Source organism: Mobula birostris, chromosome 29 (assembly GCF_030028105.1).
Source record: "Mobula birostris isolate sMobBir1 chromosome 29, sMobBir1.hap1, whole genome shotgun sequence".
In the NCBI taxonomy this organism is placed as follows: domain Eukaryota; kingdom Metazoa; phylum Chordata; class Chondrichthyes; order Myliobatiformes; family Myliobatidae; genus Mobula; species Mobula birostris.
Window position 1 is genome coordinate 25697991 of NC_092398.1, and position 140805 is coordinate 25838795.

General features: G+C 51.0%; 8 protein-coding genes and 1 non-coding gene across 18 annotated transcripts; 3 read left to right on the forward strand and 6 right to left on the reverse strand.

The window, feature by feature from the left end:
• The first annotated feature begins 7481 nt into the window (after positions 1–7481).
• Positions 7482–8585, forward strand: LOC140190167 (C3a anaphylatoxin chemotactic receptor-like). Its single transcript, XM_072246677.1, has one exon. It carries the CDS (start codon positions 7482–7484, stop codon positions 8421–8423), a length of 942 nt encoding a protein of 313 aa, XP_072102778.1. The 3' UTR covers positions 8424–8585.
• Positions 8586–16533: 7948 nt separating this feature from the next.
• On the forward strand, positions 16534–17490 carry LOC140190168 (C3a anaphylatoxin chemotactic receptor-like). The gene has a single exon (XM_072246678.1). The coding sequence runs from the start codon at positions 16534–16536 to the stop codon at positions 17488–17490; it is 957 nt and encodes a 318-aa protein (XP_072102779.1).
• An 8513-nt stretch (positions 17491–26003) lies between these two features.
• Positions 26004–29099, forward strand: LOC140190314 (L antigen family member 3-like). Its single transcript, XM_072246940.1, has 3 exons — positions 26004–26113; positions 27370–27498; positions 28797–29099. Exons 1-3 carry the CDS (start codon positions 26064–26066, stop codon positions 28909–28911), a joined length of 294 nt encoding a protein of 97 aa, XP_072103041.1. The 5' UTR covers positions 26004–26063; the 3' UTR covers positions 28912–29099.
• Positions 29100–29164: 65 nt separating this feature from the next.
• Positions 29165–40257, reverse strand: LOC140190313 (ras-related protein Rab-7a-like). Of its 2 annotated transcripts, none has more exons than XM_072246938.1 (5): positions 40135–40257; positions 38673–38736; positions 37522–37648; positions 36828–37175; positions 29165–31312 (listed from the first exon to the last, which is right to left on the reverse strand). In XM_072246938.1, the coding sequence occupies exons 2-5, from the start codon at positions 38723–38725 to the stop codon at positions 31217–31219; spliced, it is 624 nt and encodes a 207-aa protein (XP_072103039.1). In that variant the 5' UTR covers positions 38726–38736; positions 40135–40257; the 3' UTR covers positions 29165–31216. The 2 variants fall into 2 exon arrangements, with proteins under 2 accessions (XP_072103039.1, XP_072103040.1); XM_072246939.1 differs by lacking the exon at positions 40135–40257 and adding an exon at positions 39175–39300.
• Positions 40258–47068: 6811 nt separating this feature from the next.
• Positions 47069–69341, reverse strand: renbp (renin binding protein). 7 transcript variants are annotated; one of them, XM_072246278.1, is made up of 11 exons: positions 69271–69341; positions 68287–68389; positions 67688–67763; positions 62212–62287; positions 60991–61163; positions 57668–57892; positions 56484–56565; positions 55781–55956; positions 55046–55177; positions 53608–53695; positions 47069–52495 (listed from the first exon to the last, which is right to left on the reverse strand). In XM_072246278.1, exons 2-11 carry the CDS (start codon positions 68385–68387, stop codon positions 52194–52196), a joined length of 1431 nt encoding a protein of 476 aa, XP_072102379.1. In that variant the 5' UTR covers positions 68388–68389; positions 69271–69341; the 3' UTR covers positions 47069–52193. The 7 variants fall into 7 exon arrangements, with proteins under 7 accessions (XP_072102379.1, XP_072102384.1, XP_072102381.1 ...); XM_072246279.1 differs by having other exon boundaries at positions 52345–52517; XM_072246283.1 differs by lacking the exon at positions 68287–68389 and having other exon boundaries at positions 67648–67763; positions 69271–69327.
• Positions 69342–78035: 8694 nt separating this feature from the next.
• LOC140190169 (protein FAM107B) lies at positions 78036–82795 on the reverse strand. The gene is made up of 4 exons (XM_072246680.1): positions 82714–82795; positions 78849–78957; positions 78448–78577; positions 78036–78179 (listed from the first exon to the last, which is right to left on the reverse strand). Exons 2-4 carry the CDS (start codon positions 78926–78928, stop codon positions 78036–78038), a joined length of 354 nt encoding a protein of 117 aa, XP_072102781.1. The 5' UTR covers positions 78929–78957; positions 82714–82795.
• Positions 82796–83102: 307 nt separating this feature from the next.
• On the reverse strand, positions 83103–95562 carry fam3a (FAM3 metabolism regulating signaling molecule A). Of its 3 annotated transcripts, none has more exons than XM_072246202.1 (10): positions 95505–95562; positions 93402–93458; positions 92723–92833; positions 92383–92406; positions 92112–92235; positions 90627–90685; positions 89889–89939; positions 88588–88678; positions 88352–88478; positions 83103–83915 (listed from the first exon to the last, which is right to left on the reverse strand). In XM_072246202.1, the coding sequence occupies exons 2-10, from the start codon at positions 93412–93414 to the stop codon at positions 83826–83828; spliced, it is 690 nt and encodes a 229-aa protein (XP_072102303.1). In that variant the 5' UTR covers positions 93415–93458; positions 95505–95562; the 3' UTR covers positions 83103–83825. The 3 variants fall into 3 exon arrangements, with proteins under 3 accessions (XP_072102303.1, XP_072102304.1, XP_072102306.1); XM_072246203.1 differs by having other exon boundaries at positions 93402–93516; positions 95505–95538; XM_072246205.1 differs by lacking the exon at positions 92383–92406.
• Positions 95563–107936: 12374 nt separating this feature from the next.
• On the reverse strand, positions 107937–110803 carry rpl10 (ribosomal protein L10). The gene is made up of 7 exons (XM_072246414.1): positions 110774–110803; positions 110530–110563; positions 110128–110186; positions 109616–109723; positions 108714–108852; positions 108239–108401; positions 107937–108144 (listed from the first exon to the last, which is right to left on the reverse strand). Exons 2-7 carry the CDS (start codon positions 110550–110552, stop codon positions 107992–107994), a joined length of 645 nt encoding a protein of 214 aa, XP_072102515.1. The 5' UTR covers positions 110553–110563; positions 110774–110803; the 3' UTR covers positions 107937–107991.
• Positions 108538–108674, reverse strand: LOC140190331 (small nucleolar RNA SNORA70). Its single transcript, XR_011883593.1, has one exon. It is a non-coding gene; the product is annotated as a small nucleolar RNA SNORA70 (small nucleolar RNA).
• Positions 110804–140805: the final 30002 nt, after the last annotated feature.

The following is a 140805-nucleotide window of genomic DNA, read 5'->3' on the forward strand; positions in this document are numbered from 1 at the left end:
GGAGGATAAAGAAATGATGGACGAACTGAATAACTGTTTTGCATCAGTCTTCCCTGTGGAAGACACTAGCAGTACAGTGGAAGTTCAGGATGTCAGAGGTCAGGAAGTGTGTAAGGTCTCCATTACCTGAGAAGATTCTTCGGAATCTGAAAGCCTGAAGCTGGATTAGTCATCTGGACCCGATGGTGTACACCCCAGCCTTCTGAAAGAGATGGCTGAAGAGCTTTTGAAGGCATTATCTGACGAAATAGCAAGAAGGATAGCCAAAAGAGAATCGGTTGATGTTGTGTACTTGGGTTTTCAGAAGGCTTTTGTGAAGGTACCACACCTGACGTTACTTAATAAACTACGACCCCATGGATTTACCGGAAATATTCCAGCGTGGATAAAGTAGTGGCTGCTTAGCAGGAGGCAGAGAGCGGGAGCCTTTTCTGGCTGGTTGCCGGTGACAAGTTGTTTACCTCAGGGGTCTCTGATTGGTCCGATTCTTTTTACATGATATGACAATTTCAGTGACAGAATTCATGGCCATGTTGCTAATTCTGCAGACGGTACAGATGGATTAGAAGTTAGCTTTGATGGAGTAGTGAGGCTACAAAAGATCAGACAGATAAGGAGAATGGGCAAAGAAGTACAGGATGCAATATAGTGTCGAAAAATATCTGGTCATGCACTTTGGTAGAAGAACTGGAAGTGTTGACTATTTTCAGAATGGATAGAATTTTTTTATGAGGTGTAAAAGGATTAGGGATTCCTCGTACAGTACACTCTGAAGGTTAATTTGCAGGTTGATATTCTGGTGAGCAAAGCAGACGCGATGTTAACATTCATTTCAAGAGGATACAGAATCTAAAAACAAAGATGTGATGTTCAGAATTAATGAAGCAATACAAGGGTCTCATTTGCACTATAGTGAGCAGAATTGGGCCCGTTATCTCAGATCGAATGTGCTGTAACTGGTAAGTGTTCATAGGAGATGTACGGAAATCTTTCCAGGGTTGAAAGACTTGTCATGTGAAAAGTGTTTGATGGCTCTGGACCTGTAATCACCACAATGAGCGTAGGCTAATTGAATCCTATCGGACAGTGAAAGGCCTTTATAGGGTCGATATGGACAGAAGGTTTCCTTTGGTGGAATAGTCTAATACCACGAAACACAGTCTAGGGGTAGAGGAGAGGCCTTATTAGAACGGAGATAAGGAAGAATGTCCTTAGCCAGAAAGCAATGAATCTGTGGAATTCGTTGACGCGGGCTGCTGTGGAGGCCAAGTCTCTTCATGGCAACTTTATTTCATATGTGAGATACATAATCAAATAGCTGCTGAGTGTAAGTCAAAAATACTGATGGTCCACTCGATTAGATTATGAGGACACTCAGTCCTCGTTTATTGTCATTTAGAAATGCATGCATAAAATGTGCTACAATGTTCCCCCAGAATGATATCACAAGAAACACAGGACAAACCAAGACTAAAACAGACAAAACCACATAATTATAACATATAGTTACAACAGTGCAAAGCAATACCGTAATTTGATAAAGAGCAGACCATGGGTACGGTAAAAAAAATAGAAAGAAAATAACAATAAAGAAATAAAAATAAATATTGACAACTTGAGGAAAGAGTTCTTGAAAGTGAGTTGGTAAGTTGTGAAATCTGTTCAGTGTTGGGATGAGAGAAGTTATCTGTTCTGGTTCAGCACCCTGGGATGGTCGACGGGTAATAGCTGTTCCTGAACCTGGCGGTGTGCTACCGAAGACTCTGATGCCTCCTGCCCGATGGCTGCAGAGAGAAGGGAGCAGGCCTGGATGGCAAGCATGCTTGCTGATGGATGCTGCTGTCTTGCGACGGCTCTCCTCGCAGATGTGCTCGGATGGTGGCGAGGTCTTTACCTGTAATGGAGTGCTAAAGCTCTCCCGAGACGCCGTGAATCCCGTACATACTGTACAGTGAATGCGATACAGCAGAAATTGCTGTAGTGCAGTATTTTGGAATTTCACCCTGTAATGAATTTTTGAAATAACTCGGTTTCCTCGGCTGCTTAAATCCAGGGAATTCAATCTCCGGCTCCGCCAAACCCGCATATTGAGGCGCAATCCCACCCAAAATCCCTTGTTTCTGTGGATGTTGTATAATTCACTACCCTATTAAACATTGGTGTGACGACATAACAGACAGTACACCGCACACGATCAAAAGATTTAACTTTACACTTCCTAATTTGACGAAAGGGTTAATAAAGAAAATAACAAAATAAGGAAAGGGCCCATTTTAATGTAACAGTCTAATATGCACCAGTTGGAGCAGTTCGGAGGAGCGACATCTCGGCAAGAGCAATTTATTAAAAAGAGCCAGTAACAATAATTGAAGTACAAACTGAGCGGCCATTCTTTTGAGTGAGCCAGTCTTTAGAGTGGCTTTGGATAATTAGGTTTCGGCGATATCAGGCTTCGGAGAAGTATGTCTTATATGTTATTCTCTCTCTCTATCTCTCTCTCTCTCTCTCTCTCTCTCTCTCTCTCTCTCTCTCTCTCTCTCTCTCTCAGTGTGTGTGTTCTTATTTCTTCATTTCTTATAGTTTAGTGAGAACAGCTTCAAGAGCAGTGTTTTGTACTCTGTGTGGCATGTGGGATGTCTGTGAGACCTCCGGAGGCCCAGATAAACACATCCGAGCCAGGTGCACCGAGCTGCAGTCCTGACATTAACGTATTAAGGAACTGGAGCTGCTGCTCCACGACCTTCGACACATACGGTAAAATAGGGAGGTGTTTACAGCAGCTACCGGTAGGTAGTCAACTCTAGAATTCATGAGACAGGTAACTGGGTGACTGTCAGGACCAGGATGGAAAATACACGGCCAGTGCAGAGCACACCTGCAGCTATTCCCCTCAATAATTAGTAAACAACGTTAAGAACTGTTGAGGGGGACAAATTACCAGGCGAGGGAAAGCACAGTAACCGAGTCTCTGGCACTGTGTCTGGTGCTGTGCCTCAGCAGAGCAGAGAGGTAAAGACGTCTGCAGTGTTGACAGTCAAAGAAACGAGATGATGTTCTGTGGGCGCGGTAATGACACCAGAATGGTACGTGGCCTCCCTGATGCCAGGATCAGTGATGTCTCTGAACGGGTCCATGGCATTCCTCAAGGCGGGATGAACAGCCAGAAGTCTTAGTATGCATTGGCACCAATGAACTAGAGACACAAAGTGAGGAAGACCTGAAGAGATTTTAGGGAGCTCGGTAGAAAGCTGAGAATCAAGACGACCGGGGTACTAATCGATGGACTGCTGCCTGTGCCATTTGACAGTGATCGTAAGGATAGGAAGAATTGCCAGGTAAATGAGTGGCTGATGAGCTGGTGTAGGGGGCACACACGGGTTCAGATTTAGAGATCACCGGGTTCTCCTCTGGGGAAGCTATGTCCTGCCCAAAAGGGACGGCTTACATCTGACCGCGAGGATGTCTAATATCCTTGTGGGCAGGTTCGCTGAAGTTCTTCGGGAATGTTTTTGGCAGGGTAGTGGGAACAAGATTGATAGTGCTGAATAGGAGGCAGCTGGTTTACAAACAGAGACAATGCGTAGTGAGACTCCTAGCAAGGAAAGGCTAATGACAGGAAAAATTGCAGTCAACAGGATGAGTCGCAAAGTAAAAGGCGGACAAAATCGAAAAGGCCGACCAGAGGACTGAGGGTGTTGCATTTTAATTCACACAGCATACGGCAGCAGAGAGATCAACTTGTATTGTAGCAAAGTTACAGATTTTCATGGATGATGGAGAGGGCATTCCTGAATCGTGGCTGAATGAAGATTGTAGCTGGGAGCTTAATGTCAAGGGATGCACAATGTATCGAAAGGTCAGGCAGGAAAGTAGAGGGGAGGCGTGACTCTGTTGGTAAAATACAAATGAAATTAAATAATTGAGAATAGAACTAAAGAACTGCAACTGCAAGAAGCCCTGGATGAAGTTATTGTTACTGTGGAATTGAGTAGAAAGCTTTAGGTAAAAAAAAAACCCCAAAGGAGAAGTGATCATAACATAAACGAATTTACTTTGAGAAGGAGAAGCTAAAAGCAGGTATACTAGTTTTACAGCAGTTAAAGTGAATTAGAGTCATGAGAGAGGAGCAGGCCAGAATTGATTGGAAAAGAACACTGGAAGGGATGATGGCAGAGCAGCAATGGCTGGAATTTCTGGAAACAATTCAGAAGGCAACACATGTACAGATCTCAAACAGGAAGAAGTATTCTACAGGCAAATTGAAACGATCATGACCAAGAAGAGGAGTTAAAACCAACATAAACCCAGATATGGGTTATATATTAGCTAGAATGGCTAGATATTTAGGGGATTAACAAGCTTTTAAATACCAACTGGAAAAACTAAAAAGATAATATAAAGCTCCAGATGGAATAGGAAGGTAAGCTCGCCAAAAATATTAAAGAGATACAAAATGTTTCTTTAGAGACGTAAATTGTGAAAGAGAAGCGAGAGAGGTGATACTGGACCGCTGTAATAAGGTGCTGGAGAGATACTACTGGGGGACACGGAAACGGCGGACCACCGGAACAACTATTTTACATCAGTGTTCATTGTGGGAGACACCAGCATGAAGTCTGTGAATTCACTATTCCTAGGGACAAAGTTTTGGGGAACCTCAAAGGTCTGAACGTAGATAGGTCACATGGACTAGAGGGGGTTAATTTCAGAAATTAACCACGTGGCCTCTTTATCTGCTTTACTTCTCGAAAATAAAAGGAAATGTTTTGTTCTTGAGAGCTTGCTGAGTAAAGTATTATCTCCTGATGTCAACACCTCAGTTTCCTCATATTGAGCTTCTTGGAACTTCAAACCCAAAGAATCTCTACCGAGGTGGACTAACTCATCTCGTCGGTGCATTCCGAATTAAGACCCTACTTTTGCTAAATCAGCATCCAAGTTCCGCATAAGACACAACTCCTCAATATATCTCGAGCACCCGAAGAAACCCACCGTCCAACTTAACGTCTGAGTGCAAGTATACAAAACTGCTGAGGACCGGGACACAGCCGGAGACTCTAGGGACAGGTGAGATGCATTTCCACCGGGTTTATATTAATTTGGAAATGTGGCGACTGATCAGGGAACATCGGCGTGGCTGTGTTCCGCAAGAAACCTTGTCTTCCTGCTTTCGGGAGGTTTTTCAGGAGATAACTCAGTTAGCCAATGAAGGCAGGGCAGTGGGTTTGGCAACATGCAGTTCAGTGAGGAGAACTTTAGAGATTACAGGGACTGGGCTTGTTTTCCATGCGGTCGAAGAACGCTGACGGATGACCTGACAAAATAAATTAAGATAACAGATACAGAGACAGTGTAGAAAGAATCGCTTCCCGTGGTAGAAGCAAAATTGAGAGGAAGGCTTATATTTATCCTGAGGAAAGGAGATTTAAGTCGAATATAAGGGATTTTTTTTAAGTTTGTTTTAATTCTCAAATTGATTTCGAGATACAGCGCGGTAACAAGCCCTTCCGGCCCTACGAGACCGCCCCGCCCAATTTCACCCATGTGATCAATTAACCTATTAGAATTTCCAGCCTTCTGGGCTTGAAAGGCTTATCATGTGAGGAAGGTGTTTTGGTCCTGGGCTTCTACTCACTGGAATTCAGAAGAATGAAACGGGACTTCGTTGAAACCTGTGGAATGTTGAAAGGCCTCGACACAGTCGATGTGGAGTAGATGTTTCCTATGTTGTGGGAGGCTAAGAGCAGCCGACACAGTCTCAGAAGGGAAGGCCGTCCTTTTAGAAGGGAGATTCTGATTAATTTCTGAAGCCAGAGAGTGGTGAATCTGTGAAATTCATTGCCACAGGGAACTCCATCTTTCGGTATTTTTAAGACAGAGGTGATTGATTCTTGATTGGTCAGGACATGCTCGGAAACATGGGGGAAGGCAAGAGGTTGGTGCTGAAAAGTAATATTGCGGAACGGACTCGATGAGCCAAATACTGCTAGTGGTAGAAGTCGTTTATAAGCTGATGAGAGGCAGAGATGGAGTAGTCAGACAGTATCTTTATTTTTCAAGTGTTGAAATGGCCAGTACCAGACGGCGTGCCTTTAAGGTGAGAGGGGGTAAGATCAAACGAGATGTGAAGGGTAAGTTACGTTTTCACAGAGAGCGGTGGGGGCCTGGAATACGCTGAAAGAGTGGTGGTGGAGGCAGATACATTGAGACTGTTCAGAGTCGCTTGAATGGGAACATGAATGTTAGGGAAATGGACATTTTGTCAGCAGTCGCGATTAGTTACGTTGGCCGTCTGAATACTAATTTAATTGGTTCGGTACAATATTGTGGACTATTCCTGTGCTGGGTGATTCTTTGTTCATGCAGGGCTCTGCAAAGCGTCCTGGGCACATTTCTGTAGTGAGGGTGACTTCGACTTTTGCACAGTATTGTATTTGTCAACGGAGACCGGAGAGCGTCGGGCGGAAGCAAAGGATGATGGGAATGGCGAAGGTGAAGCGGCTCGGGAGGGATGAGGGACAGGTACCAGAGAAGGAGTGCCAGGGACGGTGCTGGAGGCGGTTGCTGGCTCGGATGCAGACACGCGCGGACCTGGGACACCAGGGAAGGTCATTTGATTCTAAACTATTCGTTTAGTGATTATTACAGAATGACCCTCTGGTGCTTCCCGCTTCCTCCCATCTCCCTTCCACCTTTTCCCAAACGCGCTTCAATTCTCCCATTCTCCCATTCTCCCAGCCCCCTTACCACTCTCAGTCCACAGCAAAGACCCATGTCAGAATCTGCTCACTCACATACATCATGAAATTTGGTGACATTGCAATGCATCAAATTAATAAAGTAATTTTTAGTGATAGTAACCGGCCCAACGAGCCGCACTGCCCATCAACCTACCTGGTTAGCCACAGGGAAGTTCACAAAGGTCAATTAACCTAAGTACTAGAACGTTTTTGGAATGTGGGAGGAAAGCAGAGTACCCAGGGGAATCCCCCACGGTCACGGGAGTTAGTGTTAGTGGTGGTAGTCGCTTGATCGCTCGAGTCCAGTATGATGTTCTTCTAAGGGATTGTCATCCGTGGGTCCTCGACTGGCTGTAGAGGCCGATCCAGGATCCACATAACGGCAGTGTTCGGGGGCATTCCCTTAGTGGAGATCGGCTGTGCGGAACTTTGTCTAACTTGGGGAAGCTAATATACGGGCAGACATCACATGGTCGTTGACAGATCGGGGACATGCCGGGGTGACGGTGCGGTCAGGGTCCAGTGGCTTGGAATGCAAGACGACTGTGGTCTCTGCGCTGACGCAGACATCGGCCGCCTTGACGGCCGTTGTGGTGTGTCAGGCTTCTGTTCCATGTTACACCCCACCTCTACTCGCCTTCCTCTCCTTCCCTCTTCCCTCTCGCCTCTCCTCCTGAATTCGCAGTCTCTCCATTCTACACCCCTCTCACTTCCACAATATCTCCCCCACCAGATCCGACAATGTCGTCCAGTTCGACGCTCGCTGGGAGTCTCTCCTCCCACAATTCCACGGCCGATGGAAACAGAATGGAGTGGGGAGCACCTTCCGTCATATCAATGGTCATCTTCGCCCTTACCTTCCTACTGGGCGTTCTGGGCAACGGCGCAGTCATCTGGGTGACCGGCTTCAAGATGAAGAGTAACATCCACACGGTGTGTTTCCTGAACCTGGCTCTGGCTGACCTGATTTATTGCCTGAACCTTCCCTTCCGCATGTCCAACACCTCCCTGAGCTACTCTGGGCACAAAGCCTACTTTACCTGGAAGTTTTCTGGAACCTTGATGTTCCTCAACGCCGCCGCCAGCATATATCTGTTATGTCTGATCAGCATCTGCCGCTGCCTGGCTATTACTCGGCCCATTTGGTTCCAGCAACATCTGAGCCTCATATGGGTTCGTGCGGCCTGCTTCGGAATGTGGATCCTAGCCTTCGTCATGTGCCTGCCCGTCCTCCTGCTTCAGGATCTGGAGAAGGAATTGACCGTGTTAGAGCCAATTTGGTTTGTTTTCATCATCGGCCTTCCCTTTGTAATTATGATCACCTGCTACTGCCTGGTTGGCTGGAGGCTGCAAGGGGACAGGTTCTTCGAATATCCGAAACCTGTCCGCCTCATCATCACCGTTGTCGTCGCCTTTATGATCTGTTGGATCCCCAACACTGTCTGCGACCTCGTATCAACCTTCTCCACACCGATTCCCCGGGACTGGTCGTTATTCACTGTTGCCCTGGCCTCATTCAACAGCGCCCTCAACCCCCTTCTCTATGTCTTCGCTGGCCGCGAATTCCGCCAGGTCCTCAGGCGCTCCCTTCTCGCCTCGCTCCGTCTAGCTTTCGCCGAGCAGAGTCTAGAACTGGAGAGCCAGGCAGAAAACCGCAACCTCATCTCAAATACAAATGTCTGAGGGAGTTCCTCGTGGACAGACATCCAACCGATATCCCCTGACTACAAACACAGTGGACAGTCGGATGCAATTGTGGTCGGCAGTGGAGGCTTTGCTACACTCCTATTTTCATCTCTCAGAACGTAAAACATAGACCATTCGGCCTACAATGTACCGTATCAATTCAATCAGTCGATAAATGGCAATTAACCTCATCTCCTCTGCCTACACAATGGCGATATCCTTTCTTTTTACTTATTCTACCTATCTAAACATCGCTTAAAGATCTCTAACCTATCTGCTCTCACCACCATTCCAGGCAGCGTATTCCAGGCACACACCACTGTTTGTGTAATTAACTTGCCCCTCGCATTTCCTTTGGAATGACGCCCTCTCACTTTAAATGCACGTCCTCTGGTGTTACACATGTCAACCCTGAGAAGCATACTGAATATCCATGCCTTTCATGATCTTCTAAACCTCATCCCGCCACCCCAGTGAAAATAACCCAAGTGTGTTCAACCTCCCGTGTCGACGATGCTCTCTAATCCAGGCAGCATCCTGGTAAACCTCTGCACCCTCTGCAAAGCCTCGACATCTTTCCTGAAATGGGCGACCAGAACTGTATAAACCTCTTTCACCTAGTAGTCTCCATGTTCCTATGACCTCTCTGCTTACAAGTCATTTTCACCCTCAGAACAGGATGTATTTTTTCGCACCCTTCTCTGTAAACACTACAGACTGTCATACGTGTAAATCCCATTTAATCAGCAGTTTCTGAAATACTCTAAACAATCTGTCTGGCGTGAACTATCATCCGCGGTCAAAGTCACTTAGATCACATTTCTTCCCCATTCTGATGTTTGGTCTGAACAACAACTGAATCTCTTGACCATGTCTATATGTTATTATACATTGCGTTTCTGCCATATGATTGGCTGATTAGTTGTTTGCTTTGACGAGCAGGTATACAGGAGTCCATTATAAAGTGGCCTAATGAATTGTAAAGGTTCTCAATATCAAAATAATACCATAAAGAGCAGTAAATAGTAAAATCAAAATCAGATCCATATTTGGTGTTACCACCCTCTGCCTTTAAAGCTCCATCACTTCTCTTACTTCCACTGTCGTGTAGTTTTATAAGAGAATCAGCTGGTAGGTTGTCCCAAGCATCCTGGAGAACTTGCCACGGTCCTTCAGCACACCTTGGCTCTCTCGCTTGCTCCTGTTTTTCCAGGTGATCCCAGGCAGCCTCGATGATGTTGCAGTCAGGTCCCTCTGGACACCATGCCACTTAAATGCACACATAAAAAATCTAGCGGGCCCAGGACATTGGCACAGTATTAGCTGGATCCTTCGATTGACATCTTCACGGTGCACAGCTCAACCAAACCTTTGTGTCGATAACCCATCTATTTGCATATCCATCCATGTTATTAATATCTATCACAAACAACTGAAATTCCTGGCACTGCTCTGTGCGGAAAACCGCTGGACCTGTCTTACAGTCAGAATAACACCCACCGCCACCGCCACCCCCACCCCCCACCCCCACCTTCTATGGACATGCCAAAGTTGAATCCAGGGAAGAAAGACGCCGTGGATTCCGTCCATAATGCACATTCAGTACTATCACCTCAGTGTTTCGGCCCGGTTGTGTTTGAAAGATTGGCGCCCTCTAGAGGCGCAGTCCACTGTATACCACTTCCTGCAAGCAGGGTGATTTTTCCTTTCTCTCTGATATGAAGCACACAAGAGACAAGATCTCAGTTCATTCTTTATTTGACTTTGAACAGCAGTACCCGTGAGCCTTAAGCTTTTAGCAGTTTTAATAAAATTTTCGTGGACATATTTTGAAGAAAGTTCGTGTTTATGCTCCTTTAGACAGTATAGATATAGAGAACATGTAAAAATTACTTGATCCCTTCTGCAGTAAAACAAGAAGGGCTAGCATTGTAGGGGGCCGATTGGCTAAGATAACTATTTTGGAGATCAATCAATTTGCATGCCACATTCCCATCAAGTGAATGCAAATTAAGGAAATTACAGCAGTGTTCAGGGATGGCATTGGGAAACGTAAACATGTCAAGGGTAAAATCCTGTTAAGTAAAAATGCCGCACCCACGTTTTACAAATCCGGTCTAGTTCCTTATCTTATACTATCCATGACAAAGTAGCCAGTGAGCTAGACCATATAGAGACTGAAGACATTCGACCAAGGTTGAGTGGAGCCTGTGAGCAACACCAGCGGTCCCAAGAGTCAAGGGATTTGAGCCTGCCAAGATCTGTGGTGATTTCACCACTTTCACGCTGAAAAAAAAATTCTCCGCATCTCTGTTTTAAAAGGATGCCTTTCTACCCTGAGATTGTGCCCTCTTGTCCTAGACTCCAGCACCATGCGAAACATCCTATCAACGCACACAAAATGCTGGAGGAACTCAGCAGGCCAGGCAGCACTTATGGAAAAAAGAACAGTCGAACATTCGGGCCTCCCCTTTCCAATTATGATCACCTGCTACTCCCTGGCTGGCTGGAGGTTCGCCAAATTTAACAAACCTGTCCGCCTCATCATGACCGTAGTCATCACCTTTATGATCTGTTGGAAACCCAACGCTGTCTGCGACCTCCTATCAATCTTCTCCATACCGATTCTCACGGACTGGTCATTATTCAATGTGGCTCTGGCCTCCTTCTCTATGTCTTCGCTGGCCGCGAATTCCACTAGGTCTTCAGGCGCTCCCTCCTCACCTCGCTCCGTCTGGCCTTCGCCGAGCGAAGAATTGGCGAGCCAGACCCAGACCCGCAACCTCACCCCAAATACAAATGTCTGAGGGAGTTCCTCGTGGACAGACTTCCGACCGATATCCCCTGACTACAGACACAGTGGACAGTCGGATGCAATTGTGGTCAGCAGATGAGGGGCTTTTCTACTCTCTTATTTTAATCTCTCAGAACATAGAACATAGACAATTCGGCCGACAGTGTACCGTATCAAATCAATCAGTCGCTAAATTGCCAATTAACCTAATTCCCTCTGCCTAAACAATGTCGATACCCTCCCATTATGCTCATTCTACCTATCTAAACATCTCTTAAAGGTCTCTAACCTATCTACACTCAGCACCATTCCAGGAAGCGCATACCAGGTACACAGCACTGTCAGTGTAAATAGCCTGGACGAATTACCGGGGGATGGAGGGGCACAGTAACCGGGTCTCTGGCACTGAGTCTGGAGCTGTACTCAGCAGAGCAGAGAGGTGAAGACGACTGCAGTGTTGACAGTCAAAGAAACGGAGATGATGTTCTGTGGGCGCGGTAATGACACCAGAATGGTACGTGGCCTCCCTGATGCCAGGATCAGTGATGTCTCTGAACGGATCCATGGCATTCCTCAAGGCGAGGGTGAACAGTCAGAAGTCTTAGTATGCATTGGCACCAATGAACTAGAGACACAAAGTGAGGAAGACCTGAAGAGATTTTAGGGAGCTCGGTAGAAAGCTGAGAATCAAGACGACCGGGGTACTAATCGATGGACTACTGCCTGTGCCATTTGACAGTGATCGTAAGCATTGGAAGAATTGCCAGGTAAATGAGTGGCTGATGAGCTGTTGTAGAGGGCAGGCAGGGGGTCAGATTTAGAGAATACCAGGGTCTCCTCTGGGAAAGCTATGGCCTGCACAAATTGGACGGATTACACCTGCACGCGAGGAGGTCCAATATCCTTGTGGGCGGGTTCGCTGAAGTTGTTCGGGAATGTTTTTTTCGTACGGAGGTGAGAACAAAAGAGATCGTGCTGAATAGGAAGCAGTTGGTCTACAAACAGAGACAATGCGTAGTGAGACTCCTAGCAAGGAAAGGCTAATGACAGGAAAAATTGCAGTCAACAGGATGAGTCGCAAAGTAAAAGGCGGACAAAATCGAAAAGGCCGACCAGAGGACTGAGGGTGTTGCACTTTAATTCACACAGCATACGGCAGCAGAGAGATCAACTTGTATTGTAGCAAAGTTACAGATTTTCATGGATGATGGAGAGGGCATTCCTGAATCGTGGCTGAATGAAGATTGTAGCTGGGAGCTTAATGTCAAGGGATGCACAATGTATGAAAGGTCAGGCAGGAAAGCAGAGGGGAGGCGTTACTCCGTTGTTTAAAAAAAAACACAAATGAAATGAAATCATTTCGGTTAGAACTAAGGAAATGCAAGTGCAAGAAGTCCTGGTTGAAGTTATTGTGGAATTGAATAAAAAGCTTAAGGGAAAAGACCCCAAATGGGAAGAGATCATAATATAAACGAATTTACTCTGACAAGGAGAAGCTAAACGCTCATATATTAGTTTTACAGCAGAGTAAAGGGAATTAGAGTCACGACAGATGAGTTGGCCAGAATTGCTTGGAAAAGAACACTGGCAGGGATGATGGCAGAACAGCAATGGCTGGAATTTCTGGAGCGATTTGGAAGGCAACACATATATAGATCCCAAACAGGATGAAGTATTCTAAAGGCAAAGTGAAACAATCATGGCCAAGATGAGGAGTTAAAACCAACATAAACCCAAACATTACAGCAAGAATCGCTAGATATCTAGGGGATTAACAAGCTTTTAAAAGCTCCAGATGGAATAGGAAGGTAAGCTAGCTAATAATATTAAAGAGGATAATAAATGTTTCTTTAGAAACGTAAAGTGATAAAGAGAAGCGAGAGAGGCAATATGGACGGCTGTAAAAAGGTGCTGCAGAGATACTAATGGGGGACACGGAAACGGTGGACCACCTGATTAACTACTTTACATCAGTGTTCATTGTGGGAGACACCAGCATGAAGTCTGTGAATTCACTATTCCTAGGGAGAAAGTTTTGGGGAACCTCAAAGGTCTGAACGTAGATAGATCACATGGACCAGAGGGGGTTAATTTCAGAAATTAACCACGTGGCCTCTTTATCTTCTTTACTTCTCAAAAAAAAAAGGAAATGTTTTGTTCTTCACTGCTGTCCAAGTAAAGTATTATCTCCTGATTTCAGCATCTCAGCTTCCTCATATTGAGCTTCTTGGAACTTCAAACCCAGAGAGTCTCTACTGAGGTGGTAACTCATCTCTTCCGCTCAGTCGGGATTAAGACCCTACCTTTGCTAAATCAGCATCCAAATTCCGCACAAGACTCAACTCCTCAATATATCTCGAGCACCCGAAGAAACCCACCGTCGAATTTAACGTCTGAGTGCAAGTATACAAAACTAGCTGAGGACCGGGACACAGCCGGAGACTCCAGGGAAAGGTGAGATGCATTTCCACCGGGTTTATATTAATTTGGTAATGCGGCGTCTGATCAGAGATCATCAGCGTGGCTGTGCTGCGGAAGAAACCTTGTCCTCCTGCTTTCGGGAGGTTTTTCAGGGGATAATTCAGTTAGCCAGTGAAGGCAGGACAGTGGGTTTCTCAACATGCAGTTCAATGAGGAGAACGTTAGAGATTACAGAGGTTGGGCTTGTTGTCCATGGGGTCGAAGAACGCTGACGGATGACCTGACAAAATAAATTCAGATAACAGATACAGACACAGTGTCGACAGAATCGCTTTCCCGTGGTTGGAGCTAAATTGAGAGAAAGGCTTATATTTATCTTGAGGAAAGGAGATTTAAGTCGAATATAAGGGATAGTTTTTTTTTAAAGTTTGTTTGAATTCTCAATTCGATTTCGAGATACAGCAGGTTAACAAGCCCTTCCGGCCCTACGAGACCGCCCCGCCCAATTTCACCCATGTGATCAATTAACCTATTAGTGTCTCCAGCCTTCTGGGCTTGAAAGGCTTATCATGTGAGGAAGGTGTTTTGGTCCTGGGCTTCTACTCACTGGAATTCAGAAGAATGAAAGGGGACTTCGTTGAAACCTGTGGAATGTTGAAAGGCCTCGACACAGTCGATGTGGAGTAGATGTTTCCTATGTTGTGGGAGGCTAAGAGCAGCCGACACAGTCTCAGAAGGGAGGCCCGTCCTTTTAGAAAGAAGATTCTGATTAATTTATGAAGCCAGAGAGTGGTGAATCTGTGAAATTCATTGCCACGGGGAGGTGCATGTTTCTGTATTTTTAAGACAGAGGTGATAGATTCTTGATTGGTCAGGACATGCTCGGAAACAGGGGGAAGGCAGGAGGTTGAGGCTGAAAAGGAGTATGGCGGAGCAGACTCGATGGGCCAAATGGTCTAATTCTGCTCCTATATCCGATGGACTTATCATCTTATATATGAGGAAACTGGAGCACCCAGAGAAACTCGCGATACCGGGGACAGATTCTAAACTGTCTCCAGAGAGCGGCGGGAGTTCAACCCGGTTCGTTGGCGCTGCAGCAGAGTTGTGCGAATCACAGCGCTACCATGCCGTCCAAGATGAATTGACACATTGAACGTGGCTGCCGGAGGAGGTGACAGACATCATATGCATTCAGTACGTTTAAGAGATACTTAGGCAGGCACGTCAACAGATGAGACATACGCGGTCACGGTTCCAAAGGGTTGCAAGATGGATTGGTGTAAATGGGGAAATGGTAGGCATGGCCTGCTAGACCAAGGACCTGTTTCTGTAGTGTACTTGTAGCAATAGTAATAGTAGTAATATTAGTAGTGCTAGTGATGGTCGTAATGGTGGTAGTGGTAGAAGTAGTTTACAAGGTGATGAGCGGCAGATACGGAGTAGGCAGACGGTATCTGTTTCGCCAGTGTTGAAATGGCCAGTACCAGAGGGTGTGCCTTTAGGGTGAGTGGGGGTAAGATGAAAGGAGATGTGAAGGGTAAGTTACGTTTTCACAGAGAGCGGTGGGGGCCTGGAATACGCTGAAAGAGTGGTGGTGGAGGCAGATACATTGAGACTGTTCAGAGCCGCTGGGATGGGAAAATGAATGTGAAGGAAATGGACATTTTATCAGCAGTCGCGATTAGTTACGTTGGCCGTCTGAATACTAATTTAGTTGGCTCGGTACAATATTGTGGACTATTCCTGTGCTGGGTGCTTCTGTGCTCTTTCAGGACTCTGCAAAGCGTCCTGGCCACATTTCTGTAGTGAGGGTGACTTCGACTTTTGCACAGTATTGTATTTGTCAACGGAGACCGGAGAGCGTCGGGCGGAAGCAAAGGATGATGGGAATGGCGAAGGTGAAGCGGCTCGGGAGGGATGAGGGACAGGTACCAGAGAAGGAGGGCCAGGGACGGTGCTGGAGGCGGTTGCTGGCTCGGATGCAGACACGCGCGGACCTGAGACACCAGGGAAGGTCATTTGATTCAAAACAATTAGTTTATTGATTATTACAGAATGACCCTCTGGTGCTTCCCGCTTCCTCCCATCTCGTTTCCCCTTTCCCCAATAATAATTCCCTTCTCCCAGCCCCCTTACCACTCTCAGTCCACAACAAAGACCCATGTCAGAATCAGGTTTAACGTCACTCACATATGTCATGAAATTTGTTTCTCTTTTGCTGACAGTGCAATGCATCAAATTAATAAAGAACTTTTTAGTAAGAGTAACCGGCCCAACGAGCCGCACTGCCCATCAACCTACCTGGTTAACCACAGGAAAGTTCACAAAGGTCAATTAACCTAAGTACCAGAACGTTTTTGGAATGTGGGAGAAAAGCAGAGTACCCACGGTAATCCCCCACGGTCACGGGAGTGAGTATTAGTGGTGGTAGTTGCTTGATCGCTCGAGTCCAGTATGATGTTCTTCTAAGGGATTGTCATCCGCGGGTCCTCGGCTGGTTGTAGAGGCCGATCCAGGATCCACATAACGGCAGTGTTCGGGGGCATTCCCTTAGTGGAGATCGGCTGTGCGTGACTTTGTCTAACGTGGGGAAGCAAATACACGCGACAGACATCACATGGTCGTTGACAGGTCGAGGACATGCCGGGGTGACGGTGCGGTTAGGGTCCAGTGGCTTGGAATGCAAGACGACTGTGGTCTCTGCGCTGAAGCAGACATCCGCCGCCTTGACAGCCGTTGTGGTGTGTCAGGTTTCTGCTCCGTATTACACCGCATGTCAACTCGCCTTCCTCTCTTTCCCTCTTCGCTCTCGCCTCTCCTCCTGAATTCGCCGCCTCTCCATTCTGCACCGCTCTCACTTCCACAATATCTCCCCCACCAGATCCGACAATGTCGTTCTCCGAAGGAGTATCCAGTTCGACACTCGCTGGGAATATCTCCTCCCACAATTCCACGGCCGATGGAAACAGAATGGAGTGGGGAACACCTTTCGTCATATCAATGGTCATCTTCACCCTCACCTTCCTACTGGGCGTCCCGGGCAACGGCGCAGTCATCTGGGTGACCGGCTTCAAGATGAAGAGTAAGATCCACACGGTGTGTTTCCTGAACCTGGCTCTGGCTGACCTAATCTATTGCCTGACCCTTCCCTTCCGCATGTCCAACACCTCCCTGAGCTACTCTGGGCACGAAGCCTACTTCTCCTGGAAGTTTCTTCGAACCTTGATATTCCTCAACGCCGCCGCCAGCATATATCTGTTATCTCTGATCAGCATCTGCCGCTGCCTGGCTATTACTCGGCCCACTTGGTTGCAGCAACATCTGATCCTCACATGGGTTCGTGCAGCCTGCTTCGGAGTCTGGATCCTAGCCTTCGTCATGTGCCTGCCCTTCCTCCTGCTTCGGGATTTGGAAAAGGAAATGGCCGTGTTGAATCGATTTTGGTTTGTTTTCATCTTCTGCCTCCCCTTTGTAATTATGATCACCTGCTACTCCCTGGTTGGCTGGAGGCTGAGAGGGAACAGGTTCGTCAAATCTAAGAAACCTGTACACCTCATCATCACCGTTGTCGTCACCTTTATGATCTGTTGGATCCCCAAAGTTGTCTGCGACCTCGTATCAACCTTCTCCACACCGATTCCCGGGGACTGGTCGTTATTCACTGCAGCCCTGGCCTCCTTCAACAGCGCCCTCAACCCCCTTCTCTATGTCTTCGCTGGTCGCGAATTCCGCCAGGTCCTCAGGCGCTGCCTTCTCGCCTCGCTCCGTCTGGCCTTAGCCGAGCAGAGGCTAGAATTGGAGATCCTTACCCAGACCCGCAAACTCACCCCAAATGCAAATTTCTGAGGGAGTTCCTCGTGGCTAGACATCCGACCGATATCCCCTGACTACAGACACAGTGGGCAGTCGGATGCAATTGTAGTCAGCAGTGAAGGCTTTCCTACACTGTTATTTTAAGCTCTCAGAACATAGAACATAGACCATTCAGCCTACAAGGTGCCGTATCAATTTAATTGGTCCATAAATAGCCAATTAACCTAATCCCCTCCGCCTGCACAATGGCGATATCCTTCCTTAATGCTCATTCTACCTATTTACACATCTCTTAAAGGTCTCTAACCTATCTACTCTCACCACCATTTCAGGCAGCGCATACCAGGTACACGGCACTGTCTGTGTAAACAACCTGGCCCTCGTATCTCCTTCGGAATGACGCCCTCTGACTTTAAGTGCACGTCTTCTAGTGTTGGACGTTTCAACCCTGGGAAACACACTGAATATCCGTGCCTTTCATGATCTTCTAAACCTCACCCCCCACCCCAGTGAAAATAACCCAAGTATTTTCAACCTCTCGTAGTAGAGGATGCTCTCCAATCCAGGCAGCTTCCTGGTAAATACATAGAGGTACATAGAGCAATACATAGAGGTATCAACTAGAGAAGGGGCAGTGTTGGATCTCCTGTTAGGGAATGAGATAGGGCAGGTGACGGAGGTATACATTGGGGAGCACTTCGGGTCCATTGATCACTATACCATTAGTTTCAATATAATTATGGAGAAGGATAGGATTGGACCCAGGGTTGAGATTTTTGATTGGAGAAAGGCTAACTTTGAGGAGATGCGAAAGGATTTAGAAGGAGTGGATTGGGACAATTTTTTTTTAATGGGAAGGATGTAATAGAGAAATATGTGTCATTTAAAGGTGAAATTTTGAGGGTACAGTATCTTTGTGTTCCTGTTAGGTTGAAAGGAAAGGTTAAAAGTTTGAGAAAGCCATGGTTTTCAAGGGATATTGGAAACTTGGTTCGGAAAAAGAGAGGGATCTACAATAAATATCGGCAGCTTGGAGTAAATGAGGTGCTCGAGGAATATAAAAATGTAAAAAGAATCTTAAGAAAGAAATTAGAAAAGCTAAAAGAAGATACGAGGCTGCTTTGGAAAGTAAGGTGAAAATAAATCCAAAGGTTTTCTACAGTTACATTAATAGCAGAAGGATAGTGAGGGATAAAATTGGTCCCTTAGAGAATCAGAGTGGATGGCTATGCGCGGAGCCAAAAGAGATGGGGGAGATTTTGAACAATTTCTCGTCGTCGGTATTCACTAAGGAGAAGGATTTTGAATTGTGTAAGGTAAAGGAAACAAGAAGGGTAGTTATGGAAAGTATGATGATTAAAGAAGAGGAGGTACTGGCACTTTTAAGGAATATAAAAGTGGATAAATCTTCGGGTCCGGACAAGATATTCCCTAGGACCTTGAGGGAAGTTAGTGTGGAAATAGCAGGGGCTCTGACAGAGATATTTCAAATGTCATTAGAAACGGGGATGGTGCCGGAGGATTGGCGTATTGCTCATGTGGTTCCATTGTTTAAAAAGGGTTCTAAGGGTAAACTAGCAATTATTGGCCTGTTGGTTTGACGTCAGTGGTGGGTAAATTGAAGGAAAATATCCTTAGAGATGGTATATATAATTATCTGGATAGACAGGGTCTGATTAGGAACAGTCAACATGGATTTATGCATGGAAGGTCATGTTTGACAAATCTTATTGAATTTTTTGATGAGGTTACTAGGAAAGTTGACGAAGGTAAAGCGGTGGATGTTGTCTATATGGACTTCAGTAAGGCCTTTGACAAGGTTCCACACGGAAGGTTAGTTAGGAAGGTTAAATCGTTAGGCATTAATATCGAAGCAGTAAAATGGATTCAGCAGTGGATGGATGGGAGACGCCAGAGAGTAGTGGTGTAATAACTGTTTGTCAGATTGGAGGCCGGTGACTAGTGGTGTGCCTCAGGGATCTGTACTGGGTCCAATGGTGTTTGTCATATATATTAATAATCTGGATGTTGGGGTGGTAAATTGGATTAGTAAGTATGCAGATGATACGAAGATAGGTGGCGTTGTGGATAATGAAGTAGGTTTTCAAAACTTCCAGAGAGATTTAGGCCAGTTAGAAGAGTGGGCTGAAAGAGTGGGCAGATGGAGTTTAATGCTGAAAAAATGTGAGGTGCTACATCTTGGTAGGACTAATCAAAATAGGACATACATGGTAAATGGTAGGGCGTTGAAGAATGCAGTAGAACAGAGGGATCTAGGAATAATGGTGCATAATTCCCTAAAGATGGAATCTCATGTGGATAGGGTGGTGAAGAAATCTTTTGGTATACTGGCTTTTATAAATCAGAGCATTGAGCATAGGAGTTGGGATGTAATGTTGAAATTGTATAAGGCATTGGTAAGGCCAGATTTGGAGTATTGTGTACAGTTCTGGTCACCGAATTATAGGAAAGGTATCAATAAAATTGAGAGAGTACAGAGGAGATTTACTAAAATGTTGTCCGGGTTTCATCTCCTAAGTTACAGAGAAAGGTCGAACAAGTTAGGTCTTTATTCTTTGGAGCGTAGAAGGTTGAGGGGGGACTTGATAGAGGTATTTAAAATTATGAGGGGGATAGATAGAGTTGACGTGGATAGGCTTTTTCCATTGAGAGTGGGGGAGATTCAAACAAGAGGACATGAGTGGAGAGTTAAAGAGCAAAAGTTTAGGGGTAACATGAGCGGAACTTCTTTACTCAGAGAGTGGTAGCTGTGTGGAACGAGCTTCCAGCAGAAGTCGTTGATGTTGTCATTTAAAGTTAACTTGGATAGCTATATGGACAAGAAAGGAATAGAGGGTTATGGGTTGAGTGCAGGTCGGTGGGACTAGGTGAAAGTAAGAGTTTGGCACAGACTAGAAGGGCCGAGATGGCCTGTTTCCGTGTTGTAATTGTTATATGGTTATATATGAACCTCCTCAGCACCCTCTGCAAAGCCTCGACATCTTTCCTGCAATGGGCGACCAGAACTGTATACACCTCTTTCACCAAGTAGTCTCCATGTTCCTGTGACCTCTCTCCTTACAAGTCATTTTCACCCACAGAACAGGACTTTTTTTTCACACCCTTCTCTGTAAACTCTACAGAAATCAGCAGTTTCTGAAATACTCAAAACAATCTGTCTGGCGTGAACTATCATCCACCATCAAAGTCACTTAGATCACATTCCTTCCCCATTCTGATGTTTGGTCTGAACAACGAGCAGGTATTCAGGTGTACCTTATGAAGTGCCTAATGAAATGTCAAGCTTCTAAATACCAAAATAATACTATAAAGAGCAGTAAATACTAAAAAAAAACAAAATCAGATCAACACTTGGTTTTACCACCCTCTGCCTTTAAAGCTCCATCACTTCTCTTACTTCCACTGTCGCGTAGTTTTATACGAGAATCGGCTGGTAGGTTGTCCCAAGCATCCTGGAGAACTTGCCACGGTCCTTCAGCACACCTTGGCTCTCTCGCTTGCTCCTGTTTCTCCAGGTGATCCTAGACAGCCTCGATGATGTTATGGTCAGGTCCCTCTGGAGACCATGCCTCTTAAAACCACACATAAAAATATCTAGCGTGCCGAGGATATTGGCACAGTATTAGCTGGATCCTTTGATAGACATCTTCACGGTGCACAGCTCAACCAAACCCATGTGTCGTTTACAAACCTGATAACCCACCTATTTGCATATCCATCCACGTTATTGATATACAGTGGGATGCAAAAGTTTGGGCACCCCTGGTCAAAATTTATGTTACTGTGAATAGCTAAGCGAGTAAAAGATTAACTGATTTCCAAAAGGCATAAAGTTAAAGACGACACATTTCTTTTAAATTTTCAGCAAGATTGCTTTTTTTCGTTTCCATCCTTTACAGTTTCAAAATAACAAAAAAGGAAAAGGGCCCGAAACAAAAGTTTGGGCACCCTGCATGGCAGTAACACTTGAGTTTTAGTCTATTATAAACCAAATCCGCCTGTACATACACAGGTATACCTCATTGTATATAGTTCATGATTATTTGCACTATTGTTTTGTTTGCTTTTTGATTCTGTACAGCGAGAGCTCAGGGAAACCGGCATCAAATTCCCTGTATGTGTCCACATACTTGGCGACAATAAAGGATTCTGATTCTGATTTGGCAAGTATCACAACTTGTAAACGCTTTCTATAGCCAGCTAAGAGTCTTTCGATTCTTGTTTGGGGGATTTTCGTCCATTCTTTCTTGCAAAAGGCTTCTAGTTCTGTGAGATTCTTGGGCCATCTTGCATGCACTGCTCTTTTGAGGTCTATCCACAGATTTTCGATGATGTTTAGGTTGGGGACTGTCAGTTCATTCTTTATTTGCCTTTGAAACAGCAATACCTGTGAATCTTAAGCTTTTAGCAGTTTTAATAAAAGGTCCGTGGACATATTTTGAAGAAAATTCGTGTTTATGCTCCTTTAGAATGTATCGATATAGAGTGCATGTACCATATACTGTAAAAAGTTCTTAGAAACATAGAAAACCTACAGCACAATACAGGCCCTTCGGCCCACAAAGTTGTGCTGAGCACATCCCTATCAGAAATTACTAGGGTGACCCATAGCCCTCATTTTTCTAAGCTCCATGTACCTATCCAAAAGTCTCTTAAAAGACCCTATCCTTTCCGCCTCCACCACCGTTGCCGGCAGCCCATTCCACACACTCGCCACTCTCTGCGTAAAAAAACTTACCTCTGACATCTCCTCTGTACCTACTCCCAAGCACCTTAAAACTGTGTCCTCTTGTAGCAGCCATTTCAGCCCTGGGGAAAAGCCTCTGACTATCCACACAATCAATGCCTCTCATCATCTTATACACCTCTATCAGGTCACCTCTCATCCTGCATCGCTCCAAGAAGAAAAGGCCGAGTTCACTCAACCTGTTTTCATCAGGCATGCTCCCCAATCCAGGCAACATCCTTGTAAATCTCCTCTGCGCCCTTTCTATGGTTTCTACATCCTTCCTGTAGTGAGGTGACCAGAACTGAGCACAGTACTCCAAGTGGGGTCTGACCAGGGTCCTATATAGCTGCAACATTACCTCTCGGCTGCTAAATTCAACCCCATGATTGATGAAGGCCAATGCATCATATGTTTTCTTATGTTTTCTTAAACACAGGGTCAACCTGCGCAGCTGCTTTGAGTGTCCTGTGGACTCGGACCCCAAGATCCCTCTGATCTTCCACACTGCCAAGAGCTTTGTCATTAACACTATATTCTGCCATCATATTTGACCTACCAAAATGAACCACTTCACGCTTATCTTCGTTGAACGCCATCTGCCACTTCTCAGCCCAGTTTTGCATCCTATCAATGTCCCGCTGTAACCTCTGACAGCTCTCCACACTATCCACAACACCCCACCCTTTGTGTCATCAGCAAACTTACTAACCCATCCCTCCACTTCCTCATCCAGGTCCATTTATAAAAATCACGAAGAGTAAGGGTCCCAGAACAGATCCCTGAGGCACACTACTGGTCGCCGACCTCCATGCAGAATATGACCTGTCTACAACCACACTTTGCCTACCGTGGGCAAGCCAGTTCTGGATCCACAAAGCAATGTCCCCTTGGATCCCATGCCTCCTGACTTTCTCAATAAGCCTTACTTCTGTCTGTAGTAAAACCAGAAGGGCCAGCATTGTAGGGGGCTGATTGACTAAGACAACCATTTTGGAGATCAATCAATTGGCGTGCCACATTCCCATCAACTAAAAGTGAATTACTGTACGATGCCACAGCAGCGTGCGGGGATGGCATAGAGAAACGCAAACATGTCAACGGTAAAATATTGTTACATGAAAATGCCATGCCCAAGTTTTACAAATCCCATCTGGTTCCTTAAACTATCCATGACAAAGTAGCCAGTGGGCTCGATCATTTCGAGGCTGAAGACATTCGACTAAGGTTGAGTGGAGCCTGTGAGCAACACCAGCGGTCCCGAGAGTCAAGAGATTTGAGCCTGCCAGGATCTGTGGTGATTTGAAGACCAGGTGACCATAAGGCATAGGAGCAGAATTAGCTCACTTGGCCCGTCAACTCTGCTCCACTATTCAATCATGCTGATCCCTTTTTCCCCTCCTCGGCCCCTCTCCCCAGCCTCCTCCCCATAACCTTTGATGCCGTGTCCAATCAAGAACCTAGCAAGTTCCACCTTAAATGCACCCAACGACCTGGCCTCCACAGCTGCCTGTGGTAATACAAGGGGTGATTGAGAGGTTCGTGGCCTAAGGCAGAAGGAGTCAATTTTAGAAAACCTAACACATTTATTTTTCAACATAGTCCCCTCCTACATTTACACACTTAGTCCAGCGGTCGTGGAGCATACGGATCTTGGACCTCCAGAAAGTGCCCACAGCAGGGGTGATTGATAAGTTCGTGCCCTAACGTAGGAGGAGGTGAGTTCTACATCTCTCGTTACATGCACATGCAGTTCAACTCTTTCAGTGATTATGCAGAAAGTTTGAAGTTAATAACTCATCTCCTTCTACCTTAGGCCACCAACCTTTCAATCAGCCCTTGTATTACCACAGGCAGCTGTGGAGGCCAAGTTGTTTAGGAGCCGAGAGGTAATGCTGCAGCTATATAGGACCCTGGTCAGACCCCACTTGGAGTACTGTGCTCAGTTCTGGTCGCCTCACTACAGGAAGGATATGGAAACTCTAGAAAGGGTGCAGAGGAGATTTACAAGGACCTTGTCTGGATTGGGGAGAATTCCTTATGAAAACAGATTGATTATGAAGAAAGTTTGAAGTTAATAACTCATCTCCTTCTACCTCAGGCCACGAACTTATCAATCACCCCTGCTGTGGGCACTTTCTGGAGGTCCAAGATCCGTATGCTCCACGACCGCTGGACTAAGTGTGTAAATGTAGGAGGGGACTATGTTGAAAAATAAATGAGCTAGGTCTGCTTTAAATCGATGCCCTTCTACCCTAAGGTTGTGCCCTGTTGTCCTAGACTCCCCCACCATGTGAAATATCCTAGCAACGCACACAAAGTGCTGGAGGAACTCAGCAGGCCAGACAGCACCTATGGAAAAAAGAGCAGTCGAAGTTTCGGGCCGACACCCTTCGGCGGGACTGGAGAAAGGAAAAAGATGAGGAGTAGATTTAAAAGGTGGGGGAGAGGAGAGAGAAACACAAGATGATAGGTGAAACTGGGAGAGGCAGGAATGATTGGTGAATGAGATACAGGGCTAAAGAAGAGGGGGAGGGAGTCGGATAGGAGAGGGCAGAAGGCAATGGAAGAAAGAAAGGAGTGGAGCACCAGAGGGAGGCGATTGGCTGGTGCGAGAGGGAAAGGGGGATGGGGAATGGTGAAAGGGGGTGCATTGCCATAAGGGGGCAGGGGGTGGTTGGGGGCATGACATCAGGTTGGAGGTTACCCGGGCGGAATGCAAGGTATTCCTCCAACCTGAGTCTGCCCTTATCGCGACAGTATAGGAGGCCATGGACTGACATATCAGAATGGAAATGGAAAGCGGAATTAAAGTGGGTGGCCACTGGGGAATACCACTTTGGCGGTCGGAGCGTAGGTGAGGCGCTGCTTCACCTGTGAATCTGTTGGGGTTATATACTGTACTATACCAGTGCTCCCAGTGTGGCCTCCTGTATATTGGTGAGACCTGGCAGTGCTGGGGGAATTTAGTGCCACTGTCCCTGTTCTTTTCTGCAAGTGAGGGTTCAAAATGTTATGTGTAGGGGGACTTTGGTTGTTACTGTGGCTGTTTTTTTACTGCGGACGAAGGGGAATTTTGGGGTCTGTGAGTTTTGTTTCTTTTTTTTCGTGGCGGTTGGGGTGGGGGGAGTTGATGTGTTTTCATTCATCAACACCCATGATCTTCCGGTATTTAATGGCTATCCGGAGTAGACAAATATTAAAGTCGTATCATACATGCACAGTTTGACAATAAAAATTAACCTTTGAACTCTCCCCGCCATCAAGGACGTCTTCGAGAGGGCGGGATTCATCATTAAAAACGGGAGGGGATTTACAGGAACCGGAAAATCCGCAGTCAATCATTCAGGAAGCGCATCCTTGCCCTCCGCCACCGCAGTTTTTAACGTTCCATAAACGCGACCTCACTATTTTTGTTACACAATATTTATTGACTTTGTAATTCATTGTAATTTTATGACAGTGGCAGAGTAGCGTTGCCAGAAAGCAACAAATGTCACGACAGCTATAATGCGGTGATAATAAGACAAATGACGAAGATAGGCTTATACTGGGTCAATACCCAGCATTGAAATTCTCTGTGTCGACAAGTCACGTCGCAATTTCACGCAGGGGCGGCCCCTGCGGTTCGCCCTGGGGTTGAGCACTGGGGAAGAGGGCGGGGCCACGAACAGCTGAAGCCCCACCCACCCCACACACCTTTGCAAAGTACTTGGCTTCTTCCTACAGTCCGCCCCTCCTCTCCATAGTGGCAGGTCCCAACAACACCCCTCCCCCTCCGCTCATTGGTATCTCCCGCCTTCCCACCCCCCCCCCACCGCTTCTACTCAGTGGTTGCGCCTGCGCTTCCAACACAAACATGGCGGCGGGAGAGGAGGCGGTTGCCAACGGCGACAACCGGCTGCACTTGTATCCTTTGATTGATGGACTTCGACCGGGTGCGCCGGGACGACGGTGGAGATGAAGGAGCTGAGGGGTACGGCGGGGTAAAGGCCGATTCACCCCGCCGGGAAAACAGACGGTAGACACCAGTATGGTGGGAGCCGCTCCGTCTTTCGTGAAGTACGCATGCGCTAAGCGTGGAGGCTCCTGGGGAATGTAGTCATATGGCTATACATCCCCCTGTGGCGCATGCGCCCACCCTTTTGAGGACCAGATTTCATTTCTGTGCGCACGTTGCCGCGGAGGCTCCTGGGGAATGCAGTCTAATAGTTTATTGCTAACAGGGCATGCGCTCCATTGCGAAGGCTCTTGGGTGAATGTGTAATTTAAGGAGCGCATGCGCTGCAGTTCATGAGCGCCTTGTGGGTGCTGCAGCCTGCTGGGAGTTGTAGTCTCTATAATGTTGCAAGGGTCTCGACGATTTCTGTACGTTAAACCAGAGATGCCCAGTAATCCTTCAAAATTGCCTTTCATTTCTTTGTCAGATCCAACAAGGCCAGTTTATGTTCCCCATCCCTAACTGCCCTCAAAAAAAATGGGGGGTGGTCATGCCACACCCTTGAATCGCCACAGTCCGTTGAAGGGGGCTGCAGGGTTTAGACCCAGTGACGGTGGTCGTGATCAAATAGCAGAGCAGACTCGATGGGCCGAATGGCCTAATTCTCTCATGCTTTACGGTCTCATAGATTTGGGACAGCAGGCTGATGGGAGCGTGGAGATTATGGGTAACGGTGGTCCCTGCTACCCCTCGCTGGGGAGGCACTGCAGTTGGAAGGAGATATAGTGAAAGTTGCCCGAGCGAGAAAACAATGTGAACTCTGCGGACACACGCTGCCCACCAGTGGTGGGGAGAGATGTCCAGGGGCATGGATGGGATGCCAAACAAGTGGGCTGGATGGTGTTGGCCTTCTCTACAGTTGTTGGACCTCAGCAGGTGGGGATTGTCCTATCACACTCCTGAGCCATAGAGCAGGGAGAAGGTAATGTGGCGGATGCAGAGTGCATGGACTAACTCCAGCCAGTGACCCGTGGGAAGGCCCGGGAGGTGAGTCACCTACATGAAGACACCTCCCCCTCTGCAGCCATCCTGCTTTTACAGTGGCATGGAGGTCCCAGTCAGCTTCAGAGAGGCACGGGGTACTTGTGCGTGGGGTGGGTGGCACAGGAACAGGGCCCCGTTTCCCTCGCCATTTCTGTTATCGCTCCTTAGCAAGGGGCCGCAGTAATCTGACTGTCCCTTTCCCATCGGCGAGGGAGGCACAGATCGCCTTGGGATCCCTCAGCCCGGACGCCGAGCCCAGGAAAGGAGGAATCAGCAAAACTTTAACCGTACAAGGCTGCACACTTCAGGGGTGAGTCCGTGGAGTGGTATCCTTCTATCTCCTCCCATACCCCATCCCACTACACCACCAATTTATTTATTTCTTTACAATCCGTGTTTGACACGCGTTCCTTGTCCGTCCCTATCTGCCCCTTAAGAAACGTGCAAGACTCCAGTTCGGAGCCAGGATGTGCAGTTTGGGGCTGCTGGAGGACCTTCTCTAGGGCCCTCAATGCCAGGGTCAATACAGGCCCTTCTTGCTTGCTTGTCCCCCTCCCTCACTTTGAAAGTTCAAAGTAACTTTATTATCAAAGCACATATATACGTCAGCATCTGCAACCCTGAGATTCATTATCTTGCGGGCGTACTCAACAAATCTACAGAATAGCAGCCATCACAGAATCGATGAAAGGCCGCCGAATTGGGTTTTCAACCAGTAAGCAGAAGACAAGCCTAGTTTTAGCCCCCCCCCACCACCACCCCTAACTTACTGACTGCCCGTTACGCCACTGGTCTTTAATGCGGCAGTGAGGGTCCTCTGTCTCTGGCAGTGTTGTTCATCGTGTCAGTAGCTTCAGCTGGGTTTTCGCTACTGTCTGTCATGCAAGTCCCGGGTGGAGGCTCAGGAATAGTTGCATTCAGATGTAGAAGGATTCTTCACTGCTTGATCCGTAACCGTTCTGTTTGACCAGTCAGGGTTGTTAGCCCTGAGCTGAACCCCCTAACCCAGAGGACCACACTTAGCCTGACCTCTACCCTTTGACCTGCTTGGCATGGGTGACCCTACCGGGAGCCAAAGCACAAAGCCCTGACTCCAGCCGACCTGGCTCTCCAGGTCATTGAGCCTCCAAACCCTATGACGAGGTTGGGGTCCTCTTGGAGGGAGCGAGGAGGAGGGCAAGAGTAAAGGTGGGGCAGTGGGCAAGCCCACCTCCATCGGGTTTCGGTGAATGTGCAGAGCCAGCTGAGGGGTTTAAAGGCACCAGAGAGACGAGAACTGCCGCCAGTGACTCGCAAAACTCGTGAAAAGGCAGGGATGGGCGGCTCGGGTGTCGTGATGCTTTGGAGCACCCATCTTTCCACACTCCCACCCTTTCTAGTGAGCTCAGCCACCAGATTTTTGCCCCCACACACTCAGTAGGGGGGGTGACAATAATGCCTCCCTTCTTGCTTCATGTCAACCCCCCCGCCCACTCTCCCCATCTCTCTCCGCCATCTCTTGCCGCCGTCTTCCCCCACTCTCTCTCCCCCCCCATTTCCCACCCACGCCAAACACCTCGCTGCCTGCCGTATCTCACCCACCCTCCCCTGTCTCTCCTCTCTCCACAGCCACTGGGAGGCAGAGGAGGCCCGAATCCTCCGGGTGTCCGTCAGCTCCTTCCTGGACCACCTCACCCTGGTGCTGGAGACCATGGACAGATTCGGACCGGCCGGCTCGAGCTAGGGGTGGGGGGGGGGGGGGTGCTGCAGGCCACCAGTCCAGCGGTGGCCAGCTCCCAGGGGTGCTGTCAGTGGGTGATTCGGGACATGTGTGCGCGCGGCTGCCTCCCAAGCTGGAAGTGCAGACTGATGTACGGAGACGGCGGGGAATGGGCGGACTGCGGGAATAAACGGCGGAGTGTCGACGGCCGTGGTTCCTGTTTCTTACCGTTGGGGTGGGGGGGTGGGCCGGGACAGGCACTGGCACTGGTACAGTTCACTTTTCTTTACTGATTTATTGAGATACATCACAGAGTCGCCCCCCCCCCCCCCACGGCCCTTCCAGTCGTGCCGCCCAATTTAACCGCACCCTTATCACCATGACCAACTAACCTGCCAACCGGTACGCCTTTGGACTGTGGGAGGAAACCAGAGCACCCGGAGGAAACCTGCGCAGTCCGTAGGGGAGGAGGTAGAAACTCCTCCCCAAGGGGACGCCGGAATTGAACTCCGAACCCCCGCGATGTGATCACGCCGCGCTAACCCTTTACGCTCCGCGGACCCTCCTGACAAACCTATCCCCCGCGCGCGCACACACTTCAGTCGCTGCTCCTGCACGGGAGGCGACTGTACCGTCTGCAGTCCAAATCCGGATGTCGGCAACGGGACCCGGGACCAAGTGTCCGGGGAAGTTTTCAACTCCCCACTGGAGGGATCTGCTCTGCCTCAGCCAGAGGGGCTCGGGTAAACCGGGGGGGGGGGGTCAATATGGGAGCAGTACACAGAGGGACACGTGGCGAGGGTGGGAACAGACACGCAGAAACACAAGCGAATACGGGCACTATCTTGGGTCGAGGAACCCATTTCCGTGCTGCGTGACTCCAGCACGACGAAACCTCTGAGGACCGAGGAGTGTTTGACGGGGACGGGGAGTTCGATTCCAGCCCCCCACACCCACCCCAGGGTGGAGGGGCGGGTGCCAACCGACACCAGACTCAAGAACAGAGAGTGGGGGAAGACCATTCCAGAAGGAACCTCAAATCAGTTTTTATTAACCTGCTGTCCGTTCCGGTCCACCTTCAGTGGCAGCAGGCGTGGTTAACCGGAAAGTGTGGCGTTCGGGGACTCTGGCCTGGGAGAAAGTTGTGGGGGGAGCGATACAGGAAGGGAAAAAGTCAGAAATCTGTAAACATCACCCCACCCTCCACACCAACCCCTCCCAAAGAACAGAAACACTAAAGGCGGCCAATAGGCGAAGCAGATGGGGAGGAGAGCCAGACAGGGCTGGTGGGGAGACCCCAGCCTTTACCTGGGAGAGAGGGGGGCAGGACGTCCCCACTTGTTACTTCCACCGACCTCACACAAACTACGGTGTGGCCTCCCTCTGCACCCGTCCCACAATCTGGGACAGGAGGGCGGGGATTTGGGGGAGATCACCGTCCAACCGTTCCTGATCATCCTCTCCTTCCCCCTCTCAAACTCCATCCCCAGAAAGGGGACAGGATGGGAGTATGACTACCTTCTCCGCTGCCCAGCGCCAGAGGGTTCTGGCCCCTCCCTCCACCCAAGTGACAACCCTTCCCCTCCTCTTCCTGCGCAGGGTCACTGATGCCCGTCCCTAACTCTCCCTTGCCTGCTGCCCAGCCCAGAGGTCATGAGGCCTTCCCTTGTCCCGGGACAGTTGCAAGGGTGACACAGGCTGGAGATGGCCCCTGAATCCTCTTCTGGGCCGGGGAGTGGTGTCACTGGCGTCCAGTTCTCTTTCTACCCTGTCTGCTACCCAGCCCGGTAGGGTCAGACCACTCCCTTGTCCTGGGACGGGGCGAGAGAGTCACAAAAGATGGAGACAGCCTCCCCCACCCTCTCCTGTGGGCCAGGGGGTGGGAGTGTCACTGGGTTCCAACCTCTCTCTGTCTGCCTTGTCTACTATCCAGCCCAGAGGAGATGGATTCCTGCCTCGTCCTGAGATGCTGACGCTGGTTGGAGACAGCCCCCTCCCTCTCCTGTCCTGGGCCAGGGAGGTTACTGAGGGCTCGACGGGACAAACCAGCTTGGGGTCAGGGGTCCCGCTGTTCAGTTTCCCTGTTTCACGTGGGGTACATGCTTGGTTTAACAAATAATCCAGGTGGAAAGAGTTTCTGGGGAGCAGGACTCAGCCCCACCCAGATGGCAGGGAGTTGGCCCCACACCAGAGGGAGGCAGTGGCCAGGAGGGTTACTAGAGTGAAGGTGGGCATTCCTCTTCTTGAACGAGGTGAGGGGGTGCACAGAGTGCGGTAAATAACCGGATCTCACCGCTTAGCCCCCACCAACCATCCCCCCCCCCGATGGTCAGCACTGGCAGCTGTCTGCATCCGCTGCCGCCCTGTCGGCCTGGTCCAGCCGAATCTGATCGGAGTATTCACTGTAGAGATCAATCTCAGACTCCTGTGGGGTGAGGGGAGAGAGAGAGACCATCACTCAATGCGTCCAGTCCAGCCCAGCCCAGCCAAGGGACAGGAGATCGCACCCAAACCCACCCCCCCCCCCACCCAGACAATCCTCCTACACGCAGCAAACCGCTGAACCCCACAGGGAGAAGCAGTGTCGGGGATTTGAGCCGCACTCCAACGCCTGCAGGAGGCCAGCGGGCCGGGCAGACTCTGCGGAGGGACGTGGAGAGGCAACGATTCCATCAGAGGCTTTTCTCCTGGACTGGAAAGGAAGAGGGAGGTGAGGGGAAGGAGTGGAGACTGATAGCGCCAAGTGAGGAGTCAGGGTAGCGAGCAGATAGGGGTGGGGGAGATGTGGGTATAATATCTGAGCTGAAGATGACAGAGGAAGGTGAAACGTGAAATGAAGTTGCGGGGGGGGGGGGGAGGGTTGTGGAATTCATTGAAACCCAAGTGAATATTGAAAGGCCTGAATAGAGTGGACACGGACAGGATGTTTCCTATAGTGGGGGAGTCGAGGACCAGAGGACACACCCTCAGAACAGGACGCAGCATTATTAATCAGGGACCCCCGCCCACCACACAGGATGTGCTCTCATCTCACTGTTGCCATCGGGAAGAAGGTACAGGAGCCTCAGGACTCACACCACCCGGTTCCAGAACAGTTATTACCCCTCAACCATCAGACTCCTAAACCAGAGAGGATAATTTCACTAGCCCCAACACTGAACTGTTTCCACAACCTATGGACTCACCTTCAAGGACTCGTCATCTGAGGTCCTCGATTTGTCTTGCTTATTTGTTTATTATTATTTCTTTTGTATTTCCACAGTTTATTGTCTTTTGTACACTAGTTGTCCAAAGTAAAATTTATAATAATACCTATATGTCACTTGAGATTCATTTTCCTGTGGGCATACTCTGCAAATCTATGGAGTAGTAACTATAACAGGATCAGTGAAAGATCAACCAGAGTGCAGAAGGCAACTAACTATGCAAATGCAAATATAAATAAATACGAATAGATAATTGTGGTTCTGAGGAATGCTCTGCCTCAGAAGGCAGTGGAGGCCAATTCTCTGGATTCTTTCAAAAAAGAGTTAGACAGAGCTCTTAAAGATAGCAGAGTGAAGGGATATGGGGAGAGGGCAGGAAAGAGTACTGATTGTGGTTGATCAGCTGTGATCACAGTGAATGGTGGTGCTGGCTCGAGGGGCTGAATGGCCTACTCCTGCACCTATTGTCTATAATGAGAACGTCTGATAACGAGCTAAAGCGTCCTTAAAGTGAGAACCATTGGTTGTGGGAACATCTCAATCGATGGACGAGTACACTTATCCCCTTTGTTCAAGAGCCTTTTGGTTGAGGGGTAGTAGCTGTTACTGAATCTAGTGTTGTGAGTCTGGAGGGCTCTTGCACCTTCTACCTGATGGCAGCAGCAAGAGCTTGGTCTGAATGGTGGGGCACTCTGATGATGGATGCTGCTTTCCTACAACAGCGTTTCATGTAGATGTGCTCAGTAGTTGAAGGGCTTTACCCGTGATGTGTGTGATGTCTGCCCTGTTCGATGTGGCCTTTGATTATGTTATGGTTATTGGAATTATTGAGTATGCTGCAAGAAAACAAATTTCAGGGTGACCTACATGTACTTCGGATGTTTTTAGCCAGAGGGTGGTGAGTCTGTGGAATTCATTGCCACAGGCAGATGTGGAGGACAAGCCATTGGGTATATTTAGAGCGGAGGTTGATAGGTTCTTGATCAGTTGGAGGTCAAATGTTACGGGGATAATAACGCTGCCATAAAGGAATGGCGGAGCAGACTTAATGGGCCGAAAGGCCTAATTCTGTTCAATGTCTTATGGTCTAAAGCAGTGGTCCCCAACCTCCGGGCCACAGACTGATACCAGGAGGCATGCAGGGGTGCAGCAGTAGCCCAGGCGCACCCAGCACATCTTTAAGAAAAAAGCCGAAATAAACAAGCTAATTAATTAGGTGCCGTCCAGAAGCCAGTCTTCATTAGAGGAACTGAGGTGGAGAGGGGCAATAACTTTAAATTCTTCGGCATTAAGGATTGACGTTTCTCTCTGTCAAGAGTGTCAGAGGATCTGTCTTGGGACCAGCACGTAACTGTCATTACAAAGAAAGCACGGCAATGCCTGTACTGTATTAGAAGTTTGTGTAGATTCAACATGTCACCTCGATCCTGACAGCCCTGACTTTTCAGCCCGTCTGGGCTGGAGTTTGAATTGACCAAACAATGGAACAGCTAAAGGCTCCATCACCCTGGAAAGAGGAGAGAACATCGCGTAGAGCAAGTGAAATCGGCAATCGCCTCTGATCTGGGCAGCACCTAATTAACTAGCTTGTTTATTTCAACTTTTTTCTTAAAGATGTGCTGGGTGCGCTCTGGCTACCGCTGCACCCCCGCATGCTTCGCGGCCCGGAGGTTGGGGACCACCGGTCTAAAGGAGGTGGGGAGGAGAGAGGAACCAGGGTGAGGAGAGTATGTGTGTGTGTGGGGGAGGGGTGTTGGGTGACGGACTGATCAAGAGGGTAAGGGAGCTGCTGGGGGCAGAGGTAGGTGGTGACCAGAAGTTAGGGAAGTCGATGTCTGTGCCATCGGGTTGGAGGTGGAACGTGAGGTGCTGCTTACCAAACTGGGTGTGGCCCCAACGTGGCGATAGGGGAGGCCATGGATTGTGTTGGAACGGGAAGTCAAATTGAAATGGGTGGCCACCTGGAGATCTGGCCTCTCGCAATGGAATCAAAATGGGCCGTCACCGGGGGAAAACCCAAACACGAGGAAATCTGCAGATGCTGGAATTTCAAGCAACACACATAAAATTTGCTGGTGAACGCAGCGGGCCAGGCAGCATCTCTTGATTCGGGCCGAGACCCTTCGTCAGGACTAACTGAAAGAAGAGCTAGTTTCCAAGAGGACGAATTTTCTAGAATACCTACGAGCACCTTTTTTTAGAGCAGCTCATGACTGAACCCCCTGGGGGATCAGCTATTCTCGACTGGGCGTTATACAATGAACCAGAAAGGAGTTGAAAGCTTAAGGTAAAACAACCTTAGGGGCAGGTGATCACACTATAATTGAATTTACCCTGAAATTTGAGAAGAGCTAAAGACAGGTGTATCAGTATTACAGTGGAGTAAAGGGAATGACAGAGGCATGAGAGAGGAGTTGGCCAGAATTGATTGGAAAAGAACGCTGGCAAGGCAGAAGGCGTAGCTGCAGTGGCTGGAATTTCCGGAAGCAATTGGGAAGGCACAGGATCTATACATCCCAAAGCGGAAGTATTCTAAAGGCAAGATGGCACAACGGTGGCCAACAGAAGTCGTCGAAGCCAACATAAAACCCAAAGACAGGGCATACGGTAAAGAAAAAAAAGTTAGAGGATTAGGAAGATCTTAAAAACCAACAAAGGCAGTTAAGAGTCATTAAGATAAAGATTCAATACAAAAGTAAGCTTGCCAACAATATTAAAGAGGGTACCAAAAGTTTCTTGAAATACAGTGTAAAAAGAGAGACAAGAGTGAATATCAGACTGCTGGAAAACAATGCTGGGGAGGCAGTAATGGGGGACAAGGAAATGGCAGTTGAGCTGAATAAGTATTTGCATCAGTCTTCATTGTCGATTACACTAGCAGTATGGTGGAAGGTCCAGGTGTCGGGGGGTCATGAAGTGTGTGAAGTTACCATTACTAGAGAGAAGGTTCTTGCGACACTGAAAGGTCTGAAGGTAGATAAGTCACCTGGATGGGATGGTGTACACCTCAGGGTTCTGAAAGAGGTAGCTTAAGAGATTGTGGCGGCATTAGTAATAATCTTTCAAGAATCACTAGATCCTGGAATGGTTCTGGAAGACTGGAAAATTGCAAATGTCACTCCACTCTTCAAGAAGAGAGTGAGGCAGAAGAAAACAAATTATAGGACATTTAGTCTGAACTCAGCAGTTGGGAAGATGTTGAAATCAATTAGGGATGTGGTTTCTGGGTATTTGGGTGCACATGATAAAATAGGTTACAGTCAGCATGGTTTCCTCAAGGGAAAATCTTGCCTGACAAATCTGTTGGAATTCTTTGAAGAAATAACAAGCAGGATAAATGAGGGAGAATCAGTTGATGCTGTGCACTTGGATTTTCAGAAAGCATTTGACAAGGTGCCACACTTGGATTTTCAGAAAGCATTTGACAAGGTGCTGCTTAACAGGCAACTGCAAAAGATTCTAACATGAATAAAGCAGTGGCTGATTGGCAGGAGGCAAAGAGAGGGAATAAAGTGAGCCTTTTCTGGTTGGCTGCTGGTGACTAGTGGTGTTCCACTGGGGTCAGTGTTGGGACTGATTCTTTTTACATTATATGTCAATGATTTGGATGATGGAATTGATGGCTTTGTTGCAAAGTTTGCAGGTGATATGAAGATAGGTGGAGGGGCGGGCTGTTTTGAGGAAGTAGCGAGGCTACATTAGAATTTAGACAGATTAGGAGAATGGGCAAAGATATGGCAGATGGAATACAGTGTTGGCAAATGTATGGTCCTGCACTTTGGAGTTGACTATTTTCTAAATGGAGAGAGAATACAAAAAAACTGAGGTGCAAAGGGATTTGGGAGTCATGTGCAGGATTCTCTAAAGGTTAATTTGCAGGTTGAGTCTGTGGTGAGGAAGACAAATGTGATGTTAGCATTCATTTCAAGAGAACCAGAATATAAAAACAAGGATGTAACATTGAGACTTTATGAAGCACTGTGAGACCTCACTTGGAGTACCGTGAGCAGGTTTGGATCCCTTATCTTAGAAAGGATGTGCTGAAACTGGAGAGGGTTTCAAAGGAGATTCATCAAAATTATTCCAGGAGTGAAGGCTTGTCATATGAAGGGCAGTTGATGGCTCTGGGCTGTATTCTCTGGAATTTAGAAGGATGAGGGGTGGCCCAATTGAAACCTATTGAATGGAGAAAGGCCTTGATAGAGTGGATATGTAAAGGATGTTTCCTATGGTGGGAGAGTCAAAGAGGACACCAGCTCAGAATAGAGGGGTGTCCTGTTAGAACAGAGATGAGGAGGTATCCCTTCAGCCAGAGAATGGTGAATCTATTGAATTTGTCATCACGAGGAGCTGCGGAGGCCGAGTCTTTATGTATATTTAAGGAAAAGGCTGACAGAGTTTTGATTGGTCAGGGCATGAAGGGATACAGGGTGAAGCCAAAAGAATGGGGCTGAGAGGAAAATTGGATCAGCCATGATGAGATGGTGGAGCAGACTTGATGGACTGAATCCTCAGATTCTGCTCCTATACCTTATGGTCTCAAGGTCCTACCAGGACTGGAAAGAAAAGGGAAGAAGGTGGGGAAGGAGGACAGGCTGGGAGGTGATAGGTGGAGCCAGGTATTTGGGGGAAAGGGCAAGGTGAGAAGCTGAGAGGTGATGGGTGGAAAAGTTAAAGGGATAAAGAAGGCTGAACTCCCTCTCCAAAACCCTCCTGTAGTGCATGCTCAGATACCTGCTTCAGAACATTGAGGACAATGGTCTGGAAGGCCTGATCCACGTTGATGGCTTCCTTGGCGCTAGTCTCAAAGTAGGGGATGTTGTTTTTACTCTGGCACCAGACCAGCGCCTGCTTGCTGGGCACCAGACGAGCCTCCAGGTCGATCTTGTTGGCCAGGACAACAAAGGGGAAGTTCTCGGGGTCCCGCAGGCTGACCTGGATCAAGAACTCGTCCCGCCAGCTGTCCAGCGCCTTGAAGGTGTTGGGTGCGGTGACATCGAACACCAGTACGCAGCAGTCGGCGCCGCGGTAGAAGGCCATGCCCAGGGATTGGAACCGTTCCTGGCCGGCCGTGTCCCAGATCTGCAGGATGGAGCATGATACAGTCACACCACACTCTTAGGGTCAGGCACACCATACCGTCCCATCACACACTCCTGGGGTCAGACACAGAGTGAAGCTCCCTCCACATCAAACACTCCCGGGGTCACGCGCAGTGTGAAGCTCCCTCCACACCGTCCCATCACCCACTCCCGGTGTCAGACACAGAGTAAAGCTCCCCCCCCGCCCCACACCATCCCACCACACACTCCTGGGGTCAGACACAGCGAGGAGAGGTGTTGGGTATTGAGAAAGAACGAGGGAGCAGAGAGAATGAAAAAGAGCACTGAGGACAGGCAGCACCAAGTGATGGAGGAGAGGCGTTCACCTGCATGGTGACCAGCCGGTCACCCAGCATCACTTCCTTGGTGAGGAAGTCGGTGCCGATAGTCGCTTTGTACTGGTTACTGAACCTCTTGTTCACATACTGATTCATCAGTGAGGTCTTCCCCACCCTGGGGAGTGGAGAGGGGGAAGAAATGTCAGCACCAAATTGGCACCCCACCCCATCCACCCACCCCCTCCCGAACACCAGACCCCTGCCTCCCTCGGAGACAGCCCAAGATCCCCACCACCCATCTTCCCTCATCTCCTATCGGGCAGGAGGTACAGGAGCCTTGAGTCCCGCACCTCCAGGCTCAGGAACAGTGACTTCCTTCAACTGCAAGTCCATCGCCGGCTCAGTCCGGCAGCTGCTCCGACCCCGGCCGCAGGAATCCGCAGACAGTTACGGATGCGGTCCGGTACCTCGCAGGAAGCAGCCTCCCCTCCGCGAACTCTAACCGCGCCATCTCACTGCCTCAGCAGAGCAGCCGGGTCATCAAAGACATCACACAGCCCGGCCCCAGCATGGACACAGATACGGAACAGTACAGGCCCTTCGGCCCACAAAGTCCTGCTGAACCAAGTGAATTACTGATCAAATGGCCAACTAAACTGATCTCATCTGCCTACACGACATCCATATTCTTGCACGTTTGTCACTGCCAGACATATCTGCCTCTACCACCGCGCCAGGCACCGACCATACTCCGTAAAAACTTTGCTCCTCACATCTCCCTCCGATTTACCGCTTCTCAACTTGAATGATGCATGCCCACACAACAGGAATTCTGCAGATGCTGGAAATTCAAGCAACACACATCAAAGTTGCTGGTGAACACAGCAGGCCAGGCAGCATCCCTAGGAAGAGGTGCAGTCGACGTTTCATGCCGAGACCCTTCGTCAGGACTATTCATCAGAATGCATGCCCCCTGGTTTCGGATATTCTGACCCTGTGAAAAAGATACTGCCTGTCTACACTATGCCTCTCATAATCTTATAAACAAATCCCTGCCAGAGCTCCCCTCCAGCACTCCAAAGAAAACTCATGCCCTCTAATCCAGAGAGGAAGGGGCTATTCCCCACCCAACCCTGGTCTTCAGGACCACACACTCCCCGACTGCCACCATGTTTCCGAAGTTCTGACGCGCTGCTCACCCGGAGTCTCCCAGGATGATCACTTTCAATAATACCTTCTTCCGCAAGGCCATCGTGCCGTCAGCTGCAGAAGGGACAGGTATAGGCAGAGGGGTGAGTTCTTGCCCCGGGGACAGGGAACGCGAGGTACCGGCTCGTCATTCACACACCCTCTCCATTGACCTCTTCCCCTTCTCCCACTAGCCCCAGCTCAACTGCTCCCATTCTCCTCCCACTTGGAGCTCTGGAACTGGGAGATGGGGGGTGTCCATGGGGGAGGAGATCCTGGGATCTGCATGGAAAGGGGGAGATCCTGGATCTCACCCCTTCCTTCTCCGCACTCTTCTCGAAAAACCAACTCACTTCACCACCCCTCTCCAACACCCAATTTCTCCTCCCATACTCTCACCTGTACTCTCTCCCTCCCAACCAACCCACATTGCCTCCCCTCACCCCCAGCCCCCCGAATTCCCTTGAGCAATGGCCTTCTCCCTCCCATCGGACATGGAACCCGGACACACACCTCAAGAACCTCAAATCACAGCCCCAATAGCTTCCTCACCAGACACTCCAGTCTCCCAAAAACCCCTCCTTTGCCTGCAAGCCCCAGGGCTCCCTCCTCTGCCAGGACATAACACCCTGCCCCTCACCACTTCACTACCATCAGGACACTCCCCACACCACCTACACCACATATTCCCACCCTCAACCAGGACGCTCCCCCCTCCCTCATCATCCACACTCCCCTCAGGAAGCCGCCTACTCCAGATTCCCCCCTGGGATGCTCCCCCACACCCCGACCTACCCCACACACCCCCGAGGCATTCACCCCCCACCTACCCCACACTCCCCCCGCAGGATTCTCGCCTCCCACCTATCCCACATTGCCCCAGGGATGCTTCCCCCTCCACCACACTGCCCCGGGATTCTCCCTACCCCACACTGCAGTAGGGACACTCCATCACCCACCTACCCCACACCATTTCCGGGTTCTCAACCCCTTCCCCCAGGACACTTCCTCCCCCTACCTATCCCAGACTCCCCCTGGGATGCTTCCCGGCCACCTATCACACATTCTCCTCGAGATACTCTCCCCGCACTCCTCCTTCCCCACAGCCCCCCCCCACCCGGATGTTCACTATCCGCACCTTCCCCCACTCACAACTACCACAAATCACCCCCTCCCCACGTAACCCGGGATGCTCCATCCCCAACCGACCACACAGGACGCCCTCCCACCTCCCCCACATTTCCCCCGGGACGCTCCCCTCTTCACATTGTCCCCGGGACGCTACCCCACCCCACTTCCACCACACAGCTCGGGATTCCCCCTACCCTACACTCCATTCCCTCACCAACCTACCCCACTCTCCCCCTGGACGCTCCCTCCCTCAGCTAACCGACCCTCTTCCCGGGACGTCGTCCCCCTCCCACTCACACCTAACCACATTCGCCCCGAGACTCTCCCACCCACCCCACCTACCCCACAATACCCCCGGGACGCTCCTTCGGAACCCGAGTGCCAGCACCGCTGCAGCGAACGAGTTTCAGGTTCCGGTCACGGGCCGTGACATCATCGAGTAAGAAGCCGTGATTTGAGGACCGGGCAACTTTATGATGAATAATTTAGCGCCTTGCTGAATATTAATGAAGATGGCCGTCCTCTCATTGGCCCGCGAGGTTTTGCGGCTCCTTGCTGGGAAAACGAACCAATTTTCCGGGAAATTTGTAGAACTGAAGTATTTCCCCACACTTCAAATGTTCAGAGAAAAACAAGGGAGCGTCTGACTGTGGGAGGGGCTGTGAGTGGAGTTATCTCCGCATTGTGGGATCTCTGGCTGGGGTGGGAGGCGGTGATGAAGGAGCTTTGCACTGAAGGAGAGGTGCTGAGGAATCTCCGCATTGTGTGAGGGGCGTTCTCCTCTGACCTCTGATCAACAGCACGCACAAACACCTTTTCCTACGCTACATCGACGGCTGCGTTGGCGCTGCTTCCAGCACCCGTGATGAGCTCGTCAACTTCATCCACTTTACCTCCAGCTTCCACTCTGCCCTCAAATTCACCAACACACATGAAATTCCAGCATCTGCAGATTTCCTCGTGTTTGCGTTCTCAAGTTCACCAGGTCCATTTCGACATCTCCCTTCCCTTTTTCGATCTTAGTGTCTGTCTCCGGAGACAGCTTATCCACTGACGTCTATAAAAACCCATGGACTCTCACAGCTATCTGGACTATACCCCGTCCCACCCTGCTACTTGTAAAATGCCATCCCCTTTTCTCAATCCCTCCGTCTCCGCCGCATCTGCTCTCAGAATGAGGCTTTTCATTCTAGAACGAAGGAGGTGTCCTCCTTTTTCAAAGAGGACATCTCCTTCAACGCTGCCCTCAAACGCATCTCTTCCATTTCGCTCACGTCTGCTCTCACCCCATCCTCCAGCCACCTTACCAGGGATAGGGTTCCTCTTGTCCTCACCTACCACCCCAACAGCTTTCAGCACATAATTCTTCGAAACCTTCTCCACCTCCAACTGGATTCCACCGCCAAGCACGTCTTCCCCACCCCCACTTTCCGCTTTCCGCCGGGTCCGCTCCCTACGCGGCTCCCTTGTCCATTCGTAACTCTCCACTGATCTCCCTTCTGGCACTTATCCTTGCAAGCGGAACATGTGCTAAGCCTCCCCCATACACCTCCCTCACTACCATCAGGGTCCGAAACAGTCCTTCCAGGTGAGGCGACACTTCACCTGTGGGTCTGTTGGGGTCATTCACTGTGTTCAGTGTGGCCTCCTATATGGTGGTGAGACCCGACGTAGATTGGGAGACGACTTCGCCGAGCAGCTACGCTCCATGCATCAGAACAAGCGGGATCTCCCAGTGGCCACCCATTTTAATTCCACTTCCCATTCCCATTCCCATTCGGGTATGTTCATCCATAGCCTCCTCCACTGTCGTGATGACTTAGGTTGGAGGAACAACGCCATACATTCCGTTTGGGTAGCATAAACACCGATTTTTCTAACTTCCGGTTATGCCCCCAACCACTCCCCACTCCCTTCACCATTTCCGATCTCCTTTTCCCATCCTCACCTTATCTCCTTGCCCGCCCATCGCCTCGCTCTGGTGCTCCTCCCTGCCTTTTTCCTTTCTTCCAAGTCCTTCTGTCTCTTTCACCAATCAACTTCCCAGCTCTTTACTTCATCCCACCCCCTCCACCTATCACCGGGTTGTTCTCCCTCCCCTTCCTCCGCCTTTTAAATCTACTCCTCAGCTTTTTTTTTCCCCTCCAGTCCCGCCAAAGGGTTTTGGCCCGAAACGTCGACTGTACTCTTTTCCATCGATGCTGCCTGGCCTGCTGAGTTCCTCCAGCACTTTGTGGGTGTTGTTGGATTTCCAGCGTCTGTAGATTTTCTCTCGCTTGTGATTTCACACACACACACAATGCTGGAGGAACTCAGCGGGTGAGGCAGCATCTGCGTTAAAGAGTAATGAGTCGAATTACTCGTCAGACCCGACACCCTTCATCAGGACCTGAAACGGCTTAGCTCAAAACGTCAGCTGCTTAATCTGTCCCTCAGATGCTGACTCGCCTGCTGGGTTCCTCCAACATTGTGCGAGTGTGTTACTTGAACTTCCAGCATCTGCAGAATTTCTCTTGTCTGGCTCTCATTGGCAAGCAGTTTTCGCCCAAAGACCTGTGGCTCACTAGATGCGTGTGTGTGAGAGAGAGAGATCGTTTGATTTTCACACTCAACTGTTGAAAATGGCAGATCAGCAGTCTCTGAGATACTCGAACCACCCCATCTGGCACGAACAATCACCCCGTGGTCAATGACACTTAGATCACATTTCTTCCCCATTCTGATGTTGGTCTGAACAACTGAACCTCTTGACCATGTCGGCATGCTTTAATGCATCGAGTTGTCGCCACCTGATTGGCTGATTAGATATTTGCACCAACGAGCAAGTGTACCCAATAACGTGGCCTCTGAGCGTAGATAGATGGGGACGGGGTTGCCAACTAGAATCATTCTAATTGTGTTTGCTTGTTTAAAAATGTGTGAAATTTGTGTTCACCTTGAATCTGCTGTTGTCACAAGTAAGTGTGTCAGTGCCCCTCTGCAGCCGTGTGCGTGTTCCGATGACAATAAACTCGACTTGGAAAGATTTATCATTCCCTTTATTAACACATTCATCGGTCAAAGGAAAGTCAGTATAAAATGCACATTCTCGGGGGAGGGGCAGGTTGCAGAACACGTTCAGTTACATTATCACTCTCCTCTCCTGTCTCTGCCAGCTCTCTTCCCTTTCTCGGGGGGGGGGGGGAAGAGGTAGCAGAATAAGATTCTCTCCTTCTCCCGATTCCGCTTCTCCCTTTCTCATGGGGGAGGGGGGTGCTGAAGACAGCAGGGTACATCTAGTTACAGAATCTCCCTCCTTTCCAGTCCTCCTCCGTCTCTCTCTCCCTTGCTGGGTTTGGGGGACAGGTTGCAGAATACGTTCAGTCACATTATCACCCTCCTCTTCCGGCTCCCCGTCCCTTTCTCAGGGGGTGGGGGTGGGGGGAGCGGTCAGGTAGCAGAAACCAATTCTCTCCTTGATTCCCGCTCTCCCGGAGCGACAGGCACTTTTCCGCTTCGGGCCACCGCACATTCCCACTTCTGCCTCCGCTGCAAAGCTCAAGGAGTTACCAGGCCCGAGGGAGAGGGGCAAGGATTGGGGCAGAGCGAAAAGAGGAAGGTTAGAGTGACAGATGAGTATGAGGAAGGAGTCTCCACCCTCCCACAGAGCAGGGGAACCTAAAACTAAAGGGCACAGGTTTCCAGTAAGATGGAACACACTTAAGGCCGAAAGATTTTCCCACGGGGAGTGGCTCATATAAAGTCCACGCTGACGCTTCATAAGGCGTTGGTCAGACCACACCGATTATTGCGCCGTTGGCGAGAATGATCACGGGAATGAAGGAGTTAACATACGAGGAGCAATTGATGGCTGCAGGCCTGAGCTCACTGGAGTTTAGAAGAATGGTGGTGGTGGTGGTGTTGGGAAGGTGGATCTCACTGAAACGTATCGAATATTGAACGGCTTGGATACAGTGGACGTGGAGAGGATATCGTGGGGGAGTCTAGGACCAGACGGCACAGCCTGAGAATAAGATCATAAAACATAGGAGCAGAATTAGACCATTTGGCCCAGCAAGTATGCTCAGCAAAGTTGTTGGCAAGGATGGGACAGGTCCGGGTTTGTTTTTAATTAGGCATACACAGATTAGAAGGATGTCCCTTTGGAATAGGGATGAGGAATTCATTTAGCCAGAGGGTGGTGAATCTGTGGAATTGATTGCCACAGACGGCCGTGGAGGCCAAGTCATTGGGTAGATTTAAAGCGGAGGTTGACAGGTTCTTGATCAGTGAGGGGGTCATAGTTTATGGGGGAAGGCAGGAGAAGCGGGTTGAGCGAGATAATAGAAAAGAGAAAATGTGCAGATGCTGGAAATCCAAGCAGCACACACACAACATACTGGAGGAACTCATCAGGCCGGGCAGCGTCTATGGAAAAGAGTACAGCTGATGATTCAGGGCAAGACCCTTCAGCGTGACGCCTTGGTTAGGATTTCTGCTGCTGTGCTCGGGGTGTTTCGTTTAAGCAGTTCTGTAAGAGCAGTCCGTTCTGATGTCAGCCTGTTTGGGTTTCAGCTGAGATAAGGGGTTTTGTTGTTCAACTTAGGAATGTGGTGTCAGCCAGTCAGGATGGTGGAATGGGGAGAAGGTGCTGGAGAGCACTGGTGTGGGTCAGGGTTTTTTTTGGCAGGAGCTGGGGGAAGACGGGAGGGGAAATAGCTGAGGATGCCGCCCCCTGTTACGCGCGTGCATTGTGCAGATAAATGGCTTCAAGGAGGAAGGACCGGTACTCCCGTGGGGCGCTCGTTTGTTCGCGCTGGATTTCGGGCGACATTCGGAAGGTGGTTTGTGCTTCCACGGTCCAGCCGGCGGGTTAAAGACCGCTTCAAGATGAGCTCCAACCTTTACCCGTTTAATTATGATGGGCCCCTTTTTGGTCTTTTAAACTTTCTTTTCTTTAATTCTTTGGTTAACATTCAAATACTTTCTTTATAATTGTATGCAGTCTACGGTCTGTTATTTTTCTTGCCAATGGGCGATTGCAGGGGGGCAGGATACTACACAGATCGAGGTTCGTGTGGGCAGGACACCCCATCTTCACAGGTTTGACGGGACCCAAGTCATACCGACTCTCGTCATATGGAGTCTGAAAAAGGTGGTTTTCTGACTGCCGAGTCCGGTGGCTGCTGCCGAGGGACTAACGAGCCAGCTCTCAATTAAAAAGGGGGTTTCGTGTGTGTTGAGCGAGGCAATAAGTCAGCTAAGGTGAAAATGGTGTAGCAAACGATGGGCTGAATGGCCTAATTCTTGTCTATATCTTATAGTCTTCATGAGGTGTGGAGGGGAACTGGAGTGAGAGTAAGCGTGTGCGTGCGACAGACTGATCGAGAGGGTGAAAGAGGTGAACTAGGAGGTGATTTGGGTGGGGGGGGGGATTTGGGGCAGAGGTGGATGGTCACCAGATGGAGAAATCGTTGTAAATATCATCTGGTTGAAGGATACCTATTGAGCTTTTTAAAGTGGAGGTTGATAGGTTCTTGGTAAGGGTGCCAACGGTTATGGGGACTAGGCAGGAAAATTGGGTTAAGAGAGATAGTAAATCAGCCATGATAGAATGGTGGAGCAAACGCAATGGGCCGAGTAGCCTAATTCTGTTCCTATGCCATCTGGTCTTATCGTATATGGAACGAGCTACTATGGACAGTGGTTGAGGCCCGAACATTAACAATGTTTGAAACACACTTGGACAGGTACGTGGATGGGCAAGTTTCAGAGGGACACAGGCCATGAATTTGAGTTCAAGAGCTGTGAGGTAATGTTGCAGCTCTATACAACCCCTGGTTAGACCACACTTGGAGTATTCTGGTTCAGTTCAGGTCACCTTATTATAGGAAGGATGTGGAAGCCTTAGAGGGTGTAGAGGAGATTCACCAGGATGCTGCCTGGATTAGAGAGGGTGCAGAGGAGATTCACTAGGATGCTGCCTGGATTAGAGAGGGTGTAGAGGAGATTCACTAGGATGCTGCCTGGATTAGAGAGGGTGCAGAGGAGATTCACTAGGATGCTGCCTGGATTAGAGAGGGTGTAGAGGAGATTCACTAGGATGCTGCCTGGATTAGAGAGGGTGCAGAGGAGATTCACTAGGATGCTGCCTGGATTAGAGAGGGTGTCTAATGAGGAAAGGTTGAGCGAGCCAGGGCTTTTCTCTTTGGAGCAGAGGATGAGGAGTGACTTGGCAGAAATGGCAAATACAAGAGGAAAATAATTTTATGATGAGTGGAGGAAAGCGTAAGGGAGATGTCAGAGAGTTTTATACACAGAGCATGGTGTTGTGTGCTGTCAGGGGTGATTGTAAAAGCAGAGGAGGAAGGCCTTGATAGAGTGGATATTTCCAAAGGTGAAAAGAGTCTAAGTCCTGAGGACACAGCCTCAGAATAGAGGGACGTCCTTTTAGAACGGAGATGAGGAGGAATTTCTTTAGCCAGAGAGTGATGAAGCTGTGGAATTCGTTGCCACAAGCGCCTGTGGAGGCCAAGTCTTTAGGTAAATTTAAGGCAAGAGATTGATAGATTCTTGATTAGTTAGGGCATGAAGGGATACAGGGAGAAGGTAGGAGAATGGGGTTGAGAAGGTAAATGGATTAGCCATGATGAAATAGCAGAAGCCGACTCGATGGGCCAAATGGCCTAATTCTGCTCCTATATCTTCTGGTCATACATTGGAGCATTTGAGGAACCCTTTGAAAAGCACATGGATGATAGAAAAATGGGGAGTTATGTGGGAGGAGAGGGGAGGGTAGATTCATCTTGGAGTAGATTGAAAGGTCAGCACAACATCGTGGGCCGAAGGGCCTGTAATGTGCTGGAACATTCAAATGGATGTTCTCAATGTAGACCATCAGGAGGGCACCATGGTCAGCACAGACAATGAAGGGCAGAAGGGACTGTTTCCATTCTGACCCCACCTCCTCCCGGAGGCAGGGGATTACAAATGGAGGGGAGAGAGCGCATGGGGCTAGATAGACCCAAAACCCAGTCCCAGAGAGAAAGGTGTTCACATCTGATATTGGGGTCTTACTGAGAACAGACTGTGGAGCACTCCTGAGCGAGAGGGGGTGAGGGATTATCGCCGCGGGTATGCCAAGGGGAAATGGGGCATGCAGGCGGAGTGGCTCAGTGGAATGGAGGCAGGTGAAGCCTCGTGTCATACAGTAGTCAGCCCCCTTGCTCGCAGTCCACGCCCCTGGGACGTGCATGCGCCATTCCCCCCCCCCCACAAACACACAATCAAACCCCACCCCTTTCTGAATGGTCAGCAAGCTGTTAAATTCACTGATCTAGCACAGACTAGATAGGCCGAATGGCCTGCTGTAGTGCTCTGCGACGCTCCTCAGCCCACGTCCCCTCGGGCTCCCCGCTCACCCGGTGATCTACTGGTTCCGGGATTGAATGCACTCAGCTACTGAGGGTCCCAACAGGGAGTGTGGGGGTGGGGGAATTGTGAAGATTTCCCCACCCCTCACGGGTGAGAGAGCTTCTCCCACCCCCACCCCCTTCCCGGCGTTCCATGTCCGTCCCATCTACTATCGAGCCCCTGCAATACGTCTAGAATAGGGGAGGTCTCTCTCTGCCTGGGATCCAGGGCACAGAGCAGTGCTGTGCGACAGGCCCCTCAGCTAGTTCACAAACAGCCCTCTCCCTTCCCCTCCCACACCTGGAGGACTCCCTGCTCAGTGTAGGTATGGAATATGCGAGGCAACGCACTTCACTGTTATGTTTCGATGCACAGAGACCAATTGAGGGCTATGTAGGAGGGATGTGTGGTGGGGTGGAGATACGTCTCTACCAGAGAAGGTGTAAGGTGCTCCTTCCCTCTGCTAGCCTGCAGGCCACCCTTGGGCAAGGTGTAGCACCCGCTTAGCCCCTCGATCAGAGTCATGGGAACCACGGGAGCAGATGGTGGACGATCATGAGTAGCTGGTGTATAATCACAAGTCCTGGTTATGCGACTGGTGACGCCAGGTAGACAATCTCTGAAGAGTATTGATAATGGCTGGGGGTCACCTATCTTGTAAAGACACTGCCCAGAAGGCAGCAATGGCAAACCACTTCTGTAGAAAGATTTGCCGAGAATAATTGTGGTCATGGATAAACCATGATCGCCCACGTCATACGACACAGCACCTAATGATTTCATGTGACACAGCAAATAATGATGTCATACTATACATCACATAATGATGACATCATACACATAATGATGGCGATGATGTAGGAGGGGAGGGTCAAATTGATCTCAAAGAGTACTGTTCTATGTTAAAAATTTAGAAGAATATTGTTGGGACTTGAGAACCTGAGTTACAGAGAAATAGGTTAGGACTTTATTCTCTGAAGAGTAGGAGATTGAGGGGAGATTGATAGAGGTGTACAAAATTATGAGGGGTACAAAATTATAGGGTAAATGCAAGCAGGCTTTTTCCCCTGAGGTTAGGTGAGACTAAAACTAGAGGTCACAGGTTTAGGGTGAAAGGTGAAATATTTAAGGGGAACCTGAGGCAGAAACGGCTTAACTCAGTGTGGAACGAGCTGCCAGCAGAAGTGGTGGATGCAACACGGGGAGAAGTTTGGACAGGTACATGGATGGAGGGGTATGGAAGCTTGTGGTATAGGTGTGCTTCAATGGGTCCAGGCAGAATAAAAGTTCAGCACAGATTAGAGGGGCCAAAGGGCCTGTTTCTGTGCTGTAGTGCTCTGTGAGACAAGTTTAATCTTCTAATCCTCTTGATTTAATTTTCCTCCAGTTGAGGCTTCCGGTGACACCATGATTCAGTATTGACCTGCCTCGCATTCCCTCCCATGAAACTCCAGGAATAATAGCTGTTACGTTACTTTTGACCATCTGTGAAAGACATTTTTTCCAAGTAAATGGTACAGGAACACGAGTATGGCATCTCTGACTTCAAAACACACTGGAAAACAGGAAATACAAAGAGAAAGCAAAGACAAAAAGATACAGCAAGCTCCAGAACAGGCCGAAGCTAGCAAAGACGACGAGGAGAAAGATATGGCCGTGATACTATGCGAGTTGAAAGAGCTGAGAAAAGAAAATCGAGAGAGTCATTTTCAGACATCAAGGCATCCCTATCTAGACTGGAGACCTTGGTGATAGACCTGAAGGAACGACTGGACCTACTTGAGCAGAGATCTGCCGAGTCTGAGTCCAGAATTAGGGCTAACGAGGACGCATGTTTCTGGCATGAGAGAGCACTTAAATACCTGTTGAAGTGAGAAGCCGCTCTCACCGCAGCTTGCGATGATCTCCAGAACCGCTTACGAAGAAATAACCTAAGAATTTATCAGATACCCGAGGGTAGTGAGAAAGGAGACATGGTGGGGTTTGTCAAACAGTTAATTAAAGTGACGCTTCGGCTGCCAGAGGACTTAAATTTACACATTGAGAGAGGCCACTGATCGCTGATCACAGAGCCGGCGCCCTCTGCACCACCGCGCTCCGTCATTGTGCGATTATACTGTAAAAGAGACAGTACTGCGTCAAACATGGGCTCAAAAACAAGTCACGTTTCAAGGCAGAGTCATCTATTTTGATCAGGACGACTCTCCCGAGGTCCAGGAAAGAAGAGCAGCAAAAGGCCGCGCGCCGTGATCAAACAGCTAAAGGAGGAAGGTGGGCAGGCAAGTTGTCGCTTCCCAGCGCAGCTGAGAGTAAACTCGGATGCTGGAGTGAAGACCTTTCCTTCCCTGACTGAAGCTTTACCCACACTGAACAACCTGGGCGTCTCCGTGCCGGTGAGCGGGAGGGAGAAGCTGGAACAGCGGCTCATCAGCGAGGTGTGGCGGGTACAGCGGAGGGGGCGAGGAGGAGGAAGCACTGCACCGGAGGCAGACATGAGAGCTTTCCTGACATAGGAAGAGGCCGATTACATCCTTTCTTTCAAAGGAGGAGGTATTATGAACAGTGTCTTCTTTGGACTGATTAATAATTTCTGGGCGTGAGTGATATTTAACTATCTTCGCCAACATGCATAGCTACTTACCAGCGTAACTGGCATATTTTGATATACAATGTAGTTTCGTGGTGGTGGGGGGAGGTGAGTTAAATTTTATTAAGCAGACACAAAAGGAAAAGGAATCGCCAAGGAAGGGCAACAACTCAACCAGGGGGATATGTTTTCCCCGTGGTTTGTAGCTATGACAGCACTGTGTGTGTGTTCCCCACAGAGAAGCATGTGGCATTATTCTCTGCCTAATTATCATCGGGGGTGGTCTTGATAGGAGAAAAAGCAGTCATAATAATTTGTTTTATCAGGAATTTTAAAAGGCCAACTGGGTTTCTGGAAGTCTTGTTTGGTTTTGTTGTGTTTTGTGGGTTACATTCTTTAGTAAGTCGTTCTCTAGGCATTGACAGGTCATCACAAGTCTTTCAGTTATTGTACTATAAAACTGCCGGGTTTGGTTGAAGGTGGGAGGGGGATGGTGATGTACTAAGAGAGATATTGTATCATGGTCACTTTGAACATTATTAGTTATAATATTAATGGAATCAATCACCCCATTAAAAGGAAAAAAATATTGGCTCAGTTGAAAAAACTTAATTGCCCTATTGCTCTATTACAAGAAACACATTTAGGAGATATGGAACACAAAAAATTAAAAAGAGAGTGGGTAGATCAAGTCTATTATTCATTTTGCCCTAAAAGTAGAAAGGGAGGAGTTGCAATATTAATCAACAGATCAGTTTATTTTGTGGTGGAAAAAGAGGTTAAAGACAAGCAGGGTAGATATGTGTTAGCTTTGGACTCGATGGGAGGTGCAGAGTTTACCATCATGAGCATTTATGCACCGAATGAAGTTAACCCCACCTTTTCCAAAGAAGTAGCTTTATTACTTGCCAGGGAAGCTAGGGGTACTGTTAAAGGAGACTTTAATTGTATTCTTAATAGGCATTTGGATAAATTACCTGGGAATGGGGATCCTCTAAGCAAGAAGTCGAAAGCAGTAAAAATTATGTTGGATGAGCTTGGGCTAGTATGGCTGGAGAGCAATGAATCCAGGTGCCAGGGATTTTAGTCATGTATCAGGAGCCTGTGGCTCATATTCAAGAATTGACCTTACTTGCATCCCAAAGAAGAATCTACATCAGGTGAAGGAATGCGTTATTGTCAGATCATGTTCCTGTTAGACTTGTACGGGAAGTAGCTTCTGAGCGGCATTTTAAATATTGGAGACTCAATGTTTCCTCGTTGATGGATCCCTTTTCCTATAATCAACCAAAACAGTGCATTGACGAATATTTTGTGACAAATGACAATGGGGAGGTTTCCCCCTCGATACTGCGGGAAGGTGCAAAAGCTGTGATTAGGGGAAAATGTACTGATTTGGCTGTTCAAATGAAAAAATATCAGAACGAAAAATATAATCAGTTACAAAGTGAAATAAAAAGATTAGAAAAAAAGGCACAAATTAACACTGAACAAGGATGATTGGAAAAACCTACAAAAGTGTAGGGATGCCTTGAATGAGTTGCTCACATATAAAGCGGAAGGAACACTTAGATAACACATAAGTATTATGAGATGGGGAACGGGGCCAGCTGTCTGTTAGCATTTCAGTTGAGAAAGGTAATTTTCCTCCAGTTCTGGGCACACCCACCCCCTATATTACCAAACTTTGGAAGACCTGCTTCCGGAGGTGGGAGGGTGGGGGGGGGGAGGTGTGTTCGGGGGTTGGGGGGTGTTTCTCGGTCACTCGTGGATCCTGGTCACAGGCCGGGCAGGGGGCTGTGTCGCAGCTGACCACCTACTCCTCCTCAGAGGACTCATCTGTGGCCAGGTGTCACTAGAGAGGGAAAACAGGGTGACCCCTGGTTCCGAACAGGCATTGTGGGGCTGCTGGTGTTGGAGTGGATAGGGGAGTGTCCCCCGCAAAGAGAATGTGCTGTAATCTTTATGTCAACACTATGTAAAAAATATTGAAATACAAGGAACAACTTCACACACCCGGGGTCAAACACAAATTGATGCTCCCTCCACACTGTCCCATCACACACTCCCGGGGTCAGACACAGAGTGAAACTCCCTCCACACCGTCCCATCACACACTCCCGGGGTCAGACACAGAGTGAAACTCCCTCCACACCGTCCCATCACACACTCCCGGGGTCAGACACAGAGTGAAACTCCCTCCACACTGTCTCATCACACAATCCCAGCGTCAGACACAGAGTGAATCTCCCTCCACACTGTCCCATTACACACTTCCGGGGTCAGACACAGAGTGAAACTCCCTCCACACCGTCCCATCACACACTCCCGGGGTCAGACACAGAGTGAAACTCCCTCCACACTGTCTCATCACACAATCCCAGCGTCAGACACAGAGTGAATCTCCCTCCACACTGTCCCATCACACACTCCCAGCGTCAGACGCGGTGAAGCTCCCTCCACACCGTCGCCTTGTGCATTGTGAATAAGTTCCGTACTTGGAAAGCTGGAGAATCAGAGCTAATTTTGAAAGGTTGAGGTGGAGGGGGGGGTTGGACTTCTTCCTTGAGGTCGACAGCCTGGCTCCTGGCTGCCCCTTTCCTTTTTGATCCAGCGGTGTGGGGGAAGGAACGAGGAGCCTCGCCTTCCTGGAAGCCACCCGTTCTTCAGGACATCGAACCCTCTGCCAGCAGAGAGTCCAGAATGGTCTCGCACAGGTAGAGGCTGCGGGGCAGATGGAAGCACCCTATAAGAGCATGAAAGGCAGAGTCATATCCTTTTTTGGACCAGGGCATTTAATTCTTGGATAAGGCTGTTCAATTGTTATTTTCTTCACTGTTAACAATTAATTTTCTGCTTGTATTTTATATAACTACTTATATACTTGGGTGGAGATACATCCCTACCAAAGGAGGTGTGAGGTGCTCCTTCCCTCCACTAGCCTGCAGGTCACCCTTGGACACAGTGTAGCACCTGCTTAGCCCCTGATCAGGGTCACGTGAAGCCATGGGGGCAGGTGGTGGATGGTCGTCTGAGCAGCCGGTGCAGATCACAAGTCCTGGTTATGCACTGATGCCAGGCAGACAATCTCTGAAGAGATTGATAATGGCTGCGGTCACCAGTAGCCCAGAAGAAAATGATGGCAAACCACTTACGTGGAAATATTTGCCAAGAACAATCATATTCATGGAAAGACCATGAACGCCCACGTCATACGACACGGCTCATAATGAACGAACCTAGTGGCCACAGTATATATGTGCAGCTGTTCAATGTGTTTCTTAGTTTTTCCACACGATTCTAGAAGCTTCTCTTGGTATTGCTTTATTTGAATAAGGCTTCTAAGATTGGATGACTCTTATCTGTGAATTTGAATGGATGAAAAGAGCTGACCAGGAGGCTGCGCCATCTTTCGTCTCTCCCTCTCTTCACTTACTAGACCTCTATCAGTGTCTGTTATAACTCTGTTCTTTTAATGCTTAATAAAACGATCGTGATACAATGTTCCATCTTATTTTTTTTTTTTACAGCTGCACAGACCAACCACTGCTCAGAGTAGGGGACTTTTACACGGCCTGAAAACTGCACAGCACATTATGTAGAAGAAAATTTCCAGCTGCGTGGCAACAAAGGCTATGTGCAGGGGGGCATTTCTGCTACTGCGCAGCTATGCATCTGAGCAGCTTAGTGGGAATAGTGACTGTGAAGCAGTAAGTTTTGTGCCTCTTTCCTGACTTCCGAAAGAACTCAGAACATCAGAACCCAATACACCCTGCCGGGCTCCCCCACCTCCACAACCCTTCCCAACTCTGTCAGTGTGCCGGGATCAGACGTACCTTTGAAAGGTCCTCCCTTGAAGGTGTGGGTGACCTCCCCACGCCGGTTCAGGTAGCCGTACCATTCTCCGTGCTCCTGATCCGGAAACTGCAGGAGAAACGTTGGAAAACTGAGGCTTTAGTCAGACTGTACTTGGAGTACTGTGTAATCAGGACAGCCTCTTACTGTTAAAATAAAACAAAAACTAATCAAGAAAATAGCCGGGATGCCCTTCGTTTATTTAGGACACTATATACCGCTCAGTTTGGACAGGAGACTATTACTGAAGCATTTCTGATTAGCACCAGTCACATGTAATTGTATGCCTGTTGGGTTCTAGCGATTGGACTGAACAGTTTTTAAATAGCATCAGTTGCGTGTTTATGTTCGGACACCAGTGACTTTTGTCATGGAGAGTCGGCGTGGAATAAGCAGCAAGACAATTCCCGAACTGTTTTGCTCACCGCCATTTCAAGCTTTCGGGCTTGGAGATGCCAGAAATGGCCGGGAGTGAGAATGAAACGATTTCACTACTTCAGCAAGTTAGAATTTGAAGGTACCGACAACCATGTTGAATGTTACAATGAAAATGAAGATTTGCAGGATGCAATAGTCGATAGTGTTGTATGAAGGCAGTCCACTGTCGGTGTCTGCTCTGATTTTGTTCATTTACAGTCGATAACTATTAGGAACTAATACACAGTTTTATAGTACTGTGGTTGTATTGGTAGTATTCTAATTTGCTCTGTATTTTATTTAAATACATAATTTGTTACTGTAGTTTGTCCTTTTTATACCTCCACTATTCCCATTAAACTTCAGCCAATTATGGCAGCTGCTTAATTGGGCCAAAATGTACTGGTCCCGACGTGTCCCAATTAACCAGAATTCACCAAATTGCGTCATGTAAGCCTCACTGGAGTTTAGAAGAATGAGAGGAGGGGGATTCTCGGAGAAACCTATCCATTATTGAAAGGCCTAGATAGAGTGATGTGGAGAAGATGTTCCCCATTACAGTGGAGGAAGCGATTGATGCAAGAACGTGACACTTGAAGACAATTGGACAAGACTGTTGATAGGAAAACTTTATGGCAGGGGTTCCCAAGCTTTTTTTTAATGCCACAGACCTTTGCCATTAACCTGGTTTAGGGGGACCGTGGGTCAAAACGTGGGCAGATGTGACCAGCTTGGATGGGAAAGGGGAGTGTCAGCAACCAGTTGGGCTGAAGGGCCTCCTTCTGAACCGGGCTCCACGGACAGTCTGTGAGACTCAGGCAAGCCAGGGACTCGTCGGGTACAACAGACCGTGGACTTGATCCGAATGATGGGTGGACATCCCCCCCCCCGCACCCGCCCCACGCGACCGCGACTGCACAGGGAAGGGAGGCGAGGGGGTTGCTGGGGGCTGCGGAGAGCAGAAACGTCAGGTAGTGAGAGGCTCAGACGGGCGGTACTCACGTGGCTGAAGCTGTAGTCGAAGACCTGGCGGAAGAAGTCGAGGAGCCGGGGGTCGCGGCTCAGCTGGTAACCCAACAGGAGGGCCACCAGCGCCTCGGTGTGGGGCCACCAGAGTTTCATGTCCCATTCAAGCTGGGGGGGGGGAGGGAAAGAGGATGAGAAGGGGAGGGGAGGAAGGGTGGAAGAATAGGGGAAAGGGGAGGGAATGGGGATGAGAAGGGGAGGGAAGGAGGGGTGGAAGGATAGGGGAGGGGGAAGTAAAGAACTTGTCAGATCTACAGAGCTTCAGGCATCTCCATTAACTGAGTGATCAAATGTGGGGAGGGAGGCGAGGGAGAGCTCAAGGGTGGAGAGAGAAAAGGAGGGGGGTGTAGGGGTGGGCAAGAGATTGGAGGGGACCAGGGAGGATGGGGAGGAAGGGCGAAGAATGGTTGGGGGGGGGGGTTGAGAAAACCTGTCAGGACCATGCTTTACCAGCAACTGAAGAATCAACAAACCAGTGGGCTAGTGGGTGGGGTGCAGGGGACCGAGACTCCACGGGGTGGGGTGTCCTCATTTGGGAGGTGGGACAACTCATGGGGAAGGGAGGGAGAGAGGGGGAGACCATGGACGTCCGGTGCTCCCTCTCTGAGGGGGTGGCGGCGGGTGTAAGAACCTTTCCACTGTACAGAGACCGTCGAACCCCCTTCCCCATCACTTCCATCCCCCAGAGAGGGGAGGGGAGGGGGATGTTACCTGGGTAGGGGGGAGCCCATTCACGTCGAGGAAGGAGAACAGCCCCCCGTGCTGTTGGTCCCAGCCCAAGCAGAATGGTCCAACCAGGAACCTCTCCAGCGCCGTCGCCATCAGCTCCTGTGAGCCCGTTGCCTCCGCCCATCGCAGGAGAAACCAGCCGGCCTCCAGCGCATGGCCTGTCCAACCAGAAGGGTGAGTACACCATCCGCGCACGCACACCCCGCCTCCCCACACCCGGTCCTCTCTCTCCCCATCGCAGGAGAAACCAGCTGTCCTCTGGCGTGTGGCCTGTCCCACTGTCCGCACACGCTCCTCGCCCCTTCTGCCTGACACTGCTGGAGCAGGTCTGCCTCCAGTGCACTGCACGTCCCACATCCCCTCCCCTCCCTCATTGTCCCCTCCGTTTGTGACCAAACCTCCTACCGTCCCTCCTCCCTACCTCGCTGTTCATTCCCTCCCGTCTGTCAAACCCTCACTGTCTCATTGTCCCCATCCTTCCCTTCTCACCTCCACTGACCCCCTCTCTGTCACTTCTCTCTCGTTCTCTCCGTCACCCTCCTCCAAGCCCCTCCCTCACCCCAGGGAATTCCCATCCCAAGAGAAGTAGGACCAGGCCTTGTAGTTCACCCTCCCCGGCTGAGGGAACCCCACCCCGGGGGGGTCCGGAAAGCACCGGGCCCTGGGAATCATGCATGGCCTGTACCTGGGTTCAGGAGCCTGCCCTGGCTCCCCGGGAGCTCCTTCCCTTCGGAGGACACAGTCTCCAGCACAGCCGTTCCGTCCCTCTGCATTGGGGCCGGGGGGGAGGGAGAAGAGTGGTGGGGGAGGAGGGGGTGGGAGGATGAAAAGAGGTAGGGGGTGAAAGGGGGTTTGAAAGGGGTGGGGGAGGTTGAAAGGGAGCGGAGAGTAGAATCAGCCAGGGTCCCTGCTCCCTATCACTGAGTATACAACACAGAGCAAGGGCAGGGGGCAGGGAGGGAGGAGGAACAAGCATTTGGGAAAACGAGGGTGATGGGGTCTGAAGGGGAGTGGAGGGGGGAAGGGGATTGGAGGTGGGGGAGTGGATGGGGTAGGGGAGTGGATGGGGTAGGGGAGTGGATGGGGAGCGGAGTGGAGATGGGGAGCGGAGTGGAGGGGGGTAGGGGAGTGGAGGGGGGTAGGGGAGTGGATGGGGAGGGGAGTGGAGTGGGGGAGGGGAGTGGAGTGGGGGAGGGGAGTGGAGGGGAGGGGAGGGGAGTGGAGGTGGGGGAGTGGAGTGGAGAATGGGAGGGGAGTGGAGGATGGGAGGGGAATGGAGGGGCAAGGGGAGCGGAGGGGGGGTAGGGGAGCGGAGGGGGGGTAGGGGAGCGGAGGGGGAAGGGGAGTGGAGCGGGGGAAGGGGATTGGAGGTGGGGGAGTGGAGTGGAGGGGGAGTGGATGGGGTAGGGGAGTGGATGGGGAGCGGAGTGGAGGGGGGTAGGGGAGTGGAGGGGGAGGGGAGGGGAGTGGGGGGAGGGGAGGGGAGGTGGGGGAGTGGAGTGGAGAATGGGAGGGGAGTGGAGGATGGGAGGGGAATGGAGGGGCAAGGGGAGAGGGGGGAGAGGAGGGGGGAAGGGGAGCGGAGGGGGGTAGGGGAGCGGAGGGGGGTAGGGGAGCGGAAGGGGAAGGGGAGCGGAAGGGGGAAGGGGAGTGGAGCGGGGGAAGGGGAGTGGAGGGGGGAGGAGGAGGATGGAGGATTGAGGGGTCATAGGCGAGTGTGAGGTGGAGGAGGACAGGGAAGGAACAGTCAAACTGCCTCCCCGTCACTGTCCAATGACCCCAGGGTTGGGAGGGCAGAAATTGGCCTGGGTTCCTCCCCTCTGCCCCACACATCCCAGTCGAGCCCCTCACCTTGCTCTGATCCTTTACCTGCAGGTGTTGGAGGATTTTCCGCACGCTCCAATCTCCAACCTCCCAGTACTTCTGCTCGCTCTCCGACACGTCCTCCTCGAGCTGCTCGACGAGGCACAGCAACATCATGGGCACCGCCAGTGAGCTGGTGTCCGGGGCCCCGGGCAGATGGGGGCGGCCCAGCCCAGCCGGGTCCACCCGAACCCAGTGACACACCTGGTCCATCATCAACAGCGCCTCCCTCTGCGGACAGGAGAGCGAGAGGGTGACACACTGACACACGGTCTCTCTCTCTCTCTCACACACACACACACACACGGACACTCTCTCTCTCTCTCTCACACACACACACACACACACACACACACACGGACACTCTCTCTCTCTCTCTCACACACACACACACACACACACACACACACACACGGACACTCTCTCTCACACACACACACACACACACACACACGGACACTCTCTCTCTCACACACACACACACACACGGACACTCTCTCTCTCACACACACACAGGGATACTCTCTCACACACACACACACACACGGACACTCTCTCTCACACACACACACACACACACACACACACACGGACACTCTCTCTCTCACACACACACAGGGATACTCTCTCACACACACACACACACACACACACGGACACTCTCTCTCACACACACACACACACGGACACTCTCTCACACACACACACACGGACACTCTCTCTCTCACACACACACACACACACACACACACGGACACTCTCTCTCTCACACACACACAGGGATACTCTCTCACACACACACACACGGACACTCTCTCTCACACACACACACACACGGACACTCTCTCACACACACACACACACACGGACACTCTCTCTCTCACACACACACAGGGATACTCACACACACACACACACACAGGGATACTCTCTCACACACACACACACAGGGACTCTCTCACACACACACACACACGGATACTCTCTCACACACACACACAGGGATACTCTCTCACACACACACACACACACACACAGGGATACTCTCTCACACACACACACACACAGGGATACTCTCTCACACACACACACACACACAGGGACACTCTCTCACACACACACACACACGGACACTCTCTCTCTCACACACACACAGGGATACTCTCTCACACACACACACACAGGGATACTCTCTCACACACACACACACACAGGGACACTCTCTCTCACACACACACACACACACACAGGGACACTCTCTCTCTCACACACACACACACACACAGGGACACTCTCTCTCACACACACTCACACACACACAGGGACACACTCTCTCACACACACACACACAGGGACACTCTCTCTCACACACACACACAGGGACACTCTCTCACACACACACACACACAGGGACACTCTCTCTCTCACACACACACACATAAGCATGCTCAGGCAGTCTCTCAATTACAGAGGGGGAGACAGGGAGGATGAGGGAAAAGGGACGTACAGATACACATACAGACAAATACAGAGGGTCTCCACAAGACCCGAAGGTGTAGGAGCAGGATTATGTCATTTGGCCAATCGAGTCATCATAGCTGATCTACCCCCCCGCGCCCCCCCCCCAGATCCCTGCATGCCGTGACTAACCAATGCCTTAAATATACATAAAGACTTGTCCTCCCCAGCTGCCTGCGGCAACAAATTCCACAGATCCACCACTCTCTGGCTGAAGAAATTTCTCCTCATCTCCATTCTAAAAGGACACCCCTCTATTCTTGGGTTGTGTCTGCTGGTCTTAGACTCTCCCACTATATGAAACATCCACTTCACGTCCACTGTATCGAGGTCTTTCACCATTCGACAGCTTTCAATGAGGTCAACCCTCATTCCTCTGAAGCCTAGTGAATACAGGCCCAGAGCCTTCAGACACTCTTCGTACGACAAGCCGTTTAATCCTGGAATCATTTTCGTGAACCTCCTTTGAATCCTCTCCTGCGTCAGCATATCCTTTCTCAGATAAGCACCCAAAACTGCACACAATACTCCAAGTACCTCACCAGTGCTTTAAAGTCTCAACATTACATCCTTGTTTTTATATTCTCGTCCTCTCAAAATGAATACGAGCATTGCATTTGCTGCCTCACCACAGACTCCACCTGCAAATTAACCTTTAGGGAATCCTGCAGAAGGACTCCCAAGTTCCTTTGCACCTCAGTGTTTTGTATGTTCTTTCCAGTTAGAAAATAGTCAACCCTTTCATTTCTTCTACTAAAGTGTGTGACCATACACTTCCTGACACTGTATTCCATCTGCCACTTCTTTGCCCATTCTCCTAATCTGTCCAAGGCTACGTCCACACTAGACCGGATAAATCCATAGCTGAAGCTTTTTCTCTTCGTTTTGAACTTCCGTCCACACTGAAACGGCGTTTTCCTCCCCTGAAAATGGAGCTTTTCAGAAACGCTCTCCAGAGTGAATTAATCTGAAAACGCCTAATATCCGGCGTAGTGTGTACGGGGTAACCGGCTATTTTTAAAACTGAGGCGCCGGAACAAATGGAGGCGGCAGCGCGACATTTCATTGTTTTCTTGAACGCAGCCTCCAACACCACCACAACGATATCTGACAATAGGTGTGTAACAGCCTAACGTAACATTGTATGGAAATACAAGCTAACACTGATGCAGACATGTTTTATACATTGAACAAGGTGCTTTATTAATGTATTGCTTGTGCAAACAGTCAATAGATGCAATTGTCACTTTTGCCCAGTAACTCGTTTTATTGCACGTGTAAAATACAGCAAAATAATACATAAAGACGTGGCAAAAGTAAAGGCAAACAAATTTCACTTTTGCCCAGTTACAAGCCTCATTGCATTTAGTTGTAGCTGTCGTCCCTTTCATCGGTGAAGAGACTATGGCTGTAGGAAATGTTTCTGGACAAACGCGCACCAAGTCTTTTGTTTCGCAATTTCCTTTTAAGTTTTTCTAGTCTGTAACTGGACAAACGTGCCCCAAATATACCGTTTCCTCTTCACTTGTTTTCTGTGTGTGTGTGTCCTGCACATGCCCAGTAGGAGGAGATTCGCCCAAACAGCCATTTTAAAGTGGAAAGAGGTATTTTTAAAAACACCTAGTATGGACGCCTATCGTTTTTACGCGAAACCGGTGTTTTCAAAATTATCCGGTCTAGTGTGGATGACTCTTTCTAAGTCTTTTTGTAGCCTCTCTACTTCAACACTACCTGCCCCTCCACCTAACTTCATATCGCCCGCAAACTTTGCAGCAAAGTCACCAATTCCATCATGCAGACCATCGGCATACCTGGTATAGGTCCTGCCCAGTGACCCTCCACAGCTCGTCCATAGCCAGCACGTAGAAACACTCACTGAAGATGGTTCGCTGGACCTTGACCGCTCTTCCGTCCCGGCTGACACAGAAAGCCCGTTTCTGGCCCTCGCCAAAGGCCGCCGAGTGGCGCATCAGGAACTCCCCGCCTGAGGGAGGGAACCAACAGCCCCACACACCCGACATGTCAGTTAAGGAACGGTGGGAGGGGCGGCGAGGAGAGGAGGGAGCGCTATGCCGCAGGAGTGACGGTGAGGAGGGAGCACCGGACCGCAGGAGGGGAGGTAAGGGGGAAGCACAGAGCTTGCGGAGGGGCAACAAGGGCGGCCCACCATACCTCGGGGTAAACTCTATCATTGGGAAACTGGGCAAAGAAGTGGCAGGTGGAATACAGAGTAGGGAAGTGTCCAGTCATGCATTTTGGCAGAAGGAATAAAGGTGTGAACTATTTTCTAAAACAGGGAGCAAATTTAGAAACCTGAGGCACAACAGGACTTGGGAGTCCTTGTGCAGGATTCCCTAAAGGCTAGTTTTCAGGTTGAGACAGTGGCGAAGAAGGCAAATGCAACGTTAGCATTCATTTTGAGAGGAGTAGAATATAAAAGCAAGGATGTAATGCTGAGGCTTTATAAGGCACCGGTGAGGCCTCACTTGGGAGCAGTTTTGGGCCCCTTACCTAAGAAAGGATGTGCTGGCGTCGGACAGGGTTCAGAGGAGGATTACCAGCTTTATCCTGGGAATGAAAGGGTTAGTGTTTGAGGCTCTGGGGCTGAACTTGCTGGAGCTTAGAAGAATGAGGAGGAGGAGGGCATCTCATTGAAACCTTTCGAATCTTGAAAGGCCTAGACGGAGTGGATGTGAACAGGATGTTTCCGATAGTGCGGAGAGTCAAGGACCAGAGGACGGAACCACAGAATAGAGGGAGGTCCCTTTCAAATAGAGGTGAGGAGGAATTACCTTAGCCAGAGGGTGCTGAATCCGTGGAGTTCATTGTCGCAGACAGCTTATGGAGGCCAAGTCACTGGGTATATTTAAAGTATAAATTGATAGCCTCCTGATTAGTCAGGGTGTCAACGGTTACAGGGAGAAGGCAGGAGAATGGGGTTGAGCGGGATAATAAATCAGCCATGTTGGAATGACGGAGCAGACTCGATGGGCTGAATGGCCTCACTCTGGTCCTACGCCTTATGGTCTTACCAGCTGTCGCTGCATCCAGCAATTCCTGTCGGCGAAAGCGAGGAACTTTCCGGTAAAGCCGGCAGTAAGTCCAGACCTGTGGAGGGAGGGCGACAAGGACACGTTTTACACATCACAAGACTCCCGCTGGAATACGGCTTTGGAACGTGGGAGGAAACCGGACTGCTCGGGGGAAAATCCACATGGTGATGAACTCCTTACAACCAGCGGCGGGAATCGCACCCCGATCTAGCAGGCTCGTAAACCTAGAACATGGAACAGCACAGGGTTTTTGGCCCTGGTAACACTCTAAGGTCAATCTAGCCCTTCCTTCCCACATAGCCCTCCAGTTTCCTTTCATCCATGTGCCTATCTAAGAGTCTCTTAAATGCCTCTAATATATCTGCCTCCACCACCATCCCTGGCAGGACGTTCCACACACCCACCACCCTCAGTGTAAAAAACCTACTTCTGACATCCCCCCCCACCATACTTTCCTCCAATCAGCTTAAAATTATACCCCTCGTGTCAAACATTTCTCAAATTTATCAACACATTTTAGAACATACTCTCAATGGCCACATTACTTGGTACCTCCTACACAAAATAAAGTGGCCACTGAGTTTATGTTTGTGGTTTTCTGCTGCTGTAGCCCATCCATTTCAAGGTGCGACATGTTGTGTGTTCGGCGATGTTCTTCTGCACACCACTGTTGCAACACGTGGTTATTTGAGCTACTGTCGCCTTCCTGTCGGCTTGAACCAGCCTGGCCATTCTCCTCTGACCTCTCTCGTTTTCACCCACAGGACTGCTGCTCACCGGATGTTTTCTTTTTGTTTTTCACACCATTCTCTGTAAACTCTAGAGACCGTTGTGCATGGAAGTCCCGGGAGATCAGCAGTTTCTGAGATACCCAAAGTTCAAAGTACACTTATTATCAAAGTATGTACACATACAACCTTGAGATTCGTCTCCTAACAGACAGCCCGGAAACAAAGAAACCCAACAGAGCCCATTTTTAAAAATCTATGACACACCCAACGTGCAGAGAGGGGGGAGAATAAACACGAGCAAATAGTGTTCTGAAGGGAGAGTTCTTTCACAGACCCTCAGCTCAGCGTAGGACCGAGCAGCAAGCTAAACTGGTCGTCCCTCGCCTCAGACCCTGCCAATCTGGCCCGGTAGCTGAATCGTCGCCAAACATCGGATTCGGTTACTTCCACGCGCTCTGAGGCTTGATGCTGCTGCAACCTTTCCAATTCGGAACAGCGCTTAAATCCTGTCACCCCATCTGGCACCAACAATCGTTCCGTGGTCAAAGTCACTGAGATCACGTTTCTTCCTCATTCTGAACAACTGAACCTCTTGACCATGTCTGCGTGCTTTTATGCATTGAGTTGCTGCCTCTCCGGTGAAATGATATTGTATTTGTTAAATCATGTCTGCGTGCTTTTATGCATTGAGTTGCTGCCTCTCCGGTGAAATGATATTGTATTTGTTAAATGGGGGCTGTGCACAATTCTGATTTGATGGAGACAGCCATGAGAGCACGGAGGAACATCTGGAGAAACTTCTGAAATGCCCGGTTCGCTGCCGCTGCTGCTGTGCAATCGAGAATCTCTGGAGGGAAGGCCCCAAATCCTCGGCTTTGCCTGCTGCTGGTGGCCGGGGCTGGAGTCGAAGCACTCGGCAAAGATGGTGCTCGGTGTTGGAGGGCTGGTCGGAGGCTCAAAGTTTTCGGACAACTCAGAGTCGGACTGTGGTTGGACATGGCAGGGAGAGTTTTCTTCCTTCTCCCGTCTGCGTGAGATGTGGGACTTTTGAGAGACTTTGAACTTTTTACCGTGCCCATGGCCTGTTCTTCATCAAGTTAAAGTATTGCTTGCACTGTTGTAACTATATGTTATAATTACGTGGTTTTTGTCAGTTTTTGAGTCTTGGTCTGTCTTGTGTTTCTGAGATATCACACTGGAGGAATATTGTATCATTTCTTAATGCATGTATTACTAAATAACAATAAAAGAGGACTGTGTGTCCTCATAATCTAATCTAATCTAACATGATTGGCTGATTTAGTCATAGTCATACTTTATTGATCCCAGAGGAAATTGATTTTCGTTACAGTTACACCATAAATAATTAAATAGTAATGAAACCATAAATAATTAAATAGTAATATGTAAATTATGCCAGGCAACAAGTCCAGGACCAGCCTGTTGGCTCAGGGTAACACTCATAACACGCTGGAGGAACTCAGCAGGTCGGCCCGAAACGTCGACCGATCTTTTCTACGGATGCTGCCCGACCTGCTGAGTTCCTCCAGCGTGTTGTGAGTGTTGCTTTGACCCCAGCATCTGCAGATTATTTTGTGTTTACTATTGGCTCAGGGTGTCTGACCCTCCAAGGGAGGAGATGTAAAGTTTGATGGCCACAGGCAGGAATGATTTCCTATGACGCTCTGTGCTGCATCTCGGTGGAATGAGTCTCTGGCTGAATGTACTCCTGTGCCCACCCAGTACATTATGTAGTGGATGGGAGACATTGTCCAAGATGGCATGCAACTTGGACAGCATCCTCTTTTCTGACACCACTGTCAGAGTCGATTTGATATTTGCATTAACAAGTCGGTGTACACACGCATCCAATCAAGTCACCGCCGAGTGCACAGTGAAATTCTTACAGTGTACCTCCTCACCACCCACCCACCCACCTTCCCCCTCACCTGGTCTGACCTATCACCTGCCAGCCTGTCCTCCTTCCCCTCCATTCTGCAACCCGTCTTCTTACTCTGGCTTCCTCCCCCTCCCTTTCCAGTCCTGATGACGGGTCTCGGCCCGAAACGTCGACTGTCGACTCCACTCTGTAGATGCTGCCTGACCTGCTGAGTTTCTGCAGCGTTTTGTGTGCAGGACCTCCTGAGTGGAGGAAGGATGTGCTTGTGCTCAAGGGAGTGTGGAGGAGACTCACGGGGAGAAATGGCACGTTTGCCCACGAGCGAAGGTCACCGAGACCCTTTATCAAGGGTGCTGGTCCGAAACGTTGGCTGCTTATTCATTTCCACAGATGACCCCTGACCTGCTGCGCGAGTCGTTCTGGATCTCCAGCATCTGCAGAGTCTCGTGAGAATGGGAAGCTTGCTTGCAGGGGCATCTCAAGCAGGCAGATACAGACAACCCGCACAATATAAACCGTGCAAAAATCAGCCAGGACACCGAAGAAAGGGCACGTAAAATTAAACATCTATGCAGAACAAAGAATTAGGCCATTCAGCGCATCGAGTCTTCTCTGCCATTCCGTCATGGCTGATTTATTATCCCTCTCAACCTTCTCCCCAAAACGCTTAACCAATCAAAAGCATATCACTCTCTGCCTTCAATATCCCAGTGAACTGCAGAGATGAACCACTCTTTGGCTAAAGAAATTCCTCCTCGTCTCTGTTCTAAAGGGACACCGTTCTACTTCGAGGCTGTGCCCTCTGGTCCTAGACTCCCTCGCTATAGGAAACATCCTCTCCATGTCCACTCTATCTGGGCCTTTCAATATTCGATGGGTTTCAGTGAGATCTCCCCCCCACCCCATCCATTCTTCTGAACTCCAGTGAGCCATCAAACATTCTTCACACGTTAACCCTTTCATTCCTGGGATCAACCTCATCAACCTCTGAGGGTGACCAGCACATCCTTACTTAGGTAAAGGCATCTGTTAGTCTTGCAAGACCATTGATCTGCGCCTGGAAAGTCTTCACTCTCCAGGGCGCAGGCTTGGGCAAGGTTGTATGGAAGACCGGCAGTTGCCCATGCTGCAAGTCTCCCCTCTCCATGACACCGATGTTGTCCAAGGGAAGGGCATTAGGACCCATACCAGTGTCATCGCAGAACAATGTGTGATTAAGTGCCTTGCTCAAAGGCACAACACATTGCCTCGGCTGGGGCTCGAACTCACAACCTTCAGGTCGCTAGTCCAATGCCTTAACCACTTGGCCACGTGCCCACAGTACTTAGATAAGCGACCCAAAATCTCTCACGATACTCTAACTGCGGTCTGATCAATCTATTACAATGGCTCATTAATGCCTTTGAAAAGGTAGTGAATTCAGCTCACAGGTAAACACCTCCCAGCCATTGACCACATCGACATGAAACGCTGTTGTAGGGAAGCAACATCCATCCTCAGGCCCCACCACCAAGGCCGCGCTCTTGCCTCGCTGCTGCCATCAGGTAGAAGGCACAGGAGCCTCAGGACTCACACCACCAGGTTCAAGATCAGTTACCACCCCTCAACCATCAGGATCTTGAACTAAAGGGAATAACTACACTCACTTGCCCCATCACCAAGATGTTGCCACAACCGATGATCTCACTTTAAGGACTCTTCATCTCGTTATCTGACGTTCTCGTTACCTATTGCTATTTATTTGTATTTGCACAGTTTGTGATCTTCTGCACTCCGGTTGATCTTTACTTTATTTTATTGTCGCCAAACAATTGACACTAGAGCGAACAATCATCACAGCGATATTTGATTCTGCGCTTCCCGCTCCCTGGTTTACAAATTGATAGTAAATATTAAATTATAAATCATAAATAGAAAAGGGGAAGTAACATAGTGCAAAAAAAAAAAACAAGAGGCAGGTCCGGATATTTGGAGGGTACGGCCCAGATCCGGGTCAGGATCCGTTCAGCAGTCTTATCACAGTTGGAAAGAAGCTGTTCCCAAATCTGGCCGTACGAGTCTTCAAGCTCCTGAGCCTTCTCCCAGAGGGAAGAGGGACGAAAAGTGTGTTGGCTGGGTGGGTTGTGTCCTTGATTATCTTTCATCGATCCTGTTATAGTTACTATTCTATAGATTTGCTGAGTATGCCCGCAGGGAAATGAATCTCTGGGTTGTATGTGGTGACATAAGTAGTATAAAATTTATGTTGAACTTTGAGCATTACATCCTCACTTTCAAATTCTACTCCTCTCAAAATGAACGCTAACATGGCATTTGCCTTCCTTATCACCGACTCAACCTGCAAGTTAACCTTTAGGGAATTCTGCACGCAGACTCCCAAGCCCCTTTGCACCTCAGGTTTCTGAATTTGCTCCACTTAGAAAGTAGCCCATGCCTTCATTCCTTCCACCAAAGTGCATCACCATACACTTCCTGACACTGTATTCCACCTGCCAGTTTTGTGCCCGTTCTTCTAATCTGTCCAAGTCCTTCTGCAGCCTCTGTTTCTGCAACACTACCTGCCCCTCCACCCATTACACAATTTAATATTTTCTTTTGAAGAATTTCTGCATATGTCAAGCCTGTAAACTTGTCTTAAACCCTGTGCTGTGCTGGACAAGTACACGCAACAACAAAGTCAGCTTTGAGAACGAGAAGCGATCAGGGAGATCCCTATAGACCGTAAAGCAGCCGAGATTATTGTCAAACTGGAGATGGTGTGGAGAAGGTGGAGGGGGTGCGTACCCTGTCACTGGTCCAGGGTTCGTCCCAGCTGTTCGCTCACCTGTCTTCCCTGCAGCCAGATATATTTTAATTCATCGTAGACAGAACCATCGCGACTCAGACACGTGAAAAAGCCCCTGCGAGGTAAAGTTCTCAAAGATCAGGGACTCCATCCTCACCGCCTCTCCCTCCCTGCCCTCCCTCTCACGGTGCGCCCTCCTTGCTGCCCAACCCGTCCCACTCCTTTTCAGCTTGTCGCTCCTCCCACAGTGATCCCTCTCCCTCCTCGCTGCCCCTCTCATGGCTCTTACTCTCCTCGCAGCCACCTCCAAAGGCGCTCACCCCCATGACACTCCCTGTCCCTCCCACGGTGATTCCTCTCTTCCTCCCTTGCAACCGCCTCACAGTGCTCTCTCTCCTTCACTGCCCCCTCTTCCTCTCAACTCCCCTCCTACGATAATCCCTCTCTCCCCCGCTGCCCCCTCGTACTCTCCAACTCCCTCACTACCCCTCCTACAGAGTTCTCTCCCTCACTGTCCCCTCCCACGGGGCTGACTCTCTCCCTCACTGTCCCTCCCATGGCACTTCATCTCTCCATTGCCACCCCTCCCACGGCACTCCTCCTCCTTCCCCCCCACCCCGACGCCGTGGACCCCTCACCCAAACTCTGGGTCATGGGAAAACTTCAGCCAGAAGTCAACGGTCCGGTCCAGCTCCTTGCGGATTTTATGCCGGAAACCTTCGAGCTCTTCCCGCGACATCCCTGCAGGCCAGACCAGCGGGAAAAGTGGTCAGCCAACGGTGGGGAGGGGGCAAATCAGGGACACTTCCTGTCTGCCCCACACCACCTCCAGCCCCACCCTCATCCCATGCATATCCCTCCTCACTTCACTCACACGTTACATACTCTTTTGCTCCAAACTCACACTTCCCTGAGACTCCATCATCCTCTCCTTCAGTTCAACCCTACCCCATTTTCCTTTAATACACCCTCCCTCCCCTTCACCCAAATCTGAAACCCCTAATACATCCCTCTCCCCTTTTCCTATCTCCCCTCGTCTCCACTCTCCTTCTGTCTTCTCCACTTTACCCACCACCCTTCCCACTGTCCCCTCCCCTCAACTACACTTCTCTCTCACCTCTCCCTTCCCTGCCCCCTCCAGCCTCTTCCCCTTTTCTTCCCCCATACTGCCCTCTTCCTCCCATCCTCTTCACCCTCTCCCTTTCTTTTCTGCCCCTTCCCTCCCCTCCCATTCTCCCCCTCTCCTCCCCAGTCCTATTCTCCCCTCCTTCTCTCTCCCCCTCCTCTCCCTCTGTCAACCCCATCCCCTCCTTCTCCCCCTCAGCCCCTCCCTCCCTCTCCCCATCTCCTCCTTCTCCCCCCAGCCCCTCTCTCCCTCTCCCTCCTTCTCCCCCCTCAGCCCCTCCCTCCCTCTCCCTATCCCCTCCTCCCCCCTCGGCCCCTCCCCATCCCCTCCTCCCCCTCAGCCCCTCCCCTCCATCTCACCCTCAGCCCCTCCCCCTTCCCTCCTACTCCCTATCATTCTCCCGCTCTTCCTATCCCCTCATCCCCTCTGCTCTCCCATTCTATCCGCTCACCCGCCACTCTCCTACACCTCATCTCACTCCGCGCTGTTCACTCACTCAATCACTCTCGGTCCCGAGACTCCAGTCAGCTGCTCACTCCCCGGCTGCGCCTGCGCACTCGATATCCCTCGCCGCCGCTACCCCGCTGTGGCGGCGGCGTGACGTCACCGCGTCTTGAGCGGAAACTTCAGATCCGGATCCGACCTTTTGACCTCTGCCCCTCCTCCCTCCGACTCACACCCCTCACTCCGCCCCCCTCCTCCTCCGACTCACACCCCTCACTCCGCCCCCCTCCTCCCTCCGACTCACACCCCTCACTCCGCCCCCCTCCTCCCTCCGACTCACACCCCTCACTCCGCCCCCCTCCTCCCTCCGACTCACACCCCTCACTCCACCTCCCTCCGACTCACACCCCTCACTCCGCCCCCCTCCTCCCTCCGACTCACACCCCTCACTCCACCCCCCTCCTCCCTCCGACTCACACCCCTCACTCCACCTCCCTCCGACTCACACCCCTCACTCCACCTCCCTCCGACTCACACCCCTCACTCCACCTCCCTCCGACTCACACCCTTCACTCCACCTCCCTCCGACTCACACCCCTCACTCCGCCCCCCTCCTCCCTCCGACTCACACCCCTCACTCCACCTCCCTCCGACTCACACCCCTCACTCCACCTCCCTCCGACTCACACCCCTCACTCCACCTCCCTCCGACTCACACCCCTCACTCCGCCCCCCTCCTCCCTCCGACTCACACCCCTCACTCCACTCCCTCCGACTCACACCCCTCACTCCACCTCCCTCCGACTCACACCCCTCACTCCACCTCCTCCGACTCACACCCCTCACTCCGCCCCCCTCCTCCCTCCGACTCACACCCCTCACTCCGCCCCCCTCCTCCCTCCGACTCACACCCCTCACTCCGCCCCCCTCCTCCCTCCGACTCACACCCCTCACTCCACCTCCTCCTCCCTCCGACTCACACCCCTCACTCCACCCCCTCCTCCCTCCGACTCACACCCCTCACTCCACCCCCTCCTCCCTCCGACTCAGACCCCTCACTCCGCCCCCTCCTCCCTCCGACTCACACCCCTCACTCCGCCCCCCTCCTCCCTCCGACTCACACTCCTCACTCCACCTCCCTCCGACTCACACCCCTCACTCCACCCCCTCCTCCCTCCGACTCACACCCCTCACTCCAACTCCCTCCGACTCACACCCCTCACTCCACCCCCTCCTCCCTCCGACTCACACCCCTCACTCCGCCCCCCTCCTCCCTCCGACTCACACCCCTCACTCCAACTCCCTCCGACTCACACCCCTCACTCCACCCCCTCCTCCCTCCGACTCACACCCCTCACTCCACCTCCCTCCGACTCACACCCCTCACTCCACCCCCTCCTCCCTCTGACTCACACCCCTCACTCCAACTCCCTCCGACTCACACCCCTCACTCCACCCCCTCCTCCCTCCGACTCACACCCCTCACTCCGCCCCCCTCCTCCCTCCGACTCACACCCCTCACTCCGCCCCCCTCCTCCCTCCGACTCACACCCCTCACTCCAACTCCCTCCGACTCACACCCCTCACTCCACCCCCTCCTCCCTCCGACTCACACCCCTCACTCCACCTCCCTCCGACTCACACCCCTCACTCCACCCCCTCCTCCCTCCGACTCACACCCCTCACTCCAACTCCCTCCGACTCACACCCCTCACTCCACCCCCTCCTCCCTCCGACTCACACCCCTCACTCCACCTCCCTCCGACTCACACCCCTCACTCCACCCCCTCCTCCCTCCGACTCACACCCCTCACTCCGCCCCCCTCCTCCCTCCGACTCACACCCCTCACTCCACCTCCCTCCGACTCACACCCCTCACTCCACCCCCTCCTCCCTCCGACTCACACCCCTCACTCCACCCCCTCCTCCCTCCGACTCACACCCCTCACTCCGCCCCCCTCCTCCCTCCGACTCACACCCCTCACTCCGCCCCCCTCCGACTCACACCCCTCACTCCACCCCCTCCTCCCTCCGACTCACACCCCTCACTCCACCTCCCTCCGACTCACACCCCTCACTCCACCCCCTCCTCCCTCCGACTCACACCCCTCACTCCAACTCCCTCCGACTCACACCCCTCACTCCACCCCCTCCTCCCTCCGACTCACACCCCTCACTCCGCCCCCCTCCTCCCTCCGACTCACACCCCTCACTCCAACTCCCTCCGACTCACACCCCTCACTCCACCCCCTCCTCCCTCCGACTCACACCCCTCACTCCACCTCCCTCCGACTCACACCCCTCACTCCACCCCCTCCTCCCTCCGACTCACACCCCTCACTCCAACTCCCTCCGACTCACACCCCTCACTCCACCCCCTCCTCCCTCCGACTCACACCCCTCACTCCACCTCCCTCCGACTCACACCCCTCACTCCACCCCCTCCTCCCTCCGACTCACACCCCTCACTCCGCCCCCCTCCTCCCTCCGACTCACACCCCTCACTCCACCTCCCTCCGACTCACACCCCTCACTCCACCCCCTCCTCCCTCCGACTCACACCCCTCACTCCACCCCCTCCTCCCTCCGACTCACACCCCTCACTCCGCCCCCCTCCTCCCTCCGACTCACACCCCTCACTCCGCCCCCCTCCTCCCTCCGACTCATACCCCTCACTCCGCCCCCCTCCTCCCTCCGACTCACACCCCTCACTCCACCTCCCTCCGACTCACACCCCTCACTCCACCCCCTCCTCCCTCCGACTCACACCCCTCACTCCACCTCCCTCCGACTCACACCCCTCACTCCACCCCCTCCTCCCTCCGACTCACACCCCTCACTCCGCCCCCCTCCTCCCTCCGACTCACACCCCTCACTCCGCCCCCCTCCTCCCTCCGACTCACACCCCTCACTCCGCCCCCCTCCTCCCTCCGACTCACACCCCTCACTCCACCCCCTCCTCCCTCCAACTCACACCCCTCACTCCGCCCCCCTCCTCCCTCCGACTCACACCCCTCACTCCGCCCCCCTCCTCCCTCCGACTCACACCCCTCACTCCACCTCCCTCCGACTCACACCCCTCACTCCACCCCCTCCTCCCTCCGACTCACACCCCTCACTCCACCTCCCTCCGACTCACACCCCTCACTCCACCCCCTCCTCCCTCCGACTCACACCCCTCACTCCACCCCCCTCCTCCCTCCGACTCACACCCCTCACTCCGCCCCCCTCCTCCCTCCGACTCACACCCCTCACTCCGCCCCCCTCCTCCCTCCGACTCACACCCCTCACTCCGCCCCCCTCCTCCCTCCGACTCACACCCCTCACTCCGCCCCCCTCCTCCCTCCGGCTCACACCCCTCACTCCACCTCCCTCCGACTCACACCCCTCACTCCACCCCCTCCTCCCTCCGACTCACACCCCTCACTCCACCTCCCTCCGACTCACACCCCTCACTCCACCCCCCTCCTCCCTCCGACTCACACCCCTCACTCCGCCCCCCTCCTCCCTCCGACTCACACCCCTCACTCCGCCCCCCTCCTCCCTCCGACTCACACCCCTCACTCCGCCCCCCTCCTCCCTCCGACTCACACCCCTCACTCCGCCCCCCTCCTCCCTCCGACTCACACCCCTCACTCCACCTCCCTCCGACTCACACCCCTCACTCCACCCCCTCCTCCCTCCGACTCACACCCCTCACTCCACCTCCCTCCGACTCACACCCCTCACTCCACCCCCCTCCTCCCTCCGACTCACACCCCTCACTCCACCCCCCTCCTCCCTCCGACTCACACCCCTCACTCCGCCCCCCTCCTCCCTCCGACTCACACCCCTCACTCCGCCCCCCTCCTCCCTCCGACTCACACCCCTCACTCCGCTCCCTCCGACTCACACCCCTCACTCCGCTCCCTCCGACTCACACCCCTCACTCCGCCCCCCTCCTCCCTCCGACTCACACCCCTCACTCCGCCCCCCTCCTCCCTCCGACTCACACCCCTCACTCCGCCCCCCTCCTCCCTCCGACTCACACCCCTCACTCCGCCCCCCTCCTCCCTCCGACTCACACCCCTCACTCCGCCCCCCTCCTCCCTCCGACTCACACCCCTCACTCCGCCCCCCTCCTCCCTCCGACTCACACCCCTCACTCCGCCCCCCTCCTCCCTCCGACTCACACCCCTCACTCCGCCCCCCTCCTCCCTCCGACTCACACCCCTCACTCCGCCCCCCTCCTCCCTCCGACTCACACCCCTCACTCCGCCCCCCTCCTCCCTCCGACTCACACCCCTCACTCCGCCCCCTCCTCCCTCCGACTCACGCCCTTCACTCCACCTCCCTCCTCCCTCCGACTCACACCCCTCACTCCACCCCCCTCCTCCCTCCGACTCACACCCCTCACTCCACCCCCCTCCTCCCTCCGACTCACACCCCTCACTCCACCCCCTCCTCCCTCCGACTCACACCCCTCACTCCGCTCCCTCCGACTCACACCCCTCACTCCACCCCCCTCCTCCCTCCGACTCACACCCCTCACTCCACCCCCCTCCTCCCTCCGACTCACACCCCTCACTCCGCCCCCCTCCTCCCTCCGACTCACAACCCTCACTCCACCTCCCTCTGACTCACACCCCTCACTCCACCCCCCTCCTCCCTCCGACTCACACCCCTCACTCCGCCCCCCTTCTCCCTCCGACTCAGACCCCTCACTCCGCCCCCCTCCTCCCTCCGACTCACACCCCTCACTCCGCCCCCCTCCTCCCTCCGACTCACACCCCTTACTCCACCCCCTCCTCCCTCCGACTCACACCCCTCACTCCACCTCCCTCCGACTCACACCCCTCACTCCACCCCCCCTCCTCCCTCCGACTCACACCCCTCACTCCGCCCCCCTCCACCCTCCGACTCACACCCCTCACTCCGCCCCCCTCCTCCCTCCGACTCACACCCCTCACTCCGCCCCCCTCCTCCCTCCGACTCACACCCCTCACTCCGCCCCCCTCCTCCCTCCGACTCACACCCCTCACTCCGCCCCCTCCTCCCTCCGACTCACACCCCTCACTCCACCCCCCTCCTCCCTCCGACTCACACCCCTCACTCCACCCCCCTCCTCCCTCCGACTCACACCCCTCACTCCGCTCCCTCCGACTCACACCCCTCACTCCACCCCCCTCCTCCCTCCGACTCACACCCCTCACTCCACCCCCCTCCTCCCTCCGACTCACACCCCTCACGCCGCCCCCCCTCCTCCCTCCGACTCACAACCCTCACTCCGACTCACACCCCTCACTCCGCCCCCCTCCTCCCTCCGACTCACACCCCTCACTCCGCCCCCCTCCTCCCTCCGACTCACACCCCTCACTACGCCCCCCTCCTCCCTCCGACTCAGACCCCTCACTCCGCCCCCCTCCTCCCTCCGACTCACACCCCTCACTCCGCCCCCCTCCTCCCTCCGACTCACACCCCTCACTCCACCCCCTCCTCCCTCCGACTCACACCCCTCACTCCACCTCCCTCCTCCCTCCGACTCACACCCCTCACTCCGCCCCCGCCTCCCTCCGACTCACACCCCTCACTCCGCCCCCCTCCTCCCTCCGACTCACACCCCTCACTCCGCCCCTCTCCTCCCTCCGACTCACACCCCTCACTCCGCCCCCCTCCTCCCTCCGACTCACACCCCTCACTCCGCCCCCCTCCTCCCTCCGACTCACAACCCTCACTCCAACTCCCTCCGACTCACACCCCTCACTCCACCCCCCTCCTCCCTCCGACTCACACCCCTCACTCCGCCCCCCTTCTCCCTCCGACTCAGACCCCTCACTCCGCCCCCCTCCTCCCTCCGACTCACACCCCTCACTCCGCCCCCCTCCTCCCTCCGACTCACACCCCTCACTCCACCCCCCTCCTCCCTCCGACTCACAACCCTCACTCCACCTCCCTCCGACTCACACCCCTCACTCCACCTCCCTCCGACTCACACCCCTCACTCCACCCCCCTCCTCCCTCTGACTCACACCCCTCACTCCACCTCCCTCCTCCCTCCGACTCACACCCCTCACTCCACCTCCCTCCGACTCACACCCCTCACTCCACCTCCCTCCTCCCTCCGACTCACACCCCTCACTCCACCCCCCTCCTCCCTCCGACTCACACCCCTCACTCCACCCCCTTCCTCCCTCCGACTCACACCCCTCACTCCGCCCCCCTCCTCCCTCCGACTCACACCCCTCACTCCGCCCCCCTCCTCCCTCCGACTCACACCCCTCACTCCGCCCCCCTCCTCCCTCCGACTCACACCCCTCACTCCGCCCCCTCCTCCCTCCGACTCACACCCCTCACTCCACCCCCCTCCTCCCTCCGACTCACACCCCTCACTCCACCCCCTTCCTCCCTCCGAATCACACCCCTCACTCCGCCCCCCTCCTCCCTCCGACTCACACCCCTCGCTCCACCCCCCTCCTCCCTCCGACTCACACCCCTCACTCCACCCCCCTCCTCCCTCCGACTCACACCCCTCGCTCCGCCCCCCTCCTCCCTCCGACTCACACCCCTCACTCCACCCCCCTCCTCCCTCCGACTCACACCCCTCACTCCACCCCCCTCCTCCCTCCGACTCACACCCCTCACTCCACCCCCTTCCTCCCTCCGACTCACACCCCTCACTCCACCCCCCTCCTCCCTCCGACTCACACCCCTCACTCCACCCCCCTCCTCCCTCCGACTCACACCCCTCACTCCACCCCCCCCTCCCTCCGACTCACAACCCTCACTCCACCCCCCTCCTCCCTCCGACTCACACCCCTCACTCCACCCCCTCCTCCCTCCGACTCACACCCCTCACTCCACCCCCTCCTCCCTCTGACTCACACCCCTCACTCCACCCCCCTCCTCCCTCCGACTCACACCCCTCACTCCACCCCCCTCCTCCCTCCGACTCACAACCCTCACTCCACCTCCCTCCGACTCACACCCCTCACTCCACCTCCCTCCGACTCACACCCCTCACTCCGCCCCCTCCTCCCTCCGACTCACACCCCTCACTCCACCCCCCTCCTCCCTCCGACTCACAACCCTCACTCCACCCCCCTCCTCCCTCCGACTCACAACCCTCACTCCACCCCCTCCTCCCTCCGACTCACACCCCTCACTCCACCCCCCTCCTCCCTCCGACTCACAACCCTCACTCCACCCCCCTACTCCCTCCGACTCACACCCCTCACTCCACCTCCCTCCGACTCACACCCCTCACTCCACCCCCCTCCTCCCTCCGACTCACACCCCTCACTCCACCCCCCTCCTCCCTCCGACTCACACCCCTCACTCCACCCCCCTCCTCCCTCCGACTCACACCCCTCACTCCACCCCCCTCCTCCCTCCGACTCACACCCCTCACTCCACCTCCCTCCGACTCACACCCCTCACTCCACCCCCCTCCGACTCACACCCCTCACTCCACCCCCTCCTCCCTCTGACTCACACCCCTCACTCCACCCCCCTCCTCCCTCCGACGCACACCCCTCACTCCACCCCCCTCTTCCCTCCGACTCACACCCCTCACTCCACCCCCCTCCTCCCTCCGACTCACAACCCTCACTCCACCTCCCTCCGACTCACACCCCTGACTCCGCCCCCTCCTCCCTCCGACTCACACCCCTCACTCCACCCCCCTCCTCCCTCCGACTCACAACCCTCACTCCACCCCCTCATCCCTCCGACTCACACCCCTCACTCCACCCCCTCCTCCCTCTGACTCACACCCCTCACTCCACCCCCCTCCTCCCTCCGACGCACACCCCTCACTCCACCCCCCTCCTCCCTCCGACTCACAACCCTCACTCCACCTCCCTCCGACTCACACCCCTGACTCCGCCCCCTCCTCCCTCCGACTCACACCCCTCACTCCACCCCCCTCCTCCCTCCGACTCACAACCCTCACTCCACCCCCTCATCCCTCCGACTCACACCCCTCACTCCACCCCCCTCCTCCCTCCGACTCACACCCCTCACTCCACCCCCCTACTCCCTCCGACTCACACCCCTCACTCCACCTCCCTCCGACTCACACCCCTCACTCCACCCCCCTCCTCCCTCCGACTCACACCCCTCACTCCACCCCCCTCCTCCCTCCGACTCACAACCCTCACTCCACCTCCCTCCGACTCACACCCCTCACTCCACCTCCCTCCGACTCACACCCCTCACTCCACCCCTCACTCCACCTCCCTCCGACTCACACCCCTCACTCCACCTCCCTCCGACTCACACCCCTCACTCCGCCCCCTCCTCCCTCCGACTCACACCCCTCACTCCACCCCCTCCTCCCTTCGACTCACACCCCTCACTCCACCCCCCTCCTCCCTCCGACTCACACCCCTCACTCCGCCCCCTCCTCCCTCCGACTCACACTCCTCACTCCGCTTCTCTCCTCCCTCCGACTCACACCCCTCACTCCAACCCCTCCTCCCTCCGACTCACACCCCTCACTCCGACACACACACTTCACTCAGCCCCCCTCCTCCCTCCGACATAAGCTCCTCGCTCGGCCCCCCTCCTTTGACATACAACCCTCACTCCACTCACCTCCGACACACGCCCCTCACTAAAAGCAACATTTTGAACAACAGTCGAAAATTAGGCATGTTTAATTGTGGGTGGAGGGATTGTTGAGGGATGGGGTACACAGTCGGTACACCGCAGGCTGCAGAGACAGAGACCATTAAAGCACGCTGTAAACTGATCTCACGGGGGAAGGGAGGGTAGGACGGAAAGGTGGAGGCAGGTTGGGACGGGGTGGCGAGGATGGGTTAGGACGGACGGCTTCCCTCAGGCGGGTGCGCTGTGTTTGTGCTCCAGGGACTCGAACTCCGGGCTCGGTGGCTCCTGCGTCCTTCGCAGCCGCTCCTTCACTTGAACGAACTCGGGCGCTCCCTCCGCTGCCGCCCGGGCCGCCAACTCCAGTCTCAGCAGCTGCGGGGAGGGAGAGGAGAGAAAGCTGTCACTCAGGGGAGACCCACCCTGACAAGCCACGCCCACCTAATGACACACCCTTTCGCATCAAGACCCACCCACAGACAAGCGATGCCACACCCTCCCTTGTGTCCCTTCCCCGCCCCTCATCGCCTGGCCCTGCCCCCCCTCTGCAAGGCCCGCCCCCAATCCCTTGCCCCACCCCCTGTGTGGCCCCACCCCCTCACCACAAGGCCCCACTCCTCATTCCTGAGCCCCTCTGCCTCACCTCCTCTTTCTTCTGTTGCCTCCTGAGGAACTCTCGCTGGAGTGGGGAGTGTCCCAGGGGCTCATCCTGCGCCCTGCGCTGTTCCCGCTGTTCCAGAACCTTCTGCAGCTCCGTCTTGCTGGCCAAGCCCCTTGGGGACGGGGAAGAGTTTGTTAGTAGGTGTGAGTGGTTCAGGGGTTGGGAATGGTAACTACCCACACCTCCCCTCCCATCCCCATCAACCCCTCCCCCCACCCCCACCCCCCCTTTGCAATCCCCTCCTGCCCATCAACCCCTCCCCTGCACACACTTCACCACTTCCCCTTCTCTCCTCACACATATCCTCACCCTGCCCCTCCTCCCTACATTCCTACCCCCATCACTTCCCCCAACATTTCCCTCCCCCTTCCGCGCCCCCTCACCTGCGGTGGGCAAGGCGCAGTTCGCGGTGCAGGTCCTGGTGAGTCCAAGCTGCCTTCACCGGGCCCAGGGCCGGGAGCATCCTCTTCCCTGAGTCCCTTGGCTGCAGCCCTGGGGAACACCAGCCTTTAGTGTGGTCGTGACTGCCAATGCTCCTCCAACCCTTCCACCTCCCCCCCTCCGTCCACAGTCCCTCACTACCCTAACTCCGAGTATTAACCCCCCCCCATGCTCCCTCAATTGCTCCATGGAGTTTCCCTCAGGCCAAGGGACTCTCATCATCTTATCCCCTTGAATATTTCCAAGGGAAACCACTCCACTGTGCCCCCTCAATCCCTCTAGGCTCCCTCAATTCCACCAAGTGATCCTTATCTTCTTCCTTCCACTTTGCTCCCTCTAGACTCCCCCTTTTCTAGGTTCCCTCAACTCCTCTAAGGTGTCCACTTCCCCTATGCTCCCTGATTTTTTTTTTGAAAGGACTCCCTCCTCTACGCTGTCAATCCTTCTGAGGGATCTCCCCCCCCCCCCGGCTCCCTCACTTTCCAAGCACTCCCGCTCTACTGTGCTCCTCCTGTTCTTTCTCCCTGTGGACTGAGAAACGCAGCTAGAGTTCAAACTTTAAGGGTGTGAAGTGATTAACTTTGGGAGACAGAATTAGAAGGCAGAATACGGGATTGAGGGCAGCGTGGAGGATCAGGGTCCTGGGGTCCATGTCCATGGATTTCTCTAAGTTGCCGGGCAAGCTGATAGGGCCGTTAAGATGATGTGTGGTGTGTTGGCCTACAATAGTCAGGGGATTGAGTTCAAGAGCCGTGAGGTAATGTTTCAGCTCTATAAAACCCTAGTCAGACCACACTTGGGAGTATTGTGTTCAGTTCTGGTCACCTCACCATAGGAAGGGTGTGGAGAGGGTGCAGAGGAGATTTACTAGGATGCTGTCTGGATTAGAGAGCATGTCTTCTGGACAAAGGTGGAGTGAACTAGGGCTTTTCACTTTAGAATGAAGGAGGATGAGAGGTGACTAGATAGAGGTGTAGAAGATGATACAAGGCACTTAACCACACATTGCTCTGCGACGACACCAGTGCCAATCTGTATGGGTCCTAGTGCCCTTCCCTTGGACAACATCGGTGGTGTGGAGAGGGGAGACTTGCAGCATAGGCAACTGCCAGTCTTCCATACAACCTTGCCCAGGCCTGTGCCCTGGAAACCTTCCAAGGTGCAAATCCATGGTCTCACAAGACTAACGGATGCCTATATATAAACATGATGATAAGAGACAGAGATAGGGTGGACAGTCATAGACATTTTCCCAAGGTGAAAGAGGCTAATACGAGGAAGCACAATTTTATGGAGATTGGAGGAAAGTGTAGGGGGGAATACAAGAGGTAAGTTGCCTTATGCAGAGACTGGTGAGTGCACGGAATGCATTTCGAGGGGCAGTGGTAGAGGCAGATATGTTTGGGACATTTAAGAAACTCTTAGATAGGCTCAAGGATGATGGATAAATGGAAGGAAGGGTTAAATTGATTGTAGAGTGGGTTAAAGGGTCAGCACAACATTGTGGGCTGAAGGGCCTGTACTGTTCTCATTCACTATTCTGAGTTCACACCCACCTCAGAGCTGCTCCTCCCCAACCCCATTCACAGAGAGCACGGCCGAGCTCCCACTTCTACCCCCATCCCTCCACCGACCCCTCCCTTTAACTTCAGCTGAACTTTAACCCATGGAACGCCAGAGGCTGAGGGGAGACCTGGGAGATGTGTTTAAGATATTGAGAGGCAAAGGTAACAGTAGAAACTTTTTCTTTGCCGAGTACAGAGGGGCAGTACATGGCGTAACACCATTAGAGCGCCAGCGACTCGGGTTCAACTCCGCCGCTCTCCGTAAGGAGTTTGTACGTTCTCCCTGTCGCCGTGTGGGCTTACCCCTGGAAACCCCGGTTCCCCTCCCACATTCCAAAGATGTACAACTTGGGTTAGTAAGTTGTGAGCATGCTATGTTGGTGCCAAGTATATTTAAATCAGAGGTTGATATGCTCTGTAATAGGGAGGGACAGAGGGGAGAGTATATAAAGCATTGATCAGATCACACTTGGGAGTACTGTAAGCAATTTGGGATCCTTATCTAAGAAATCATGTGCTGGCATTGGAGCAGGGTCCAGAGGTTCACAAGAATGGTTCTGGGAATGAAAGGGTTAACATACGAGGAGCACTGATGACTCTGGGCCTGTACTCGCTGGAGTTTAGAAGAACGAGCGGGGGGCTCCCTCAAATATTGAAAGGTCTAGATAGAGTGGATGCAGAATGGGTGTTTCCTGTAGTGGGGGAGTCTAGGACCGGAGGGCACAGCCTCAGAATACAAGGACATCCATTTAAATCAGAGATGAGAAGGAATTTCTTTAGGCGAAGGGTAGTGGATCTGTGGAATTCATTGCCACAGATGGCTGTGGAGGCCAAGTCGCCGGGAGGTTCGTCAGGGTGGTGAAGCCATTGAGAAAGTAAGAGAATGGGTTGAGAGGGACAATATATCAGCCAATGATAGAATTGCAGCACAGACTCAAAGGGCAAATTGTCTAATTCTACTCCTATGTCCTATGGACGCTTGTGGACTGCCCCCCTTCCCCCAGCAAAACAAAAAATGAACCCAACTCATGCCAGGCAAAATCTTTCACAAACAAGAAAATCTGCAGATGCTGGAAATCCAAGCAACTCACAAAAATGCTGGAGGAGCTCAGCAGGCCAGGCAGCATCTCTGGAAAAGAGTACAGTCAACGTTTCAGGCAGAGACTCTACTCATTCCCATAGACGCTGCCTGGCCTGCTGAGTTCCTCCAGCACTTTGTGTTGCCAGGCAAAGGCTTTCCTTCTCGACCCTGGTGTGCCCAGCAGTTTGCCAGCTGAGATGCTCAGAGGAATCAGTTGACCTGCTGGGCCCTATTAATATTGACAAGATCAAAGGCTCTGGCGTAGCCTGCAGTCTGCCTTCTGACCGTCTTGGGTAACCGTAGCAGTGAGTGTAACGCTTTAAACCGCCAGCAAACTCCGCCGCTGCCTGTAAGGAGTGTGTACGTTCTCCCCTGTGTGGGTTTCCTCCGGGTGCTCCCGTGTCCTCCCACGTTCCAGAGACGCAGAGGGTGAGTGAACTGTGAGCACCAGAAGTGCGGTGACATTTGTGGGCAGCTCCCCCAGCGCCAGAACAATCCTCAGACTGCGCTGGTTGTTGCCACAAGCAAGGCATTTCACTCTATGTTCTGATGCACCTGTGACGAACAATTCCCTCAGTTCCTTCTGTGCCTCCCTCTGAGTACTCGAGGGACCTTACTCCACTCAGCAGCTCTGGATGAATAAACACCTCCTCAGCTGTGACCTTTGGGCGCCCATCAGCCCGATTCTGAACCCTCGCCCTCCGAACGTCCCCAACGGGGGTCGGGGAGCACGAGGCCAACACCTAACCCGGCGAGACCCGCGGAAAGTTCCTGCATCGCTGACCTCCGGGGGAAACCCTTCTTCCCGGCCCTGGATTCGGTCCGGCGAATCCTCGGTCTGCACCTCCCGTCGCGAACGCTCCGCTCGTTTGGTGGGAAGGCCAGACCGATAGCCACGATACCCACCGAGAGTTTTGGCAACCCCCCTCCCTCGCCTCTGGTAAAAGAATTTCCCACACATCCACTCATTCCTGTTCCCCTGTACAAAGTGGAACAGGGGCTGGGGATGAGGGAGGGGAGGAAGGTTGGGTGGGTGGGGGGGGATGTCGCACCCTGGGCAGATTTCCCGTGGGATAGGAGCCTACCGTGCACGGGGAGGTCCAGCGAGCGGCGGTGGATGTGGATCTGTGCTGAAGCAGGAGCCGGAGACGGGCACATTACCTGCGGCAGGCAGAGGCAGGGGCTCAGATTTCAGCTCAAGCCATCCATTATTGATCGAGGCGGCTGTGAGCAGATCCACTGTCTGCAGACTCCCTCGATCCAGACCGCAGCCAACACTGGCACACGCAGAGCGGCTGTGCTCGCATGCCTGTGCGCTTGTTTGCACGCGTATATGTGTGTGTGTGTGTGTTTGCGTGTTCATTTGTACACGTTTTGCATATTTGCATGCGTGTTTGGGCACATGTTAAATATTTAAGTGTGCTTGTTATAAATTTAAGAGTGCATTTGTGTGTGTGTGTGTGTGTGTGTGAGAGAAAGCTGCAAGCACATACATCAATGCATGTCTGAATGGTTATATGATTCAACAAAAGAGTAATACATTAACGTGCTTCACTATAAAACAATTTATTATCTTTAAATAGAAATGAGAGAATATGAAGTGAGCAAAAATGAAATTGGCCCCCAGTCCTTGGGGAAGGGGTAGCTTCACTCCCCACCCCAGCCCAACAAGACCCGTGACTGAGCCGGGTGGGGGGTGGGGGTCAATCCTCTTCCTGGGAATGTAGCAGCTCGTTGTGGAGAGAGGTGGGAGATGTGGGAGGGGTGGGGAGCCCAGGGGAGGGGGTGTCAGAGCCAGCAACCGACCCATGGCGGCTCTGGGGAGAGTCGGGGTTGGGCGGGAGGCTGTGGCCCCGGCAGACACTCAGTCGGTGTCACTGTTACGGTCCCTTCGCAATCCAGGTTGGCGAGTGAGGGAGGCGACTCAGGAAGGAGGGATGAGGAGGAGGGGAATGTGAGGGGGTGTCAGGGAAGGGTGAGGGACGGCAAGGTCGAGGAAGGGGAGGGAGAGCATGGGGGATGAGTGGATGGAGAGGGCCCGACGAGGGGGTTGGGAGCCATATGAGATAAGGGTGGAGGAAGAGGAACTGAGGGATCTGCCCCAGGAAGGAACGAAGGAAACGAGGGAGGGCAAGGGGTTCATTCCGTGAGAGTGGGAGCAGGCATCTGAGACGGCCCTGGACTGGGCTCCTGTGGAGTCGGATCAGCTGCACCGCGAGCCACGGTCCCTCCGCCCGCGTTTCCAGTGGGGTGGAGAGGGCCTGGTGTCTGCCTCACACCTGCTTGTGGGGGATACAGCCCTCGATCTCGACAGCCTCCGGCCACCCCTCGTACTTGTTGGTGCTCTTGTCGTTCTTCACGTGCTGCGGGGAGAAAGAAAACCGGGGTCCGGGTCACCAGACATTCTCACTGGAGGGGGAGAGGTCTTTTATTTAGACTAGAGATACAGCATGGAACCAGCCATTCGAGCCACACTGTCCAGCTACCCCCGGAATGAGCCGAGCCTAGTCACGGGACAATTTACAATAACCAGTTAACCTACTACCCGGTAAGACCTTGGACTGTGGGAGCAAACCAGCGCACCTGGAGGAGACACACGCAGTCTACGGGGAGGACGTACAAACTTCTGACAGACGTCCTGCAAGAACTCTGACGCCCTGAGCTGTAATAGCGTCATGCTAACCGTGTAAGGGGTTGGGAGAGGCCACATGACCCATAGAACATCAAATAGCCCCTTTGGCCCATCACGTCTGTGCCCAACAGCACGTCGAAATGAACTACACTCAGTGGCCACTTTATTAGGTACATCTGTTTGCTAATGCAAATATCGAATCAGACTATCACATGGCAACAACTCAATGCGTAAAAGCACGCAGATGTGGTCAAGGGGCCCAGACCAAACATCAGAATGGGGAAGAAATGTGATCTGGGACTGGCTAGTGGCGCAATGACATCAGCGCTGGACTCTGGAACGGAGGTTCCCAGGTTCGAACCCAGTCGGGTCCGCTCCCGAGTACACTTCCCATCCGTGCCGGGTTGAGTGTCGAGATCGCAACTCAACCTCGTAAGGTAAAGGTAAAAACGCTGTGAAATGTCCGTGTGAGGAGCGGCACGCCACACAATCTCTCTCTCACTCCGCACGTTGTAAAGGCATGAGAAAAACATCGCACACGCCAAAAAAAAAGTGATCTGAGTGACTTTGACCATGGAATGATTGTTGGTGCCAGATGGGGTGGTTTGAGTATCTCAGAAACTGCTGATCTCCTGGGATTTTCACACACAGCCGTCTCTAGAATTTACAGGGGATGGTGCATAAACAAAATAAAAATCCAGTGAGCGGCAGTTCAGTGGGTGAAAACGTCTTGTTAATGAGAGACGTCAGAGGAGAATGGTCAGACTAGTCAAGCTGACTGGAATGTGACAGTAACTCAAATAACCATGCGTTACAACAGTGGTGTGCAGAAGAGCATCTCTGAACGCACAACACGTTAAACCTTCAAGTGGATGGGCTACAGCAGCAGAAGACCACGAATGTACCCTCAGTTGCCACTTCATTAGATACAAGAGAGACCTAGTAAACCCACCAGGGAGTGTACACACTTCCACAAACAGTAGAGATCCCTGTGGAACACCACGCCAGCCAGAACACATCCTTTCCCACTGCGACCCTTTAGAAACATAGAAAACCTACAGCACAATACAGGCCCTTCGGCCCACAAGGCTGTGCCGAACATGTCCTTACCTTAGAAATTATCTAGGGTGACCCATTTTTTTCTGAACTCCATGTACCTATCCAGCAGTCTCTTGAAAGACCCGATCGTATCTGCCTCCACCACCGTCGCCGGCACTCACCACTCTCTGCGTAAAAAACTTATCCCTGACATCTCGTCTGTATCTACTTCCAAGAACCTTAAAACTGTGCCCTCTCACGTTAGCCATTCCAGCCCTGGGAAAAAGCCGCCGACTATCCACACACCATCAATGCCTCTCATCATCTTATACACCTCTATATTCAAACTCTTCTCATCCTCTGTCGCTCCAAGGAGAAAAGGACAAGTTCACTCAACCTATCCTCATAAGGCATGCTCCCCAATCCAGGCAACATCCCTGTAAATCTCCTCTACACCCTTTCTATGGTTTCCACATCCTTCCTGTAGTGAGGCACCAGAACTGAGCACAGTACTCCAAGTGGGGTCTGACCAGGGTCCTATATAGCTGCAACATTACCTCTCGGCTCCTAAACTCAATCCCACGACCAAAGGCCAATGTACCATACGCCTTCTTAACTACAGAGTCAACCTGCGTAGCAGCTTTGAGTATCCTATGGACTCGGGGCCCAAGATCCCTCTGATCCTCCACACTGCCAAGAGTCTTACCGTTAATACTATATTCTGCCATCATATTCGACCTACCAAAAATGAACCACCTCACACTTATCTGGGCTGAACTCCATCTGCCACTTCTCAGCCCAGTTTTGCGTCCTTTGTCGATGAGCAGGCCAATTCTGAAGCCCCACTGCAGGGTCAACGTGGATCTAGTTGAATATCTTCCTGAAGTTCTCGTAGGCAATGACCCCTACCCTGTTCTCATCAATCACCTCGGTCACCGCATCAAAACACTCTCAAGGCCAAGGGTTACTGTAATATTATTACTGCCCCAGTGATCCTGGTTCAATTCCACTGCTGTCTGTAAGGAGTTTGTACGTTCTCTCCGTGACCGTGTGGGTTTCCTCAGGGTGCCCCGGTTTCTTCCCACAGTCCAAAGATGTTAATTAATTAATTGTAATTAAGGATATTAATCACATTAATTAAGAATATTCATTCATTAAAGTGATCCTGCCACTAAACATATCTTTACCTCTTTCCCTCACTCTGCTATCCACAGGAATCACTCCCTCTGTGATTCCCTTATCAACTTGTCCCTCCCGGCATTTTTTCCCTGGAACTGGCCATTCAGCCCCCTCCCTCACCTCCATTCAGGGACCCAAACAGACCTTCCAGGTGAGGTAACACTTCACCTGTGCACCTGCTGAGGTCGTCTGCCGTGTCCTGATGCGGCCTCCGCTACGTCGGCGAGACCCATGGTAAGTTGGGGAACTGCTTCGCCAAGCATCTCCGCCCCACCCGCCAAAAGCAGGACTTCCCGGTGGCCAAACATTTTAATTCCCGTTCCGACGTGCCGGTCCGTGGCCTCCTTGTGTGCCAAGATGGGGCCACCCTCAGGGTGGAGGAGCAGCACCTTATATTCCATCTGGGTAGCCTCCAACCTGATGGCATAAATATTGACTTCTCCTTCTAGTGAAAGAAATTGCCCTCCCCCTCCCCTCTTATTCTATTCCCTACTCTAGCCTTGCTTCATCTTACCTGCCCTGTCACTTCCCCCCTTCCTTTCCTTTCTCCTATGGTCCACTCTCCTGTCCTGTCAGATTCCTTCCTCTCCAGCCCTTCACCTTTCCCACCCACCTGGCCTCACCTATCACCTTCTAGCTATCATCCTTCCCCAACCTTTGTATTGTGGCGTTTTCTTTCTTTCTAGTCCCAAAGAAATGTTTTCGCCTGAAATGTTGGCTGTTTATTCATTTTATGGAAACAAAGAAATCTACAGCATATTACAGGCCTCTCAATGTTGTACCAACCATGTAATCTACTCTATACTTTATTGTTGCCAAACAATTGATACTAGAACATACAATCATCACAGCGATATTTGATTCTGCACTTCCCACTCCCTGGATTACAAATATTAAATATTAAAAATAGTAAATATTAAAAATTTAAATTATAAATCATAAATAGAAAGTAGAAAAATGGTAAGTAAGTTAGTGCAAAAAAACTGAGAGGCAGGTCCGGATATTTGGAGGGTACGGCCCAGATCCGGGTCAGGATCCGTTCAGCAGTCTTATCACAGTTGGAAAGAAGCTGTTCCCAAATCTGGCCGTATTAGAAACTGCTTAAAATTACCCTACTGCATAGCCCTGTATTTTTCTCAGCTCCATGTGCTAATCTAAGAGTCTTGTAAAAGACCCTGTTGAATCTGCCTTTACCACCATTGCTGGCAGTGCATTCCACACACCCACCACTCTCTGAGTGAAAAACTTACCCGACATCCCCTCAGAACCTACTTCCATGCGCCTCAAAACCATGCCCCTCTTGTTAGCCATTTCTGCCCTAAAAAAGCCTCTGCTATCCACACAATCAATGCCTCTCATTATCTTATGCACCTCCGCACCTCCACAGATGCTGCCTGACCTGCAGAGATCCTAAACATCTTGTGTGCATAGCTTTATATTCATTAACTGTATTGTAATCATACTAAATGATTAATCATATCCATTAATCAATCATATTAGTTAATTAATTATAGCGGTAACACTATCACAGGGCCAGTGATCCAGGATCAATTCCCACCGCAGTCTGTACATTTTCCCCGCAGCCGCGTGGATTTCCTCCGGGTGCTCTGGTTTCCTCCCACAGCCCAAAGGGTTAAAGTAAGGGAGTGGTGGGCGTGCTATGTTGGCACAATTTGTCAGCCGCTCCCACCCCACCTCCCCAGCGCAGCCGGCCCCGTTTCACCGTGTGTTCCTCCACACTGGAATGGAGCAATCCTGGACACGGCTTGCACAGATCGGATGTGGACTTGCCCCCGAGTGACATTCAATACCCTCCCTGCTACTGTCTACCCCAGGGGTGGGGGCAGAAGCCGTGGAGACGCCGGGGGGGCAGGGGGAGGACTCTGGGCCCCTCGTGCCTGTTCTGGGGGGAAACGGGCGGGTCGGAGCCGGTGGCGGCGGTTCACGGACCTGCTCGAAGGGACTCTTGTTATCGATGCCTTTGGCCCCAACGAACACCCAGCTGTCGCGGAAGCCCAGCGTGTGAATGGCCTTGCTGCCCAGCTCGCTGAATATCCGCTTTGCTTCGTCGTTCATCCTGCAGGCAAATCACACAACGCACACACTTGGCCAGGTCAGCAGGAACAGCACAGTGGGGAAACAAGGGTGGGGCAGTGGGGGGGCCAAGAAATGGAGCGGCAACTCACTTTGTGGCTGGGTCATCGTAGGAAGCCACGAACACCAGTGTCCCCTCATAGATTGGCCGCAGGAACTTCAACAGCTCCGTAATTCCCGTATCTGGAACCAGAGTGCAGCACGGACAGAGAACACAGATATCTCCAAACTCCCACCGTCCGCACTCCCAATGGGAACCCAACCGCTTCCCATTCACTCCCACCGTCCACACTTCCAATGGGAACCCAACCGCTTCGCATTCACTCCCACCGTCCACACTTCCAATGGGACCCCATCCCCTTCCCATTCACTCCCACCGTCCGCACTCCCAATGGGAACCCAACCCCTTCCCATTCACTCCCACCGTCCGCACTCCCAATGGGACCCCAGCCCCTTCCCATTCACTCCCACCGTCCGCACTCCCAATGGGACCCCAGCCCCTTCCCATTCACTCCCACCGTCCGCACTCCAATGGGACCCCATCCCCTTCCCATTCACTCCCACCGTCCGCACTCCCAATGGGACCCCATCCCCTTCTCATTCACTCCCACCATCCGCACTCCAATGGGACCCCATCCCCTTCCCATTCACTCCCACCGTCCGCACTCCCAATGGGACCCCATCCCCTTCCCATTCACTCCCACCGTCCGCACTCCAATGGGACCCCATCCCCTTCCCATTCACTCCCACCGTCCGCACTCCCAATGGGACCCCATCCCCTTCCCATTCACTCCCACCGTCCGCACTCCAATGGGACCCCATCCCCTTCCCATTCACTCCCACCGTCCGCACTCCCAATGGGACCCCATCCCCTTCCCATTCACTCCCACCGTCCGCACTCCAATGGGACCCCATCCCCTTCCCATTCACTCCCACCGTCCGCACTCCCAATGGGACCCCATCCCCTTCCCATTCACTCCCACCGTCCGCACTCCAATGGGACCCCATCCCCTTCCCATTCACTCCCACCGTCCGCACTCCAATGGGACCCCATCCCCTTCCCATTCACTCCCACTGTCCGCACTCCAATGGGACCCCAGCCCCTTCCCATTCACTCCCACCGTCCGCACTCCCAATGGGACCCCACCCCCTTCCCATTCACTCCCACCGTCCGCACTCCAATGGGACCCCATCCCCTTCCCATTCACTCCCACCGTCCACACTCCAATGGGACCCCATCCCCTTCCCATTCACTCCCACCGTCCGTACTCCCAATGGGACCCCATTCTCTTCCCATTCACTCCCACCGTCCGCACTCCAATGGGACCCCACCCTTCGCACTCCCATGGGACTGCACCTCTTCCCATTCACTCTCCCCTGTATTGGGCCTCACCTCCAGCCCACATGTCGAAGTATTTGGCATCCATCAGCTCTCCAGTGACTCCTGGAAAAAATGTTTTCAGACTATTAGCCCTGCTGTTAAAGCCAAGCGATCACGTTGTGTGGTGGGCCAGGAATTAGGCCATTCAGCCCATTGAGTTTGTTCCACCCATTTACTATCCCTCTCAAACCCATTCTCCTGCCTTCTCCTCGTAACCTTTGACACTCCGACTAATCAAGAACCTATCAATCTCCGCTTTAGATCTGCCCAACGACTAGGCCTCCACAGCCATCTGTGGCAATATTTTCCACAGACTCGCCACCCTCTAGCTAAAATCTCTGTTCTAAATAGGTGTCCTTCACTTCTGAGGCTGTGCCCTCTTGTCTTAGACTCTCCTACTATAGGAAACATTCTCTTCACATCCAATCTATCCAGTCCTTTTAATATTTGACACCCCCACTTCCTCTAAACTCCAGCGAGTACAGGCCCAGAGCCAAACAACGCTTACCCTTTCATTTCCGGGATCATCCTTGTGTACCCGTCTGGACCCTCTCCAATGCCAGCACAACCTTTTCACAGATACGAAGCCATAAACTGCTCACAATATTCCAAGCGCAGTCTGACCAGTGCCTGATAAAGGCTCAATACGGACTTATCTGATCTGGCTGGGTCGCGGGTTGGAAGCCTTTCACCAAACCGGCGTGAGTAACAGTGATAAACCGATTACCAGCTGGCGTCTGCGTGTCTTACCGTTCACGAGCGCGATGTTGAGTCCACGCCCGACGTTGTTCTTCACACTGCTCATGAACCTGGAACCAAAAGTGACCCTCTCATCAATCGAGCTGGCAAGGGGGAGCAAGAGGTGACAGGGAAGGGTGAGAGCAGGATGATTGGCTTTAGGGGCATGGACTTCAAAATGGCGACAACTCCCTGATGGCACCATTCTACCGTCTCCGTTGACACCACCGCTCACAATAAGTTGTGTATTTTTTTAAAGTTCGTAGGGATGGTTTTGGGGACAGAGGAGGGAGTTAGAGGTCTGGTTACGGTTTTTGGAGACTGAGTTTAGAGACAGGGGTTCAGTTATGATTTAGGGGATAGACAGGGGAATTCGGAGTCCGGATACAGTTTTAGGATCAGAGATGCAGCAAAGTCAGGAATCAGAGAGAGGAAGAGGGAAGGAGGGACAGAATGAGGGAGGAATGGTTAAGAGTTTTACAGCTATGCTGCAGGTATTTTCTTTAAGAGCTGCCTGTCCTGCTTTTAGCTTGTTCCGGTTTGAGCTGAGATAAGAGGCCTGTTTATCAACTGAGGAATGTGGTGTCAGCCAATCGGGATGGTAGGATTGGGGAGAAGGTTCTAGAGAATGCGGGGCGGAGATGTTTTGGTTGGCGGGTACTGGGGGAAGGCGGGAGGGAAGATGGCTGAGGCTGCCGTCCCTGTTGCACAAGGTGCTTTGTGAAGATGAAGAGCTTCGAGGAGGAAGGGCCAATGCGGCCATGGGGTAGCCCGTTCGATCGAGACAGAATTCAAGCAACCCTCAGAAGGTGGTGCGTGTTTTCACGCAGACCGAGGGTCCAGCACGTAAGTGACAGACACGTTCAAGATTGGAGACTCCACCGTGCACATGTGACTGCTTAAGGATAATGGATCCCCTTTTGTTTTTTCTTTCTTTCCTTTATTCACTTCTACGGAAGTTAACATTCTTAAACATACTTCCTGTTAATTGTACACAGGGTGTGATCTGTATTTCTTGCCAGAGGGCAGTAAATCACACAAACCGAGGTTTGGATGGGCGAGACATCCCGACCTCACGGACTTGGTGGGACCAAAGTCACGTACAAAGCCTGAGAAAGGTGGGCTTCTCGCCGCGCAATCCAGTGGCGGTTAGCGAGGGGCTAACGAGTTGCAATTCCAGGGGTGCCCAGTAAAAAGGGGTTTCATGAAGATGGGGAAGGAAGGGATGTTGCGGAGGGTGAGTGGACAGTTGGGGGGGGGGGGGCGAAAGGAACGTAAAGAGGGGAGTGACGGATATGGGGAGGGAAGAGATACAGGTGGATGGGAGGGAGGAATGTGGTGGGAGTAGGGAAGGGAAGACACCTAGAGGGGTAAGAGAGGCATGTAGTGGAGGGGTGGGGAAAGGGAGGAGAGAGGAAGGCATGTAGGGGAGGGAGGAGGGGTGAGGAAGGGACGTAGAGGGGATGTGGGATGGAGGTTTCAGCAGCTGTCACTCACACTTGGTCCTCCATGCAGAACTTGGGTCCGATCACGTTGGCGGCCCCACTGACGATACGAAATGCGAAGTGTTTCTCTGGACACGGCATCGGTAGCCCACATTTGTATTTCCGCGGCTTCGTCTCTGCACAGGGCACAGGGCAGAGGTCGAGGTCAGTGGGACGAAGTTGCGGGGCAAAGGGCCCGAGGAGGGGGCGGGGGAGAAGGCGGCGGACGGCAGGGCAGACGACCACTCACTCCCTACCCGCGCACCCTCGCGCTGCTGGCTTACCTGCGGTCGGCTGATCCAGGGGACCTGTAGCGGGAGGGAGAGGAGACGTGAGCTCTGGCTCGTGAAGCCCCGCCACCCCGCCCACCTCCACCCACACCCGGTCCCCCTCGCCCACAACAACCCTCCGAGGAGACGCCACGCCCCGTCACCTGGCCACATGTGAACTCAGATGACAGCCGAAGACGGTCAGCTTGGGTGGATGGGGAGGTGGCGAAGGAGCAAGAAAGGATGGGAGGTGCAAAGTGCAGGGGATAGGGTTAAAGAGGGGAGGGGAGAGAGAAGAGACCCCCTTCCCCAACATCCTGGTTAGAATTAACACAGCCCAACGCCCCTGCCTCACCGCTCAGCAGCTGCCGCAGCTTGTTGTAGGTGCTACCCTGGCCGGAGAACAGGCTGCCCAGCACCCAGAGGACTCCCAACAGCAGCACCAGCACCACCAACCGCAGGGGCCCTGAGACCAGAAGGAGACCAACGTCAGGGTCAGGCAACCCCCACACCCCAACCCCGGCCCCGGCCCAGCCCGAAACAGACCAACTGGCACAGCACTGAATCAGTGCTCCACCACAATATACCGTACCCCACCGGTGCCGTACCCCGGTGTGGCACAGTGACGGACCCGTCCCCACCGGTGCCGTACCCCGGTGTGGCACAGTGACGGACCCGTCCCCACCGGTGCCGTACCCCGGTGTCGCACAGTGACGGACCCGTCCCCACCGGTGCCGTACCCCGGTGTGGCACAGTGACGGACCCGTCCCCACCGGTGCCGTACTCCGGTGTGGCACAGTGACGGACCCGTCCCTACCGGTGCCGTACCCCGGTGTGGCACAGTGACAGACCCGTCCCCACCGGTACCGTACCCCGGTGTGGCACAGTGACGGACCCGTCCCCACCGGTACTGTATCTGTGTTAAACAGTGACGGTACACATGTAAACTGCCACAGTGAGGAAGGAAGCCATCTTGCCCGAGGACTGAGGGAACGACGTGGGGGAGCAAGGGGTGGGCTGAAGCGCTCGCTCACCTGCCAGCCTCATCGTGGCACCTGGGCCGACGGCTGCAGTCTGCGCCGGCAGTCAACCTGTGGGGCAGACGTTACAGGTCAGATGTGAAACAGGAGAGACTGCAACAGCTGAAACCTGGGGCAACACACGTAAAAATTGTCAGGATCAAGCTAGAATCTCTTCTTTAATTTCAAAATAAATTCTATTCACACTCTTGCTCTCGGGGAGGGGAGCTGGACGGGACACAGTGCTGTGGAGGAGTGGTCGGGTGCCAATGCCCCGGGGGAGTGGAGGCTCCCAGTGTCCTGGTGCGGGAGGGAGGGCGACACCGACACTGGAGAGGAGGGGCAAGCTCCAGTCCCAATGCCCCAAGTAGTGAAGGGGTTGTGAACCGCTGCCTGTGAGGAAGGGCAGGTGGCCAGGGAGTCCCGGTACCCCAGAGGAGTGGGGAGTGGGGGGGGGCAAGGGCGTGTCCCTGTGCCCTAGGGAAGAAGGGGGAGCATGTTCCGGTGCCCCGGGGAAAAAAGGGGGCAGCACCAGTCCCTGTGCCCCAGGGAAGAAGGGGGGAGCACCGGTCCCTGTGCCCCAGGGAAGAAGGGGGAACACCAGTCCCTGTGTCCAGGGGAAGGAGGGGGGGGATCACCAGTCCCTGTGTCCAGGGGAAGAAGGGGGGAGCACCAGTCCCTGTGCCCCAGGGAAGAAGGGGGGAGCACCAGTCCCTGTGCCCCGGGGAAGGGGGGAGCACCGGTCCCTGTGCCCCAGGGAAGAAGGGGGAACACCAGTCCCTGTGTCCAGGGGAAGAAGGGGGGAGCACCAGTCCCTGTGTCCAGGGGAAGAAGGGGGGAGCACCAGTCCCTGTGCCCCAGGGAAGAAGGGGGGAGCACCGGTCCCTGTGCCCCAGGGAAGAAGGGGGAACACCAGTCCCTGTGTCCAGGGGAAGGAGGGGGGGGATCACCAGTCCTAGTGTCCCGGGGGAAAAGGGGGGAAGCACAAGTCCCTGTGCCCTAGGGAAGAAGGGGGAGCACGTTCCGGTGCCCCGGGGAAAAAAGGGGGGAGCACCAGTCCTAGTGTCCCAAGGAAGGGGGGAGCACCAGTCCCTGTGCCCCGGGGAAGGGGGGAGCACCAGTCCTAGTGTCCCAGGGAAGGGGGGAGCACCAGTCCCTGTGCCCCGGGGAAGGGGGGAGCACCAGTCCTAGTGTCCCAAGGAAGGGGGGAGCACCAGTCCTAGTGTCCCAGGGAAGGGGGGAGCACCAGTCCTAGTGTCCCAAGGAAGGGGGGAGCACCAGTCCTAGTGTCCCAAGGAAGGGGGGAGCACCAGTCCCTGTGCCCCGGGGAAGGGGGGAGCACCAGTCCCTGTGCCCCGGGGAAGGGGGGAAGCACCAGTCCCTGTGCCCCGGGGAAGGGGGGAGCACCAGTCCCTGTGCCCCGGGGAAGGGGGGAGCACCAGTCCTAGTGTCCCAAGGAAGGGGGGAGCACCAGTCCCTGTGCCCCGGGGAAGGGGGGAGCACCAGTCCCTGTGCCCCGGGGAAGGGGGGAGCACCAGTCCTAGTGTCCCAAGGAAGGGGGGAGCACCAGTCCTAGTGTCCCAGGGAAGGGGGGAGCACCAGTCCCTGTGCCCCGGGGAAGGGGGGAGCACCAGTCCCTGTGCCCCGGGGAAGGGGGGAGCACCAGTCCCTGTGCCCCGGGGAAGGGGGGAGCACCAGTCCCTGTGCCCCGGGGAAGGGGGGAGCACCAGTCCTAGTGTCCCAGGGAAGGGGGGAGCACCAGTCCCTGTGCCCCGGGGAAGGGGGGAGCACCAGTCCTAGTGTCCCAGGGAAGGGGGGAGCACCAGTCCCTGTGCCCCGGGGAAGGGGGGAGCACCAGTCCCTGTGCCCCGGGGAAGGGGGGAGCACCAGTCCCTGTGCCCCGGGGAAGGGGGGAGCACCAGTCCCTGTGCCCCGGGGAAGAAGGGGCAAGGACGAGTCCCGGGGATCGAACGGATCCCGCTGACCCGGGGCGTGGGAATGGTCCCGGAGGAGAAGGGCCAATTCCGGTTTCGGTGCTCCGTGGTGGTCTGATACAGCTGGAGCGACGCCCCGATCGGCCGGCCGGGATCCGGGCCGCTGCTCTCCGGTCAACAGTACCTCAGCCGGCGGCGTCTCTCTGCTTCGTCCTCCTGCCAGCAGCGGAACGGAAGTGACGCAGCCTCCCTTACCCCGCCACCCGCCATTGGTCGGCGCTCGAGGACCGTTGGCCAATAGAAAGAAAGCTGGAGGGCGGGACCGACCCCAAACCCAACCGTGCCCCCTTCTCGGACTGAGAAGCAGCGCCGCCCTGCGGCTTGGAGGTCTCATTGCGTCAGGCCCAGGGAGTCGTGGAAGGGGCACAAGACCAGATTCAAATGTCGTGACATTTGTTAACTTTACGGCAGCAGTACAAATAAAATACATTGTAAATAAGTATAGAAAAAATACCAAGCTACATTAACGACAAGGCACATAAAAATTGGCCAGGCAGCATCTTTAGGAAAAGGCAAACACGAGGAATTCTGCAGATGCTGGAAATTCAAGCTACACACATCAAAGTTGCTGGTGAACACAGCAGGCCAGGCAGCATCTCTAGGAAGAGGTACAGTCGACGTTTCGGGCCGAGACCCCTCATCAGGCCGTCTCGGCCCAAAACGTCGACTGTACCTCTTCCTAGAGATGCTGCCTGGCCTGCTGCGATCGCCAGCAACTTTGATGTGTGTTGCTTCTCTAGGAAGAGGTACAGTTGACGTTTCGGGCCGAGACTCTTTGTCAGGCAAAGGGTCTCAGCCGGAAACGTCGACTGTATCTCTTCCTAGATGCTGCCTGGCCTGCTGCATTCACCAGCAATTTTTATGTGCGTTGCCCGAAATACCAGCATCTGCAGATTTCCTCGTGTTTACATTAATGACATATATGTCCACCAAATAGTTATGTTCAATAGGTAGTGAAATAAAACAGAAATTTTTTAAAAAGTATTGAAGTGGAATATAAGTATAATATAATATAGTGAATATAAGTCCTTTAGATAAAGAAGTTAAAAGCTTATGTCAAAAAGCCAAAGAGGAATGGTTAAACCAGGAATGTGAGCAAATAGAATGAATCCCTATTACTGATCCAAAAAGGTTACACCAACAAATCAAGAATATCACTGGTAAAAAGCTCCTCTGTTCTTCAGGTGGATGTTTGAAAGCAAAGGACGGTACCATTATCATGGAAAAAGATGAGATTATGAACAGATGGACTGAGTATATTCAGGAATTGTTTGAAGACGATCGAGGCGAAAAACCAGAAATTAAGAAAAACATTGAAGGTCCAAGTATTTTAAAATCTGAAGTTCATAATGCAATAAATAAGATAAAGAAAGGAAAGGCAGCAGGTCCTGATGAATTAGTAATAGAACAAATTATTGCCCTTGAAGATTATAGAATTGAAAAACTTACTGATTTAATCAATGACATTTATGAGACTGGAATAATACCAGAAGAGATGAAAAATCAGTATTTGTCATTCTTCCTAAGAAACCTGGAACAATAGAATGTGAATTACATAGGACCATAAGCTTAAAGAGTCAAATCACCAAGATACTTCTAAGAATTTTGATGACAAGAGCTAAAAGTAAGATACAAGCTGAAATAGGCAAAGAAAAATGTGATTTTGTAAAAGACAAAGGTACAAGAAACACAAAATTGATGTTAAGGATACTATCAGAACGAGCTATTCAAGTGCAAAAAGATTTGTTTGTTTGTTTTATCGACTACACAAAAGCATTTGATAAAGTGAAGCACAATAAGTTATTTGAAATATTACAGAAAACTCTAGATCTAGATTCGAAAGACCTCCGCCTAATCAGAAATCTGTACTGGGAACAAGCTGTCGCTGTAAGAATAGATGGAGAAGTGAGTCAGTTTACGAAAATCAAGAGAGGCATTAGACAAGGGTGTGTTTTCTCCCCTGATTTGTTTAATGTGCACAGTGAAACAACATTACAAAAAATAAGAGACATCTTGGGAATCAAAGTTGGCGGTGAAAACATCAATAATTTCAGATATGCAGATGACACTGTGTTAATTGCAAGTACAGAGGAAGAACTACAAAACTTATTTGATATAATTGTTGAAGAAAGTGCAAAAATGGGTCTATCTATGAATTGCAAAAAGACAGAATGTATGGTGATATCCAAAAAGAAGGAGAATCCTATCTGCAGGCTGAGAATAAACCGGGAAGACATAAAACAAGTAAAGAACTTTTGCTACTTAGGAAGCTGGGTGACATCAGATGGCAGGTGCGACATGGACATCAAAAGAAGAATAGGGATGGCAAAAGGCACCTTTACGAGAATGAAGAGTATACTGACCAATACTAAACTAGGCATGACAACCCACCTCAGAGTACTGAAATGTTATGTTTATCCAGTTATGTTATATGGCTCAGAATGTTGTAACATGAGGAAATGAATTGTAGCAGCAGAGATGTGTTTTTGAGGAGGATGCAAAGAATATCATGGACGAAACAAATATCTGATGAGGATGTCATGGACAGAGCAAACACAAAAAGAGAAATAATGTATGAGATCATGAAAAGGCAACGTAACTTCATTGGACATGTGATTAGGAAAGAGGAGTTAGAATACATGGTAATTATGGGAAAGATTGAAGGGAAGAAAGCAAGAGGAAGACAAAGACAAATGATGATGGAGACAGCAGCCAGAGAATTGGAAACGAATGCCAATGAATTGATCCACTTGATCCGAAACAGGAGTGCGTGGGCCATGGCAGTCAAAGCTCAAACTGGGCACGGCACCTGATGATGGTGATGATTGAAGTGGTGTTCAGTGTCCATTTAGGAATCGGATGACAGAGGGGAAGAAGCTGTTCCTGAATTGCTGAGGGTGTGCTTTCAGGCTTCTGTACCTCCTTTCTGACACTAACACTGTGAAGAGAGCATGATTTGGGTGGTGGGGGGTCCTTAATGATGGATACTGCCTTCCCAAGGCATTGCTCCTTGAAGATATCTTGGATACTACGGAGGCTGGTGCCCATGGCGGAGCGAATTTTACACGTTTCTGCAACTTATTTTGGTCTTGTTCAGTAGATCCCAGAAAGGGGAGCAAACAGGATGAGATTTGACACAGCACAGAGTGCTGGTAATGATTAGGAAGGTATCTTGATCAGCATGGGCGATTTGTGCCCAGTTCTGCACTGCCCAACACGACCATTGCCTGAACCCTGAGTGACAACGTCGGTGAGGATCTGTCCCGACCCCAACATATCGACGCAGTTGCAAAGAATGAAAGACAGCTGAGTTTGAGGAGTTCGATAGGTCACCAAACGCTCCAGCAAATCTATGCAGATGTACCGTGGGGAGTGTTCTAACTGGCTGAATCACCGCCTGGTACGGAGGGGCCGCTGCACGAGGTCAGAAAAAGCTGCAGAGAGTTGTGAACTCAGCCAGCTCCATCATGGGCACCAGCCTCCCCAGCACCCACGATATTTTCAAAGGGCAATACCTCAAGAAAGCAGCATCTATCGTCAAGGACCCCCACCACCCAGACCGTGCCCTCTTCTCACTGCTGCCAGCAGGAAGGAAGTACAGGAGCCTCAGGTCCCACACCACCAGGTTCAGGAACAGTTATTACCCCCTCAACCATCAGGCTTCTGGACCAGTGTGGATCACTTCACTCACCCCAACACTGAACTGATTCCACAGCTATGGGCTCACTTTCAAGGACTCTACAACTCACGTTCTCAATATTATTTATTTATTATTAATATTATAAAGATTTTTTTTTTGCATTCCTCCCACCACCGCCCATCCCATGGCTCTGCTGTGTCTTCTGTCCAGTCTGTTCCCGGCACTAAAGATTCAAAGTTCAAAGTAAATTTATGAACAAAGTTTGTATACGTCACCCTGAGATTCATTTTCTTGCAGGTATTCACAGTAAAACAAAGAAATACAATAGAATCAATGAGAAACGGCAAACAAGGACAAACAATGTATCCAATATGCAATATGCAAAACAGGAGAAACTGTGCAAATCCAAAAGAATAACAAATAATAAAAAAGCAAGTCACTAATAATAATACTGAGAACATGAGTTGTAGAGTCCTTGAAAGTGTGTCTGTAGGTTGTGGAGTCTTTCAGTGTTGAGGTCACTGAGAGTATGTTTGTGGTCTTCCGCTGCTGCAGCCCATCTTCTTCCAGGTTTGATGTGCTGTACGTTCAGAGATGCTCTTCTGCACACCACTGTTGTAACATGTGGTTATTTGAGTTACCATCGCCTTCCTGTCAGCTTGAACCAGTCTGGCCATTCTCCTCTGACCTCTCTCGTTTTCACCCACAGAACTGCCGCTCACTGGATGTTTTCTTTTTGTTTTTCACACCATTCTCTGTAAACTCTAGGGACTGTTTTGAGTAAAAGAAGTTTCTGAGATACTCTGGCATCAACAATCAATCATTCCACGGTCAAGGTCACATTTCTTCCCCCATTCTGTTTGGTCTGATCAACAGCTGAACCTCTTGACCGTGTCTGCATGCTTTTATGCATTGAGTTGCTGCCACGTGATTGGCTGGTTAGAAATTTGCATTAACGAGCAGGTGTACCCAATAAAGTGGCCACTGAGTATATATGGTGAATGATGTTGATTTTTGATTACGATCACAAACAAGAGAAAATCTGCAGATGCTGGAAATCTAAGCAACACACACAATACGCTGGAAGAACTCAGCAGGTTAAGCGGCATCTGTGGAAAAGAGTAAACATTCGACATTTCCGGGCAACACACTTCATCAGCCCTGATGAAGGGTCTTAGCCTGAAACATCAAGTTTTCTTTACCACAGATGCTGCCTAACCTGCTGAGTTCTTCCAGCGTATTGTGTGTGTTACTTAGATTTCCAGCATCTGCAGATTTTCTCTTGTTCCCTTCATCCTTATGAAAGCAGACAAATTTGTGATGAGGCAGAGATAGGGTGAACGTCTGGTAAAATGGGTGAGATCCCACTTTTTCAGGCTGACGGAGCGTAGGTGCTTGGGGAAAAGGTAGATCTCCCAATCTGTGTTGGGTCTCACCAACATAGGAGGCTACACAGGGAGCACTGGTGTGACCCCAACAGTATATGACCCCAACAGGTGAAGTGTCCCCTCACCTGAAGGGAGTGAATGATAGTGGGGGAGGAGGTGTAGCACTTATTCCACTTGCAAGGGTAAGTGCCAGCAGGGAGATCAGTGGCGAGGGGATAATGGACAAGGGAGTCGCGTAGGGAGCAATCCCTGCGGAAAACAAAACATGGGGGTAGGGATATATGTGCTCGGTGGTGGGATCCCATCGGAGATGATGGAAGTTATGGAGAATTATGTGCTGGACATGGAGGCTGGTGGGGTGGCAGGTGAGGACACGGGGAACCCTATCCCTGGTAGCGTGGCGTGAGGATGGGGTAAGAGCAGACGTGTGTGAAATGGAAGAGATGCGGTTGAGGACAGCGTTGATGGTGGAGGGAAGGAAGCCCCCTTTCTTTGAAAATGGAAGACATCTTCTTCATTCTAGAATGAAAAGCCTCATCCTGTGAGCAGATGTGGCGGAGGCCGAGCAATTGAGAGAAAGGAATGGGGTTTTTACAAATAAAGGGCATGAACTATAGTTCAGGTAGCTGTGAGAGTTCGTGGGTTTCAGGTAAATTTGAGGGTAGGGTGGAAGTTGGAGGCAAAGTGGATGAAATCGACAAGTTCAGCATGGGTGCAGGAAGCAGTACCAATGCAGTCGTCGATGTAGCGTAGGAAAAGTGCAGGACAGTCACCAGTGTAGGCTTGGAACATAGCCGACATACAGGCAGACATAGCTGGGACCCATGCGAGTGCCCATGGCCACACCTTTTGTTTGAAGGAAGTGGGAGGAACCAAAGGAGAAATTATTTAGAGTGAGGATAAGCTCTGCAAGGTAGAGGAGAGGAGGGGAACTGGTTGGGTCCTAAGGCATCTGTTAGTCTTGCGAGACCGTGGATCTGCACCTGGAAAGTCTTCACTCTGCAGGGCACAGGCCTGGGCAAGGTTGTATGGAAGACCAGCAGTTGCCCATGCTGCAAGTCTCCCCGCTCCACGACACCGCCGTTGTCCAAGCGAGGGGCATTAGGACCCATACAGCTTGGCACCGGTGTTGTCGCAGAGCAATGTGTGATTAAGTGCCTTGCTCAAGGACACAACATGTTCCCTCAGCTGGGGCTCGAACTCACAACCTTCAGGTTGCTAGTCCAATGCCTTAACCACTTGGCCACCTGCCCGCACTACTGTGCAGAAAAAAACAGAGCTTTGAGGTGTTCCTGGTGGGGGGGGGGGGGGGGTGCAGATGTCCATAGTAATAAGATGATAGGGCAGGGAACCTGAAATCATTGAAAAGATCCAGAGCCTGTGAAGTGTCACGGATGTAGGTGGGAGGGGACTGAACTAGGGGGGAATAGAACATTGCTGCTTGTCTCAAGTTTGCAAAAGTCTCTGGGATGTTGGTGGGCTTCCTTGCATGAATTGCTTAATTCAGGTGCTTTATAGGATTAATGTTTCTATAGGATTAAGGTCAAAACACAAAACATTCCAAAACACAAATTTTCTTCTTTTTAACCATTCTGTGGTGGATTTACTCTTGTCTTTCAGATCATTGTCTTGTTGCATTATCCAACTTAAGCTTCAGGTGACAGACCACTACCCTGACAGTCTCCTGTAAAATGTCTTAATACAATATTCCCTCAAAGATTGCAAGTCGTCCAGGCCCTGAGGCAGCAAAGCAGCCCCGAAACGTGATGCTCCTTCCACCAGGCTTCACAGTTGGGATGAGGTCTTGGTGTTGGTGTGCAGTGCCCTTTTACCTCCAAACATACTGGTGTGCATTTCTGTCACAAAGTTCAACTTTTGTCCCAGAAACATTGTTGAACATCCAGGTGGTCTTTTGCAAACTTGAGATGTGCGGCAATGTGTTTGTTTGGAGAGCAGTAGTTTCCTCTGTGGTGTCCTTCCATGAACACCCTTCTTGTTCAGTGCTTTGTTTTGGTTCAGGCATGGTGCACATCAAGATCTGAAGAGCAGACTGTCAGTAACCCGACTTTTGTGTGTCTTTTTTATGGAGCAAGGCACCTCTCCAATCTCATCTCATTGATCAGAGCACCTGACTCCAAATAGCATTTGTAGAAGGAATTACCCCAGTGGTTTGCATACTTTTTCCAACAAATACATGTAGTAGTGGATTATTTTTCTCAATAATGTTTTTGTGCTATTTATTCAATTGGGTTCTTTTTATCTAGATTTAGGACATCATGAAGATCTGATCACATTTTAAGTCATACTTATGCAGAAGTAGAGAAAATTCTACAGCACTGTAGAACACCACTGTAGCTAGTTTGTGGAGGCATTATATTAGTGACCTTTCAAGAATCACTAAATTCTGTTTGATTCCAGAGGACAAGAAGTTTGTAAATGCAATTCCATTCTTCAGGGAGGCAAAAGACAAGAAATTATAGGCCAGTTAGCCTGACCTCAGTGGTTGGGAAGAAATTAAGACATTATTAAGGATGAGGTTTTGGGGTACTTGGGAGATACACGATAAAATAGGCTGGAGTCAGCATGGTTTTAAGGGAAAGTCTTGCCTGACAAATCTGCTGGAATTATTTGAGGAAGTAGCAGGCAGGCGAGAAAAGAATAATTGGATGATGCTTGGATTTTTGGAAGGCGTTTGACAGCATACCGAACGTGACACTGTTTAACAAGGGTCCACAGTATTACACTAATTATTCTGGTGTGGATAGAGAATTGGTCAAGTAGCACGAGGTGAAGAGTGTCATAAAAGGAGGCCTTTTGTGGTTAGTAGCAGCCAGTGACTAGTGGTGTTCACAGGACTCAGTGTTGGGACCACTTCTTTCCATGTTTTATACTCAATTGCCACTCTGGTATCTCTCGGCAGAGTGCTCGTTTGTAGTCTTCTGCTGCTGCAGCCCAACCACTTCCAGGTTTGACTTACGCATTCAGAGATGCTCCTCAGCACAACAGTGCTGTAACGCATGCTTTTCTGTGTTAGTCACTGTCCTGTCCGCTTGAAGCATCCATTGTTTGGCCTGCACTGAACCTCTTGACCATGTCAGCTAGCTTTTGTGCAGATGATTGGCCGATTTAATGAACAAGTGTACTCAATAAAGTGTATTTCAGACAGCAAGTTTGCAGATGAAACGAAGGTAGGTGGAGGGGCAGATAGTGTTGAGGGAGCAGGGAGTCTGCAGGAATGGGCAAATTGGCAGATGAAATACAGTACAAGGAAATGTGTTGATAGAAGGAATAAAGGCACAGGCTATTTTCCAAATGGTCTAATTCTGCTCCTATCTCTTATGGACGTCTGGGGCACAGAAGGATATGGGAAGGCGGCAGGAGATTGGGGCTGAGAGGGAAAATGGATCAACCATAATGAAATGGTGGGACAGACTCAAAAGGCCAAAATAATTCTGCTCCTACATCTTATGGACTCTTCTGCTGACGAGGAGATGGGGAGGATGATGTCATTCAGCCAATTGAGTTGACTGCATCACTTTTATCATGGCAGATCCATTTCCCTCAACTCTATCCTCCTGCTTTATCTCTGTAACACGCTGACTAACCATTAATCTATCAATCCCCACCTTAAATATACTCAGTAACCCGGCCTCTACCACCATCTGTGGCAATGAATTCCAGATTCACCTTCTGGAATAAGAAGCTCATCTGTTCTAAATGGATGCCCCTCTTTTCTGAGGCTGTGCCCACTGGTCCGAAACTCCCCCCACAAGAGAGAATATCCTCTCCACATCCACTCTATTGCAGCCTAAAGCCACCATTCACTGCTTGTACAATGACCCGGAATCATTCTCGTGAACCTCCTCTGAACCCTCTCCACTATCAGTCAGCACATCCTTTCTTTATCCAAGAGGCCCAAAACTGCTCACAACACTAATTCTCTGTAACTTCCACCACCTCCAACGGGATCCCACCACGAAGCACATCTTTCCCTCCCCCCTTCTGCTTTCTGCAGAGATCACTCCCTATACGACTCCCTTGTCCATTCGCCCCCCCCATCCCTTCCCCTGATCTCCCTCCCGGCACTTATCCTTGTAAGTGGAACAAGTGCTACACATGCTCTTACCACCATTCAGGGCCCCAAACAGTCCTTCCAGGTGAGGCGACACTTCACCTGTGAGTCGGCTGGGGTGATATACTGCGTCCAGTGCTCCCGATGTGGCCTTCTATATATTGGTGAGACCTGACGCAGGCTGGGAGACCGCCAGAGAAAGTAGGATCTCCCAGCGGCCACACATTTTAATTCCACGTCCCATTCCCATTCTGACATATCTGTCCACGGCCTCCTCTACTGTCAAGATGAAGCCACACACAGGTTGGAGGAACAACAACTTATATTCTGTCTGGGTAGCCTCCAACCTGATGGTATGAACATTGACTTCTCAAACTTCTGCTATTGCCCCACCTCCCCCTCATACCCCATCAGTTATTTTTTTTTCCCTTTCACTCACTATACTCCTTGCCCATCCTCTGGGTTCCTCCTCCCCCTCTTCCTTCTCCCTGGGCCTCCTGTCCCATGATCCTCTCATATCCCTTTTGCCAATCACCTGTCCAGCTCTTGGCTCCATCTCCTCCCCGCCATGTTCTCCTATCATTTCGGTTCTCCCCCTCCCCCTTTCAAATCTCTTACTATTTCTTCTTTCAGGTAGTCCTGACAAAGGGTCTCGGCCCGAAACATCAACTGTACCTCTTCCTAGAGATGCTGCCTGGCCTGCTGTGTTCACCAGCAATTTTTATGTTTCTTGAAATTCCAGCATCTGCAGATTTCCTCGTGTTTGCACAATACAAGTGAGGCCTCACCAGCACTTTTATAAAGTCTCAACATCCTAGTCTAGTCTAGAAATCAATGCTAACATCTTATTTGTCTTCCTCACCAACAGAAAACTGCAAGTTAACCTTTGGGGAATCCTGCACGAGGACCCCCAAGTCCCTTTGCACCTCCCCTTTTTAAAAAACATTCTATTTAGAAAAGTCTGTTTTCATTCCTGCTCCCAAAGAGCTGACCATACACTTCCAAACACTCAAATCCATCTGCCACTTCTTTGCCCATTCTTATCATCTGCAAGTCCTTCTGTCGCCTCTCCATTTTCTCAGCACAATCTCTTCTCACACGCCCCCCCCCCCCACACCTATCTTCGTACCGCCTACAAACTTCACAGAGCCATCAATTCCATCATCCAAATCATGGACATACAATGCCAAAAAAGTGGCTGCAATATTGACCGCTGTGGACCACCACTGGTCTCTGGCAGCTAGTCAAAAAAAGCTTCTTTTATTTCCTGTAACACCACAGACTCCAAGCTGCCTCATCTACTGCACCTCCTCAAACACCTTCAATGTTTGCCCCACTAGAGCTTCCTTGCTCTAATTTAGAAGAATTTGGGAGGGGGGGGGTAAATCAACTTGAAAACTATTGAAAAATTGAGGGGCTCCCAACCTAGAGTGCACTGACTTAATGGTATTGGTCCCCCCCGGTCAGGATAGAGTGGACATATACATTTCCCACAGTGGGGAGACCTAGGACAAGACAGCAGCGCCTCAGAATTGAGGGCCACCCTTTTTAGAACAGATCTGAAGAATTTCCTTAGCCAGAGGGTGGGTGAATCCATGGAATCCATTGCCACAGATGGCTGGAGGTCAAGTCATGGTGTATATTTGAAGTGGAAATTGATAGGATTTAGTCAGGAAGGGAAAAGGTTACAGGGAGAAGGCAGAAGAGTGTGGTTGGGAGTAAAATAAACCGGCTATGATGGAATAGCAGAGCAGACCCAATAGGCCAAATAGCCTAACACTGATTTTACCCTCAAGGCCAACCACCCCCACAAGCCACATACCTACCCAAACATTTTCAAACCTGTGATTGTACTTTGTACTACCTTCTCCCGCAGCACGTTCCACATCCCCACCACCACCTCAGTGAGAAAGTCACCCCTCAGGTCACTTAAATCTGCCGTCCTCAACCACCGTACCGGGCCGCAAGGGAACGATATGATTTGGCGATACGAGTCAGTTGCACCTTTCCTCATTCCCTGTCACGCCCACTGTTGAGCTGGAACGCACGTGAAGTCATTAACCGCGTCATCCGTGTCAGCGCGGGAAGATCAACTCCTCCAGCTTGCAAATGACGGTGGGCTGAAAAGTACGTTTGACATAACATCTCTGCCAGCAGTCCTGATCAAAGTCAAGGCTAAATATCCTAAGATAGCCCACGAAAGCACTGAAAACGTTGCTTCCATTTCCAACATTTTTCTGCGAAGCGGAGTTTTCTGCAATGAATGCAACGAAAACTAAATTGCAGAATGGACTGGACATAAAGAACCCCCTTCCAGTATTGCTGTCTCCCATCACCCCTCAATGGGACCGTCTTGTTGCAGGGAAACAAGCCCAGGGCTCCCACTGATTCAGCGATATTGGTGTTACAATAATTTTATATGTTCGTACGAGAAAAATATGTGTTGTGTTTAATATCCAATCGTTACTTAAAATGTTATGATGCTATTGACTTAAGTGACTTGTATAACCATATAACAACTACAGCACAGAAACAGGCCATCATGGTCCTTCTAGTCCGTGCCGAACGCTACTCTCACCTAGTCCCAACGACCGGCACTCAGCCCATAACCCTCCATTCCTTTCCTGTCCATATACCTATCCAAATTTTCTTTAAATGATCATATCGAACCTGCTTCTGCCACTTCTACTGGAAGTTCGTTCAACACTTACTTCAAGCTCCCGTCCTCCCCTGATAATTGATTTATCACTATATTCATGCGAGGAAAATATGCAGTGTGTTTAATATTAAATTCATTAGATAAACCGTTTGAGAAACGAAATTGAGTGTCTTTGCCATTTATCACCTATATGCTGGTCGTCATTAACCCCCCCCCCAAACAGAATCACCGAAAACAATTTGCAGAAAAACACCACAGGTACACGCATGCGCACTGCTGCCTGCGCAAAGCTTCACGGTCATTGTAGTCTTTCTCAAAATGTATTTGACTGCTACTCCTTTGTTGGCATCCCTACCCCCCGCGCAAGAATATTGTCAATATTAAACTGGTCCGCAGTGCAAAAAAGGTTGGGGACCGGACTTAAATCTTTCATCTTTACCTTGAAACTCTGCCCTCTGGAGTAAAAATACTGCAACCATCCACCTCAGCTCAAACCTCTGCCCCCGACCATCCACCTCACCTACGCCCCTCACAGCTTTGAGGTCACCCCTCAGCCTCCTCCATGCCATGTAAAACCAGACCCAGCCTCTCCCTCAGTCCCAGTAAGATCCTGTGGAGCTGTCACATCCTCCCTTCAGTACACCAACCAGAACGGCAAACCTGACCGTGCGTGCATCTCGTTGCGCATGCCCAGCCAGTCCCCACGAGTGAACTGATACAGAGTGCGACAGACCTTCCGCTGTAGCCATTTCAATCCCACCCCAGTCACCCTGTGGAAGTCAGTCAGACTCGGGGAAGAGGTGGATCAAAGAGTTTATTCAGCGGAAAGGGCTACACGGGGAGTCTCTGCTCTCACACATGCAGGGCCTTCCAGGCAGTCAGTGGACCCCGGCTGGGGATATATTTGACTCCACAGCCGTCAGGAATGAGCCGCTTCTGTGCCACCATCTCGTCAAAGTCCTCTGTGTTGAACTTCGTGAAGCCCCACTTCTTGGAGATGTGGATCTGACGGGGGGAAGGAGAAGTTAGAGAACATGGCACAGAACATCACACCCTGCCCCCCCCTCACCCAACTCACCAGCCCCTAAACACCCCTCACCTTTTGCCGGCCTGGGAACTTGAACTTGGCCCTGCGCAGAGCCTCGATGACATGCTCCTTATTCTGGGTCTTGGTGCGCACTGACATGATGACCTGGCCGATGTTCACCCGGGCCACGGTGCCCTGGGGCTTCCCAAACGCACCCCGCATGCCCGTCTGAAGCCTGGGGGGGGGGGGGGGGAAGAGGATTGGAGTGGAGAAGATTAATCAATCTTCACACCGAGAAGAAATCTGACCGCAACCAGCCTCCCCACGCACCACCCTTCACACCCACTCGCCCCATCCAGCGACCGACATCACCGTGTCCCAGAGGTCCCTTCAGACACCCAGCACAGAGGAACAGCCAGGCTCATACACAACCAAAGACTTGCTGTCCGCAGCCATTGCACACCGGTACCCAACTGCGATGAGAGCCGGTCGGCTTAATTGACTGCGATCGGTCGGGGGAGGTGGAGGAGACGGAAGGAAGTCTCACCTATCGGCTCCTGCACAGGACAACATCTTGTTGATGCGGATGACGTGGAAGGGATGCAGCCGCATACGGATGTGGAAGCCGTCCTTCCCGCAGGTCTTCACCATGTACTTGTTGGCGCAGATACGGGCCGCCTCCAACGCTGGGGGAGCGGGGAGAAAGACAGTGGGTAAATGGATCCAACGGTGAATGGAACCGACAGGGGTAATGGGGCAAGAGAGCAGGAGCAGACCAACAGGAGCAGAGGAGGGGCAGGAAGAAAAGACAACCAAGGAGGGGGAAGATGCCCATCCAAACTCTAAAGCTCTGCTTAGACCACACTGGCAATATTGCGTTCGGGTCTGGTCACCTCATTATAGGAAAGACATAGGAGATTTAAAGTGATTTACCAGGTTTCCAGGATTAGAGATCAACTGGACAGCCAAGGGTGGAAATTCAAAGGGCCCCATTTTTTTTTAAAAAAGGTGTTTGGAATGAAATATAGGGGAAAAGTTTTTTTTAAAACTAGAGCATGGCGATGGTGTGGAACGCCTTGCCATAGGTGGTGGTAGAGGCAGATACACCAAGGGTATTTAAGAAACTTAAATAGGAACATATATGATGAATGGCGTCTATACAGGAAGGATGGATTAGTTGATTTACCACTGGATTAAAAAGTCGTACATTGCAAGCCAAAGGTACTGTACTATTTATGTTTAATATAACTGTTTATGTTCAAACCACCGATTGGAAAGGGACCGGAACCAGTTGTATTTGCCCAGGACAAGCCCCCACACCACCTCCTCATAGCCCATTACACAGGGCAGCAGCCCTTCGAGTGGAGGAAAACAGTCCCCACTTTTCCCTGCACGGTCCCACCGAGTGTCAGACCCACAGACCCAGCAGCCGCACAGCCATGTACCCACCTTCTGATGAGAGCTGCTCATACTCGTCCGACACCATGTGGCCACAGAGTGGGAACTCGTCCACTTTGGCCTTCTTGCGGCCCAAGTCGAAGATCCGGATCTTCGGGTCTGAGGAGACAGGAGAGGATGTTGGTGTAAGGAGAGCAAGGTCTCACCCGGCCACCCCACGTGACCCAGCACTCTGTTATCCCCTCCCCGTGTAACCCTGATCACCGAAACACGAGGAAATCTGCAGATGCTGGAATTTCGAGCAACACACATAAAAGTTGCTGGTGAACGCGGCAGGCCAGGCAGCATCTCTAGGGAGAGGTGCAGTCGACGTTTCAGGCCGAGACCTTCCGTCAGGATCGCCAGATCACCGTTCCTCACCACGCGCCCCCCCCCCCTTCGGTGCAAGGTGACCCCAGGTGTGCCAGTTCGGCACACCCCCCTTCACACCCACGGAAGTGGTACACTGCCCTCCACCCCTCGCACGGCCCCGCCACACTCCTCTCTGCTCCCAGCATACATACCTGGGACACCACGGCAGAACCGGGACTTGGGGTACGGCTTGTTCTTGCAGTATCTGTAACTGAGGAGCAGGGAGTTAGTTAAGAGTGCCTGACCACGTGGCCTCTTTCCCCACCCCTCCACCCAGGGTCCCTGCTCAGCAGTCAGACATGGGGACCCATGCGAGACTACACAGCCCCTCCCTCCCGGAACTGTCCCAATCATGGCCCTCAACTCCCTCCCTCCAAACGATCCTGCACCCCAAAGCCCGTCCCCCACCCAACCCCAGCGTGACCCTTTGACCCCCCCCGCCCCACTTCCGGGTGGTCACGAGCCCAAAGCCCGAGAGTTGGGGAACGTGACCCCTGAACCCCCCCACCCTCCGATCGGTCCTGAGGTCAACCAGTAGCCCCGCCCCCACTCACCATCGCGCGGGTCGACGGCCCATCGTGCCTCGCGCTGTGAAAGAGATTAACATCAATTAGTGACGTCAGCGAGCTTCTTACCCCCCCAACCCCATTCTGCCTCCGTGTTAACTTCTTCCAATACCCCCCCCCACCCCATTACGATGCGACCGCCCCCCGGCCATCCCAGTCCCACTCGGTCGCCATGGAGACGGCTTTATCCACTCCCCCCCACCCAAAACAACATGACGAGCTCCGCTCCCACCTCGCGCTCCGCAGCGAAAGAGAGCACACGCCGCCCGCGCTGCCTATAAGAGACGGAGCACACTTCCGGCCACGCCTCACTTCCGTCTTCACCGACACCCTGCCTCTCTCTTATTTTTTTTAAACCCCCTCACCGCTATCTCAACGACAATCACGCCCGCACTCGAGTCCGTCCGCGGAGTTTTGTTATTTAAAATAAAATCGGAGTTTAGTGACGTCATCCAAACGGCGGTATATCTCCATCCGGCGGATGTGGGGCAGTTGGTGGAGTAGCGGAAGTGGGGCTGCATTTGCGGAGAGGGGCAGAGTTACCACAGGTGGTACTAGCGGGGCGGAAGCAGTTCTGATGATGCGCCCCTGACATGGTGACTGAGGGACTTGGTGTAGGATATGGTAGTCGTCCCGGGGCAGATAATTTTGTTTTAATCATCTTAGAGGCTTGCTCAACAATGTAACTTTCAGTAATAGAACCAAATGTGTTCCTTGGGGGAGATTCAAACAAGAGGACATGAGTTGAGAGTTAAAGGGCAAAAGTTTGGGGGTAACATGAGGGGGAACTTCTTTACTCAGAGAGTGGTAGCTGTGTGGAATGAGCTTCCAGCAGAAGTGGTTGAGGCAGGTTCGATGTTGTCATTTAAAGTTAAATCAGATAGATATATGGACAGGAAAGGAATGGAGGGTTATGGGCTGAGTGCAGGTCGGTGAGACTAGGTGAGAGTAAGAGTTCGGCACAGACTAGAAGGGCCGAGATGGCCTGTTTCCATGCTGTAATTGTTATATGGTTATAACCCCACGGGGTTCGGGTTGGACGTGGCCTCAGGGGAGGCTGCATAATATGACATGTACCGGGGTCCAGTGAAAACCTCTGCCCATCATTTCATTAAACAGTGCACTTATAGAATAATTACAAAGCAGAGTAAGTTACAGACAAAGTACAGTGCAGGGAGACAAGAAGTGCAAGATCATAACGAGGTAGATTTGGAGGTGAAAGTCCTCACAATCGTCCAAGGATACAATAAAATACATCAGAAACAGGTTTAATATCACCCGTGTATGTTGTGAAATTTGATGAACTTTTCAGCGGCAGTACAATACGCTACGTGATAACTACAGAAATGAAAGCTCCGAATAAATATGTATAATATATATAAGTAGTGCAAAATAGAAATAAAAAAGAGGTGAGATAGTGTTCATAGATTCAATGTCTGTTTAGAAATCGGATGGCAGAGGGGAAGAAGCTGTTCCTAAATCACTGAATGTGTGCCTTCAGGCTCCTGTACCTCTTTCCTGACGGTAGCGATGAGAAAAGGGCGTGTCCTGGGTGATGGTGGTCCTTAATGATGGACACATTGTTCTTTGAAGACGTCCTGGATACTACGGAGGCTGGTGCCCACGATGGAGATGGCTGAGTTTACAACTCTCTGCGGCTTATTTCGATCCTGTGCAGTAGCCCTCCCGTACCAGACAGCGCAGCCTGTCAGAATGCTCTCCACGGTACATCTGTAGGAATCTCCGACTGCATACCAAATCTCAAATATAGTCGTCTTTGTAACTGCACCGGTATGCTGGGACCAGATTAGGTCCTCAGAGATATTGACACCCAGGAACTTCAAATTTCTCACACTCTCCACTTCTGATCCCACTGCAAGGATTGGCGTGTTTTCCCTCGTCTTAACCGTTCTGACGTCTGCAATCAGTTCTTTGGTCTTACTGACATTGAGTGTGGGGTTGTTGTTCCAAAGCCACCCAGCTAGCTGGTCTCTCTCGTTCCTGTATGTCGTCTTTTCACCTTAATCTTAAAACTGCGGGGTAGTTTTCCTATACCATCCAGAAATTCATTTTTTTGCGGGCATTCACAGGAAAAGAAGGAACACGGGAGAAACAATGAAAAACTACACACGAGCAACGACTGACAAACAACCAACGTGCAAAAGAAGACAAACTGTGCAAATCAAAAATAACACTGAGAACGAGAATTGTCTAGTCTTTGAAAGTGAGTCTGTAAGTTGTGGAGTCAGTTCAGTGTTGAGGTGAGTGAAGGAGATGGTGCTGGTCTTCAGGAAGAGTAAGCCTGCACTGCTCCCCGTTGGTGGGGATGTGGTGTGGACCTGCAGGTAGCTGGAGGTGCACCTGGAGTGGAGCACCAACACAGAGGCTGGGAGAAGGGCCAGAGTCGCCTTGACTTCCTGAGGAGACCAAGGTCATTTGGAGTCTGCAGACCTCTCCTTCACACGTTCTACCAGTCTGTTGTCGCCAGTACAATCTTCTATGCGATGGTGTGCTGTGGCAATGGCATCAACACGGGTGATACCAACAGGCTCAATAAACTGATCAGAAAGGCTGGCTCTGTTATAGGAGTCAACCTGGACACACTGGGGGCTGTGGTAGAACAAAGGACCCCACTGAAAACTCTGACAATGTTTCTCACCCTCTGCATGCCACCTTGGCTGAACAGAGGAGCACGCTTAGTAATAGATTAAGACAACTGCACTGCTCCAAAGAGCGCTATGTGAGGTCATTCTTACCCTCGGCCATTAGGTTCTATAATGAGACGTGAGGCTCCTGTACCTCCTTCCTGATGGCAGCAGTGAGAAGAGAGCAGGTCGTGGACGGAGGGGGTCGCTGTTGATGGATGTTGTTTTCCTGTGGCAGGGCTCCTAGTAGATGTGCTCAGGGGTGGGGAGGGCTTTGCCTGTGATGGAGTGGGCTGTATCCAACACTTTCTGCAGACTCTTCCATTCCTGGGCATTGGTGTTTCCATACCAGGCCGTGATGCAGCCAGTCAGGATACTCTCCACTGAGCCTCTAGAGAAGTTTATCAAAGTTTTAGACAACAAACTGAATTTACGCAAACTTCTATGAAAGTATGTGCTGTCGCATCGTCTTTGTCGTGGCACTTACGTGCTGGTCTCAGGAAATGATAATACTGAGGAATCTGAAGCTACTGACCCTCTCCACCTCGGATCCCCTCATGAGGACGGGCTCATGGATGCCCTCAACCCTCCTGACCTCAGCACTGTTGATGTAGACAGCTTTGTAGAGTGGGTGGTGGAGTAGAGGGAGTCAGAGTAGGAGGGCTTTGGCGATAACGGGTCGAGGAGAGGTCAGTTTCTCCTGAAGGATAGAAACAGGAAGTGTGTCTGCACTGGGTGTCAGACTCCCAGCCTCCCAGACGGCCGCATCTGCGCCAGGTGCGTGGAGCTGCAGCTCCTTAGGGACCGGGTTAGGGAACTGGAGGTGCAGCTTGATGATCTTCATCTGGTCAGGGAAAATGAGGAGATGATAGAGAGGAGCTATAGGCAGGTAGTCACATCGGGGCCTCGGGAGACAGATAAGTGGATAACAGTGAGGAGAGGGAAGGGTAAGAGTCAGATACTAGAGAGTACCCCTATGGCTGTCCCCCTTAACAATAAGTTCTCCTGCTTGAGTACTGTTGGGGGGGACAGCCTACCTGGGAGAAGCAACAGTGGTCGTGCCTCTGGCACGGAGTCTGGCCCTGTGGCTCAGAAGGGTAGGGAAAGGAAGAGGAAGGCAGCAGTGATAGGGGAGTCTGTAGTTAGGGGGTCAGACAGGCGATTCTGTGGACACAGGGAAGAAACACGGATGGTAGTTTGCCTCCCCGGTGCCAGGGTCTGGGATGTTTCTGATCGCGTCCATGATATCCTGAAGTGGGAAGGTGAACAGCCAGAGGTCGTGGTACATATTGGTACCAATGACATAGGTAGGAAAAGGGAAGAGGTACTGAAAGCAGACTACACGGAGTTAGGAAGGAAGCTGAGAAGCAGGACCTCAAAGATTACTGCCTGTGCCACATGACAGTGAGTATAGGAATAGAGTGAGGTGGAGGATAAATGTGTGGCTGAGGGATTGGAGCACGGGGCAGGGATTCAGATTTCTGGGTCATTGGGACCTCTTTTGGGGCAGGTGTGACTTGTACAAAAAGGACGGGTGGCACTTGAATCCGAGGGGGACCTAAGGCTATTCGGGGAGAGTTTAAACTAGAGTTGCTTGGCGGGGTGGGAACCGAACTGAAGAGACAGAGGAAGGTGTGGTTGGCTCACAAATCGAGAAAGCTTGTAGGCAGTGTGAGAGGAAGGATAGGCAGGTGATAGAGAAGTGTTTTGCACTCAGACCGATGGTTTGAGATGTGTCTATTTTGATGCAAGGAGTATTATGAGCAAAGCGGATGAGCTTAGAGTGTGGATCAGTACTTGGAGCTATGATGTGGTGGCCATTACGGAGACTTGGATGGCACAGGGACGGGAATGGTTACTTCAAGTGCTGGGTTTTAGATGTTTCAGAAAGGACAGGGAGGGAGGCAAAAGAGGTGGGGGTGGGGCACTGTTGATTAGAGATAGTGTCACGGCTACAAAAAGGAGGAAGTCGTGGAGGGATTGTCTACTGAGTCTCTGTGGGTGGAAGTTAGGAACAGGAAGGGGTCAATAACTCTACTGGGTGTTTTTATAGACCACCCAATAGTAATAGGGACATCGACGAGCAGATAGGGAGACAGATTCTGGAAAGGTGTAATAATAACAGGGTTGTCGTGGTGGGAGATTATAACTTCCTCAATATTGATTGGCATCTTCCTAGAGTGAGGAGTTTAGATGGGGTGGAGTTTGTTAGGTGTGTTCAGGAAAGCTTATCTTGTAGATAAGCCTACAAGAGGAGAGACTGTATTTGATCTGGTATTGGGAAATGAACCTGGTCAGGTGTCAGATCTCTCAGTGGGAGAGCATTTTGGAGATAGTGTTCACAATTCTATCTCCTTTACCATAGCATTGGAGAGGGGTAGAAACAGACAAGTTAGGCAAGCGTTTAATTGGAGTAAGGGGAAATGTGAAGCTATCAGGCAGGAACTTGGAAGCATAAATTGAGAACAGATGTTCTCAGGGAAACGTACGGCAGAAATGTGGCAAATGTTCAAGGGAAATTTGCGTGGCGTTCTGCATAGGTACGTTCCAATGAGGTGGAAAGGATGGTAGGGTACAGGAACCATGATGTACAAAGGCTGTTGAAAATCTAGTCAAGAAGAAAAGAAAAGCTTACGAAAGGTTCAGAAAGCTAGGTAATGATAGAGATCCAGCAGATTATAAGGCTAGCCAGAAGGAGTTTAAGAATGAAATTAGGAGAGCCAGAAGGGGCCATGTGAAGGCCTTGGCGGGCAGGATTAAGGAAAACCCCAAGGCATTCTACAAGTATGTGAAGAGCAAGAGGATAAGACGTGAGAGAATAGGACCCATCAAGTGTGGCAGTGGAAAAGTGTGTATGGAGCCAGAGGAGATAGCAAAGGTACTTAATGAATACTTTGCTTCAGTATTCACTACAGAAAAAGATCTTGGCGATTGTAGGGTTGACTTACATCGGACTGAAAATCTTAAGCATATAGACATTAAGAAAGAGGATGTGCTGGAGCCTTTGGAAAGTATCAAGTTGGATAGGTCACCTGGACCAGACGGGATGTAACCCAGGCTACTGTGGGAGGCAAGGGAGGAGATTGCTGAGCCTCTAGCAATGATCTTTGCATCATCAATGAGGACTGGAGAAGTTACAGAGGATTGGAGGGTTGCAGATGTTGTTCCCTTATTCAAGAAAGGGAGTAGAGATAGCCCAGGAAATGATAAACCAGTGAGTCTTACTTCAGTGGTTGGCAAGTTGATGGAAAAGATCCTGAGGGGCAGGATTTATGAACATTTGGACAGGCATAATATGATTAGGAATAGTCAGCATGGCTTTGTGAAAGGCAGGTGGTGCCTTACGAGCCTGATTGAATTTTTTGAGGATGTGACTAAACACATTGATGAAGGAAGAGCAGTAGATGTAGTGGATATGGATTTCAGCAAGGCATTTGATAAGGTACCCCATGCAAGGCTTATTGAGAAAGTAAGGAGGCATGGGATCCAAGGGGTCATTGCTTTGTGGATCGAGAATTGGCTTGCCCACAGGAGGAAAAGAGTGGTTGTAGACGAGTCATATTCTGCATGGAGGTGTGCCTCAGGGATCTGTTCTGGGACCCCTTCTCTTCGTGATTTTTATGTGGAGGGATGGGTTAGTAAATTTGCTGATGACACTAAGATTGGGGGTTGTTGTGGATAGTGTGGAGGGCTGTCAGAGGTTACAGCGGGACGTTGATAGGATGCAAAACTGGCCTGAGAAGTGGCAGGTGGAGTTCAACCCAGATAAGTGTGAGGTGGTTCATTTTGGCAGGTCAAATATGATGGCAGAATATAGTATTAATGATAAGACTCTTGGTGGTGTGGAGGATCAGAGGGATCTTGGGGTCTGAGCCCATAGGACACTCAAAGCTGCTACGCAAGTTGACTCTGGTTAAGAAGGCATATGGTGCATTGGCCTTCATCAATCGTGGGATTGAGTTTAGGAGCTGAGAGGTAATGTTGCAGCTATATAGGACCCTGGTCAGACCCCACTTGGAGTACTGTGCTCAGTTCTGGTCACCTCACTACAGGAAGGATGTGGAAACTATAGAAAGTGTGCAAAGGAGATTTACAAGAATGTTGCCTGCATTGGGGAGCATGCCTTATGAGAATAGGTTGAGTGAACTTGGCCTTTTCTCCTTGGAGCGACGGAGGATGAGAGGTGACCTGATAGAGGTGTATAAGATGATGAGAGGCATTGATCATGTGGATAGTCAGAGGCTTTTTCCCAGGGCTGAAATGGTTGCCACAAGAGGGCACAGTTTTAAGGTGCTTGAGGAGATGTCAGGGGTAAGTTTTTTTACGCAGAGAGTGGTGAGTGCGTGGAATGGACTGCCGGCGACGGTGGTGGAGGTGGATACATTAGGGTGTTTTAAGAGACTCCTGGATAGATAAATAGAGCTTAGAAAAACAGAGGGCTATGGGTCACCCTAGGTAATTTCTAAAGTACATGTTTGGCTTTGATAAAGCTGTCTGCTTTACTGAGGCAGAGGGCAGTGTAGACAGGGTCCATGGAGGGGAGGCTGGTTTCCGTGACGTGCTGAGCTGTGACCATGACTCTCTGCGGTTACGGGCAGAGTGTTTTCCGTGCCAAGCTGTGATGCATCTGGACGGGATGCTTCCTACGGTGTGCTGATAAGAATTGACAAGGGTTCGTGCGGATGTGCCAGATTTCTTTTGCGGCGTGAGGAAGCAGAGGCGTGGGTGAGACTTCTTGGCCGTGACATCCACGTGGTTGGAACGGGACAGACTATCGATGATGTTTGGAGCTCATCTCAACCATCTGGACCTCCGCACTGTTGATGTGGACAGGAGAGTGTGAACCGCCCTCCCTTCCTGAAGTTAATGACTGGCTCTTTTGCTGAGGATGCAACTTGTGTCGAGGATAATTATGGTGGAGGTGGTTTTGTTGGTCAGGAAGTCAAGGATCGAGTTGGAGAGAGAGATGTTAACTCCCAGGTTTAGGAGGATGGAGGTGGGTCTGCTTGGAATTATGATACTAGAGGCAGAGGTATCGTCAATAATGAAGTGTGACGTAGGTGGCTTCACTTACGTAGGGTCCAGACAAGGTTCACGAGAATGATCCCGGGAATGAAAGGGTTAGCGCTTGATGGCTGAGGGCCTGTATTCCCTTGATTTTAGAAGAATGAGGGAGGGATCTCCTTGAAAAGCTGAGATAGACTGGATGTGGAGAGGATTTTTCCTAAAGTGGGATAGTCTATGACCAGAGGGCACAGCCTCACAATACAAGGACGTCCCTTCAGAACAGAGATGAGGAGTAATTTCTTCAGCCAGAGGGTGGTGAATCAGACGGCCGTGGAGGCCAAGTCATTGGGTGTATTTAAAGCCCCGGTGTAGGAAGGGTGTTGAGACTTTGGAGAGGGTGCTGCCTGGTTTACAGGGCATGTGCTATCATGAGAGGCTGGACAAACTTAGGTTGTTCTCTCTGAGGGGAGATTTGATAGAGGTTTACAAGATTATGAGAGGCACAGATAGAGTGGACAGGGGGTAGCTGTGTCCTGGGGTTGAAATGTCTAACTCAAGAGGGCATGCATTGAAGGTGGGGGGGGGGGGGTGTAGGTTCAAAGGGGTAAGTTTTTTACTAAAGAGTGGTGGATGCCCAGAATGCACTGCCTGCTGTGGTGGTAGAGGCAAATATATTAGAGGCTTTTAAGAGACGTCAGGATAGGCACATGAATGTGAAGAAGATGGAAGGATATGGATATCGTGTAGGTAGGAAGGATTAGTGAAACCCTGTGCCAAACAACCGGCGGGAGTATTCAAGGACATTTTCAACCTCTCACTGCTATGGGCAGAAGTTCCCATTTGTTTCAGAAAGGCAACAATTATACCAATACTTAAGAAGAAGAAGAATGTGAGTAGCCTTAATGACTATCACCCGGTAGCACTCACATCGACAGTGATGAAATGCTTTGAGAGGTTGGTCATGACTAGATTGAACTCCTGCCTCAGCAATGACCTAGACCCATTGCAATTTGCCTATCGCCACAAAAGGTCAATGGCTCTCCACACGGCTTTAGACCATCTGGACAACACAAACACCTATGTCAAGATGCTGTTCATCGACTATAGCTCAGCATTTAATCCCATCATGATAACCAGAATGGTCATGACAGAATTGTTGCTGCTCTCCTTACCGACTGCCGTCTGTTGGTCAGCAGGTCAACAATCCCATCGCAGAGGGAAACGTTGACCAGCGGTCCCTGTTCGGCTGCGCAAACAAACCATTGCTCTGAAGCAGGAAGTTTCTACGCGGCCCAAAAACTTTACATGGATATTGCATAAAAGTAAATTCAGGCTGTGTGGCAATGAGGGCTATGTGCATGGGGGCATTTCAGTTACTGTGTAGCCATACACCCACACAACTTAGTACACCCAGGCCTCGGAGTTTGATGGGAATCACGATATTAAAGGCAGAATTGTAGTAGATAAAAACCATACAATATAGGATCCAAATTAGGCCATTCGGCCTGTCAAACATCTCTAATCCAGACTGCTCTCTCAACCATGCAGCATCCTGGGAACCCTCCTCTGCACCCTCCCTAAAGCTCCCGCATCCCTCCTCCTCTCAGTGGCCACATTATCAGGAAAATCTGTCTACATGCTCGTTAATGCAAATATCTAACCTGCCAATCCGGCTCCTCACACGTCCCAGTGCCACACGGGGTCGGTAGGGTACCCAGCCGCGGTAAACTGTCCCGCTGGTGTGTGGGTGGGTGGGAGAGGGTTCTTAATGAGAATGTTGGAGGGAGGAGAGTAAATGGGGTTAGTGTGGGACTGGGGTGAATGGGTGTTGTTTATTTAATACTGAACTGACATTTCTGTAATCCTGTTTTATTTATATATATATATAGATTAAGTATTCTTTTTCATTTAAATATTTAAGGGTTATATGAAAAATATGTGAACTGCGTGTGGGGTTCCCATGTGATACGTGTGCACGCCTCGCTTAAAGTAAACACAAAGTTAAAGTTACCCACATTCTCAGACTCCCATAACTTCCTTTGAACTAGTTTAATGTTTCACAAAACATGATATGGCCATCAACTTTGTTCTCCCTCTATATCTATCTGTCTATCCCTCTCTCCCCTCCCTCTGGACACTTCCCATCATCTCCACACCTCTCTTTCTCTGCATTCCTCACTCCCTCCCCCTTCTGCATTTCTCTCTCCCCCTGTCTCACACCCTCTCTCTCCTGTCACCCCCTCTATCTACCCACTCGCTCTCTAACCCTTCTCTCTACCTCTGTTTCTCAGTCTCCCCCTCTCTCAAGCACTCCCATCTCTCTCTTCCCCTTTCTCACCCCCTCTCCCCTCTCCTCCTCTCTTCCCTTCTCTCACCCACTCTCTCTCTCCCCTTTCCCCTCTCTCACTCTCTCATCCCTCTCTCTTCCCCCTCTCCTTCCCTCTCACCCTCTCCCGCCTCTCTCTCTCCTTCCTTTCTCTGCGGCCCCCTCTCTCCTCCTCTGCTCTCTTTCCACCTCTTTTTCCTCCACCCTCTCTCTCCCTCTCTTTCACTCTCCCCGATACTTAACCCCATCTCACCCCCATTTCCACCCTCTCCTTCTCTCTTTCTCCCCCCACACTCCCCCTCTCTCCCCTCTTTCTGTCCCCTCTTTCCTCCCCATCCCCCCCCGCGTCTCCACAAACGCGCCCAGCCCTGCTGCACCGACAGGGAACAGCAGGTGGCGCCGCTGAGCCACAGACGATCGACCCTGACCAACTCCCCATCTACCGAGTCCAAAGCCCCACCCGTCCCACGGTGGAGTGAGGCACGGACACACCGACGGGGTGGGAGTGTGGGGCGTGGTGGGGGGGGGGTGATGATCTGGTCAGCGGGGATCCACAGCTAGTATGGTCCTGCAAGACGAGCTTGGACGGAATGCCAAGTTAGTGTGTCTGTTCATCCCGTTCGAATCCTGTCCCGGAGAAACACACAGTACTACTCGATGTAAACGATCACCCCGGGTTTGTCTGTGATGGGACGGTGTGCAGGGAGCTTCACTCTCTGTATGACCCTCCACCCCCCCCCCCCCCCCCAGGACTGTGCGATGGGACGGTGTGGAGGGAGTTTGTCTTTGTCTGACTCTGGGTGTGTGTGATGGGACGGTACGGAGGGAGCTTCACTGCGTACTGGTACGGATTGTGCCTGGGTTGGGGAGCACATGCCTTATGAGAACGGGTTGAGTGAACTCGGCCTTTTCTCCTTGTAGCGACGGAGGGTGAGAGGAGACCTGACAGATGTGTAAGATAATGAGATCCATTGATCGTGTGGATAGTCAGAGCCTTTTTCCCAGGGCTAACACTAGGGGGCGGTTTTAAGGGGCTTAGAAGTAGGTACAGAGGAGATGTCAGGGGTAAGTTTTTTATGCAGAGCGTAGAATGCGTAGAATAGGCTGCCGGTGACAGTGGTGGAGGTGGATACAATAGAGTATTTCAGAGACACCTGGATAGGTACATGGAGGTTAGAAAAATAGAGGGCGATGGGTCACCCTAGGTAATTTCTAAAGTAAGTACATGTTCAGCACAGCATTGTGGGCCGAAGGGCCTGTATTGTGCTGTAGGTTTTCCATGTTTCTAGACAGGGGCAGGTGCACCATTCCCCTTTCCTGAGGTCAATAACCAGCTCCTTTGTTTTGCTGACACAGACAGAAAGGTTGTTATCACCTCAACGCGAAGGTCGAATCTGAAGACACAATACAGGGTTAACGGCAGGATTCACTTTGGAAGGTCGAACCTGAAGGCAGAGTACAGGGTTAACGGCAGGATTCTTAGCAGTGTGGAGGAACTGAGGGACCCTGGGGATCCACGTCCACAGATCCCTCAAGGCTGCCACACAAATTGACCGGGTGGTGAAGGTAGAATATGACGTGCTGGTCTTTGTTAGTCAGGGACTGAGTTCAAGAGCTGTGAAGCAATATTGCAGTTCTATAAAACCCTGGTCAGACCACACTTGGAGCATTGTGTTCAGTTCCGATCGCCTCAGAATAAGAAGGATGTAGAAACACAGTTGGTGTATTGAGTCTAAGAGCCGTGAAGTAATGTTGCAGCTTTGTGAAACCCTGGTCAGACCACATTTGGAGTATTGTGTTCAGTTCTGGTCACCTCATTATAGGAAGGATGTGGCGCAGGGGAAATTTACCAGGATTCTGTCTGGTAACCATTTAATACTCTGATAGCAGCGGGGTAGAAGCTGAGCCTGAGCCTGGTGGGACCTGCTTTCAGACTTTTGTATCTTCTGCCCATTGGGAGGGGGGAGAAGGGAAAATGTCCGGGGGGGGCGGCTTTGATAAAGCTGTCTGCTTTACTGAGGCAGAGGGCAGTGTAGACAAGGTCCATGGAAGGGAGGCTGGTCTCCGTGACGTGCCGAGCTGTGTCCACGACTCTCTGCGGTTACGGGCAGACCATCTTCCGTGCCGAGCCGTGATGCATCTGGACGGGATGCCTTCTACGGTGCGCTGATAAGAATTGACAAGGGTTCGTGCGGACGTGCCAGATTTCCTTTGCGGCGTGAGGAAGCAGAGGCGTGGGTGAGATTTCTTGGCCGTGACATCCACATGGTTGGAGCGGGACAGACTTTCGATGATGTTTGGAGCTCATCTCAACCATCTGGACCTCCGCACCGTTGATGTGGACAGGGGAGTGTGAACCGCCCTCCCCTCCTGAACTTAATGACCGGCTCTTCTGCTGAGGATGCAACTTGTGTCGAGGATAATTATGGTGGAGTTGTTGCTGTTGGCCTGTTGCTCAGGAAGTTATGGATCCAGTTGGAAGGGGAGATGTTGACACCCAGGTTTAGGAGTTTGGAGATGAATCTGCTTGGAATTCTGATACTGGAGGCAGAGATGTCGTCAATAATGAATAGTGAGACGTAGGTGACTTCACTTACGTCGGGTCCAGACAGGGTTCACAAGAATGATCCCGGGAATGAAAGGGTTAGTGCTTGATGGCTCTAGGCCTGTGTGACCCTCAGGTTCAGCCGGTGGTGTTAGTCTAGCAGATTTTTCCTAAAGTGGGGGAGTCTCGGACCAGAATTAAAATCAGGTTTATTATCACTGGCATGTGACGTGAAATTTGTTAACTTAGCAGCAGCAGTTCAATGCAACACATAACCTAGCAGAGAGAGAGAAAAAAATGATAAAAATAAATAAAATAAAACATAATAATAAATAAAAAAGTAAACCAATTGAATAGATGTTAAAAAACAGAAAAACTGTTTATCAAAAAAAGTGAGGTAGTGTCCAAAGCTTCAATGTCCATTTAGGAATCGGATGGCAGAGGGGAAGAAGCTGTTCCTGAATTGCTGAGTGTGTATCTTCAGGCTCCTGTACCTCCTCCCTGATGATAACGGTGAGAAAAGGACATGCCCTGGGTGCTGGAGGTCCAAAAGACACCGCTCCCTGAAGATGTCCTGGGTACTTTGTATCAGAGGGCACAAGCTCAGAATACAAGGATGTCCCTTTAGAACTGAGATGAGGAGGAATTTCTTCATCCAGAGGGTGGTGAATCTGTGGAATTCATTGCTACTGACTTCATTAAAACCTGTGTGGATGAGCGTGTGCCTACAAAGACTTGCTGTACATTCCCAAACCGGATGTACGACAACTCTGGCAGGGTTTGCAAGACATAACTTCCTACAAATCGAAACCGAATAGCATGAATGGCAGCGATGCTTTCAGTACCAGATGAACTCAACGCCTTCTATGCCCGCTTTGAAAGGGAGAACACAACTACAGCTGTGAAGGTCCCTGCTGCACCTGGTGACCCTGTGATCTCCGTCTCAGAGGTCGATATTAGACTGTCTTCAAAAGTGAAACCTCGCAAGGCGGAAAGTCCCGATGGAGTACCTGGTAAGGCTCTGAAAACCTGTGCCAACCAACTGGCGGGAGTATTCAAGGACATTTTCAACCTCTCACTGCTACGAGCGGAAGTTCCCACTTTCTTCAAAAAGGCAACAATTATACCAATGCCTAAGAAGAAGAAGAATGTGAGCTGCCTTAATGACTATCACCCGGTAGCACTCACATCGACAGTGATGAAATACTTTGAGAGGTTGGTCATGACTAGATTGAACTCCTGCCTCAGCAATGACCTAGACCCATTGCAATTTGCCTATCGCCACAAAAGGTCAATGGCTCTCCACACGGCTTTAGACCATCTGGACAACACAAACAACTATGTCAAGATGCTGTTCATCGACTATAGCTCAGCATTTAATCCCACCATGGTAACCAGAATGGTCATGGCAGAATTGTTGCTGCTCTCCTTACCGACTGCCGTCTGTCGGTCAGCAGGTCAACGATACCATCGCAGAGGGAAACATTGACCAGCGTTCCCCATTCAGCTACACAAACAAACCATCGATCTGAAGCAGGGAATTTCTATGCGGCCCAAAAACTTTACATGATTATTGCATAACAGTAAATTCAGGCTGTGTGGCAACAAAGGCTATGTGCACGGGGGCACTTCAGTTACTGCGTGGCCACACACCCACACAACTTAGAACACCCAGGCCTCAGAGTTTGCTGGAATTACGATATCGAAGGCAGAATTAAAGTCGATAAAAACCACACAATATAGGATCCAAATGATGCCATTGAAACATCTCTAATCCAGACACGCTCTCTCATCCAGGCAGCATCCTGGGAACCCTCCTCTGCGCCCTCCCTAAAGCTCCCGCATCCTTCCTCCTCTCAGTGGCCACATTATCAGGAAAATCTGTCTACCCACTTGTTGATGCAAATATCTAACCTGCCAATCCGACTTCTCACACATCCCAGTGCCACGTGGGGTCGATAGGATACCCGGCCGCGGTAAACTGTCCCACTGGTGTGTGGGTGGGTGGGAGAGGATTCTTAATGGGAATGTTGGAGGGAGGAGAGTAAATGGGGTCAGTGTGGGACTGGGGTGAATGGGTGTTGTTAATTTAATACTGAACTGACATTTCCATAATCCTGTTTATGTATATATATGCTGATTAAGGATTCTTGTTCATTTAAATAATTAATTAAGCGTTTTATGAAAATTATGTGAATTGCATACATCATGGGGCTCCCATGTGATACGTGTGCACGCCTCGCTTAAAGTAGACACAAAGTTAAAGTTACCCACATTCTCAGACTCCCATAACTTCCTTTGAACTAGTTTAATATTTTACAAAACATGATATGGGCACCAACTCCATCCTTTGTTCTCTCTCCGTGCATCTGTCTATCCCTCTCTCCCCTCCCTCTGGACACTTCCCACCGTCTCCACACCTCTCTTTCTCTGCATTCCTCACTCGCTCCCCCTTCTGCTTTTCTCTCTCCCCCTTGTCTCACACCCTCTCTCTCCTGTCACCCCCTCTATCTACCACCTTCTCCCTCCTCTTTCTTCCCCTCTCTCACCCCCTCTCTCCCTTATCCGTCTCTCTCCCCCTCTCTCCTCTCTCACCTCTCCACTTCTCCCTTCCTCTTCCTTTCACCTTCTCCCTTCTCACTCTCCCCATCTCTCAAGCACTCCCCTCTCTCTCTCTCCCCCTTTCTCACCCCCCTCTCCCCTCTCTCTCTTCCCTCTCTCTACCCCTCATCCTCTCTCTCCCCCCATCCTCTCTCTATCCCTGTCCCCCTTCCTCTCTCCCTCCTCTCCCCCTCTCTCCTCTCTTTCTCCCTCTAAATCGCTCTCCCACTCTCTCCCCTCTCTTCCCCACTCCAGTCTTTCTATCCTACCTCTCCTCCCTCGTCTCTCTCTCTCTCACCCTCCTATCTCTGTGTCCCCCTCTCTCCTCCTCCCCTCTCTTTCCACCTCTTTTTCCTCCTCTCTCCTTGTCTTTCACTCTCGAGCACACAATCCCCATTTCCACCCTCTCCTTCTCTCTTTCTCCCCTCACACTCCCCCTCTCTCCCCTCTTTCTGTCCCCTCTTTCCACCCCCATTCTCCCCCCCCCCGTCTCCACAAACGCGCCCAGCCCTGCTGCACCGACAGGGAACAGCAGGTGGCGCCGCTGAGCCACAGACGATCGACCCTGACCAACTCCCCATCTACCGAGTCCAAAGCCCCACCCGTCCCACGGTGGAGTGAGGCACGGACACACCGACGGGGTGGGAGTGTGGGGCGTGGTGGGGGGGGGGTGATGATCTGGTCAGCGGGGATCCACAGCTAGTATGGTCCTGCAAGACGAGCTTGGACGGAATGCCAAGTTAGTGTGTCTGTTCATCCCGTTCGAATCCTGTCCCGGAGAAACACACAGTACTACTCGATGTAAACGATCACCCCGGGTTTGTCTGTGATGGGACGGTGTGGAGGAAGCTTCACTCTGTGTCTGACCCCAGGAGTGTGTGATGGGACAATGTAGATGGAACTTCACTCTGTGTCTGACCCTGGGAGTGTGTGATGGGACGGTGTGGAGGGAGCTTCACTCTGTGTCTGACCCCAGGAGTGTGTGATGGGATGGTGTGGAGGGAGTTTCACTCTGTGTCTGACCCCAGGAGTGTGTGATGGGACAATGTAGATGGAACTTCACTCTGTGTCTGACCCTGGGAGTGTGTGATGGGACGGTGTGGAGGGAGCTTCACTCTGTGTCTGACCCCAGGAGTGTGTGATGGGATGGTGTGGAGGGAGTTTCACTCTGTGTCTGACCCCTGGAGTGTGTGATGGGACGGTGTGGAGGGAGCTTCACTCTGTGTCTGACCCCGGGAGTGTGTGATGGGATGGTGTGGAGGGAGCTTCACTCTGTGTCTGACCCCGGGAGTGTGTGATGGGACGGTGTGGAGGGAGCTTCACTCTGTGTCTGACCCCGGGAGTGTGTGATGGGACGGTGTGGAGGGAGCTTCACACTGTGTCTGACCCCGGGAGTGTGTGATGGGACGGTGTGGAGGGAGCTTCACTCTGTGTCTGACCCCGGGAGTGTGTGATGGGACGGTGTGGAGGGAGCTTCACTCTGTGTCTGACCCCGGGAGTGTGTGATGGGACGGTGTGGAGGGAGTTTCACTCTGTGTCTGATCCCGGGAGCGTGTGATGGGACGGTGTGGAGGGAGCTTCACTCTGTGTCTGACCCCGGGAGCGTGTGATGGGACGGTGTGGAGGAACTTCATTTTGTTTAACACCACCCCCCCCCCCCCGGGAGTGTGTGATAGCACAGTGGCCAACATAAATCCCAGTCTCCCACTCTAAATCAGACTGTAAGTGATGCCCTCGACCCAGTTTCAGTTGGGCTGAGGGTGTGTTAGCTTCCTGCGTGGGTGGGGTGGTTTCACCATCTCTCTTGTGCCCTGTCGGCAGAATCAGTGAGGAAACTGAGGGCTCCACAATGCTCCTTGCAGGTTGGCGTCTACACCACACATCTCACCACAACACGCGATGGTTTCTCTGCCCAATGAGTTGGCACTGCATTTCTTGCCCTCGTACAAGCTGCCCAGAAATCTCTGGAGCCCTTGCCCCACTGGGGAATTTCAGGAGGTTTGAAGGTGGCCGATGCAGCCGGCTGTGCTGTCCTGGCCGGTGTCGAGTTTCTCGAGCCACGCTTCTCCCCAGAGAAGTGGGGAGTGTCCCGTCGCACTCCTGACTTGTTGATGAGGGGAGAGGTAATGTGGCGGATGTGGAGTGAATGGACTAACTCCACCCAGGCAAGTGGGGAGTGTCCCGTCACACTCCTGACTTGACGATGAGGGGAGAGGTGATGTGGCAGATGTGGAGTGTATGGAGTAACTCCACCAGGAAAGTAGGGAGAGTCCTGTCACTAAAGTCTCTGTTCTAAAGCGACGTCACTTGTATTCTGAGGGTGTCCGCTCTGGTCTTAGACTCCCCCACAAGGCCTTTCAATATTCGATAGGACCCAATGAGATCCTCCCTCATTCTTCTAAACTCCAGTGAGTTCAGGCCCAGAGCCTTCGAACACCCCTGACACGTTAACCCTTTCATTCCTGGGATCATTCCCGCGAACCTCCTTTGAGCCCTCTCCAATGCTAGCACATCCTTTTCAGATAAGGGGCCCAGCCTTGCTGACAATACTCCGAGTGCGGTCGGATCTGCGCCTTATAACGACTCAGCATTACATCCTTGCTTTTATATTCCAGCCCTCTCAAAATGAATGCTAACATTGCACTTGCCTTCCTCGCCAGTGACACCGCCTGCAAGTTAACCTTTTGGGAATGCTGAGCAAATACTGAGAGAAGAAATGAAAGGGCTGACTATATCCAAAATGCAGAGAAAATACAGAAACAAATAGAGATGCAAATGGCCTAATTTTGTTGCTATATCGTATAGTGTAATGGACTTTCAAGTCCCTTTGCAGCTCCGACTTTTGAATTTTATCCCCATTTCAAAACCAGTCCACACCTTTCCTCTTCTTCCCAGCACTTGACCATACACTTTCCTCCATTATATTCCTTCTGTCCATTCTCCCAATCTGTCCGTCCATCTGCAGACTCCCTGCCCTCCTCTTATCTTCGTATAGTCTGCAAAGTTGACCACAAAGCCACCTATTCCATCGTCTGTAGCCTTTCTTCCCTGCACAAGATACCCGCTGTTCCAAGAGCAGCCCCCAACTTCTCCAGTCAGGTCACACAACCAACTTACCAGTCTAACTTACTCATCCCCGGTAACTTTCTCCCCCCTTAGAACTTTCACATCTTCCCGAAAGCATACTCCCACTATCACACCAGCCTTCTTCTTTAGTCCGAAGATTTGTTCTGTCCGCCACTTCGTCACGTGCACCTGTACACCTGCTCGTTAACGCAAATAACTAATCAGCCAATCAGGTGGCAGCAACTCAGTGCATAAACGCATGCAGACGTGGTCGAGAGGTTCAGCTGTTGTTCAGACCAAACATCAGAATGGGGGAAGGAATGTGATCTAAGTGACTTTGAACGTGGAATGATTGTTGGCGCCAGATGGGGTGGTTCGAGTATTTCAGAAACGGCTGATCTCCTGGGATTTTCATATATAATGGTCTCTAGAGTTTGCAGAGAATGGCGCAAAACACAAAAAAAAAACATCCAGTGAGCAGCAGTTCTGTGGGCAAAAATGCCTTGTTAATGAGGGAGGTCCGAGGAGAATGGCCAGACTGCTTCAATGTGACAGGAAGGCGACAGTAGCTCAAATAACCATAGAGTACAACAGTGGTGTGCAGAAGAGCATCTCTGAACGTACAGCACGTTGAACCCTATAGCAGCAGAGGACACCCTGGCCACTTTCTTCGGAGCAGGAGGCTGCTGATAAAGTGGCCGCTCAGTGTAACTGCTCTTGTGCAGCCTACACCCCGGGATCCTTTGTGATATTTTAACCGTCCTGTCTGCCCATTGCCTACCCAGGCTCTGTCTGCAGGCAATCATCGGTACGTCACAGGCACACACTTGGCCTCCATCGGGAGCACCTGCAGGGGGCGCTGCCACAGGATCTCACCATCGGGGGTTCTCCCAACCTGGGCTCCACAGACCGTCGGCTAATGGCAGGGAGTCCATGGCATGAAAAGGGCGGGGAAACCCTGCTGCCATCCATGCCATGCCATGCCATCTTCTCACAGCTCCCACTGGGCACAAGGTACAGACACCTCCAGACACAGGAACAGCTCCCTCCCTCCAACCGTTCGGTTCTTGAGCAGACCAGCACAACCCTAACCAGTACAGCACCACTGTGACCACTTCGCACCACAGTGGAGCTCTGGTACTTTTTCCCTGAATAAATTCTGTACGATTTATGTTTTCCTTTTGGTGAATGTTGTGTCTCTGATGCTTTGGGACGCTGCCAGAAGTAAGTTTTTCATTGTGCCTGTACAGACTGACAATAAACTCCACTCTGACGCAAACTGGAGTGGACTATTCAAGACATTTACAAAGACAGGTGTGTTAAAAGGGCCCGAAGGATCGCTGGGGACCCATCACCCCAACTACAAACTTTTCCAGCTGCTACCATCCGGGAAACGGTACCACAGCATAAAAGCCAGGACCAACAGGCTCCGGGACAGCTTCTTCCACCAGGCCATCAGACTCAGCTGTATTTTTATGTTAGATTGACTATCCTGTTGTACATAATATTTATTATAAATTACTATGATTGCACATTGCACATTTAGATGGAGATATAACGGAAAGATTTTTACTCTTCATGTATATGAAGGATGTAAATAATAAAGTCAATTCAATTCAACTGGACCACAGTTTGTAACCTCACCACAAACATCAGTGTTCATATTGCCGGTGCCCCGGTCGCCATGCGGGTCTGCCACACAACAGTACCCCCAGAGGTGAGAGGAGTTGTGCAGGTAACTTTTATATTATGAGGACATGCAATCCTCTTTTATTGTCATTTAGTAATGCATGCATTAAGAAATGATACAATATTTCCTCCGATGTGATATCACAAAACACAGGACAGACCAAGACTGAAAAAACTGACAAAACCACATAGTTATAACGTATAGTTACAACAGTACAACAATACCATAACTGATGAAGAAGTCCATGAGCACAGTAAAAGTTGAAACTCTCTCAAATGTCCCACATCTCACGCAGACGGGAGAAGGAAGAACTCTCCCTGCCATACCCGACCACGGTCCGACTCTGAGGCATCCGAAAACTTCGAGCTCTGATCAGCTCTCCGACACCGAGTACTGAGCGCCATCTCTGTCCGAACGATTTGACCTCAACCTCGGTCGCCAGCAGCAGGCAAAGCCGGGGATTTTGAGGCCTACCCTCTGAAAGGTTCCCGACCACGCAGTAACGACAGCAGCGAACGAGCGTTTCAGAAATTTCTCCAGATGTTCCTCTGTGCTTTCACGTCCATCTCCATCAAATCAGAATTGTCCACGGCCCCTATTTAACAGATACAATATTATTTTTCACCGGAGGGCTGCGCACGCTCAGGTGCACTGCTCTCTCTCCTCCCACTCCAGTAATTTCCAGTAATATTGTAACCACAACCTGGTCGTTGGGTTTGGAGACTTCCTCAAAGTCCCAGAGAGCTACTTTGGCTGGAGTCAGGGCTTTATGCTTTGGCGCTTGGGAGGGTAGCCCATGCCAAACAGGTCAAAGGGCAGAGGTCAGACTAAGAGTGGTCCACCGGACCTCCAGGTTCAGGGGTTCAGCTCAGGGCTGACAACCCTGACTGCTCAAACGAAACCATCACAGAATTCCTTCTGCGTCTGTGTGCACTAGAGTGGACAGACAGAGATGGAGAGCCTTCATTGTGGCGCCAAACACCAGCGGCTGAACAGGCAGTAAGCAATGTTGTGAATATATTGTTTGATTAAGCGTTCTTAATCGATCCAGATTGGCGGGTTTACTATACACCGCCAGGGTAGATCTATAGAGTCTCTCAAAAGTGGCGGTGGAGGAGTATACCTCATGATCAACTCTTCTTGGTGCACAAATATATCAGTGCTGTCCCAATTCTGCTCACCAGACCTGGAATATCCAGCAGTTAAGTGCCGTCCTTTTTACCTACCACGGGAGTTTTCCAGGGTCATTTTGGTAGCAGTTTACATTTCACCTCAGGCCAATGTCAATCAGGCTTTAGATTATCTGAGCAATGGGATCAATGTGCACAAAACAGCGCACCCTAACGCCTTCACCATCGTTTTGGGAGATTTTAACCAGACCGGTCTGAAAAAATCACTAAGCAATTACCATCAACAGATCACTTGCAATACCAGAGGAAACAACACACTGGAACATTACTACACCACCATCAAGAATGCATACCATGCTATTCAATTTCAGGAAGTCTGATCACCTGGCTGTACTTCTACTCCCTGAGTACAGGCAGAGACTGAAGACTGCAGCACCAGCAGTGAGGACCAAGAAGGTTTGGACAAGGGAAGCACAGGAGCGCCTACAGGACTGCTTTGAATCTGTGGACTGGACCGTATTCAAAGATTCCTCTTCGAACCTGGATGAGTATGCTGCAGTTAGTGACTTCATTAAAACCTGTGTGGATGAGTGTGTGCCCACAAAGACTTACTCTACATTCCCAAACCAAAAGCCGCGGATGAACCAGGAGGTACATTGTCTGTTGAAGACTAGATCTGTGGCATTCAAGTCTGGCGATCCAGGCCTGTACCAGAAAATGGAGGGTTATTTCAAGGGTGAAGATACAATTTCGAATGAGGTTGGAGGTGACATTGAATGCATAGCAACTCTGGCAGGGTTTGCAAGACATAACTTCCTACAAGGTGAAACCCAATAGCATGATTGGCAGGGATGCTTCACTGCAAGATGAACTCAACGCCTTCTATGCCCGCTTTGAAAGGGAGAATACAACTATAGCTGTGAAGATCCTTGCTGCACCTGATGACCCTGTGATCTCCGTCTCAGAGACCGATGTTAGGCTGTCTTTAAAGAGAGTGAACCCTCACAAGGGGGAAGGTCCCGATGGAGTACCTGGTAAGGCTCTGAAAACCTGTGCCAACCAACTAGCGGGAGTATTCAAGGACATATTCAACCTCTCACTGCTATGGGTGGAAGCTCCCACTTGCCTCAAAAAGGCAACAATTATACCAGTCCCGAAGAAGAATAATGTGGACTGCCTTAATGACTATCACCCGGTAGCACTCACATCGACAGTGATGAAATGCTTTGAGAGGTTGGTCATGACTAGATTGAACTCCTGCCTCAGCAAGGACCTGGACCCATTGTAATTTGCCTATCGCCACAAAAGGTCAATGGCTCTCCACACGGCTTTAGACCACTTGGACAACACAAACACCTACGTCAGGATGCAGTTCATCGACTATAGCTCAGCATTTAATACCATCATTCCCACAATCCTAATTGAGAAGTTGTAGAACCTGGGCCTCTGTACCTCCCTCTGCAATTGAATCCTCAACTTCCTAACCAGAAGACCACAGTCTGTGTGGATTGCTGATAACATCTCCTCGCTGACGATCAATACTGGCGCACCTCAAGGGTGTGTGCTTAGCCCACTGCTCTACTCTCTGTATACACATAACTAGGCATAGCTCAAATACCATCTATAAATTTGCTGACGATACAACCATTATTGGTAGAATCTCAGGTGGTGACGAGAGGGCGTACAGGAGTGAGATATGCCAACTAGTGGAGTGTTCTGCAGCAACAACCTGGCACTCAATGTCAGTAAGATGAAAGAGCTGATTGTGGGCTTCAGGAAGGGTAAGACAAAGGGGCACATGCCAATCCTCATAGAGAGATCAGAAGTGCAGATAGTGAGCAGTTTCAAGTTCCTGGGTGTCAAGATCTCTGAGGATCTAACCTGTTCCCAACATGTCAATGTAGTTGTAAAGAAGGCAAGACAGTGGCTACACCTTATTAGGAGTTTGAAGAGATTTGGCATGTCACCAAATATACCCAAAAACTTCTAAGTTGTACCTCCTACCATTCTGACAGGCTGCATCACAGTCTGGTATGGAGGGACCGAAAGAAGCTGCAGAAGGTTGTAAATCTAATCAACTCCATCTTGGGCATTAGCCTACAAAGTACCCAGGACATCTTCAGGGGGAGCTGTGTCTCAGAAAGGCAGCGTTCTTTACTAAGGACCCTCAGCGCCCAGGGCATGCCCTTCTCTCACTGTTACCATCAGGTAGGAGGTACAGAAGCCTGAAGGCACACACTCAGCGACTCAGGAACAGCTTCTTCCCCTCTGCCATCCAATTCCTGAATGGACATTGAATCTTTGGACACCACCTCACTTTTTAAAAAAAAATATGCAGTATCTCTGTTTTTGCATGTTTTTCAAGTCTATTCAATATCATCATCATCAGGTGCTGTGCCCAGTTTGAGCTTTGACTGCCATGGCCCACACACTCCTGTTTCGGGTCAAGTGGATCAATTCATTGGTATTCATTTCCAGTTCTCTGGCTGCTGTCTCCATCATCATTTGTCTTTGTCGTCCTCTTGCTTTCTTCCCCTCAATCTTTCCCATAATTACCGTGCATTCTAACTCCTCTTTCCTAATCACATGTCCAATGAAGTTACGTTGCCTTTTCATGATCTCATACATTATTTCTCTTTTTGTGTTTGCTCTGTTCATGACATCCTTGTTAGATATTTGTTTTGTCCATGATGTTCTTTGCATCCTCCTCAAAAACCACATCTCTGCTGCTTCAATTCGTTTCCTCATGTTACTAGATATTGTCCGACATTCTGAACCATATAACATAACTGGATAAACGTAACATTTCAGTACTCTGAGGCGGGTTGCCACGCCTAGTTTTGTATCGGTCAGTATATTCTTCATTCTTGTAAAGGTGTCTTTTGCCATCCCTATTCTTCTTTTGATGTCCAAGTGGCACCTGCCATCTGATGTCACCCAGCTTCCTAAATAGCAAAAGTTCTTTACTTGTTTTATGTCTTCCCCGTTTATTCTCAGCCTGCAGATAGGATTCTCCTTCTTTTTGGATATCACCATACATTCTGACTTTTTTCAATTGATAGATAGACCCATTTTTGCACTTTCTTCAACAATTATATCAATTAAGTTTTGTAGATCTTCCTCTGTACTTGCAATTAACACAGTGTCATCTGCATATCTGAAATTATTGATGTTTTCACCGCCAACTTTGATTCCCAAGATGTCTCTTATTTTTTGTAATGTTGTTTCACTGTGCACATTAAATAAATCAGGGGAGAAAACTCACCCCTGTCTAACACCTGTCTTGATTTTCATAATAGATTCTCCATCTATTCTTACGGCGGCAGTTTGTTCCCAGTACAGATTTCTGATTAGGCGGAGGTCTTTCAAATCTAGATCTAGAGTTTTCTGTAATATTTCAAATAACTTATCGTGCTTCACTTTATCAAATGCTTTTGTGTAGTTGATAAAACAAACAAATCTTTTTGCACTTGAATAGTTTGTTCTGATAGTATCCTTAACATCAATATTGTGTTTCTTGTACCTTTGTCTTTTACAAAATCACATTTTTCTTTACCTATTTCAGCAATATTGCTCGTCATCAAAATTCTTAGAAATATCTTGGTGATTTGACTCATTAAGCTTATGGTCCTATGTAATTCACATTCTATTGTTCCAGGTTTCTTAGGAAGAATGACAAATACTGATTTTTCATCTCTTCTGGTATTATTCCAGTCTCATAAATGACATTGGTTAAATCAGTAAATTTTTTAATTCCATAATCTTCAAGGGCGATAATTTGTTCTATTACTAATTCATCAGGACCTGCTGCCTTTCCTTTCTTCATCTTACTTATTGCATTACAAACCTCAGATTTTCTTCTTAATTTCTGTTTTTTCGCCTCGATCGTCTTCAAACAATTCCTGAATATACTCAGTCCGTCTGTTCATAATCTCATCTTTTTCCATGATAATGGTACCATCCTTTGCTTTCAAACATCCACCTGAAGAACAGAGGAGCTTTTTACCAGTGATATTCTTGATTTGTTGATGTAACCTTTTTGGATCAGTAATAGGGATTCTTTCTATTTGCTCACATTCCTGGTTTAACTATTCTTCTTTGGCTTTTTGACATAAGCTTTTAACTTTTTTATCTAAGGATTTATATTCTATAGGATTTGCTTTCTTCCATTAGATTTTTGATTTCATCTGTCATCCATTAATTCTTTGTGCTTTTTTTTCTTTTTTCTTTTTTAGGAATCACTGATTCAATATACATAATTGATTTACTTGTTTATTTATTATTATTATTATTTTCTCTCTGCTAGATTATGTATTACACTGAACTGCTGCTGCTAAGTTAACAAATTTCATATCACATGCTGGTGATAGTAAACCTGATTCTGATTCTTTAGTGTTGACAGAATTAATTACGGGTTATATGTAAAAGTACGTGAATGACACACGTCATCACGTTACCACATGACACGTGCACACCGCACTTAAAGTAAACCCGAAGTTAGACCCGCATTCCTAGAATTCAGTGCCTTCCTTTGAATTAGTTTGATGTTTTGAGTTTGCAAAATGTAACAGTAGGTTAGAACTCTAGTGTGACAAAATGGCCTCTATTGTGAATGTTGACATACAAGTTTACAATGGTGACATTGATTTTACTTTCCTGGTTAACATTGTGTGTGTGTGTGTGTGAAGAAAAAAAAATAAGGATAATTAAAGTTGCATTCATTCCTGTAAAAACAGAGTAACTCATTTTTAAAAACAAGAGAAAATCTGCAGATGCTGGAAATCCGAGCGACACACACAAAATGCCAGGAACTCGGCAGGCCAGGCAGCATCTATGGAAAAGAGTAAACAGTCGACGTTTCGGGTGAAAGCCTCCGGCCGGACTGGAGAAGGTGGCTGATCTGATGCTGCCCTGTAAGTTGTTTATTGCCCCCGTGCACAGCAGGGCTAGTGTGAGGACTCGAGATGAGACTGATGTTGTCCACTGGTGGGTTTTCAGTTCGCTGCAGAAAGGCCAGCCCAGGCTCTGCATGTTCTTGACTTGGGACTTCCCAATCCTGCCCGCTTCGCCACTTGCTGTTCGCAATTCCGGGGTGTTAGGGCAGATTCCCCTAATAGAGATCGCCTGTGCGCCATTTTGTTTAACGTGAGGAGTCTGACGCACAGGCTGCTGCTGTGACAGGTCGGGGGTCAGTGTCTGGTGCCGTGGAGCACAAAGTGACCGGGGGAACCTTCACTGCCGCTGTGATTGAGTCAAAGAAAACTACAGCACGGAAACAGGCCCTTCAGCCCATCCAGTTCATGCTAAACCATGTAACCTACCTCGTCCCATCCCCCTCCCATCCATGTACCCACCTAAAACGTTGAAATCCAGCTCACATGCACCACTTGTGCTGCTAGCTCCCTCCACACTCTCGCCACCCTCCGAGTGAAGACGTGTGCCCTCACCTTTCACCCTTAACCTGTGACCTCTGTGACCTGCTTGCATTTATCTACCGTCTGTGTCTTCCTCCCCTGCCAGCTCCACCGCTGAGGACTCGTTCAGATCGCGGTTTGTCTGCAACCGCCCCTTGACCTTTACCCTCTTGGCTGACCCAATCAGGAGCTGAGCTCCAGACGCCATCGTTCTCGGGATCGCAGGAACTCACAACTCCCTGCACCACGGCAAGGTGACGATCCTCGGAGAAGGATCTGGGCCTACTTGTGAATATTATTTAAAAATCCATTTAAAAATTACCAAACTATGTCTATATAACCATATACTAACTTGAGATTCATTTTCTTGCAGGCATTTACAGGAAAATAAAGAAATACAGTAGGATTTGTAAGACCATAAGAGACAGGAGCATAATTAGGCCATTTGGCTGGCTGAGTCTGTTCTGCCATTTCATCATGGCTGTATTGGGTTCAGCCCTGATCGGCTCGTAAAAGGAAGTGAGTAGAAGCTTGAGAGAGAGGGTGCAGAGGAGGTATTTCAGAATGCTGCCTGGATTAGAGAGCACGTGTTATGAGGAGAGGTTGAGTGAGCGAGAGCTTTTCTCTTTGGAGCGATGGAGGATGTGAGGTGACTTGATGGAGGTGCACAAGATGATAAGAGGCATAGATTAGGTGGACAGCCAGACACTTTCCCCCAGGGTGGGAATGGCTAATATGGGGTGGGGGGGACAATTTTAAGGTGACTGGAGGAAAGTTTAGGGGGGGATGTCAGAGGTAAGTTATTTACACCGGGGTTGGTGGGCGTGTGGAACTTACTGCCGGGGTGGTGGTGGAGGCAGATACATTAGGAATATTAAGAGACTCTTCGATAGGCACACGAGTGATAGAAAAATGGAGGGCTATGAAGGAGGGAAAAGTTAGATTGATCTTAGAGTAGGTTAAAGGGATGGCACAACATTGTGGGCCGAAGGGCCTGTACTGTGCCGGAATGTTCTATGAAATCCAAGTAATAGAGACAACCATATGGGCAGAAGAAAGTGATTCTTGATCGGAATGTGAAGTCGAGATTCTGGATACAGGGACCGGGGTTGCTCGAATCCCAGCCTCTCCCGATACAGGGACCGCGGCCTCTCCTGTATTTTTGTTTATTTTGGGATTCAGCACGGAACAGGCCCTTCTATCCCACCGAGCCATGTCGTCCAACAAGCCCCCGGTTTAACCCCAGCCTAATTACGGGACAATTCACCATGACCAAATAACCGAGCAACCGCTATGCCTTTGGACTGTGGGAGGTAACCCACGCGGTCACGGGGAGAACATATAGACTCCTCACAGAGGACGCCGGAATTGAACTCTGAACTCTGACATCGTGAGACGCAACAGTCTACGCTACGCTACCACAGCGACTGCAATTGCAAACTCCCCGGTTTTTGATTCCCCACATTTTGGGTACCATTTGCAAATCTTATTTGCAAAATATCGGGGACAAGAGGAGACCTGAAAGGGGTGTATAACATTGTGAGGGGGGCCGAGGTCATACAGTCTTTTTCTCAGGGATAGGTCTGGGGAGAATACTGCAAACAAGAAGTCATTTTGGTTTAAGGTTGGAAGCGAACAGTTTCAAAGTCAGAGGTGGGTTTATTTGACGGAGACCTACAGAAAGTGTTGGATACGGCCCAACCCATCACAGGAAAATCCCTCCCCACCATTGAGCACATTGACAAGGAGCACTGCACAAGAAAGCAGCATCCATCATCTAGCCTGTGCTGTCTTCTCACTGCTGCCATCGGGAAGGAGGTAGAGGAGCCTCAGCTCCCACACCACCAGGTTCAGGAACAGTTATTACCCCTCAACCATCAGGTTCCTGAACCAGTGTGGATCACTTCACTCACCCCAACACTGAACTGATTTCTTAACCTATAGACTCACCCTCAGAGACTTGACAATTCACTTTCTCGGTATTATTCATTATTTTGTTTACGCAATCTGTCTTTTGTAAGTCTGCTTGTCAGCGCTTTGTGTGTAGTTTTTCATAAACTGTGGGCTGACATTGGAAAGGGTTCAAAGGAGGTTCACGAAAATGATCCTGCGATTGAAAGGCTCGTCATATGAAGAGCTTTTGGTGGCTGTGGGCCAGTATTCACTGGAATTCAGAAGAATGAGGGGTGACCTCATTGAAACCCATCGAATGGTGAAAGGCCTCGATAGCGTGGATGTGGAGAGGGTGTTTCCTGTGGTGGGGGAGGACATAGTCACAGAATAGAGGGACGTCCTTTTAGAACGGAGATGGGGAGGAAGTTCTTTAGCCAGAGAGTGGTGAAGCTGTGGAATTCGTTGCCACAGGCCAAGTCTTTATGTATATTTAAGGCAGAGGTTGACAGATTCTTGACTGGTCAGGGCACAAAGGGATACAGGGGAAAGCAGGAGACTGGGGCTGAGAGGAAAACAAGATCAGCCATGATGAAATGACAGAGCAGACTCAATGGGCCAAATGGCCTGATCCTACTCCTATATCTTATGGCCTTATGGTATCTCTGGAATGCCCTGAGGTGGGATGGGGGCCGGACCACTGGAGGTGCTTGAAGTGGAGCTGTATAAAGATATGGAAGATCGAGGGTGGGGGGGGAGTGGGCTTCGATGAGGAGCTGGCTATCTCCGAGCACAAATCTCACTTGTGTTCAGCAAGTGGGTTGAGATGAGTTGTTCTCCAATCAAGGCAACTTACCTGCTAATGACTTCATTCTCCTTTTATAACCTGATGGTATTTTTTTAAAGCGATTTTGTGCATCGGCGATCAGTACTGGGACCATACGTTTCCCGTCCTGCCTGGCGATCCGGCGGCCTGGAACTGATGCTTCGTGGGAGCGCATTTCGCCTTAAGGGAGGAAGTATTACTCCCTGATGGATGCCGGCCTGCGAGCAAAGTCCTCCCACATCGATCAGCCCAGCCATCAGGCTCCTGAGCTATGCATTCTGCGAATTACTTCCAACAACTCCGGGCGTCAAACGCTCCCGAACCGTTTGATGTTATTACAGAGGGAGAGAGGCCTCCATCGGTTAGGGCCGACCACGGATTTTGTGTCCCAGCTGCCTAGATACACAAACCAGGGCAGTACAATACAGAGAGGAAGCTGTTGCCCATGCAGCAGGCTCCCCCTCTCCATGCATCTGATGAACCCAAAGGAACCCAGGGCCTGATACAGTTTGGCACCAGCGGTGACATAGGAGTTGCCGGTCAGCGTTGAACTTAGGGACTCCAGCTCCAGACTTTACCCTCGGGGTTCACTCCCAAAGCCTTCCCCATGAGTGCGTTTCGCCCCAAGGCGGCTGAGGTTTGAGATCAGAGTTTTCCTTCTCCGAGATGGGCCGCCAGCCACGTCTGACGAGCCCCGTCTGCCCAAAGCGACTGGTTTTATAGGTGCCAGAAACCCGCCTTTGTCCCTTCTGTTGGTAGAGATAGTTCCACTGGGCTCGGCAGCTCGGCCACACACGAAGGCCAGGAGCTGGACTTGGTTGTCAGAGGCTATTGGAGATGCACGCCATTGGGGGCATTTAATAGATAGGGGGAGCTTATCTCCACGACCACCCCCAGTGATAACAACCTTAAGGAACCAGCGTACCTGAGGACATCCTGGGGGCAAGTGTCATCATACATTCTGGTGGCTACATGCTGCGCCCACATTGTAAAAACCCCAACTTGAGAAGAACGAGGGAGAGGATCTCATTGACACCTATCGAATATCGAAGGGCCCAGACGAGTGCACAGGGAGGATATTTCCTGTAGTGAGGAGAGTCTAGGGCCAGAGGGCACAGCCTCAG

Excerpts from the sequence above, each read along its gene's own strand:
- LOC140190167 (XM_072246677.1), top strand. The coding sequence starts at position 7,482 with ATGTCGTCCAGTTCGACGCTCGCTGGGAGTCTCTCCTCCCACAATTCC.
- LOC140190313 (XM_072246938.1), bottom strand. The coding sequence starts at position 38,725 with ATGGCCTTGCGGAAGAAGGTATTATTGAAAGTGATCATCCTGGGAGAC. Across the intron at positions 37,176-37,521 it reads ACCGGCTGGTCACCATGCAG|ATCTGGGACACGGCCGGCCA; the intron begins GTGAACGCCTCT and ends TCCATCCTGCAG. Across the intron at positions 31,313-36,827 it reads TCCTCAATGTTCTGAAGCAG|GAGTCTGAGATTGATCTCTA; the intron begins GTATCTGAGCAT and ends CTCACCCCACAG.
- renbp (XM_072246278.1), bottom strand. The coding sequence starts at position 68,387 with ATGTCGCGGGAAGAGCTCGAAGGTTTCCGGCATAAAATCCGCAAGGAG. Across the intron at positions 57,893-60,990 it reads CTGGGCAGGACCTATACCAG|AGGGAGGCGCTGTTGATGAT; the intron begins GTATGCCGATGG and ends TCCTGTCCGCAG. Across the intron at positions 55,178-55,780 it reads ATGGGCTCCCCCCTACCCAG|CTTGAATGGGACATGAAACT; the intron begins GTAACATCCCCC and ends CCCCCCCCCCAG.
- LOC140190168 (XM_072246678.1), top strand. The coding sequence starts at position 16,534 with ATGTCGTTCTCCGAAGGAGTATCCAGTTCGACACTCGCTGGGAATATC.
- rpl10 (XM_072246414.1), bottom strand. The coding sequence starts at position 110,552 with ATGGGCCGTCGACCCGCGCGATG. Across the intron at positions 109,724-110,127 it reads GTTCTGCCGTGGTGTCCCAG|ACCCGAAGATCCGGATCTTC; the intron begins GTATGTATGCTG and ends CTGTCTCCTCAG. Across the intron at positions 108,145-108,238 it reads AGTTCCCAGGCCGGCAAAAG|ATCCACATCTCCAAGAAGTG; the intron begins GTGAGGGGTGTT and ends TCCCCCCGTCAG.
- LOC140190169 (XM_072246680.1), bottom strand. The coding sequence starts at position 78,928 with ATGCTCCCGGCCCTGGGCCCGGTGAAGGCAGCTTGGACTCACCAGGAC. Across the intron at positions 78,578-78,848 it reads CTGCGCCTTGCCCACCGCAG|GGGCTTGGCCAGCAAGACGG; the intron begins GTGAGGGGGCGC and ends CCCGTCCCCAAG. Across the intron at positions 78,180-78,447 it reads GGCAACAGAAGAAAGAGGAG|CTGCTGAGACTGGAGTTGGC; the intron begins GTGAGGCAGAGG and ends CCCTCCCCGCAG.
- LOC140190314 (XM_072246940.1), top strand. The coding sequence starts at position 26,064 with ATGGCGGCGGGAGAGGAGGCGGTTGCCAACGGCGACAACCGGCTGCAC. Across the intron at positions 26,114-27,369 it reads GGCGACAACCGGCTGCACTT|TAATCTGACTGTCCCTTTCC; the intron begins GTATCCTTTGAT and ends AAGGGGCCGCAG. Across the intron at positions 27,499-28,796 it reads CAAGGCTGCACACTTCAGGG|CCACTGGGAGGCAGAGGAGG; the intron begins GTGAGTCCGTGG and ends CTCTCTCCACAG.
- fam3a (XM_072246202.1), bottom strand. Across the intron at positions 90,686-92,111 it reads TTCTGCATGGAGGACCAAGT|GTTCATGAGCAGTGTGAAGA; the intron begins GTGAGTGACAGC and ends TTTTGGTTCCAG. Across the intron at positions 88,679-89,888 it reads CTTCGACATGTGGGCTGGAG|ATACGGGAATTACGGAGCTG; the intron begins GTGAGGCCCAAT and ends CTCTGGTTCCAG.